The sequence below is a fragment of the Aethina tumida genome, chromosome 2 (assembly GCF_024364675.1).
Source record: "Aethina tumida isolate Nest 87 chromosome 2, icAetTumi1.1, whole genome shotgun sequence".
Classification (NCBI taxonomy): Eukaryota; Metazoa; Arthropoda; class Insecta; order Coleoptera; family Nitidulidae; genus Aethina; species Aethina tumida.
This window is the reverse complement of record NC_065436.1, coordinates 19,009,440-19,146,381: the sequence shown is the minus strand read 5'-3', so window position 1 is coordinate 19,146,381 and position 136,942 is coordinate 19,009,440. Positions and strand designations below refer to the sequence as shown.

Below are 136,942 nucleotides of genomic sequence, written 5' to 3'. Positions count from 1 at the left end.
TGATACCCATTCCATGATACAGTTGAAATGACTATTTCAGACTACATTTTAATGAAGATTAAAATAAATTTTAAACCCATAATTATCAATGGAATTACCACTAAAAAACTGTTGTTAATAGCAGGACCACAATCAAAAGTTAACTCCATAATTAAATTTGTGCCTTTTTTACATTTATACATATTTTTAATTAAACTCACCCAAAAATTTACTAAATGGTGTAAAACCAATAAGAAATTTTTGTCTAATTTATACAATTTTATAATAAAAATAAGTAAATTTTAGAATTTCTTTTTAAAATTGAAAATTACCCATGATACCCATTCCAAGATACAGTTGAAATGACTATTTCAGACTATATTTTAATGAAAATTAAAATAAATTCTAAATCCATAATTATTAATGGAATTACCACTAAAAACTGTTGTTACTAGCGAGAATTAACTCGCTAATTTGAGCCTTTTTTACATTTATACATATTCTTAATGAAACTGTTCACAAGTAAAGCAACTAACCCAAAAATTTACTGAATGCTGTCAATCCAATAAGAAATTTTTGTCTAATTTATAGAAATTTACAATAGAAATAAGTAAAATTTAGAATTTAATTTTAAAAATTAAATGATTTTTATTTCTAAATATTGTGAACCACTTTTATCCCATACAAAAAATGGAATGTGTCCAGTTATATTTGTTTCTTTTATTAAAATAATTAGTTTAATTTAACATATATAGTGAGATAGTAAAACGTCCCCCCTCATTGAATGAAATGTCGATCTCAAATAAAAACCAGTGTTGCCAAACTAATTAAATTTTACCATAAAACTGAAGTTGTCAAATTGTCCAGTACCACACTGAAACTATTTTCTACAAAAGATAGGTATTAAAGTGTCAATATATCTACAAAAGAATTCACTTTTAGTATCTCATCTATTTTTGAATTGGAAAGAAATAAATAATTATTAGTACCTACCATATATATATATATATATATATATATATATATATATATATATATATATATATATAATATTATAAGGTTTTGAAATTTATAAATATGGCAGATTATTCATTCTTAAAATAAAAGTAAATAAAACTCCATGTAAAATGTGCAGCATTAAATATAGTAAAAAATTCTGAACTGTTGGTAATATGTATTGTTGTTGTTAATATTGTAACTTTAAAACCTTTGGTTCAAATCAAAAAACTTAGAAATGTTTTAAAGTTATGAGAAAATGGGTAAAAGTTCTGTAATTTCACAATTTTCGAATTTATACAATAGAGTGAATCTGCAAGAATAGCTGGAGACTAAACAGTGTTGGAAGACAGCTTTATTTTGATAAAAATATATGAAATTCAACGCCATTTTATGAATGAAAAGTACAACTATTGAAGGATTTCACAAACTCTGGACGTACTGTAGAAGGTAGGTAGCATGGTTTAGGATTGAGCTTCGCCTGAGTTTGTAGATTGAAGGAATTATTGAACAAGCTTGAAAGTTGAAAATATGTTTAAGATGGTTTTTACAGTATTCAAATGTTCCAAAGCACCCATCAAAATCAGTTAAATATTGGTTTAAAGGATTTAAATCTAATGTATTCACTAATACAAAACAAAAATTTCAATGCAATAAAAACTTTTAGAAAAAACAATTAGAAACTATTTAGTTTTGCTACCTTTTCAAAAAAATCCAAAACTAGTGGGTTAATATGCATATTCTTTTTTGGTATAATTATATTTTATGTACTTACACAAACAGTAAAAAATACAATTTTTTTTTATACAATAACTAAAAACTATTTTTTATAATATAATTATATTATTATTTTTTATAATATAATTATTTTTAATTCAATTATTTGATACAAAAAAGTTGCGCCGACCCATATTATCTCGAAATTTTTAGATTTTTCACCTTTTATTTACCCAAATAATTATAATTTTTCTAAATCTATCAAATATCAGTTTTCATAGATATTTCAGAAGAAATCATATCAAAATTCCGTTTGGAATTACTGATAACAGTCAAAATAGTAATTTTTAATCATTTTAACCACAATAAAAAAATACTGGTAGTCTTGAAGTAATTTTCCAACTATTTTGAGAGTGCTATAAAAGAAATATAAAAAATTAGATTTTTCATTGAATAAAAATAACTGTCTTTAAAAAAATTACTTTATAAAGCATTACTGTATAAATTAGATACTAATTTTAGTATTAAATAATTTGTTATATATCTGCATATTTCCAAGAATCCGTTAGTTTTCATAGTTTATTTTCGTCAAATAGACAACTATCCTTTTTATTGTAAGTCATTTTATTATATTTTTAATATGTTCCAAAAATTCATTGAAAATTTACTCAATTGTTTTAAAAGAAAAAACGAAATATTCGATTCGATTAGATAAAAGTTACTAAAAAGATTTAGCTTTAAGAGTCCCTTAGTAAAGCTTAACGACAGATTTTTTTATTAATTTTATTCGACTTTATTAAAAAATTATATTAGCTATTAATTGCAGCATAAAATTTTCAATGAATTAAAAAATTTCATATTTATGACTACTCAATTTTTGAATACAACTAAAAAATAATAATAAATAATTTCTAGCATCTGAACTGTACCACATTTAAAATAGAAATTTAATTAAATTATGTATTAGACTGACAATTTACAATATATAAATATGAAGTATAATGTTAAAGATTTGGCAGACATTATTTATAATGTTTGATAAGTAGTGTTGAATTGAATCTGACAAAAATTAACGTTAGGATATTATTATTAAACTAATTAAACTTCTGTTTGTCTAATTTTTGTTTAATTTAATAATTATAATGTAAAATAATGTAACAAATGAATACTTTTCCGCAAATTAATTTTCCTACAACAAAAAACGATAAAAGTTACTTACAATGAATGCTTAATTGGCTCTATAGTGTCAACAGTAAATTACAGTAGTGCACATTTTACATGTAACCCATACTTTCACGAACACATCTACATTTTATTTTAAAAACGATCCTTGTTCACTCATGAATTCGAATTTTTAATTCCTATTTGAGGTTTTTAATTGAAATAGTCTTTTCTACAGTAAAAATAATTCTCTTGCTATTTTCTTCTATTAATCTTTGAGCAAGATTGTAGAAGAATATTAGAAATTATATATATTCCAAAATCATCAATATTTTGAATATTTTTCAGTTACGATGACCGACGATATTTTTGTAAATCGAGATTCAAAACGTAAAAATAGAAGTGTTTCACTGTATGTACTATTTATATAATAATGTGTAAAAATTTAAGTAAAGTTTTGAATTTCTAAAGAAAATGGGGGGTTGTATTTGTGGTTTAATGATTATGCAAGAAATTGATGAGAATGTTATCAATCGATCACAGTGCGGCGCGTTTACAGGAAGATCGAAATATTGTCTAGATGGTTTTCAAGATTGGCATTTAAGTCAACCACAAACCGTTACTAATTATACGTGGCATGGTTCAGATGCTTCTTCCTTCGATTATTTAAAACTAAATGCTGTTTTATTAAAAGCCTTTCAATTTGCCACTATCAATAACGTACGATCATTACCTCGAAATTGATATCGTGGATACGCTGCATACAATTTATTAAAATGTTCCTTAGATAATGAACGTTCTCCTTATTGTTTCTGTTCCTCATTTCAATTTAAGAAATAATTACCCCAAATAATTTTATTAAATGAGATTGTAGCCCGAAAGATACGACAAGATAAAATTGGATTACTACAACATTTCGACGAAATTTTCAGAGAACCCAACTTAATCCCCGAATACATGCATATAAATCGGAGCAATTTTTCTTAATTTCCCACTCGTTTACAGCCGGCAAAATAAACAGTTTTATTATGCGGGAATCATACGTCTCCGAAATTAAACGCCGGATCGCGTCCGTTTTATATTAATCATAAATCAAAAAAACTTTATAATTATAAAAGTCCCGTGTGTTTCTCTTAATAATGTAATAATCCGTAGCATATATTTGCAATATAAAGACTTAATTAACCTGTAGACAGGATGTTTAATGCGATATAAAATTTTGTCTGTATGTAATAAAAAGAAGTTTATAATAACTTGTAATTATGAATGTTTCATTTGCATTTAGTTCGTTTTGAGTTATTGCGTCCAGACGACAAGCCCTCGATTTTGTTTGATACTGGCGAAAAATGCCACATGACTCACCTAAAAAAATTAATCAATTACGTTCAAACACAAGCCAGACTTTTGTTCTTGCTTTTTGTTGGAGTTGTATGGCTTTTTACAAGGGTGTACATTTCAATGCTTTTTGTTCATCTGCGAGTAATTTTTTATTTAGTTTTTTGTTTGTCATTTTTGAATAAAAAAAATCTTGTTAAATGTTTTTTCATATATACATATATAGGGTGATTCACTTGACCGTTTTATTAAAGGATTATAGAAACTTATAATACATGAAACATCAATCTGAATTGGTTTTAGTTTTGGCATGACATTATCTATATCTTTTTCAATGTTCAGTATGTTTATTTGCTTTTTTTGTCACACATCTTAAAAACGACGGAGGTATTACTTTAACATTATGCACACAACTAATTTAGTTGGCCAAATAAACAATAGATATACAGGGTGACATAGAACTACAATGCATAGCACCACGTAAAAATAATAATTAATATGTAAAATCAAGGTCTAAATATTGATAACGTCGCTAAAGCCTTAATATACTTTCAAAAAATGGTTTATAATGTTATTCACAAATATGAAATAACACATTTGAAAATGCAATAAAAAAGTCTTCTTTTATAGACACAAAAATTGAAGGAATGAGTAAACGAAATTGTTTCTTATCTACTAAGCAAATCAAAAATGAATTAATTAAGTCATTAAACATTAGTGTACCTAGTAAATTAATCTGAAGTCGACTGAATGGGTAACTAGCAAGAATGTACTTCAGTAAAGAAACCATTGAGAATATCCAAATAAGGCATGTTCCTGAGTTTTGGTGAAGAGAACAATACGTTCGACATCTTTCAAGTAAATAAGTTTGGACCCTGCACTACAAAAAACTTTGAAATACGGTGTTGAATGGTTGGATGTTCCATTCTTGGTTTAATATCATTAAGAAAATTATTGGTAACATGTACCATTTCATGTACAGAGATATCAAGAGGGGTGTAATAAAACCATTTACCAACGATAATTTATCAGTTACGTGGATTTTACGCATAATAATTATCCAAAAAATGTGTCAAAAGATGTTCAAAATTGATTAAAACATAATCATCTTAAAGTACTCGACAGACCATTGTAAAATCCTGATCTAAGTCCAATTAAAAACTTATGAAATGATACGAAGTCCCAATTAAAACTCCAAAGATCATCAAATTTAGATGAATTATGATTATTATTTGAAGAGTGGTGAAATTTAATTTCAAATGACCGTTGTATATACCTTGTTTAATATGTTTGGCCATTTATAGTTGATTATAATGAACAAAAGGTACCTATGAACAATATTTTTGTTGAGTTGTTATGAATAAATTATTTAATAATATTTTTAATGTTATTAATAATATAATAATTATTATTTTGATTTAGGTACAAAATAAAAAGTGTAGAAAGTGTATACTGTAATAATTATAATTTTATTTATATAATAAAATATAAAATATTCTATTCATATATAATTAGTTAGTGATGGAATAAATTAATTGTCATATTACCAAGTTAAGTTGAAAATTAGACTGGTCGTTAAAAATTAATTACACCCCCTAAAAATATTTCTTTGTTTGATTTTTTGGTAAAATCATTTTTTAGAATTATTTTCTGAAAGTAAATTTAATTCGAAATATAAACAATTTTAGAGCCCGTATAAATAAAAAGTCAACAAAATATATGTAATTTTTTGATTTAGGTACAAAATGAAAATTATAGAAAGTATATACTGTGATAATTATAATTTTAATTATATAATAAAATATTTTGTTCATATATAATTAGTTAAGTGACGGAATAAATTAATTGTCTTATTACCAAGTTAAGTTGAAAAATTCATTTTTGGTATCAACAAAAGAATATTCATTAGACTGGTCATTAAAAATTAGTTACACCCCCTAAAAAGATTTCTTTGTTTGATTTTTTGGTAAAATCATTTCTTGGAATTTTTTCTGAAAGTAAATTTTATTCGAAATATAAACAATTTTAGAGCCTGTATAAATAAAAAGTCAACAAAATATATGTAATATATTTTTTTTTTTAATTGACAAGGTTTATTAAACAAAAAATATTCAAATTGATATTTTTATATCCTTAAATATATCTTTTAACTAAAGAGGTCATTATATTCCTTATTTTACTAATATTAAAATTAGATGATTCATAAAAATTTGGTTGTAATTCTAAATACTAGAAAAATATAAAAAAACATATTCAATATGTATATACTTAAAGTGTGAGTAAAATTTTGAAAGATTAAATTAAACAAATGTTGAACGACAATGAAAAAGATAAATCCCAGTATTGTAACCGTAAATAATGAAACTGGCTAAATTGCATGATAACTTCCATAGTTATTGCCCGGTTTTAATAATAACCTATACACAATGCAGATGGTTTATTGTTAATTGGCACGGTGAATGTAATTTTTCTTTATAATTGCATACAATTATTTCTCATAAAAAAACTGTCATGTAGCAGAGAATAAAATAGATATTGTGCATGCGATTTTTACAATTACCGCTTTTTGAAACGTTTTCAAACGCAGGAACATGTATCCTGTTTATAAAATCAATGATACGTATTTTTTTCTGTTTCATTTTGTGCGAACAATTGATGATATTTTACGAAAGCTTTCCAAAACATGTCTGATAACGTCGGTACTAATTCAATTTTACCCAAACAATAAAACGACGAGTTCATAAAAAAATTCATGACGATTTTGTAAGCATATCTAATACGTTTATTTGCGTTGTTGTAATGATTTTAAAGAATTGTTGTAAACTTGTGCCATCAAAATTACACGTCCCATTTAGAAATGTGGTAATATTTCAATATTTCCACTTTTTGGTTTTACGCAAGTGGTCGTCATTGAGCCATGAACGAAGTAAACATGAAATAATTGAAACACTTTAAATAATAAAAACCTTGACTACGTTCCTATCGATTGTCTTTTAAAAACAATTCGTAAATGGTTAGATTAATTGAATTATAGTATAATAATAGATTATTTTTTGTGGAAAATTATAATTTTAAATAAGTTGACTTATTGACGTATTATTATTTTAATATTTTCCTAGTATTTATTTATATAATTCTGGTAACAATTTACGCAACTGATACCGTGTTTTAATTACCGAATTAAATCCAGAAAAACAAGCATTACGTGAAAAGAACATAACAATAACCATATTTTTATGGCATAGTTATAACAGACGAGGTGAACTAGTTTTAGTTCCAATTTCATCAACAATGTCGACGTTTTCAACGTTTTACATTATGAAACTAGTACTTTAGACCACCCGGTATTATAAACGGTGTTTCTGTGTTATGTAAAGTATTAAACTATAAGAAGAATTCTATGATCAAACTAATTAGTCATAGACATTCTTCGAATATTGTTTGGGTTTGAACTGTTAAAATATTTGTTTCCAATAGAAAACAGGAATGCCGATGTCTGAGGACAGGAGAATTTGTTCGTGTCACTTTAATGCATTTTTTAATTCTATAACTGTATTCCCATTGTTAAAATTTCAAAGTAATAAAAACACTTGCATACTATACGCCGTTTTTATTACAGAAGAATGTATAATTTAGAAGACACAACTATTTGTTATTCAAATACCACAAATTCATCAATCTACGTTTAAGCATTTTTCAACGGGATCATTAAAGTCACATCAATAAATCTCCGAAATTCCAATTCAGGTGACTTGTGACCTTTTGACATTTGATTTCTATACTAAATAGTGAGACTTTCCAAAATTTATGCCTATTCGAATATTTTCTATTTTGATGTTTTTGTAACGGTTTTTGCATATTTTGTCATTGTAATGGCTTTATTAAGTGTTAACATTTAAGGTCAAGGAAGATGTACAGTATTGACAGAAACTAGAGCAACTTTTCAAATACTTTATGTAGTATACATCGAATTAAACTGAGTTAATATTATGCCTCGTGGAAAGAAATTATCTTTATGTATAAAAAAATATTGAGAAACAACATGGTACTGATTCAGATAAAAATATACCACTAAAACATTATTTACAACAAGACAATGACCCGGAGCACCCTTCAAAATATTATATATGAGGGGACCATGTCAATTTCCCGATCTAAACTCCATTGAAAACTTATGGGAGATATTGAACAACAAAATAAGACACAAAGATAGCACAAGTTTATCAGGGAAGTTAATTTTTAATATATATTTTTTTGAACATATTAACCAGGACAAAAATTAATTGAACTTTTAAAAAGTTGCTCTATTTTCTGCCAATACTGTAAATTTTGAATCTGAAAATATCGAAAATGTTACTAACAAATTTATAAAATAAGATCTTGTTTCTTTTATTCGCTGTGGAAAGTTACCAATGGAAGTAGTGTTAATATACTCATTTCCATACTATTGTGTTTTCCATTTGACCCATCAAAACAATCAGCAGTAAATCATTGGAAATCTAATTACCTCCACGATTAACAATTCCAGGTTGTTTTTGAAACGCGAATAATTTAGATAAAACCGGCATTTAATGGGCCGCAATTAACCATTGTTCTGTACGCGTGACATCGTCGCTTACTCGGGGAAGTGTCTCGAAAGCATCGGAAAAACTAGAAAAACTACTTGACATTTAATGTAATTGTCGTGTTTGTTTAATTCAGCGGGTCATTCGAAGGAAGTGCGCGTAATTAATTTATGACTAATGCGCTTTCTTGAAAAATCGAACGCAGGTACTCACTTAAAGGTACGGTAAGTACTCGTCATGGTCGGCGCATGTGAAAATTTGTCCCGCAATAACTGAACTCGATATGTTTCAGGAAATTTATTTTTACTTCGATTTATACTTAAGGGTTTTACATTAAAAAAACTGAGTTATTTCCTTTTCCTCTGCACGACGGTTGAGTTGTGTGTGACTATTTTGGATATTTATAGACCAGATAATAAAAAACAAGCTGAAGTATATAGTGCCATTACCATAATTTTGCATTTTTACACTACTCTTCAGAAATTCAAAATATTTGGCAATGTAAGAAGAAGTTTAATAACCGAATATAGGGTTGTATTTTAAATGGACACCTGGTTTTATTGAGCATATTTTCCATCTTTGTACATTTTTTTCTCAAAATTGTATATATAATTATGTTTGCATGTTTTTTGGTAATATTTATTAATGAGTCTTAGAAATGTCATTATTGAATGAGTCTATTGTCTCCTCCCCCTTTATTCTACGTTTATATCGTGATAGAGGATTATAATTGCCATATAAAAGGTGAATTTGCTAACATTACTAAGGATAAATAATTAAATCTTGTAGCAAAAGCGTTATTTATTCAATTGACAAATTGATAAAATAAAATAGCATCTAGTGTTTAATTTACATATAAGTAAAACAACTAATTTAAATATATAACGTAACTTATTTGTATTCTATAGGTATTCTTGTATTGTTTTGCACAAACTATGCCTTACTATTTCATATATGGAACTTACTTTCGAAATTTGACCCATCGATATTTGGAAAAGTATACTAACATATCTATATCTAATAAGACCACCACAAGAAACAAATATATTGACATTATTTAATAAAACAGTGAGTTGAATATATTATACACAGTGTTGCCCATTTAAAAGCCGGGGATCCTCATAAAATTTGTATTTTTCGCCCTACTTTTAATAAACTTTTTTTTCAATTGTAAAGCATGAAAATATGTATTTATGGATAAAATGTCATTTGTTTTAGATTAAAAGCAAAACCAACTGAGTAATTTTTTATACACCAAAATTGAGGAAATCATATTAGCAAATTTTATAACAAATTTAACTACACCAATGGATGAAATACCACTTGAAATGGATATATTACTAAATTTCATAAAAAAAATATATATATTCTAATTTAATTTTTTAATTACGTAGGCTAGGGAATAAACTGTAAAAAATAGCTCAACTTATTTATCAACAGTATTAAAATCTAAATTTTATATCAAATGAAGGCCAATATCGTCTTTGTCAGAACATCTCAGGTCCAAATACAAAATTGTTAACATGGACCGTTCATGAATGAACTCGAGCGAACTCATAAGAATATATTAAAAAATTAAAAATAATTATAAATGTAATAAACAGTAAATTATATAAATATATGGTGATTGTTTAGAATTGCGCCTATTTTTGGCTATGAAAAATCGAAGACACAAAATATTTCCATTAATGAATATGTAAAAAAATATGATATCTTAGAGAAAAATTTATTTTAAATTTTGAAAAATTCTGTTTTTTTAGGTAATAATTTTTTTTTTACAATATGCTTATTTTTTTCAAAAAGTTCATAAAATATATCACATTAAAATAAATTGTCGATGACGTAAATTCTCAATTTTTTATGAATTTTTGAAAATTTTGAACAATTTTTATATCATAAAAATCAATATTTATATACATTTTTTTTAAATGCTCTATTTTGTGATGAAGAACTTGACTCGTTTAAAGTTTAAACCTTTTTAAAATTTAAAATTATTTTTTCTCTATGATTTCATTTCATAAAAAATCGAAAAATATCGTTGTTGTCATTATTTGTCATATTTTTGAAAATCAGTATTGTTCAAATTTAAAGCTAACTTTTTTCTAAGAAATTTTGATTTTTTTTTTCAACTGACCAAGACAAGTCCTTCATCACGTCTAAAAAATATATATGAAAAAATATTGATTCGGTTCATTTGATTTGATATTCGGTTGTTTAATATTTAAGAGTAAAAATTCTATATTTTAATTGTTACAATTGTTTTAAATCAATAATTTAAATTAGTTTAAATTTAAACTATTGATTTAAATGATAAAAATGTACATTTAGTACAATAATATAATTCTTCAAATTTTCAAAAAATCTTGCGTTGAAGAAACACAAATCAGTCAAATGAAACATTCTATTTAAATAGCTTGAATATATGCAAAAATATGTTGTTATTTTTCTTTTTAAGGAAGTACATTTCAAGGTGTAATTAACTGAAATAAATAAATAATACAAAAATACGAAATACTTAAATAAAACATGAAACTAAAAAAAGAGAAAAAAAAAATTATGATTGTCAATGCATACCTCGTTGAAATATTTCTCAAACATCAAGAATATAATATTTGCCCCCTCCCCTCTCTCTAAAATTTTAAATGCATTTGGCGAAAACAACCGTCACTACACAAAACTCGTGAATCGCAAACCGAACTCCATTTGGCAACTAAGCCTAGAAAATCTTGGCAACTAAGCGTAGAACAGACCAATCAGAAACATTGTTATAATGTTTAGAAACAATACGCGATGCACATGGCTTTATTTTTTTGATGTTTTAGTTGTATCCATAACAAATTCATAAACAACTATAAAAATATGTAAGTAAAAATGTTCACTATTTATTTTACATATTAAAGTAAGCAATACAAGAATATATTGTTAATAATAATAATATCAATGTAAAATGGAATGAATTCTTAAACTAACCTAGTAAACTGTTCAAATATTACGCACCTGAATTATTTTCAAATTCTTCATTAAAATCACACAAATCAATCAAATGGAGTAGAACACCATACTGGAAAGAAGTCACTAAAGTTTTCGTATTTTACACAGTTTTTAATTTTCACTCTAAAAGTGTAATTAAGAGTGTAATCAATACCAATTGAAATATGCCTTAAATAAATTACACAAATATAAGACAATAAATAATTGTCAGTGCACATCTAATTCAAATGTTTCGCAAACATCAAATATCTAATCTAATATTTACCCCGTTCTTCACTCCAAAACTGCAATTTTAGGTAACAAACAAATTTATTGCGCCGAATGTTAAAAATGCACCGCCTACTTAGACGGCACGAGTCTTTCATCCTTGTTGAACACTCATAAACATATTTCCTTCTCTTTCACTCGTGCAGGGACAAATGCAAAATTGGAATTTTATTTCGAATAAAAAAGTCAGTGCACATACAAAATTGTTAAAATCGGCAGTTGTCGACTGTTAAATGTTTCTCTGTATAGACAATAAAAAAAAAATTGGAAAACCTCAATTAAATCTGCGGGCGCCTCTTATTCTTATTAGAATCTTGTAAAATTCACATGTGTACTGTCCACCAATTTATCTGAAAAAGAGTGGTTTTTGTGATTGCACTATATTCATTAATTAATTCAAATTAATTTAAAATTTCTTTAAATTCTTTATATAGACAAATATGCATTTATTTTATTTAAATTGTCGATTTAAATGAGAAAAATGTAAATGTTGTTTAGAACAGTAGTAATAATTTGGATGTGTCACAAAAACGAATTAATTCCTAAAGTAACTTAAATAAAATTAATAAAACATACCATGATCCTCAAATTTTCAAAAAATCCTGCATTAAAGTAATATTATTTTCTACTTTAAGGTGATAATTCAAAGTGTAATTAACTGATCTAAATATTCGATAAATAATTAACACAAATGTACGAAATGCTTAAATATAACACGAAACTAAAAGAAAAATTATAATTGTCAGTGCACACCTCATCGGAATATTTGGCAAACATCAAATATCTAATATTTACCCTTCTTCTTTCTTTAAAAATATGAACGCATTTGCTGTAAACAACGGTTGCGACAAAAAAAACCTGTGAAGCACAGATGGTCCGAAAATCGAATACATTTGGCAACCTCGAACAATCTTGACACTTGGCATCTAAGCGTCGGCCAATCAGAAACATTGACGCGATGCCCAGAAACAATACGCGACGCATCTGATTTGGTTTATTTCATTTTTAGTTGTGCCCATAATAAATTCATAAACAACAATAAAAATATGTGAGTAAAATGAACACTATTTATAATACGTCCTTAATAGTAATCAATGTACCTTAAAATGGTATTAATTCTTAAACTAACATAATATACTCTTCAAATATTACGCACCTAAATGTTTTTCCAATTCTGCAAATGAAACAATACACCACACAGGAAAAAAGTCAATATGATTTTCGTGTTTTGCACACCTGAATTAACCCAAATGTATATAATAGTTTTCACAAATTTACGAAGTAATAGTCAGAGCAAACCTTATTGAAATGTTTCGCAAAAAACAAATATCTAATATTTATCCCTTCTTCTCTCCAAAACTGCAATTCTAAGAATCAAATTAATTGCGCCGAGTGTTCAAAAACACACCGCCTACTTAGATGGTACGAGTCTTTCATCTTTGTTGGACTCGCATAAACATATTATATATCCTTCTCTTTCACTCTCGCGGGGATAAATGAAAAATTAGAATATTATTTTGAAATCATTTTGGGTACATTTAAGTGCGACTACAAAATTGTTAAAATCTATTTAAATAATAAGAAAGTAATTATCATATAGTTAAATAGTAAATATGTCTCAAAATGAAATTAATTTCTAAACTAACCTAATAAACAATTATAAGAAAATGAATTTAATTAAATGTTGTTAAAAATCTTTCGACACATTTACAAAATTATACAATAAAAAAAATCCTGAAAATTGTCTACAAAATTGTTAAAATCGATTCAAATAATTATTATATAGTTAAATAGTAAATATTTCTCAAAATGAAATTAATTCCTAAACTAACCTAATTATTAATTATAATAAAATGAATTTAATTAAATATATTTAAAATTTTATACGACACATTTACTAAATTTATACAATAAAAGAAGAAAGAAAAGAAAGAATCCTGAAAATTGTCTAAACAATTGTTAAAATCGATTTAAACAATAAGAAAGTAATTATCATATAGTTAAATAGTAAATATGTCTCAGAATGAAATTAATTCCTAAACTAACCTAATAAACAATTATAATAAAATGAATTTAATTAAATGTTCTTAAAATTCTATTCGACACATTTATAATATCTATACAATAAAAAAAATCCTGAAAATTGTCTACAAAATTGTTAAAATCGATTTAAATAATAAGAAAGTAATTATCATATAGTTAAATAGTAAATATGTCTCAAAATGAAAATAATTCCTAAACTAACCTAATAAACAATTATAATAAAATGCATTCAATTAAATGTTTTTAAAAATCTATTCGACACATTTACAAAATTTATTCAATAAAAAAAATCCTGAGAATTGTCTATAAAATTGTTAAAATCGATTTAAATAATAAGAAAGTAATTATCATATAGTTAAATAGTAAATATGTCTCAGAATGAAATTAATTCCTAAACTAACCTAATAAACAATTATAATAAAATGAATTTAATTAAATGTTCTTAAAATTCTATTCGACACATTTATAATATCTATACAATAAAAAAAATCCTGAAAATTGTCTACAAAATTGTTAAAATCGATTTAAATAATAAGAAAGTAATTATCATATAGTTAAATAGTAAATATGTCTCAAAATGAAATTAATTCCTAAACTAATCTAATAAACAATTATAATGAAATGAATTTAATTAAATGTTTTTAAAATTCTATACGACATATTTATTAACTTAATACAATAAAAAAATCCTGAAAATTGTGGAAAAACAATGAAATCCGTGTGTCATCTCTTATTCTTACCAGAATCCTGTAAAACTAAAAAAAATCACATGTTTACCGTCTACCAATTATCGGTAAAATTCTGGTTCTTGTGATTCAAACAATTCTCATTTAATTTCAAACATATTGTTAAAAATGATATTTTAAAATATAAAATTCCGTTTAATTACATTTATTCATTAGTTTAAATTTATTAATTTTTTTAATTAATTAAGGAGTTAATTATATTAAAAATACAATTAATTATGTTAATTAGTACAATAAACATAATAATAATTTCTATGTTAATGTCGATGTCTCAAAAGGAAATTATTTTCTGAACTAATCCAATAAATAGTTTAAAAAAATATACCCGAATTGTTTTCAAGTTTCCATAAAATCACAAAAATCAATCAAATGAATTACATTACATTACGCGACATACACGACATTTTCAAAGGGCACTCACTCAATAAGATAAATTCAAGAAAATTATAGAAAAGCCGAGAGGAAAAAAAAAATAATTTATTTGTTTACAAGTTCATGTGATCCTTGGAAACGATGGATTCGCGCGTAACCAAATAAATTAAATATTTTCATTTAATATGAAACATATTAATAAAACTTGTATTTCAAAAATTACATTAGCTACTTATTACTCAAATCAAAATTGAACATTTAACATTTGACAGTTGGCATTGAACATATGATCGTTTGACAACTACGCAAGCGCAGTCGCGCTCGGTAGGCAACCCGTCAACAGTGTCATGGCTCCCAGTGAATTGACTTTGGAACAAATCCATCGATTTTTCCTCGATAACAACGGTGTTTGCAAAAACCGCGACGTTGTGAGTGCCTTCAAACCCTACCTGACCGATCCACATACAAAAGGTGAGATCACGCCGCTCCAAAATCGACGAAAAACGAGTTTACAGTGTTTGTTTACGTTCGCCTAACCTTAAACAACCTGTGGAATGTGAAATTGTATCAGGAAACCGGTGACTAATGCGGTAATCATCGATTATAACGATGACGTCGCACGTTTTCTTTATGGGCTTGGTGCATTTTACTGCATTTTCGTCGGTTCATGTTCATTGACTGCGACGGTGGGAAAACACATTGTTTTGAATTGCGACCGTTCTATCCGGTCGTTATTATATACGAGTTTTTTATTAATAGAATGTGATACTTCAAGGATATGCCATATTTTGCATGAAATTATTATTTACATATCTTATATCCAATAATATAAAACAACTGTCACATCGATACGGTATCGGTTTTAATAAGATAAATAATTATTTATTTGTGATTAAAACATAAATAAGATGATCAGTAAGATTTAATTAAATCAATTGCATTAGTAAAATACAACCAATAAATAAATTCTGTCTGTTATTGTCTGTATTATGGTTGGTTAAAATGATCAATCAATTTTGTTATTTTTAGTAGAACACTGTATATTTTTGGATTTTTAATTTTCATTTATAAATGCAAATGAAATGGTTATACCATATCCTATACCTAAACCCATTAGTTTTTGAGATATTACTTAATTAATTTTCCAAAAAGTTTGACAGATGGATGGTCTAACTAAAATGTCTGTAAAGCCACCAATTTTGACGGTGAAAAGTTTATTTTTTACACACCTTTAACAAAGGACTGTCCCCTCAAATTTTATATAGGGTTCTTTAATTTTGTACATGTTAAAACATCATTAACTTTGATATGAATATTTCTTATACATAAAAATGTTCAACAATTTTAATTGTAGATTAACATTTTCAAATTAAATAAAATACTAATAAATAATGTAGTAAATGATTTTTTAATTTTTATTGAAATACTCAATAATTTGGGATCTTATTACATAAAAAATCTACTTGGATTAATTAATAAAAATCTTGCGCTTTTTATCGGACCAATGGACAAAAAACGTAGGTAATTTGAAAAATTGACTTAACATTTTCTTTTCTTCCAGAGGATGCTCGCAACCGTTTCCGCCAGTACATCAACATGCTGGCCCACACGAAAAAGGGCGAGAACGACGAAAAATACCTCGTCCTCAAGTCCAAGTATGCCAATTCACTGGACGTCAGCAGTCCCCCATCCCCCGTAACTCCGTCACATCGTGATCCCCGTAACAGTATCGGTTTGCCACCCTCGCCCTACGATTTCGGCAGTCCCGTTCGGGGATCCCCACGTCAACCGCCCCCTTATAGACCTCCGCCTCCGGTGACTCCTTCGCCTAGTCATTCGGTGGATAATATTTCTATTACGGGCTCCTTGGATGGCACTCCGTTGGCGCCCCCAAGAAGGAGAAGTGTAGACAAAATTAAGATTGGTAAGTTAAAAACAAATAATACCAACGTATTATTAATTAGAATCAATTATAAAATTAATGGATAAGCAAAGCAAAGGTACTTGAATATTTTAATTAATAATTACAATTAAAAGTTGTTTATCAAAGCATTTATAAATTTTTCTAAAAATAAATCTGTGTATACTACTACATACACATATGTAAAAGTGTAACGTGATACGATAAAACAATAAACGTTCGTTTATAATGGAATAATAGAACATAATATCTCAATGCTAATTGTAAGTACGCATTGTGAAATGGTTGGCTTTTAAAGTTAGATGATACGTTCGCGTTGAAGATAATGTCGTAGATGCACTAAAAAGGTTTCCTGCAGTTCGACCTGAATATTTTATTTGTTTCTTTATAAAGTGTCAGTAGTAAAGGATGTTTCGCAAGAGCAGAAAAAAGGTCAGGAAAGAAGGTAATAATAAATTCTTTTTGAGTATAAAAACAGATAAACTGTTTATTATTATATATTTGTAAAATGTTATTAATATAATATAATCAAATTAAATATTCAAACAATAGTATACCAAAATTCGTATTATATTATATTATATTATAATGTTTGTATAATAATGTTATTTTATTCTATGCAACAATATAATGTACAAATTTGTAAATTGTTATTTCAAAATAAATCAAAGTTTCAATAAAATCATATATTAATTAAATAATTAATATATATAATTATTTAAATATATACGAGTATATTTGGAAAATTTAATTTAACATTAGACAATTTACTGGTTAATAGGTTTCATTTTTGTTTGTTCTGCAAGTATGACACATATTGTACACACATGTTTTATTTAAGAAAGTTATACATCGACCACGTATTAATAACAAACGTTACATTTATTCAGTGCAATTTGTAATAGATTAGATAACACTTAGCAGTAATACAGTTAATAACACTTTTATAATACATTTTCATTTCTACGATAAATAGATACTTGTGGTGATAATTTTAATTGTCCTGCCGCAGAAAGAACGAAATCAATGGAGGACAGGGACGGAAACGTGGAAAATAGCGTTACAGATGATCCCGTGACGCCGAAACGCGGAATCGGGGTGTTGGCGGAACGCGACACGAACGTGGAGGAAAAGGAGAACATGAGCGTTAGGGAGAAAACGCAAAAGTTTAACCGGCTGGCTTCCTGCGAGGACGAACTGAGCAGTCCCAAAACTCCGAAATCGGCGGAGAAAAAGAAAAAGGTAAGTGTTTTATGAGTCCTATTTGACAAATTGTGATGTAGAATTACGTTTTGTATGCACACAGATAAATATCTAGTAAAAAGGTGTGTAACTTTATCTTAAATTGAGCATCGTTGAGATAATCGGTCTTACTCACTAAACAAATAGCTATAAAATCTGTTAAAATTAACTATACAGTGTCATATTAATGTGCATATTCATGTAGTTCATAATAATTATATTATATATTTAAGTGTTATTTATTTCGTTTGGATAATTAATATTTAAACCCAGTTTAAGATTGAATAATAACAGTCCATGATTAAATAAATGGTATTATATAAAGTAGACGCAATAGTGCGTGGATATATTAGCATTCGAACGGTAAGATTTATCTGTCGCTCCCAAAAACATTAAACAATAACAATTACACACGCCTATTAAACGGGAGAGGTTTTTATCGGCACATCGCATCTCGATTTTATTAATCATATTGTTACCGTTCACTTCTGACACAGAAAGGTTTACTTCTTATTGCGTGGCCGTCGAACTGTTGTCACGATGTTAACGATTCCTAATAGAACGGAGCAGGGCGACGGTATCGGGTCCTAGAAGACGGTGTGACGACCGCGGGATGTGCAAGTCATCTGACAGCATCGCTAATTGATGAACGCTAATAAAATACGAAACTCACACGCCCCGTGAGACTTGGATGCGAGAATTAAATTCATTCACGTCGGGCATTTTTGTTGCGGAACGCGTTTAAAATAAAATTTATTTATAAAACTATAATAAAAAATATATTGTATTTTTTAAATAATAATCAAAAAGTAATCTTTAAAATGTCAAAAAATGGGGTTATAAATAATAATTATCCAAAAAAGAATTAGATTTTCTTGCTGTTAAAAAAAAATTCATCAGGGCTAAACATAATTTTATAAAACTAGAAATATTTTACCTTTTAAATAATAATTATCTCTTAAAATTTAAACTTACTGGAAATATCGAATATATATATTTTTTTTGTTTTTGTAAATAAATTGTAGTTAACATGGTATAAATTTATAAAACTAAAAAAAAATGCCTTTTAATTAATACTTATGTATAGCTCTTATATTACTATATATTATATCAAAACATAACATATTTACGATATACATTTCTCTGTATTTATATTATACAATCAAGTGCATTGAAAAAATTTTTATTAAGGAATATAAATTAATAAAAATAAAAAGATCTATAAATAAAAAATAGAATTTTCAGCCTTGTTAAAAAAAGGTTTTCATGGAAGCATAACATAAATTTATAATACTGAAAAAAGTTGCAATTTTTGCTTTTTAAGTAATAATTATCTCTTGAAATTTATACTTACTGAAAATATCGAATATTTAGAAAATAAATTGTTTTTTTTTTGTTTTTGTACAATAAATTGTGGTTGACATGTATAAAACTAAAAAAATGTTTGCCTTTTAATTAATACTTATGTATATCTCTTATAATTATTATATATTAATAAATATCAAAATATAACATATTTATGATATGTATTTCTCTTTTGAAAAATCAAGTGCATTTAAAACAAGATTTTTATTAAGGGATACAAATTAATAAAAATAAAAGATTTATAAATAAAAATAGAATTTATCAGCCTTTAAAAATATTAGAAAAAGGTTTTCATGGAAGCGTAACATAAATTTATAATACTGAAAAAAGTTGCAATTTTTGCCTTTTAAGTAATAATTACCTCTTAAAATTTATACTTACTGAAAATATCGAATATTTAGAAAATAAATTGTTTTTTTTTGTTTTTGTAAAATAAATTATGGTTGACACGTAGTTTTCATCAGGGTATAAATTTATAAAACTACAAAAATGTTTGCCTTTTAATTAATACTATGTATATCTCTTATTATTATATATTAACAAATATCAAAATGTAATATATTTACGGTATACATTTCTCTTTTAAAAAATGCGTTTAAAATAAGATTTTTATTAAGGGGATGTAAATTTATAAAGATAAAAATAAATTAAAATATTTACTCTTTAATCTATAAATATCATTTAATATTTGCTATATGTACCATATAAGAGTTGTAGTAGGTATTACAGTGTATATTAATTGAATATTAATAGTATTGAAAATTTAAAAACGTTTAAAATAAAAGTTTCATTAAGGGATCGTATTATAAATTTATATTAAAAATATTAAAATATCGGATATTTACTGTATATTTTTACAGGATTTCATTGTTTTGAAATTATGAAATTCGTTTAGGTGATTTTCATTCAAGGATATGATAAATATATTAAAACTAAAAACTAAATTTTGTTTTTATAATATATATATATATATATATATATATATATATATATATATATATATATATCGGATTTTTTGGCTTTTCATAAATTAAATTTGTATAAGGTAAGGTTTTTATCAGGGAATATAATAAATTTATAAAATTAAAAAAAAATCAAACTTTGTACTTTTTAATCTTATATTTATTATCTTATACTTATTATATATAGTAGGAAAAACGTTTGAACCGTCTGAATTTAGAGGGAGACATTATGCATGACAAAGATCGTAAAAAGTCTGTCCCATAGTGGGACACTTACTGACATGATATCTCATTCAGGATTCAGATGGATCAAGATTTTTTTGTTTTTAAAATATGGAATACGTTGAGAAGGTGGTTTTTATAAACGGATATAATAAATTTTATTAAAACTAAAAATTATATTGCAAATTATTCTTATTCTTAATTCTAATTTAAAATTTTTTATATCACATACTAGAGTGTTAAGGCACTTGATATTTACTGAAAATATCAAAAATGGATACATGTTAGATTTTTTTGAAAAATGAAATTCGTTTAAAGCGTTTCATTGAGGGATATCTTAAATTTATAAAAATAAAGAAATCAAATTTTTTGCCTTTTAATTATTAATTATGTCAAATTTTCTGTGTCATATTAAAAATATCAGATATTTATGATATATGCGCACAGGATTTATTTGTTTTTGAAATATGAAATAAAAGTAATGTTTAGTTTATACAAGAGAGAGTTAAGGCAATGATCGTAAATATTATGATACCTATTGAAAGTTTAAAGCAAGATATTCATTAAGGAATATATAATTAATATTATAAAAGTAAAAAGAATCTTTTGCTTTTTTTGAAACTAATTATTATTTAAATTTAAATAGTTGAGACACCCACAGTAAATATCAAATTGTATACTGAATACGTTCAAATACCTGATATTAATGATATAAACTGAACTGAGTGAAATGTGTTGATTTTGAGTATTATTCGTTTATCGGGAACAAGGAAGTGGTGTCTGTCCAAAAAAAAAAAACCGCCCACCGAAGGACTCCAAGTAAATTATCTCGTGAGAAAGATTGCGGCAGCCGTTTGCGCGAAATCCCGCATAATGCCACATAAACGTCGACCTAAGTTGGTTCGTTACGAAGCTGTAGTGGCAGCGGGAGCAGGGAGCTATCCGACTGTTTAGAGGCTGCGAACCGCGACCCGTCCCGGCACGGAGCGCAGAAAATAGAGCCGTAAATTACACATCGCAAATACAGACAACGATTTATAATTAGGCGATAAATCCGCAACCAAACAAATGACGACAGGAATGCATGTAGACCAATGGCGAGAGCAATTTGTGACAAACAAATTCACATGGTAAATAATCCCGCGCAAGGATTGTGTACGCGTGACAAGCGAACACGATCGATGAAAGTCGCAATAAATTACGGTAAAATAATTAACTGGCGGTGGCATCGTCTCCACCGGAATTGAAGGGGGGGCGCAAATATCCACCGGGGCAGATCGCACCCATCGATAGCCTTAAAATCCATCCGATATCTCGGCGTTCAGCGATTCAATAGCTCCAACTCGGCGGATTTATGGCGCTATATGTCGCCTCGCAATTCATTAACGTCCGCCGCACTGTCCGTTCCTGAATCCCATTTACAGCAACATATTGGGATGCGTTCCCACTAAGAGGTTTTTCCCGAACGGCAAACTAATAAATAAGATTTTTTGTCGTTTGTACGTTCGATTTTTATCACTAATCGCTTCTAAGTTAAATTAGTTACCATTCCTTGGGTTGAACTTATTATTTTCATTCTAACAAGCTTCCTGCTACACAAACCTGAATAAACCCACGGATTAAAAATGATCCACTTCAAAATAACTACGTGAAAGCCACTTGAAAATAACAACCTCAATAATCCAATTACTCCAAAACTTCCCTTATTGTTCCCCGGATGATTTATAGTAACCACATATTATTTACATCGGTTTGACCCCGTGGCCATTCATGACGTTGATTTCGCAAAGTCCCGTACCGCGGCGGCCACGTGTCGCCTTTAATAATCGCACACGAAGATGGGGATCTTTGTGTGGGCCCTGCCCCTGAAAAACCCTTAACGGCCGTGCATCAATTAGCCCACATTAGCGCCGTATTGTTGGCAACGCGCCCGCCACATCGGTTTTATGCGACCCCGGATTGTTGTTTGCGAGGCTGGGAAAATGGTATTTTGTCTATTATAGGCACTTGAGTTTGAACTATGTATTAAAAATTTGGCCAATTCGTATGGGGGTGATCAAAATGTTATTGTAAATGTGCTACTGTGAACTAAATTATACTGAATTTTGTAATTTGTTAATTTGTCAACAACTTTTTTGTTAATAGAGTGATTAACCAAATTATTACAATTTTTTACAACAAAACAATATTTCCCCTGAAGAAAATGACTACTACGTAAATGACATCAGTGAATTTCAGTACCTTTATGGAACAGAATATACTGATAATCATTTTTATTTCTTGTTTGGATATAATCATATTAAATAAATCGACTATTAATATTCACTTTAAAATAAAGCTTACATCAAATGTAAATATAAATAGTTTAGACAGCTGGATCAATATTTTTATAGCAAAGTAATGGTTGTCAGTTATATCTTAATCAGCTTTTTTTTTGATAGGGATGTTTATCAATTTACAATTAAAAGAGTCGATTAATACAAGGATATAAAAATGCAAAATAATAAGATAACACAAAAATATTTCCTCGAAATAAATGAGAATAAAAAACACCAATACCAGTGTGTATGTGACGTCAGTAGCTTTATCGAAGGGAATACACTGATGATAATTATTAATTCAAGTATGGACATAATATTGTTAATTCAAGCAACTACTAATACTTATTTAAAACTAAAGCTTTCATCAAATGTAAATATATATATATTAGACAGCTGGATCAATATTTTTTTAGCAAAGTGATGGTTGTCAGTCAGTTGTCATCTTAATTAGCTTTTTTTTGTTAATCAGGAGGTTCATCAATTTACAATTAATTAAAATCGACTAATAAGAGATATAAAAGTGTAAAATAATGAGATAGCATAAAAATATTACCTCGAAATAAATGAAAATAAAAAACACTAATACTAGTGAGCTTGTGACATCAGTAGCTTTATGAAAGGGAATGATGATGATCATTATTAAATCAAATATGGACATAATAATGTTAATTAAATCAACTACTAATATTCACATAAAAATAAAGGTTACATCAAATGTATATATAAATATTTTAGACAGCTGGATCAATATTTTTTAGCAAAGGGGTGGTCGTAAGTTATATCTTAAACAGCCTTCTTTTGTTGTTAAAAATTCGGTTACTACAAGGATATAAAAATGCAAATTAAACAGATAGCATAAAAATATTTCTTCGAAATAAATGAGAATAAAAAACATTAATATCAGTAACCATGTGACGTCAGTAGCTTTATACACTGATGATCATTATTAAATCAAGTATTGACACAATCTTGTTAATTAAATCTACTATTAATATTCGCTTAAAAATAAAGCTAACATCAAATGTATGATTTAAATTAGATGTTACAAAAGACTGATAAAGTACTCTATTTATCGATCGGTTACTACAAGGATATAAAAATGTAAATTAATCAGATAGCATAAAAATATTTCTGAATCAATATATTTTAGCAGAGCGGAGGTGGTCAGTTATATTTTAATCAACTCTTGTTGATAGCGAGGTTCATCAATTTACAATTAAAAATGGATTAATGCAAGGACATAGAAATGTAAAATAATACGAAAATATTTCCTTGAAATAAGTCAGAATAAAAAAACTAATACCATTTTTTATTATACAATTAATATATTTAGAAAACTTTTGGTGATTTTTTTCTTATCTATATAATTTTTATTTAGATTTTTTATTATTTTTTCTTACCTACATAATATTTACTGCTAAATTTAAATAAATAATATTTTTTTTACTTTTTTATTGTATTAATAAGTAGTAATTAATCAGATAGCATAAAAATATTTCTGGATCAATATATTTTAGCAGAGTGGAGGTGGTCAGTTATATTTTAATCAACTTTTGTTGATAGCGAGGTTCATCAATTTACAATTAAAAATGGATTAATTCAATGATATAAAAATGTAAAATAATACGAAAATGTTTCCTTGAAATAAGTCAGAATAAAAACACTAATACCATTTTTATTATACAATTAATATATTTAGAAAACTTTTGGTGATTTTTTTCTTATCTACATAATTTTTATTTAGATTTTTTATTATTTTTTCTTACCTACATAATATTTACTACTAAATTTAAATAAATAATATTTTTTTTTACTTTTTTATTGTATTTCTTTTTATTATATAATTAATATATTTAGAAAACCTTTGGTGAAGTATTTAATTATTTTTTTCTTTATAAATCATTTTTAAATTTTGTATTTGTGATTAATTTTTTAGATAACCCTTCTCTGTTTTAAATCTAAATAAATAATATTTGTATTTTTGATGTTTTCAGATTTTATTATTTTTTCTTATCTACTTAATTTTTACTTCTAAATTTAAATAAATAATACTTTTTTACTTTTTTATTGTATTTCCTCTTATTATACAATTAATATATTTAGAAAACTTTTGGAGAGGTATTTAATTAAAAATTTATATTTTTTCTTTATAAATATTTCTTCTTTTATTTTGTATTTGTTGTTCATTTTTTACATTTAGGATATTGTAATCATGTAAACAGTTTAAAGTAAATTGTAGGAATTTTCGGCATTATTCTAATCAATAGATAAAATAGGTAATTGGTCTTGGATTAATTCAAGGATATAAAAATGTAAAATAATACGAAAATATTTCCTAGAAATAAGTGAGAATAAAAACACTAATACCATTGAGCTTGCGACTTTATCGAAGAGAAGACATTATTATTTCCCAAAATAATGAGAATTAAAAACGCTAATATTGACGAGTACATAAATCACATGTCTCAGTGAGCATATGACGTCAGTAGTTTTATTGAAGGTGGCAATTATTAATTCAAGTATAGACATAATCTTATTAATTAATTCACTTACTAAAAATAACGTCAAATGCAAATAGAAATATTTTAGGCAGCTGGGTCAGTATTTTCTAGCAAAATGATGGTCCCCAATTATATCTTAATCTATTTTAGTATTAGGTTTTTATCTTAAGAATATTAGCAATACTTATTATTGAAAATAATCTTTTTACTGTATCTGATCACGTTAAATACCAAAGAAAACAAATCTCGATAACTATAATTTGATTGAATAGGAGATAAAAAGAAATATTTTTCCTTGGTCTACTTTCCACAATTTACACTCAATTGAGAGATATTAATATGTGGCAAACAAAGCATGAAAAACGAAATAAATTGGTGAAAGTTTCATCTTAATAAATTGTTATCCATTAGTTATACAAACTTATAATTAAATTATTTTGTTAATATTGTTATTGAACCATCTTACAATAAAATAGTTTCTTCTAAAATCTAGCCCACACACTTTTAAACACTATTGATGGGGAAATTATCAGGGGGACCAATATATGATATATATCGAATATATATTATACATATCCCATATTGATATACAATCAATATGTTTATGAATTAAAATTAAATTATTAAAATGCATCAGAAAACTCAATCTCCACAAAAACGAACCGCAAACATAATGACGTCTACTAGGAACAAATGAGAGAAAAAAGGAAACAAATTTGAAACATGCAGCGTAGAATGGGGGATGCGTGGAAAACATTTTCCCGGTACGAACAGCCGCTAATCCCCGGTCACCGGCAGATCCACGAGCACCCGAGGCGCACCGGGCCGCGCAAAAATAACCACCCTCCCAGCGCCCCGACCAAGGGGCACCCGCCCACTCGGCCGCGCCACTTGAATTAAACAACCCTAAATCATATACTTTTCATACGCAGTTCGTATACACGAAATGAATTAAAATTTTACAGCGCGTAATTCGGGAGCCCTTTTCCCGCACGTCGCGCCACTCCGCCCCGTGTTGTTGTTGTTTTTGTCATTTACATTTGGAAAATTAATTGGAGTGTTCGTGTGCCTTCGCCGAATGGGGTGCGAGTGAGATGGGCTGTGGATATTTATTGTTTTTCATTTCGTTGTAATAATTGTATTCAGGCCGTGTAGAGGAGCTCTTAATCAGGATGCCCGATTGGCTAACCCTGAAATTTACACAATGTAGGTTGAATAGAAGCAAAAGCGGACGAACGAACGTGGCAAACAATATGAGCAATTGGATGTTAAAATAGGTGCAACAATATCTTATTGTCAGGCACCGATAAAAAAGTGAACATAGACGATTTTGATGGACACGTGGGTTTCCACGAGCCAATTTGTGCTCGCAGCGGGTCCAAACAAACATTGGAACCGTCACCCGTCGTGATTGGAGCAAATAGTAAGAGGAAAGGAGAAGAAGATGAAAAAATGGTAAACGTAAATGAGTATGACTGCACACATTCCGGACGGCATGGTCATTAGTCATATATTGGGATGGGTGGATGGATGGGTTTGGATGGACGTTATCGGTCCGGCTAGGTGTACTCTTAGCGATGATTACATGCCAATATGCATATCGCTCGTGCTACATTCAATTTATTACGCGGGTACGAGATTCTACAATTGCAGGACCGAATTTAAAAGTAGTGGACTTTTAAAAAGATTTTCAGTTGAATGTCGTTTGAGAATATTGTATTTAGTATGCCCTGGCTACTGTTTTATTTGTCTTATATAAAATACATGAATTTATTTCAATAGCCTTTCTTTGTAGTACATTTTGCGAATTTAATTTAATAATGTACAGGACATGATAAGGAAAGAGAAAGAAGTGGACGTTGCCAAATGTATTCTATTGAATTGATTGTATTTCTTGCTACTAGATAATTGATTTATTTAGATAAATTTTGGCTTCTGGACAAAAAACTCATATAAGCTAAAAAATAAAAGAAAATGGGTATTATTATTATTATTTCCCTTATAGTTTTTTGATTTACAATAATATTCACAATTTCACATGATCACCAAAAATGAATCTTTTTGTATTTAACTTGTTGGCTGGAATAGCTATAACCTACATTACATCAGTTTGGTACTACCTATACTTAAGTAAAATACGGACCTGGATACAAGATGAGTATTATTATTTCAATCTAATGGAACAAATAAGGTTCGCTTTGATTGATTTAAGCGTGAGACTACATTTTGTCTTATAATTAGATGTAAACGGTCCGAATGCGGTTGGGAGGTACCTTCCTGGCAGATTATATTATAACGTCAGTTTAGTCTCACTTATCCAAACCACATTAATTTGCTACGCGTTAGGCATATCTAAATCTAAATTTCTGTAAATACATTCAAACTTCGATAACTCGAACCACAAAAAATAGAGTTATTAAAGAGTTAAAGTTATTAGAAAGTTATCATGTAAGGATGATTTAAACTAGATATTACAAAAGACTGATAAAGTACTCTACTTATCAAAAATAATATTTTGAAACCTATAAAAAATGTAATACATAATAATATACATACAATATAATTATTATTACTATGTATTATATTATGTAAAGTTATTTTAATGCAAAAAAGTCCATTATTTGTGGTTGACGAAAGGATTTTTATTTTCATTTTAAAAAAAAGCTACGATTAAACCATTCCAGAATAGCTGTATCGACATTTTCATACATGGGTTTTCTCACACGAAACCTAATTGCAAAATATAAGCATTAAGATTGTAGGGGTTGTGTTTAAGATTTAATTAGAAAAATCCATTTAGAATTTAGGATATTGTAATCATGTAAACACCTTATAGTAAATTGTAGGAGTTAATTTTACTTCTCAATTTGAATAAATAGTATTTTTTTAATTTTTTATCATATCTTCTTTTATTATACAATTAATATATTTAGAAAACTTTTAGTGATATATTTTTTTAATTTTTTATTGTATTTTCTATATATATATATGATACAATTAATATATTTAGAAAGCTTTTGGTGAAGTTTTCAATTAAAAATTTGTATTTTTTCTTTATTAATTTTTTTTTATATTTTGTGTTAATTTAAATCTAAATAAATAATATATGTATTTTTGATATGTTTTTAGATTTTATTATTTTTTCTTATCTACATAATTTTTATTCAGATTTTATTATTTTTTCTTACATATTTACTGCTTAATTTAAATAAATAATATATTTTTTTTATTTGTTTATTGTATTTCTTTTTATTATACAATTAATATATTTATAAAACCTTTGGTGAAGTATTTAATATTATTAATAAATATATTATTTTTTTCTTTATAAATCTTTTTTAAATTTTGTATTTGTGATTCCTTTTTTAGATAACTTTTTAGTTTTAAATCTAAATAAATAATATTTGTATTTTTGATATGTTTTCAGATTTTGTTATTTTTTCTTACCAACTTAATTTTTACTTCTAAATTTAAATAAATAATACTTTTTTACTTTTTTTATTGTATTTCCTCTTATTATACAATTAATATATTTAGAAAATTTTTGGAGAAGTATTCAATTAAAAATTTGTATTTTTCTTTATTAATCTTTTTTATATTTTGTGTTTGTTATTCATTTTTTACATAACTTCTCTCTTTTAAATATAAATAAATAATATATGTATTTTTGATATATTTTTAGATTTTATTATTTTTTCTTATCTACAATTTTTATTTAGATTTTATTATTTTTTCTCGTCTACATAATATTTACTGCTAAATTTAAATAAATAATATTTTTTTTACTTTTTTTATTGTATTTCTTTTTATTATACAATTAATATATTTAGAAAACCTTTACTGAAGTATTTAATTATTTTTTTCTTTACAAATCTTTTTTAAATTTTATATTTGTGATTCATTTTTTAGATAACCTCTCAGTTTTAAATCTAAATAAATAATGTATTTTTTATATGTTTTCAGATTTTGTTATTATTTTTTCTTACCTACTTAATTTTTCTTCTAAATTTAAATAAATAATACTTTTTTATTGTATTTCCTCCTATTATATAATTAATATATTTAGAAAACTTTTGGAGAAGTATTTTAATTAAAAATTTATATTTTTTCTTTACAAATCTTTCTTCTTTTATTTTGTATTTGTTGTTCATTTTTTACATTTAGGATATTGTAATCATGTAAACACCTTATAGTAAATTGAAGGAGTTTTCGGCATTATTCTAATCAATAGATAATTGGTCTTAGAACTATTGCCAACAAGGAATGTGGTTTGGCCATAAGACAGGTATCATCGGAAAGGAAAAAACTCGAGGAGTTTACCTGAGGTAGGAGAAATTGTACTTATCGTAGATTGTGCCAAATATTTAGTTCGAGTAAACAAAATATTCGAGTAATCGATGTTCGAGTTATCAAGTAAATATTACACGTAATTCTCACCCTAGAAGCTATTGCCAACCAATTTGCTTCGAGTTCTCCATCGATAAATTTAATGATCACAAAAAATATATATACTGACATAATAGAATTGCATAAGCGTCGGTGCAATTTAGATTAAGAACGTGGAATTATGTAAGTTTTAATGATTAAAATGCTTTTTCATGCGCCAACAAATTAATTAATTTTATAGGACGCACATTAACGTTATCTTAAACGCGGCTATTCCATTAGAATTGTTCTTTATTAATATGAAGTCACATCATTATATTAATACGTTTGATGTTGAAATCAAATTTGGTCAATATTAACAATAAATTTGTGGAAATTAAAGCCACCACAACCCATAAATGTATCCTCCTGGTTAAAAAATTGTCAATCTATATTGACTATAAATAACACTAATGACACAGTAATAACTGGCACCGTGTGGAATAGTTGGGGTTTCTTAAAAACACAGTAAACCATCGATTAAATGGCCGAATTATACCAAGACGCACCTTCTCCAATAGCATTACGAAACAATCGATTTGTCCGTTACGTCCATGGCAGTTCCTTAAATCCTAACCGTCCATAAAGCTAATGGTTATCGTCTCCAACATAAAATAAATTGTGGACGACGACGTTTCGTTGGAACACACGCCCATGCGTCGAATAATATTAATTCGGCATTAAATGGGACGGATGAATGCTGCGGGGGTCCATTCCGGCTGCTCCCATATTGCGACACAAGTCTCCACTGTGAGTGAGGCGCCGTCTCAAAAAATTTTCCGTGATGTTCCAGGAATCGCCACCCTTGGGGTCTTGTGGTCACGGTGTACGTCGTTTTGGTTAATAAATAATAACTAGTCCGGGCGTTTAAAGAAGTTTCTGTATCACCAGGAATGTAACGTTTTCTTCACCATCCTTTGATAAACTTTGTATCTCTTCAGTTTCAGTTGCGTGATGTGGGATCAAAATCTTTTGATACCATCGAATATTAATAAATAAACAGTTTCACGATCGCTATTGAACAATTTATTTTCGATTCATCATTCGGGATCTTCGTCATCGGAGATCTCCCAAAAGTGACGTTGGTTCCCGTACTAAACGGTCACGGCAGGTCGTCTCGTTTCCGCGCTATCTTCCATGTCCATCGCCATTGTGTCGTACCAATAACATGCAGTAAATTGAAAAGATTACAGAATCAATTGGCCGTTCGAAGTTTACGCTCTCAGGACCCGTCGAGGTGACACACTGTGACATGTCGTTCTTCTCGCTGCGTTTGTGGTGAAGAATTCGCTGTTGTAAAAGATGTTTTACATATTCAAACCTGTATATGGACTTAAAAGTTTTTCTGTTTTAATTGGTACTAATTGGATATAAAGTTTATTTTTAAATCCTTCAATCTCAGTTGGAGTTATTAATTTAGTCGTCGTGTCGGTCTGTGGGCGCCGATTGAATTATAAAATTTAATTGCGTGTAGAACAAAACAAACAGGCAACATAAAATCTAACAATTATGCACAGCTGGAGAAAATCAATGGAATTAATAAAACATTGTTTTTTTTTCTGCCAGTGCTTTATGAAATACAAATATAATATTAACTGTGTCAGGAACGCGTGGCGTGTGGAGAAATTTGACGTCTGGTAACACGAAAAATTTTGTTTTGATGGACGATGTTTAATTATATTTTTTTATGTAAAGTAATACACAGCTTTTTTTAGATAACTAATCAATAATTTTATTTAAATTTTAGGAAAAGTGTTAATTATTTTTAGGCTTTTCAATTTCGTACATTATTAGTGCTCAATTTGAATAAATAATATTTTTTATCGTATTTTATTTTATTGAACAATTAATATATTTAGACAGCTTTTGGTGAAGTATTCAATTCAAAATTTATACTTTTTCTTTATAAATCTTTTTTTTATATTTTGTATTTGTTATTCATTTTTAGTATAAACACTTTTAAATATAGATAAATAATATGTGTTTAAGTTTTTATAATCTACTTAATTTTTACTTCTAAATTTAAATAAATATTTTTTTACTTTTTTTATTGTATTTTCTATATGTAACATATATATTATACTATTAATTTATTTGGAAAACTTTTGGTGAAATATTCAATTAAAAATTTATATTTTTTCTTTATTAATTTTTTTATATTTTGTGTTTGTTACGTATGTAATTTTGATGTGTTCAAATTTTCTTAATATTTTTTTTATTTTCTGCTTAATTTTTATTATACAATTAGTATATTTAGAAAACTTTTGGTCCAGTATTTAATTAAAAATTTGTATTTTGTGTTTGTTATTCATTTTTTACATAATTTAAATTTAATTAAATAATATATGTATTTTTGATATGTTTTCAGATTTTATTATATTTTCTATATATACCATACAATTAATATATTTAGAAAGCTTTTGGTGAAGTATTCAATTAAAAATTTGTATTTTTTCTTTATTAATCTTTTTTTATATTTTGTGTTAATTTAAATCTAAATAAATAATATATGTATTTTTGTTATGTTTTTAGATTTTATTATTTTTTCTTATCCACATAATTTTTATTCAGATTTTATTATTTTTTCTTACTTATTTACTGCTAAATTTAAATAAATAATATATTTTTTTATTTTTTTTATTATATTTTCTATATATAGCATACAATTAATATATTTAGAAAGCTTTTGGTGAAGTATTCAATTAAAAATTTGTATTTTTTCTTTATTAATCTTTTTTTATATTTTGACTTAATTTAAATCTAAATAAATAATATATGTATTTTTGATATGTTTTTAGATTTTATTATTTTTTCTTACTTATTTACTGCTAAGTTTAAATAAATAATATATTTTTTTATTTTTTGATTGTATTTCTTTTTATTATACAATTAATATATTTAGGAAACTTTTGGCCCATTATTTAATTTTAAAAATTTGTAATTTGTGTTTGTTATTCATTTTTTACATAACCTCTCTCTTTTGAATTTAAATAAATAATATATGTATTTTTGGTATGTTTTCAGATTTATTATTTTTTCTTATCTCTAAAATTTTTACTTCTAAATTTAAATAAATAATATTTTTTTTTTACTTTTTTTATTGTATGTTTTTTATTATACAATTAATATATTTAGGAAACTTTTGGTGTAGTATTTAATTAAAAATTTGTATTTTGTGTTTGTTTTTCATTTTTACATAACCTCTCTCTTTTGAATTTAAATAAATAATATATGTATTTTTGATGTTTTCAGATTTTATTATTTTTTATCTACATCATTTTTACTTCTAAATTTAAATAAATAATATATTTTTTAATTTTTTTATTGTATTTCTTTTTATTATACAATTAATATATTTAGAAAACTTTTGGTGAAGTATTTAATTTTTTTTCTTTATAAATCTTTTTTAATTTTTTTTTACATAACCTCTCTTAAATCTAAATAAATAATATATGTATTTTTGTTGTTTTCAGATTTTGTTCTTATTTTTTTCTTGCGTACTTAATTTTTACTTCTAAATTTAAATTAATAATACTTTTTTATTTTTTTATTGTATTTCCTCTTTTTATACAATTAAAATATTCAGAAAAATTTTAGTGAGATATTTAATTAAAAATTTATTTTTTTTCTTTATAAATCCTTTTTTTTGTTTTGTATTTATCATTCACTTTTAAATCTAAATGAGTAATATGTGTATTTTTGATATGTTTTTAGATTTTGTTATTATTTTTTCTTATCTATTTAATTTTTACTTCTAAATTTAAATAAATAATGAGTAATATGTGTATTTTTGATATGCTTTTAGATTTTGTTATTATTTTTCTTATCTATTTAATTTTTACTTCTAAATTTAAATAAATAATGTTTTTTTTAGATAATTATTGTTAATTGAAAGTACTTAATAGTGAGTAAATTTGAAGAGAAATATGGTGGTATATATTGACTGATTTCTTGAAGAAAATAATACAGTTTACAATAAGTAAGATTCAGAGGAAATGAAACAAAACCTTTTTATCTTCGGACAACCAACATGAAACTCCAATACAAATTAGACATGACGACTTATGTGAATTTAATAATATGCACGCAGACAGATCCTATCAGCGACTCTAACTTACGTCCTGCGGATAGCTTCACTGAGACACACAAGAAAAAAAGATATGAAAACACGAAAAATAAAAAAAACCTGCGTGGAGATTTACACATATTGCCTTTGGTGTAGTCTGTGTGTCATAATTCGATTTATCTGTTATGGTTTATGGCGCACGCAAAGGCTGAAAGATGAGAGAGCCGAAAACCAACCAAGTAATGTAATACGATTCAGCTTCTGTTGCGGTAATGAATTTCATCGACGGTTTTGTCGCGTTTTGCATTAATGACCGTTGAATTTGAAAAAGACTTTGTCTCATATGGCCACGCAAAATTCCCATCGTTTTCCGCGAAAATAATTTATTGCATTCGAAAGTTGCGGCGCATTCGTTACTTGTGTCACAAAGAAACAGGTGTTGTTCGGTTTTCCGAGATATTAAAATGTATTACCGCCGCGACGACATTATGACTAATTACGTGTCATCCAAATTGATAGATTTCGCGGCGCGAACTAACACGGGATTAACTTATTTATGCGAGCAGCTACAAGGTTCGTTGGCGCATCGGACTGCCAACTTTTCAGCTGGGGCTGCACATTTGGCTGTTTCTCTCTTTTGGTGCGACCCTATATTTAGACGTGTTCGAAAATTCACCTCGGGCACGGGTGTTCGATTTGTTGACGGCGGATTGTGCATATCATTTCTGTCAGTTATTAATTGCTGTGAATTGTGTGACTTAGCCACATTTTCAATGTTGATCACTTTTTCATCTCAGTTGTAAACTTCATAAATCATTAATTTATCAATTGGTAATCTTTTATTGGACCCAACTGTTTTTAGATTCAGAAAATATATTATTATTGTTAATAAACTTTACTGCGCATAACGTATACTTTTTATTAACATCTCAAATAACTTTAGAACTGCACTCACAAGTTGGTTTCGATCAAATTTAATTTTTTTCAATTAGTAATCTAGAATTAGACCTAACTACTTCAATATTCAGAAAATAAGTTGCTATTAACAAATTTTACTGTACACACATGAGGAATATTTGTGGGCCACTGCTTAAATTCTACTGAAAGTGAAACTTTGGGACTTGAACTATTTTGATATTGAAGTTAGTGACTACGTCACGGTGAATAAAATGTTCTGGTCAATCCATGCACTTACAAGCTGGTTTCGATCAAATTTAATTTTTTTTTCAATTAGTAATCTAAAATTAAACCTCACTACTTCAATATTCAGAAAATAAGTTGCTATTAACAAATTTTACTGTACACACATGAGGAATATTTTTGAGTCACTGCTTAAATTCTGCTGAAAATGAAACTTTGGGACTTGAACTATTTTGAAATTGAAGTTAGTGACCACGTCACAGTGAACAAAATGTCCTGGTCAATCAATGTACTTACAAGCTGGTTTCGATCAAATTTAATTTTTTTTCAATTAGTAATCTAAAATTAAACCTCACTACTTCAATATTCAGAAAATAAGTTGCTATTAACAAATTTTACTGTACACACATGAGGAATATTTTTGAGTCACTGCTTAAATTCTGCTGAAAATGAAACTTTGGGACTTGAACTATTTTGAAATTGAAGTTAGTGACCACGTCACAGTGAACAAAATGTCCTGGTCAATCCATGTACTTACAAGCTGGTATCGATCAAATTTATTTTTTTTTTCAATTAGTAATCTAGAATTAGACCTAACTACTTCAATATTCAGAAAATAAGTTGCTATTAACAAATTTTACTGTACACACATGAGGAATATTTGTGAGCCACTGCTTAAATTTTACTGAAAGTGAAACTTTGGGACTTGAACTATTTTGATATTGAAGTTAGTGACTACGTCACACTGAATAAAATCAATCCATACACTCACAAGCAGATTTCGATCAAATTATTTTTTTTTTTTCAATTAGTAATCTAGAATTAGACCTCACTACTTCTATGTTCAGAGAATATCTTGTTATTAACAAATTTTACCGTACACACATGAGGAATATTTTTGAGTCACTGCTTAAATTCTGCTGAAAATGAAACTTTGGGACTTGAACTATTTTGATATTGAAGTTAGTGACTACGTCACAGTGAACAAAATGTTCTGGTCAATCCATGCACTTACAAGCTGGTTTCGATCAAATTTAATTTTTTTTTTCAATTAATAATCTAGAATTACACCTAACTACTTTAATATTCAGAAAATAAGTTAATATTATCAAATTTTACAGTACATACATGAGGAATATTTTTGAGCCACTGCTTAAATGTTGCTGAAACTGAAACTTTAGGACTTGAATTATTTTGAAATTGAAGTTAGTGACCACGTCACAGTGAACAAAATGTCCTGGTCAATCCATGTACTTACAAGCTGGTATCGATCAAATTTATTTTTTTTTTTTTCAATTAGTAATCTAGAATTAGACCTAACTAGTTCAATATTCAGAAAATAAGTTGCTATTAACAAATTTTACTGTACACACATGAGGAATATTTTTGAGCCATTGCTTAAATTCTACTGAAAGTGAAACTTTGGGACTTGAACTATTTTGATATTGAAGTTAGTGACTACGTCACAGTGAATAAAATATTCTGGTCAATCCATGCACTCACAAGGAGGTTTCGATCAAATTAAATATTTTTCAAATAGTAATCTAGAATTAGACCTCACTACTTCTATGTTCAGAGAATATCTTGTTATTAACAAATTTTACTGTACATACATGAGGAATATTTTTGAGCCACTGCTTAATAGTTGCTGAAACTAATACTATGGGTTTTGAACTATTTTGATATTGAAGTTAGTGTCCACGTCACAGTGAATAACATGTCCTGGTCAATCCACGCACTTACAAGCTGGTTTCGATCAAATTTAATTTTTTTTCAATTAGTAATCTAGAATTAAATCTCACTACTTCAGTATTCAGAAAATAAGTTGCTAGTAACAAATTTTACTGTACACACATGAGGAATATTTTTGAGCCACTGCTTAAATTCTGCTGAAAGTGAAACTTTGGTACTTGAACTATTTTGATATTGAAGTTAGTGACCACGTCACAGAGAATAAAATGTTCTGGTCAATCCATGCACTTACAAGCTGGTTTCGATCAAATTTAATTTTTTTTCAATTAATAATTTAGATTTAGATCTCACTACTTCTATATTCAGAAAATAAGTTAATATTATCAAATTTGACAGTACATACATGAGGAATATTTTTGAGCCACTGCTTAAATGTTGCTGAAACTGAAACTTTAGGACTTGAATTATTTTGAAATTGAAGTTAGTGACCACGTCACAGTGAACAAAATGTCCTGGTCAATCCATGTACTTACAAGCTGGTATCTATCAAATTTAATTTTTTTTTCAATTAGTAATCTAGATTTAGACCTCACTACTGCTATATTCAGAAAATAAATTGTTATTAACAAATTTTACTGTACATACATGAGGAATATTTTTGAGCCACTGTTTAATAGTTGCTGAAACTAAAACTATGGGTTTTGAACTATTTTGATATTGAAGTTAGTGTCCACGTCACAGTGAATAACCTGGTCCTGGTCAATCGATGCACTTACAAGCTGGTTTCGATCAAATTTAATTTTTTTTCAATTAGTAATCTAGAATTAAACCTCACTACTTCAATATTCAGAAAATAAGTTGCTAGTAACAAATTTTATTGTACACACATGAGGAATATTTTTGAGCCACTGCTTAAATTCTGCTGAAAGTGATACTTTGGGACTTGAACTATTCTGATATTGAAGTTAGTGACTACGTCACAGTGAACAAAATGTCCTGCTCGATAAAATTCAATTTTTATCAATTAGTAATCTAGAATTAGGCATCACTCTTTTTATATTCAGAAAATATGTTGTTTTATTACAAATTTTGCTGTGCATACATGACGAATGTTTTTGAATACCTTAGATTTTACACACAATACAAATTTAGGATTTGAACCATTCGAATCTTAGAGTTAGCGACCACGCCAGACCGACCAAAACATCCTGGTCCATCCACGCACCTACCAGCTTGGCCCGATCAGATCAGATAAAACGAAGGAACACGTCGACAAATTGGCCAACGTAATCCCGTGCAATGAGCCCTGTGTCGTGTCGTCGTCGCAACGGTCTGGATGGACAGGACGAAGATGTTATCGTCCGGCGCGGTCGCTAATTTATACACGTTGTTCTTTTGTTTAGTGCCGTGTTTTGTCCGCAGGGGGTCGACGAGGATGACAGCGCCTCCATACCGATGGTGAGTACATATGCCACATTTTTATTTCATGTCGTTGCCTCTCAGCCTTTCTGGTGCTCTCCATGTTTATTTGTTTTTGTTTCGATCTTAAGCGCAGCCAAAGTGCAACTGGAACAAGTGTGCATGACATACTTAACCAGCATTATCGCATGGTAAATTAAACTGTTTCATTCCGACGTAAGGCGGCTCTAGTGGCCAGAATATGACGGTCATAAGTTTCCTTTTAATAGAACAAGTGGTTGCAATAATTTTGCTCTCTTCAACCTTCAAAAGCTTAAAGAGCTTGTTATAATTTTTTTATAAGATATGAGACTTGTGCAAGGCGATATGTTAGATACTTATACACCTTTTCCAAAAGCAGGTTAGTCTTCATCATCAACTAAATTATGATTTTAACATTCATTGATTTCCATTTCCAGTGAGGGAGGTGGTTGCAGTACTTTTACAAATGTTGAGGATCATTTGATATTGCAAAATATTATGCGAGAGACTTACAAACTTTTCCCAAAGGCGGTTTAGTTTTCAGAACCAACTAAATAGCATAACCGTGTGAAACACGATAAAAAGTTCTTTATTATTTTAGTATGTAGTCGTTCATTGAACACCTCCCATAGATCTTTATCCTGGCCTTGTCATTTTCCTCTAATTTAAATAACACACACACACACCTTCGATCTCGTTGAATCGTGAGCCACATTCTAAGCCATGGGAGGAGTGTAGCGGCCCCGATCCGCCAGCGCTGCATTACCATACGCACTCTCGCTATAACTATCAGCTATTATTTATTTTATTTGCAACCAATAAGCATCTTGCATTGTGCGCGCCCGACCTTCGCCATCCTCTACTACCCGCATTCAATTCAATAATCAGCCACAAGCCGTTTGCCATAGAGGGGGAAGATGGTAGACACAAAATGATCTTTGAGTCAACTGAAAAAATCTTGAGGAATTAAGAGGCACACACGTTCCTCCCAAAGATTCCAACTCTATTATTCGCCACATCCCATTCCGTTGGCCAGATCCTTTAAAGCAAAGCTGCGGCGCACAAGAAGTGAGTTACATAATTACATTCCATTAAAATAAACTCATCGTCATTGTGTTTCTCCTTGTGGAAATTGAATTCGTTTTGCGTTAATTTTTTTTTTCGTCGTCGTCGTCGTCAGCACGCCGCCATCAGGGGGAGCTGAGGGAGCACCGGCTCAGCGCCGTTCCATCGTACAAACCACCACATCATGTACACAATATGTAGATGACTATCTCGATTATTAATTGCGGAATTATTATAAATACTATTAATTTAGTTCACGATTAATATCTGGACTGGTACAGTACACTTAATTAAAATATTAAAATGTCTTGTGGCGTAATTATTTTTCGTTGCGTCGTGGCAGGCCGCTGTTGATGGATGGCGGGCGCCGCGCGTTCGATTTTTTCTCGAACGTTTTCGTTAATCGGATAGTCGGCGATAAGGATCGATTCTGGCGCGTCGATCGGACAGTTCCGGCAACAATAATTAAACTGTTTCTTATTGCGCTCATTTTCTATGTGTATATATATTTTTTTCAATAAGTTATTAGAATTACTTTTTTTTTTCTTTTTTGATTAGTAATTATGATGTCACATATTTAATAAAATTAAGAATTATGTGTGTTAATTTTATGATTTATATAAAACGAAAGGTGTATTTGAACTTCTAGGAGTTGTTGCTATTCATTTTACGTTCATCTTTTCCTATTTTTTTAATAACAATACGTCTCTCTTATTTTAAAAAACTTTGTATTAATTTTTATAGTTTTAGGAATTCATAAATTTATTTATAAACCCTCTCAATTTCCGCTGTTATAATGACCCTGTAAGTAAAAGAAATACACAAATAAAAAGATGTATTGAGACTATATGCAATTTTTTTAATATAATTTTTATGTTCTAAACAATAATATATTCAATGACAAGTATAAAAGATAAATAAATTAATAAATTCAGATATAAACTAGTAAGAATGTAGCACAATTAGTTGGACAAAATTGTTTTTGATTTAGAATGTATATCACATTCTCCATTTATCTATTGATTTGTATGTTCTGGGATGATTGGTTCACTCATTTAAATCTAAACTGTTTATATCTGATGTATCTTTGGAATATATATTTTAAATTTCTAATAATTTTCTATAAATTTATTATGTATTGAAGTGATCGGAACTTAATATATGCTCTTCAAGTAATTGGAAAACTAGATACTGGGAGTCTTTTTCTTAAATTGTTCTCAACTTTTTTTTAATCGATAAGAAAGCTTCTAAGGAATTGTTGTAGTATAACTATAGTCATTCTTTTTGAATTTTTCAAATCTGTAGCAAAATAAATAAGCAATAAAATTATTTATCATAAAAAATAAAAAAAAATAATTTATATTATATGAACAATAAAGAACACATAAGTAAACTATTTAATTCAAGAAATTAGTAAAAATCAGAAGAAATTTAGTGGACTAAAATTGTTATCAAGTTTTATTCTCTAGCTTTACAGCTATAGCTTAAACTTATTTATTTATTTATTTATTTTAATATCTTCTGTTTATCTTTGATGTGTCTTTGGGAGGAATTAAATAATTATGGTCAATTTCCATTCTCTTTGAAGTAATTTTCTTCTGCTGTATTATGCCCTGATGGTATTCCTTTAATTTTATTATTTATTTTAAGTATTCAAGTGAGCAGAATTTAATTATACTTATAACTTATATTTGATTATCAAATAATTGGAAAATGAGATATATGGACTATTTCCCTTATTCGATCTTTATTATCGGATTGAAATCTACCAAGGTACTGTTTTGATTAAGCTTGAGTCATTTTTCTTGGATATATTTATAAAATTAATTTATTCTTCTAATTTTTCAATAACATATAATTAATATATGTATATTAGAATTTGAAGAATATCTTTTTTCGATCTAATAAGTTATTTTGTTTCTTGTAAGTTCTTAGTGTTTAGGGTTTAAAAGAATTTTGAATATTTTTACAAGAATACTGGGGAAAATTGTTGACTATTCTCCTAACTCCAATTTTAAGAATCCAAACCAAACATTTTTTAAATTAAAATATTATTTTACTAGTTTTCTGATTAATAATTAAATTTGATATTATATATATCAAAGATTTCCTTATTTTAACAGTACATTTTCCAAATTTATAGTGAAATAAATTAATAATAAAATTAATTATACCTGTGTAAAAATAATAAAGATAATAAAAATAATTTACATTTTATAAACAATAAAATAACATTCAAATAACAAAAGTAAAAGTCAAATAAATTAATTAATTCAATTATAAACTAGTAAAAATCAGTAAAATCTAGTGGACTAAAATTGTCATTTTATAAAAATATATATTTTTATTTATTTATTATTTTTTTAATCTAAACTGTTTATCTTTGATGTTTGTAGGGGGAATTAAATAATTACCGCCAATTTCCGTTCCCTTTAAAGTAATTTTCTTCTGTTGTCTTGAGGAATTATGGAATGTTTGCTAAGTGAATTTCCTTTAATTTTATTAAATTATTTTAAATATTTAATAGAACAGAAATTAATATATTTATTGTTTAAGTGAATTTCATATAAATTGATTAAGTATTGAAGTCATCACAACTTATTATGCTTTTCAATTAGGGGGAAAATGTGATATGGGGGGGAGTCTTTCCCTTAAATGGTTCTTTATTCAATTGAAAGCTACCAAGGCATTATATCGGTTAAACTCAACTCATTGTACTGGATTATGTGTCACAATTTTTTTTATTCTTCTATTTTTTCAGTTAACCAATTTTGCGTACATTTTTATCAATATATTTTAGAATTTGAGAAATATTTTCTTTCGGTTTAAAAAGCTGTTCTGTTTTTTTTAATATTGTTGTTCCGGATTTAAACGAATTTCTAATACATGACGAATATTGGGGAAAATTTTTCCATGTCAAATTTTAAGAATATTAATCTTCAGTAACGTTGATGGTTACTATAAATAAATAATAAAATTTTAAAAAATAAATGACGATTAGTGAGAATTTTATCATTTTCCCTGAATAATGAATAAAGTTACATCTTATATATAAAACTTTTTCTTTATTTTAACAATGGATTTAACGATTTTTTGTCGAAGGTTTTCAATGTTTTAAATGGAAAAGAGTACACATTTTATTCCAAGTCAATGGTTGGTACTCAATTTAGTAATAATTAATATTTTTTGACAAAAATTAATTAATTTATTTATCAACTTTTAACAGCATTTTGCTTCAAATTCCACTTTCTTCAAAAAATTATTAAGCATTGTGATTCATGTTTAGTAAATATGCCTTATACAAACTTATACTTTATATTTCTGTTATATGTCCGACCTGTGTTTTCTTAAATAAACAGAAGTTTAAAAATAATTTTATAATAATAACTGAATATTGACTGAATAAAATGGTTTTCACACATTTTTTATCACTGTCCATTAGCAGTTACTTGAAGGAATTTCAGAAGTTAGATAATCAGATAAAACATTAACTAAGTCGCAAGGGAACATTTTGATCAATGGTATTTGAAATTGATAATTTTGCAGTTTATTGATTATTGCAGTTTATAATTCCACGTTTTTAGAATACACATACAATGTTGATTAATTTCCTAAGCGGAAACAAAGTAATAAGAATCATCAGTCAAATAAAGTATGTATGTATACCGCATCGATAATGTCTTTGCACGAGATATATTTTTCGCAATTCAATTTTCAATGAGGCATTGTGACGTCCATAAGTGTTCATAAATTCCAATTTACAATGACAAGAACATCTCCGTTTCCTCGCGTGGCTCTCCACCTTCCTTCATGCACCACTTCTCTCGTTTAATGGCGATAATCAAAACTGGCAACCATACATTATTATCTTTCTGTATTTGTTATTACAATTAGCTCCGCGAGTTAGTTTCTCCAGTAAATTAATGAAACGGATAAGCCACGGTTCCGTTATATACCGCCACGTCCATTCTCCCGTTCTTGACTATGGAATCTGATACGGCACTAATTAAAAACTAATAACACCGCACAAGTGCATAGCATATGTAAAAAAAACAATGCGGCAACAAGGTGTGGGTTTGTTGCCGTACACGAGAACAATATTGTTAACATTTATGTTTTATTAATCTTCGGACGTTGCATGTGTTGCTCGTATAACACTGAAACTGTTTTAAAATTTACATTATTGAATTAATGATCTTAATTGCCACAAGCGGGATGCCTGTTTTACGGCAGATAAAGTGCTATACTGTTTTTACCTCTCCGTGTAAATTGCAACTCCCTTTAGTACTCCAATGATGCTTACCATCTATTACTAGAGTTCTACAAAGTTTTCGCTGAATTTTATTTTAACTAAATCTTTCAGAGTCTCCTTTGTTGCCTTTTGGTTTAATATAATCTCTTAATTTGTGTATAAAACGAAATGTTGAACAAAAATTGGTCATTTTATAGATAATCATCAATTTGGTACACTAGAAATTATTATTTTTACAAAGATCTTGCTAGGTTAAATATATGAAGAAGTGAATAATTTGTATTTTTTATTAATATAATATTATAATATTAATTATAAACAAAACAACTAAAATGAATTATGAATGATCAATTGTTTTGTAATTAATAACAAATTACCAATAAGATTAGAAGAAAGTGTAGGTGTATAATTTAGGAAATGAGGATGTTCTCTCTCTCCTTTTTTTAACTAATATATGATTCTTGAATCCATATTTATTCTGATTTAAATTCTATTTATGTATTCTTAATGTAAAAGTGATTTATATTTGATTTGCTTAATAAACTGTTAGTTCTGAAAGTTTTTAAACAAATTTTGAGGAGATATAAAAATTTCAATTATTAATTTACATTATTAATATCGAGGCATAAGTATCAATGTAATTTTCAGTGATAACTGTCAATGAAAATTATAAGTTCATTTATGTATTCTTAATATAAAATGTGTTTTACTTGATTTGCTTAATAAACTATTACCTCTGCAAGTTTTTAAACAAATTTTGAAGAGGTTTAAAAAATCAATTATCAATTATTATCAGTTTCATTTATGGAGGCATAAATATCAATGTAATTTTCAATAAAAATTACTAGTTTATTTGAGTATTCTTAATTTAAAACGTGCTTTACTTGATTTTTTTAATAAACTGTTATCTCAAAAAGTTTTTAAACAAATTTTGAGTTGATACAAAAAATTAATTATGAATAATTATCAATTTTCATTATCGAGCCATAAAAATCAATGGAATTTTCAGTGATAATTGTCAATGAAAATTATAAGTTTATGTATTCTTAATATAAAACGTGTTTTACTCGATTTGCTTAATAAACTGTTACCTCTGCAAGTTTTTAAATAAATTTTGAGAAAGTTATCAAATTATTATCAATTTCATTTATGGAGGCATAAATATCAATGTAATTTTCAATAAAAATTACCAGTTTATTTGAGTATTCTTAATTTAAAACGTGCTTTACTTGATTCTTTTAATAAACTGTTATTTCTGGAAGTTTTTAAACAAATTTTGAGTTGATACAAAAAATTAATTATGAATAATTATCAATGAAAATTATAAGTTTATTTATGTATTCTTAATGTAAAACGTGTTTTACTTGATTTGCTTAATAAACTGTTACCTCTGCAAGTTTTTAAATAAATTTTGAGAAAGTTATCAAATTCTTATCAATTTCATTTATGGAGGCATAAATATCAATGTAATTTTCAATAAAAATTACCAGTTTATTTGAGTATTCTTAATTTAAAACATGCTTTACTTGATTCTTTTAATAAACTGTTATCTCTGGAAGTTTTTAAACAAATTTTGAGTTGATACAAAAAATTAATTATGATTAATTATCAATGAAAATTATAAATTCATTTATGTATTCTTAATGTAAAACGTGTTTTACTTGATTTGCTTAATAAACTGTTACCTCTGCAAGTTTTTAAACAAATTTGGAGGAGGTTTAAAAAATCGATTATAAATTATTATCAATTTCATTTATGGAGGCATAAATATTAATGTAATTTTATCAGTTTATTTGAGTATTTTTAATGTAAAACGTGCTTTACTTGATTTTTTTAAATAAACTGTTATCTGAAAGTTTTTAAACAAATTTTGAGTTGACACAAAAAATTAATTATGAATAATTATCAATTTTCATTATCGAGACATAAAAATCAATGGAATTTTCAGTGATAATTGTCAATGAAAATTATCAGTTTATTTATGTATTCTTAATATAAAACGTGTTTTACTTGATTTGCTTAATAAACTGTTACCCCTGACAAATTCAATTATTGAGGCATAAATATAAGTGTAATTTTGAGTTATTATTATCAGTGAAATTTATCATGTAATTTAATAAAATAACAAATGTATTTAATAAATAACATTGCCAATAGATTTTCTAAAATATATGCGATTCTGTTGCATGTGAATATCAGTTTTAGCATATCGCATGTGTAGCAAAGTTCAAAATCAAAATTACCATCCAATTATACCTTCCAAGTAGTGATTTCAAGGATTCTGTTGACGTTTTTATTTCTATATTTGAGCGCGAATGTTATCAGACAACACAAATTACCACTTTCCTTAATGTTACCGATATATTATGTATGTCAAGTCTCAGTAACGTATTATTTTTCATTAAGTTTCCCAACGGAAAAATTAACATCGGACACTGGGTAATCTGGTGTTGCGTCAATAAAATAATTATAAATATACATAATTAGCCGGCGATAATTGGCTGGTTTTTAACGGATTGTGCTTTTCTTAAAAATAGTTATTACACATCCATGAAGTGCATATTGTAACACCATTTGGTTGTTTCTAGGAAAACAAGTCAATATACACTTTTCACATTACGGGATGTATTTTTTCACACCAATAGAAGTCGGTTGATTTGCATTCAGACAGACAGCAGTACGTTTTGTACGGAAAAAATGCAACGTACGAGCTCCATTAACGTATATAAATTTTAATTAAAATAATTGGATAGATCCGAATCTTAATTGAAAAAAATGATTAACATGTATACGTTACTTCCGGCGCTATGATTCTTTTGTTCCAGCCTTATAAATTGCTTAATAAATTCTTAATCGCGTCCTGAAATCTAGAACCGATTCCTCCTGAAGAGTGTGCGGGAGAGGCGACCGGGTCTAATTGGTGACGAGAATTAAACGGTTTGTTTGAGGCATCTCTTGCGACTAACGAGCCGCATAATCAACTTTACTGAAGATGTTCACTTGGTGCCTATTAACACTTTTTGCATTTTCCTTTCATTCATTCACTCAATTTCAATAGAGTTGGATTAAAAATAGTTTTTTCTGGAGCGTATGTTGTAATTAAATAGGTGTGGTACCTAAAAATCACCAATTAATCCAACCAGCCTAAACAAGTAAACATAGATTGTTGTTTTACGTTGCAAACTACGTCAGTATGTACTAATTTGTCAAAATGCGACCGACACATGTTCGGTGCCTCTATAATTAAATAGGAAAATGCAAATTTCCATGCTGATAAAAAATCAGTTTGACACACATACAAGGTGTTATTACAATAAAAGTTGACTAACGACATTATTGTCAGCTTTGCAGTACGAGCCAACGCGAAAAATGAATATTTATAGGCGCGCGTCGATCATAAACAGTTATTAATGTTATAATTGTGGCGTACATTACAATAATAATTAGTGAGACGATCATTTTTTTTTGTGTTTGTGTGCGGCACGCATGGTCTAGCCAATGAATACATCACGCTGATTTATGTGGCGTTTTGTTTTTGTTGTTAAGACTGGGCATTAATTTGTTATTATTGTTAAGGAGCATTTGCATAATTGAATCATCATTTGCATCGTTAAAATTGTTTATAAATATTCATTTTTTACTTCATTTACTGCCTACTGCGTTGTTTCAAATGGGATCCCTGAAGAAATCACACTAATGAGTAGTAAAAACAATATTTCTGCAATTAGTTAATGTTTATTGTACACTATTGTGCATATTATTAAATTAGCCAATTACGAAATTTACTATTATTGTCGTTAATTTGCAATGTGATCATTCAGGTAGTTAAGTAACATTAATTATACTCATATATTTTTCTCGAATACCCTTAAATATGTTGTAATAATTACATCTATAAATTATAAAGTGAAGTCAGTGTCGATAATTTTCTATTCTTAATTGTTAATAGTAATTTATTCTCTAATTGAGAAGTCCTTAAATAGAATATTTTCATAATTAATGGTTTTAATATTTACATATTTTATTTTGAGCCACAAATACCAATACTAAAATGTCGTAAAAACAAATTTTTGCTCTGTAGTTTCAAAAATAAGCAGCCAAAAAATCAAATATTTGATCATATTCATGTATTTAAACATTTATTTGATGTTTTATTATAATTATTGGAACTATTAAAAAACATTTTACAAAAAGTGGGACAACAACATTGATATGTGACGGCCCTTTTTATACACACAATTTTGAGATTTGTCAACTGACAGGTGTGTTTGCCTACTCTGTATTATTAATAAAAAATATTTAAAAAATTAACAGTAAAATATGAATCAATGGAAACTTGCGCAGTATTAAAAAAAGAAAATATATTCGTAGTTATATTTTTCGAAAAATAAAATATAGTCGAACTTCGATAAATAATTAGAAGATATAGTTTATATAAATCAAATATTTTTTCAAAGAGTTTATATGTATGTAATATTTAACAGTCGAACTTCGATAAATCGAACCATGGTTTGCCTGAAAAAAATTGAATTATCAAGACTTTGAGTTATCAAGTAAAAACTACAAATAATTTTCACTCTGGACTGAATCAGTTTGCTACGAGTTATCAAATATTCTAATTATTCTTTTCCTAATCAAATTCCTCAAATTTTTTTTGTTTATAATGTTTATTTACTTGCTACATTGTTATAATTATGTGATATAACTGTTATTAAGTATATTTAATAAAGAATTTTCAAGGAATTTATTTAAAAAGATATTTTTTTTTAATATTAATATCATAATTAGAACATATAGTTTATATTAATTAAATATTTTTTCAAAGGGTGTTTATGTATGTAACATTTAATAGTCGCACTTCGATAAATCGAATCATGGTTTGCCTGAAAAACAAATTGAATTATCAAGACTTTGAGTTATCAAGTAAAAATTACACATAATTTTCATTCTGGACTGAATCAATTTGCTACGAGTTATCAAATATTCTAATTATTCTTTTCCTAATCAAATTCCTCAAATTTTTATTGTTTATAATGTTTATTTACTTGCTACATTGTTATAATTATATGATATAACTGTTATTAAGTATATTTAATAAAGAATTTTCAAGGAATTTATTTAAAAAGATATTTTTTTTAATATTAATATCATAATTAGAAGATATATTTTATATTAATCAAATATTTTTTTCAAGGGTTTATAAGTATGTAACATTTAACAGTCGAACTTCGATAAATCGAACCACGGTTTGCCTGAAAAAAAAATTGTATTATCAAGATTTTGAGTTATCAAGTAAAAATTACACATACTTTTCACTCTGGACTGAACCAATTTGCTTCGAGTTATCAAATATTCGAATTATTCTTTTTCTAGTCAAATTCTTCAAAATTTTTTTGTTTATAATGTTTATTTACTTGCTACATTGTTACAATTATGTGATATAACTGTTATTAAGTTTATTTAATAAAGAATTTTCACTCGAAAAATTGATATGCAAAGATAAAATGAAAAATTATAATCTATCTCTACAATTTTGAATAGGTTGGGCAATTATCATTTTAACTTGAATTTTAATTATTCTTTTTTAGACAATTGTAAAAATCTCGTAAAATATTGCCAAAGATAAAATTGGTCTGTAGAAGGTTTATTTTTATATTTATTACAATTTTCGATTACAAATATTATGGGCTATGTCACATTTTAAGAAACACCTTTTATACGAAGCTCTGAGTTAATTAATACATTTCTCTGTGAATATAAAGGTATATTTTTAAAAATGGTTTTTATAATAGATACGGTAGAATAACTAATTTTTAATTATTAATTAAATGGAATTTGAACAAGTGTTAAATAATTCCTATATTATTATTAAATTTTTCTTCTTCTTTTGTGAGTAGTTGTTGTTATTTAAGACTGTTCCAGTTCCTAAAGAAAGGTAAAATCTTCTAATAATGTTCTATTTATGTCTATTTTTTTTCAGGAACCAAAGAAATTGGTGGAATGGTTCGTCACAGCATCCAAAGGAGAATATCACGAGTTAGTAAAACTGGCAGCAGCTGATCGTCGACTGGTGAAAAAGAAGGTAATTTAAACAATAAGAATATTTATTTATTTAAGAGAAATATGTCGATAACGACGAATCCACAGGTGTTTTTATTTTATTACTTTATTTTTCACATTCGAAACAACTTTAAACATTTCTCCTGCCGGCATCCAAAATCGAATGGCAATCGATACATTAAAAATTTTAATTCGTGGGCCAGAGGTCGAGTCGAGTTGAAAATGCCATGCGATGTTTTATTGCCGTGTTAAACTTTATCTGGTATCGATCTTTATCGCATCTGTGTTTTGACAGAATCGAATGTTTATCCGTGGAATATTATAATATTTAAATTCGTGTCCTTTCCATCACGTAAATGATGCGTAGTTTTATTTAAATTTTAACAAAACAAAGCCGTGAAATCTATAAGTAAGACTTACTTCAGGGCAAGTGAAACGAGAAACAGATGTGTCATTACGGAATATTAATTTGTTCCGAGTTTTATCCTGCGATCGAAACAAGCAATTAATAAAAACAATTAAAGAAACTGAACGGTATAAATTGTACGTCGCACCTGCGAGTGTATCAGGAAAAAATCAAATTTGACAAATATGGGTGAACTGTACGCTATTTCATCGCACCGATTTATCGTGTTCTACGTGTAGTTAATTAAAAATAACAGTCACACAGACTTCATGAGCTGTCCATTGACAAAAAAACTAGGGACCGAAAGAAAGGATCGTGAGACACACCTCAGTGGTTGATTTAGAAAGTCGCGTCGAAGGCGCCAATCTGTACCGATTCGGAAATTGGTGGTGGTGGTCTAGACGTAAGGAAAACGATCGATTTGTCTGATTGAAGATGGAGATTAGGGCCTGAGGGAAACGTATCAATCGAGGTGTAGCATCTTTACCTGGTTGCAGATGCCTATCTTGAATGGCGACATCCTGAAAGCGATATTGGTCACTAAAACCACCCGGGAATACCGATGAATTTAAATAATATAGGTATAGTTTAGGAAATTAAGTAGTGAACGAGATTGATGTAACTTAATAGAATTTTATAAATATTTACTTAAATTTACGATTCACTCTATAAATCAACTAGAGACAGGACTATTTTTTTCTTTTGACGTGAGTGCCTGGTGGAGCAGCCCAAGTCAAATTAGTTCCTTCGGACTACAAAGAAATTGGCAAGCACTTTATCAGTTGGTATCTACTATGCTATTTACACCTGCCCATTAACATATAGGTTTTAATGATTTGGGACATACCGATCTCGAACCTGCAGCTGACTTTAATTCCACTATTATCGAAAACGTGTCCGAGTTTTATTAACACGAATACAAACCAATCATTATTAATTAAAGGCCATGAGACGATAAATATACCGAATCGGTCCCAGAAAGAGATCGGGCTCATAATTTCAGGGAATCTTAGTACTAATAAGATACTTCGATAGCGCGTGTTTCAGGTCTTTATCTATAACCGTTTCTGAGTAAATCAAAAAATACTGAAAATTAGGAAAAATTAATTTTCTCAGCGCTTTGTGAATCGATTAATCTAGATGCCGGATATGCTTTGAGGGACGATGGTAGTTTTTGGAAAAAAAAAATGAGAGATATGTCGGTTCACAAGGACCTTAAATAAATGAGTTTATTTTCTTAATTTCATTTTTTAACCATCAACGATTACGACACAATTATGAAACTATTTTTTTTGAATTCCTCGTCCAATTTCCGATGAATATAATGAGCTTTTGAAATTTTTAAAAACGGTACGCTATATTGAAAAAAAATTAAATCCGTTTTTTTGCTCAAAAATCGGGATTTTAATAATTTTACTCTTGAACTGATATGATACGGAACTTATTTGATTACTGAGCTGTGAACACAACAGAAAAAATTAGATATACTCATATCAAAATATTTTTTTAATTTACTTATATTATTATAAACTTTATTAATCACTGTAATAATAAAATCAGTATACATTACTATTGTATCGATATTTAATTAATTTAACGACCACTAGATAGAACTGTAATTCAAAACAGGTAACACTGTTTTTTTTTTCTTTATGAAAACTCACCATCTGTAGATAATCTTATAATTATTGACTGTTGACATTCCAAAGAAGTATTGGCTACATTTTTATCTATATTTAATAATTATTTTTATTTGACTATATTATTATTTAAGTGTTGCATTTGTTCAAAATTTAAAAAAAACAGGTAGTCCAAAATATATAAAATCTGATGAAGATGCTGAAGAGTTCTCAGCTGCTTTTGAGTGTCCAATTGCAGTCGGTGATGTTCTGTGTTCTAATTGTCATGTTAAAAAATATAAGAAAACGAAACTTGAAGATGAGGATCAGGAAACATCGGTGGAAAATGAGTCAAGCACTGATGATTCATCATTCAATTTAGTTGTTGTATGTGATGATGATACAGAAGAATGTCTCGAAGTTCAAATTAAGAGAACTGTTGTAACTCACAGATATTGTTGTGTATGTTCTGTTTCTAATCCAAATCTAGTAGTTGTTCCTCAAGATGCCCGTATGCAATGCTTTATTAAGAAAAGAATTTTCGTTCCGAATGAGAATCGATGTTGCAGCGATCATCTCATAAAAAACGCTTTTATATGGAGAATTTGAACCACTTAAAAGTTTATTCTAATTGGAGTAATTTAAGATCTTCTGAGTTATCTAAAATGATGAAAAGTTTGGCTGTTGAATGTGACTCTACACTTCTTGATGAAATGGATGATTTTCGAATACCTGATGAAGAACTTTACATATTTACTCGATTTTTTCTGTTGTTTTCACCAGCTCAGTAATCAAGCAAGTTCCGTATCATATCAGTTCAAGAGTAAAATTATTAAAACCGATTTTTGAACAAAAAAATGGATTTTATTTTTTTTTCAATATGGCGTACCGTTTTTAAAAATTCCAAAATTTATAGGAAATTGGACGAGGAATTCAAAAAAAAAAAATAGTTTCATAACTGTGTCGTAATCGTAAGATGGTTAAAAATTGAAATTAAGAAAATAAACTCATTTTTTTTAAGGTCCATGTGAACCGATATAGCTCTCATTTTTTTCCCGAAAAGCTACCATCGTCCCCCAAAACATATCCGGCATCTAGATCAATCGATTCACACAGCGCTGAGAAAATTAATTTTTTCTAATTTTCAATATTTTCGATTTACTCAGAAACGGTTATAGATAAAGACCTGAAACTCGCCCTATCGAAGTATCTTATTAGTAATAAGATTCCCTGAAATTATGAGCCCGATCACTTTCTGGGGCCGATTCGGTATATTTATCGTCTCATGGCCTTTTAGTCACAAAGCATGAACGATGGTGTTTGAAAATTGCGTCGAAGAAGGGACGTTCCACTTACGCACGTTTCCTATGGGGGTCATTAAAATATTCCTTTTCTCACGATTAACGTGAATGTGTTTAATCCAAATTTCGTTGGCCGGCGTTTTCTATCGTAAAAATTTATGGTCCCAGATAACAAAACCATGTTGAATATTTTATAGACTGATTGATTAATCACGTGGTCCGAGAGGTTAAGTTTCTCTCCGGGTTTCACGGGTTACAGGTTAAGCAAGTGCCGATAATAAATTATGTTAAATGTAAATAATACAGGCACTAAATAATAATGGCTTAATTCTTTTCGATTCTTTCCTCACTTGTTTTCTATTTGTTTTATGGCTTTGTGCGGGACCGCATAAATAACTCGGTCGCAGTGTTACCAAGCACCACGTCATTTTATTTAATTCCATAATTACAGCATCCAAAACGGACACGTCTACCTAAGCAACCGGAGTACCGGGTCCGGCACGTGGTGTTAAATTGCAAGTTGGATTTGGTAAAGTGGCCTGTCATTGGTAAACATATTTTATTTAGTTTAAAGAGGTGCCCCGCTGCGGGGTTTCGTAGATGCATTTAGTAATCCCCGCCCAGAAACAAACTGACGAGGGGGCGATCCTCGTATTGTTTTAAGGATTTCGTTTAGATACTTATCAGGGACATTCCATCTGGGAGGAAGACGCCAATTGGAATAATAGACTGGCTCGGATACAATTTATGTCTTTGTGGCGTTTGTCCCATCAGTGATGGTGATTTTGTTTACTGAAAACCAGCTAAACCTAAATCGTAATTTTCATTGTTTTAAGTTTGATTTTTGGTGTAGAAACTCCGAATTATGTTAATTTTAAATATATAATTTTACTAATTAACATAATCGAATATATTGTATATTTTTCAATATTCAAGGTTTTATTTTTGAATATTTCCTTAAGTTATATCAGCAGAAAACTTTATGTTTACAAATAACAATTATTTTTTGAGCATAAATGTAAGAAAAAAAGTAATATTTAATATTTTATTATAAATCTTTATTACAATTATTTTCGAAAAAAACTATAAAAAAATTTACTATCGTTTGATTTAAATTACTAAATATAATCATTTGAATCAGTTGTCTGTTTTTCATTATTTGATATTTTAATATTTGGTTAAATTACTTCACACAGAAAAAAGTAATATTTTTTTTTATTTTATTATTAATTCTTATAAACTATTTAACAAATATTGTAAGTAAGATGTGAGCAAATCATAATACAAATTGCCTTTCTATCGCTTAAAATGAATTATCACACATAATCTATTGTCTATTTCTCATTATTCAATGTTTTGTTTTAAATTATCTCAGCATAAAATTTTCAATTATTATTACATTACATGTAATTTTTTATACATTTTTGTACAAAGCTGTAAATAATACATTTTACTAAGAACTATTTTACGTATATTTTCGACATATTCAGTGACAATTTAATTTAGCATTTCATTTATTACATTTCATAAAATATTAGGTGATTTTAATAAGTACCTATAGATGTAAGCAAATCATAATATAAATTACCTTCTTATCTTTTATATTAAATTATCACAAATATTTTTTGACATTTTGATTAAATTACCTCAACGTAAATTTCCAATTATTTTAAAAAATAATTTTAGTAAATTTTTGTACAAAGTTGTAAATAGATAGAAAAAAATTGTTATCAGTTATATTCCGAATATTTTCAGCAAATTCGGCTTAAAAAAATTTAATTTAGCATTTATTTTATTACTTGTAAACATTTGATAAAATATTACGTGATTTTATTAAGTAATGGGAGCAAATCATAATACAAAATACCTTTCTATCGTCTGAATTAAATTATCACACATAATCTATTGAAACTATTGTTTATTTTTCATTATTAAATATTTTGTTCTTTGAAATTTATTAAATTACCACAGCGTAAAATTTTCAATTAATTTAACAAGTAATTATAGAAAACACAGAAAAAAATTATTTTATTGAGAATTTTTATCGACTATTTTACGAAGATTTTTGGCGAATTCAGTGTAAGAAAATTTAATTTAGCATTTCTTTTATTACTTGTAGACATTTCATAAAATATTACGTGATTTTATTAAATATAGATGTGAGCAAATTATAACAAAAATTACCTTCTTATCTTTTAAATTAAATTATCACACATAATCTATTGAAACTATTGTCTATTTTTCATTATTAAATGTTTTGTTTTCAGCTTAAAAAATTCTAATTAATAATACAGACATAATAAGCAGTAATTATGTTTGTACATAGCTGTAAATACACACTATGAATTCTTATGAACTATTTTACAAATGTTTTCGAAAAAAATATTTTCAACTGATTGAGTTTAAGACAATTTTAACTTCACTTTATTTTTACTATTCACAGACATTTTATGAAGTACTACGTGAGATTATTTAGTAAACTAATTATGTTTAAACATAACTACACAGTTATGAGCAAATCATATTACAAATTAGCTTCACATTTGAATTAAATTACCACACATAATTAATGGAATTAATTGTCTTTTTTCCTTTATGAATTGTTTTATTTTTTGTGTATAAGTGTAAGTACATGTAAAAAAACTTATATTTGACATTTTGTTATGAATTTTAAAGCTTTAGAAAAAATTATTTTTAGCAAAATTCAGTTTTAAAAAAATTAATGTTACTCATAATATTATTATTTACATATAAGGTTGTAAACAAATCACATTCATTAATTAACTTATTTAACTTATTATTTATTAATCTGTTAATGTTTTTATATGTGCTACTCAAAGAAAAAAAATTAATTTAACACAGTTGTGAAAAATCATATTAAATAATTTACTTATTTTTTGAATTTAGATAATAATATATAATCAATCAATGAAATTTTTTGTAAAAGTAAATAGTGTTAATATTTTTATAGGAACACTAATCAAATACAATTCTAATTTAAAACATATTAAATAATTATTTCAATTTAGTTAATAACACATAATTAATGAATTTTTTTGTACAAACATTTTTATTATTTTACAGACATTTTGATAGTCTATTTTTATTTAATAAACTAATACCAAACAGTTGCAATAAATCACAAAATTAATTAATTAAGTTCCTATTCTTTAAATATCTATAACAAAATTTATAAATTATAAGGATAATATATTACTATCGTAATTTATTATCCTTATCATTGAGATATTAAAAAATGTGTTTGAGGTGTAACTAACAAGGAATTTACAAAATAATATCAGAAAATTAAGTCAAGACGATTCGAAATAAAATTTCAATGTGAAAATTATTCCGCATTATCGGAGCTCTTATTGTAAAACAAGGTGGGTCGATTTGAATTTTTATCACTGAATTAGACCGGCAAATGTTTTTATTATTAAATCGACACCTGTTTGTGTGCGTGTACGATTTAAAATTCGATCGTGCTCGTTAATTTTTATGCACATTATTATAGATTAGACCGAATGAAGAGGACATTTCGAAAATCTCGAAGTTTTATACGTGGGAACGACCGGCATTAAGATTAAATATTTTGTTTTTCGAGCGCCTGTTTTGAATAAAATGTTTCCGGAATGGGTGAAATTAAATGCGACTGGATATTTTATGGGTCGTAACGTCGGGAATTCATCGTTATTAAACTGCGGTAATTTTGTCGAATGTCTTTTTAATATTAGTAATTTTGTGGATGTGTTTTGTTTTATTGTTTTTTGATAATGTCGCTTTAAAACGGATAGAATTCTTTTCAAATACAATGTTTCTTCCACTATAACATATAACATTAATTAAAATTTTAAATTAATTTACAATAACTTAATAATAAGAACAGTTTTGCAGTGGAAAACCAGATTTTAAAATATACGAAATCACGTGATGTTCTATGTAAATAATAATTAAATACTTCGAATATTCTATTTTATATTCACTATTTAAGATTTTTGTGACCTATTTTTTTGACCCTCATCCCTTGTCCCTTATCCCTTTCTATCCACTGTCCATTAAGTATTTCTTATTTTTAATTATGTCATTTAAGGTTTTTATTTATTTATTACTAATAATAAACACGTAGAAAGAATATATTTATATTTCTAAGTGAAGAATGATTAAATTCTTCGAATATTCTATTTTATATTCACTATTTAAAATTTTTATAATCTATTTTCTTATCCCTCATCTCTTGTCCCTTATCCCTTTCTATCCACTGTCCATTAAGTATTACTTATTTTTAATTATAAATCATTTAAGGTTTAAATTTATTTATTCATAACTAATAATAAACAAGTAGAAAGAATATATTTATATTTCTAAGTGAAGAATAATCAAATTCTTCGAATATTCCATTTTACATTCACTATTTAAAATTTTTATAATCTATTTTCTTATCCCTCATCCCTTGCCCCTTATCCCTTTCTATCCACTATCAATTAAGTATTACTTATTTTTAATTATAAATCATTTAAGGTTTAAATTTATTTATTCATTACTGATAATAAACACGTTGAAAGAATATATTTATATTTCTAAGTGAAGAATAATTAAATTCTTCGAATATTCTATTTTATATTCACTATTTAAAATTTTTATAATCTATTTTCTTATCCCTCATCCCTTGTCCCTTATCCATTTCTAACCCCTGTCCATTAAGTATTACTTATTTTTAATTATAAATCATTTAAGGTTTAAATTTATTTATTCATTACTAATAATAAACAAGTAGAAAGAATATATTTATATTTCTAAGTGAAGAATAATTAAATTCTTCGAATATTCTATTTTATATTCACTATTTAAAATTTTTATAATCTATTTTCTTATCCCTCATCCCTTGTCCCTTATCCATTTCTATCCACTGTTCATTAAGTATTACTTATTTTTAATTATAAATCATTTAAGGTTTAAATTTATTTACTTATTACTAATAATAAACACGTAGAAAGAATATATTTATATTTCTAAGTGAAGAATGATTAAATTCTTCGAATATTCTATTTTATATTCACTATTTAAAATTTTTATAATCTATTTTCTTATCCCTCATCCCTTGTCCCTTATCCCTTTCTATTCACTATCCATTAAGTATTACTTATTTTTAATTATAAATCATTTAAGGTTTAAATTTATTTATTCATTACTAATAATACACAAGTAGAAAGAATATATTTATATTTCTAAGTGAAGAATAATTAAATTCTTCGAATATTCTATTTTATATTCAATATTTAAAATTTTTATAATCTATTTTCTTATCCCTCATCTCTTGTTCCTTATCCCTATCTATCCACTGTCCATTAACTATTACTTATTTTTAATTATAAATCATTTAAGGTTTAAATTTATTTACTTATTACTAATAATAAACACGTAGAAAGAATATATTTATATTTCTAAGTGAAGAATGATTAAATTCTTTGAATATTCTATTTTATATTCACTATTTAAAATTTTTATAATTATAATTTTCTTATCCCTCATCCCTTGTCCCTTATCCCTTTCTAACCACTGTCCATTAAGTATTACTTTACTTATTTTTAATTATAAATCATTTAAGGTTTAAATTTATTTATTCATTACTAATAATAAACACGTAGAAAGAATATATTTATATTTCTAAGTGAAGAATAATTAAATTCTTCGAATATTTTATTTTATATTCACTATATAAAATTTTTATAATCTATTTTCTTATCCCTCATCTCTTGTTCCTTATCCCTATCTATCCACTGTCCATTAACTATTACTTATTTTTAATTATAAATCATTTAAGGTTTAAATTTATTTACTTATTACTAATAATAAACACGGAGAAAGAATATATTTATATTTCTAAGTGAAGAATAATTAAATTCTTCGAATATTCTATTTTATATTCACTATTTAAAATTTTTATAATCTATTTTCTTATCCCTCATCCCTTGTCCCTTATCCCTTTCTAACCCCTGTCCATTAAGTATTACTTATTTTTAATTATAAATCATTTAAGGTTTAAATTTATTTATTCATTACTAATAATAAACACGTAGAAAGAATATATTTATATTTCTAAGTGAAGAATAATTAAATTCTTCGAATATTTTATTTTATATTCACTATATAAAATTTTTATAATCTATTTTCTTATCCCTCATCCCTTGTCCCTTATCTCTTTCTATCCACTGTCCATTAAGTATTATTTATTTTTAATTATAAATCATTTTAGGTTTAAATTTATTTATTCATTTCTAATAATAAACACATTGAAAGAATATATTTATATTTCTAAGTGAAGGATAATTAAATTCTTCGAATATTCTATTTTATATTCACTATTTAAAATTTTTATAATCTATTTTCTTATCCCTCATCTCTTGTCCCTTATCCCTTTCTATCCACTGTCCATTAAGTATTACTTATTTTTAATTATAAATCATTTAAGGTTTAAATTTATTTATTCATTACTAATAATAAACACGTTGAAAGAATATATTTATATTTCTATGCAAATAATAATTAAATACTTCGAAAATTCTATTTTATATTATTTGAGGTAAAAAAACGTCAATACTTATTTATACGCTGGTCGAATCTCGCGGTGTGGTCGCGGACCACCGCAACCGTAACAAGGGTTTCGCGTGGTCTGGTCAATTATTTCGGGCGCGAGGCGTTCATCCTTATTGAAGAGTGACACCGAAACGTTCCATCTTTCCCCCCATGGACCAACGAATACCGGTAGCCACTGCTCTCCTGAGATCACATCTGTGTATATTTGTCAGTCTGACTGACGATTATACTTTAGGTTGATACAAGAAATAGGGGAACATTTAAAAGCTTAAATCACTTTGACTGCGTGACATATATAGATTTTCTTCCAGTGATTTCAAATAGAAATTGTGATTACCTTTGTTATGTGTATAATAATTTCAATAAGCGACCTTAATTTTGTGGGGGGTGAATTTTTCTGAACACCAACCAATTCTGTTTAAAATAAAATTTAGTTGGTGTAATAAATTTGGGCAGGTCGTAACTGTTTTCAAACCGGGCTGTTTTTAGTAATAATTAAATCATCAGGTAAACCGAGTTCCATCCTTTTGGAGCTGGGTGGAACGGCCGGGAATTTATTATGTTTATATTATAAAAACTTAATGCTTCTACAAAATGATAAAATCTAGATGTAAAATTTGTTGGATGCCATTTTTACACGGTCGTATAATCGGGGTGGTCCAGGACAGGAATTGTCTCACGTAAATTTTGTGGTTTTTGCCATTAAATCGAGGAAATCCAACCGCAAATCGTTCGCCAATGAAATCAGTTCGTTAGTGGATTTCCGGTTCAATTTTATTGCGGCGCTTAATTAGCACAAATTTAAAAAAAATGCGTCCTACGAGGAAAGGCATACAGGTTAAAATAAATAAAAATGCACAAAATTGCTATGATTTGGAGCTGGCTGAGCAACAAGCACCACAGAGAGAATTTATTAGCACACATTTTAATTGCAGGGGTGAAAATAAAATAAATTGATATGTTTAGTGTGAACAAAACAACGTTTATCTTAACGAGCCCGAATCCGCCGTCAGTACTACCACAGTAGCGAGCGGGCACTTGATAAAAAAATGTTTTATTTATAATCTCCCGGTCTGGTTTTTAATTACCCACCTTGTAATTCAAGTAGTTATGTAAATGTTTTTTTCTCTCTCGGCCGGTGTGTCTGTGGATGTGTGTGCGTTTGCCGGGAGAGTCCAACACACACACACTCACACACACGAAGAGAACAACAACGGGGGCTTAATTAATTTCATTTCCTATAGAATTCCCGTACAGGTTAATCACCAGACCCCAATGCAAAAAAACATCTCGTTAAATACACAAAACTCTAATGAATCACACACCGGGGCCGAATAAAATAAATTAAATTTTTTACCGCCGAGAGACACGGGCGCACGATGCGGGAAAGGGAGAGACGGTGGAGGAGGAGGCGGACGCCGATTTATCAACTGCACCGTGGGATTAACGTGGTTTTCTGAAATGTCCCATACTCGCTGAATCTATATTTTGCAGCTAATCTGGCAAATTGGGAATTATTTAATATATTGTATAAATAAATATAAAATACAAATACCTCTAATAAAAACTGAACAATATTGTCAATCTAATTAAATTTTGCCATAATGTTGGAAAGAAGAGACTGGTTTTGACTTCATTGTATTTATTAATTTTATAAAAAGAAAGCAGAATAAGAATAATTTGTTTAAAAAGATTTGGAATGTGACTTACCATTAGCATGAAGACTCAAATTGTTATAAACACTTATATTTTCCCTGTATTCTTGATTAAATAATATTTATTAAAAAATAATAAAAATTTTAACAGAACAATTTAAAATTCAAAATATATTTTTTTTCTTCTATACAGTGTGGCACGTTTAAAATAAAAACATCTATGCGACTTTTTTTATTTTATTTTAATTAGCCTGATCTTAATCCTGATTAAATAATTTTTATAAAAAAAAAAACAATTCTAACAGCACACTTTAAAAATCAAAATATATATTTTTTTCTATACATCGTGGCATGTTTAAGATAAAAACATCTGTAACTTTTTTAATTATATTTTAAATAGCTTGGTCTTAATCTTAATTAAATGATTTTTATTAAAAAGTAATAAAAAATAAAATTTTAACAGCACAATTTAAAAATCAAAATATATATTTTTTTCAATACAGCGTGGCATGTTTAAGATAAAAACATCTGTAACATTTTTAATTCTATTTTAAATAGCTTGGTCTTAATCTTGATTAAATAATTTTAATTAAAAAATAATAAAAAATAAAATTTTAACAGTACATTTTAAAAATCAAAATATATTTTTTTCTTCTATACAGTGTGGTACGTTTATGATAAGAACATCTATGATACTTTTTAATTCTATTTTAAATAGCTTAATTTTAATTTTGATTAAATAATTTTTATTAAAGAATAATAAAAAATAATATTTTAACAGCACAATTGAAAAATCAAAAAATATATATTTTTTTCTATACAGTGTGGCTGTTTTTAGTAATAATTAAATCATCAGGTAAACCAACTTTTTGATGTTGGAGGGAACAGTATTCTTGATTAAATATTTTTTATTAAAAAAAAAAAAAATTTTAACAGCACAATTTAAAAGTCAAAATCTATTTTTTTCTTCTCTCAGTGTGTCACATAAATATACATTTTTTTCTATACAGCGTGGCATGTTTAAGATAAAAACATCTGTAACATTTTTAATTTTATTTTAAATAGCTTGGTCTGAATATTGATTAAATAATTTTTATTAAAAAATAATAAAAAATAAAATTTTAACAGCACAATTTAAAAATCAAAATATATTTATTTCTTCTATACAGTGTGATACGTTTATGATAAGAACATCTATGATACTTTTTTAATTCTATTATAAATAGCTTAATTTTAATTTTGATTAAATAATTTTTATTAAAGAATAATAAAAAATAAAATTTTAATAGCACAATTTAAAAGTCAAAATCTATTTTTTTCTTCTCTCAGTGTGGCACATAAATAAATCTCTGTAACTTTTTAATTGTATTTTAAATAGTTAGATCTTAATCTTGATTAAATAATTTTTATTAAATTATAAAGTTAACAGCGCAATTATAAATCAAAATGTATATATTTTTAGTTTTTACTAATAATTAAATCATCAAGTAAACCAAGTTCCATCTTTTTGAAGTAGTGTGGAACGGTATTCTTGATTGAAAAACTTTTATTAAAAAATAATAAAATAATAATTTTTATTAAAAAATAATAAAAAATACAATTTTAACAGCACAATTTAAAATTCAAAATATATATTTTTTCTTCTACACAGTAAAACATTTGTCTATTTTAAACAGCTTGTTCTTAATCTTGATTAAATAATTTTCATTAAAAAAATAATAAAAAATAAAATTTGAACAGCATTTATTAAAAAATAATAAAAAATTAAATTTTAACAATTTATAAATCAAAATATATTTTTTTCTTCTATCGGTTTGGCACATTTAAGATAAAAACATCTCCGTACCTTTTTTAATTAGATTTTAAATAGTTTAATAATTAGACAAATAGCCAAGAAATGAGAAATATTGATTCTTCAAATTAAAAAAAAATCTAATACTAATTAATAATAAATAAAATAATGAATAAAAAGAGTGGAGCAAAATTAAAAACTAGATTTTGTGATAAATTTTCATCTGATTAACTAAGTCATGGAATAAAATATTTAAAAAATCTGGCAATATTAAATAGACTTAAGTCATCATCTCTTGGTTAGTTATACATTTTTAAAGATATTAGCACTAATATGGCTTCCACACTGCGTATTTAAAAATTTTAAGTAAATTTATGTAACCAGTAAAAATGTTCAAAATCAAATGTAACTTTTCCTTAACAACTCGGGTACGATATTTGTTACAGGAATGGAGCACATTAAAAAATATTTTTTTAATATTTTTTAAGTTGTCCCACGGTGCGCTATGAGAGCCTATTCTTTGATCGGGCGCCTACCGACCGTTCTATTGGGTTCCACCTCTCGATGAATCTCTACTCTCTTTCAGCCACGTAATTAAGATAAAATATTATTGTCCGTAATTAAATTCTATTTGGTACAAGTTTTATGCGACTACCGGTTGTAAATTTCGACCCGATTAAATTTCTGTAACGAACGGCCACCAATTAATGTAGGAGAAACTGCCCGAGGTGAAGAACACCATAATGAGTACCAGCAATAATAGTTGGTAACGTTTGTTTATATCCAGGAATATCGAAACACAAAAATAAAATCAAGTATAAATAAATAGTCACACATTGGGAGTGGTGGTGGTATAATAGGACGACATATTGAGAGACTAGTGTCAAAATACACAATATATTTAAAATTAATTAGTCAGTAAATCCGTTTAAGTTTGTCAACGCCTTTTCCACGGCTTATTATGCGGGGAATTGTCTCGATAAACATGTCCCCGACCGGCTCGAGATAAAGGAGGCCCGAAAGAGCGGATTCCATAAGTTAAAATTAAACGAGGGATAGGAAACGCATAGGCGTGAAATTACAATTTCACATCTTTTCGATGTCGCCTGGACGGACAACGACAATTTATTTATGTGATTTTGTTTTGTTTTTCTTTTTCCCGGTCGTCGACGTCTGCGGATTCGGGCAGGTTTAAATGGAATTTTGCATGTGGACATGGAGATAACTCATATTGCCAAAAGAAGGAAATAGGAGAAAGATACTTCGATAATTAATTATTTAAATGATGATGCTCTTCATCTTATTTATTTTTATTAAACAGTTAAAAAATTAAATATACATATGTATATACAGTAGACTGTTTCAATAAAATCGACAATTTATTTTTTCTTATTTATATCGAAAATCTTGTTGGAAATGGTAAAAATAAATCTGTGAAAGTTACAGCTCTTAACATTAATATTAAGAGGTGCCGCATCGTCAATTTTAATTTCCCGTTTAAATAACACGGGAACGGTGTTCTCTTGGATTTTGATTTTTTTTTACTCTCGTTAGAGATAATATTTGAAAATGAACAAAACAGATTTTTATAGAAAATTTAACGCTCTACAAAAAATGTCTCTTACAGTTTTTTTGATATGTTCATTTTTTCAAAAGTTGAATTGATTTAAAATTTTGACATTTTTCTCATTTTCTGACGCAACCATCAACTTTATGGGAAAATTTTATTTAATTTATTTAAAATTTTCTATAATTTATCTCCGAAAAAGTTTTTGATTTTTTTTACAGATCATAAGTTACCTGCTGAAAATTAAAAATTTCATTAAATAAATGTTATTTTACAGCTTAAAATTAAGAATTTTAAATAAATAGATTTTTACTAAAAAAATTGATTGTTTATTATAATCAACGTAGTATATATTCTTACACTAACAGACTTTTACTACAATTTGACAATTTTTTTCTGTATTCACTTATAATTAGCAATAAGTATTGTAATTGCTCTTCATTTTTCGTGAAACTCTCGGAGATAAATCATAGGAAATTGAATTCTGTACAAAAAATGTTATATAAAAATTTCCCATAAAGTGGATGGTTGCGTCAGAAAATGAGAAAAATGTCAAAATTTTAATGTTAAATAACTTTTGAAAAAATGTATATATCAAAAAAACTGTAAGAGACATTTTTTGTAGAGCGTTAAATTTTCTAAAAAATCTGTTTTGATCATTTTGAAATATTATCTCTAACTAGAGTTAAAAAAATTCAAAATCACAGAGAACACCGTTCCCGTGTTATTTAAATGGGAAATTAAAATTTACGATGCGGCACCTCTTAATATTAATATTAAGAGCTGTAACTTTCACAACATTTTTTTACCATTTCCAACAAGATTTTCGATATAAATAAGAAAAAAAAATTGTCGATTTTTTTGAAACAGTCTAATATATAATATAATATTTTTATAGTTTATTCTATTGCCTAATTAAAAAAATAAATTCATATAAATAATATAATTTTATTTTTTTCTATAGAATTATAAATATGCATAATTTTTAGGAAATTTGGTATATACCCATTACTGGAGTGTAATTATATTTTCTATAAAACATTTGTATGATTTTTTCAATTTTTTTCCCCAAGAATTACCCTGTGGGCATTGATTTTGGACCAAAAAACTTGAAATTTTGTCTGTAATAACATATTTTTATGTCTTACAATTGAAAAAAGTATATCATTCGGACAAATTTTATGGGACTTTTTAAATGGGTCGCCCTGTATATAAATTTAGTACCCAAAAATATATATTACTTATACGTAATATACTTTGACTAATTGTTATTTCCATTTGGACCACAATGATCTGACTTACTATTCAACAATTCTGTGTTATCTAAGAAATGTTGAATCAGAGACATCGATGATGGTCCCGAATCAACTTAGTAATGGGACCTGCACCTATGGGCGACTCCCACGTGCAACGGGGATCGCATATTTCACGCGTTGCTCTCGAAATGTCATTTATTCACGTCGCGTCGTTACATCCACATCATGTCCGTCACCGATCCGATTCATCCGGCCCTTCCTCTATATCCATCACCTTTGCAGTTTCATTTTTTCTTCACCATTCTTCGTATGCGTCATTAGGTCGATTAACTGACAGTGTCGGCGTCAGAGATTTGTCGTCGTCGTGTCTTTAAATAATTAATTCGATCGAGATCATGAACAGCAAATAAATTATTTAAGTTTTTTATAATATGCATGAAATTAATTATTAGTAGTTAATATTATTTTAATATGATACTATTAACCTCCCATTTAAACATTTTAATTGTGCGGAGGAAATTGGCTCGTAAAATAATTAGTTGCATGGTATCCAATATTTCAATTTCAAAGACTTAATGGTTAGTTTTTACGTTCAATAAGTAATGATTTGTTGTTAATATCCTGAACATTTACTTCTCTCTTACAACGTAATCTTAAAATGAATTAATATTCTTCTTAATTTCCAATTAATTCTCTAATTACCAATTACGTTCATTTTTCTTATTTATTTCATCGTTCAAATTGAACAATTTATTATAAATGTGATTAATTTTTGGAGTATCATATTGTATAATGTACCAAAGTGTAAAATTGTCATAGACGATAGTATTTCATGGGTGGGAAGACCAATTAATGGAAGTTTAATCTTAAGAACATTAGACCCACCACGGAGCATGAAAGAGAGGCATGATGGTTTGGGGATGTTTTTCAATGTTTTCCATGGGTATATTGATAAAGACAGAAGGATTAATTACTTACATGATCATTTGCTTCATTTGTTGAATACAATATGACTTGAAGATGAATTTTATAGAATAATAATGATCCAAATTACAAGAAAGTTTAGGTGATAAGGAGTTTGAGAAATGTCTTCAAATGTTAATGTTGGTGAACTGAAGAAATAGGTTTAAAATAAATGATTTGAATCTCTAAAATTCTTTAATCGACACTTTGAAAGGCTTAATAATGAACAATAACTAATTTGAATCCATTTTTAACCATTTAATTGAACATTTCAATTGTTGCTCTATACATAAGCGATGTTGTTGTTATACATATTGGTGAGTGTACGGACTGGGGGCATACTAATTGGACCAGACTTCAGTATAAGCAATGATTATCTATCAAGGAATGTTCGACCATTCTTGTTGGACAAAGCAATATGTAAGAGAACCGCTTCCCCATTCACGGTTGCAAATCACCACCGGGGGCACCGATGCACTCACCCCCGGCCGCACACGTATGTGTGTATGTTATGTAGATTAGATCGACAGTATGTCAGCAGTAACAATGGCCGGCAGGACGGAAGCACAACTTCTGACAATTCATTAAGTCGGGGACGGCCGCCGGTGTTCCCGGTCAGACCGAATAGGGGGGTGGATCGCCGATAGTTCGGCCGGACCCATCGATACTTGGTACATACACGGACCGCTAATGAAACAAGGCCGGCAATCAGACTGTGTCCCCGGGTGGCCCCGGGGAGAGCGCGCGTGTACAGGTACAAGACCCGGGGGCCCCCGGTTGACAACGGCATCGCAATTATTCACGTGATGTATGGGAACGTGTGCCACCCCCGGATGTGTAGGCCATCGCACACATACCATCAGCCGTCCCCGTTATTGATTGATGTGCGTCCGTTGTGGCGACGCTGGCGTCGTCGGACCGATTGCCTTCGACCTGGTTCAATATTAGTTTTAGATGATTGAATTAATTCGTTATTAACTGGGGCCCCGGTGCGGATGCTTTGATAGGACGGAGTTGATAATTGTTTTGGGGGTCCAAGAAGGAACACTGTAAGGTGACACTATCAACTCCCAAGTCCTGGGTAACTTCCCAACTAGGATTTCCAAAGGTGCCAAGTTTTCGACATGTCGTCATCCTTAAAAATTTCTATCGCCACTATGGTGTTTCTGATTGATGTCAACAATGAACTAGTTACATGCCAGCAACAAATAAAATAAAATTTTCGCAATGCAACGCAAATAGAATTGAGCAACGTGACAATCTCGCTGCATAAAAATCTTGTTGCGACACAGAACCTTGTAGAAAAAACAACCACTTATTTTTAACGCTCCAGTAAGCCAAGAAACGATTTATTATGACCGACTTCTGTTTTACATATTAATTTTTCCACAACACATTTAAAACATACATTTTTACATATTGTATATTATCTGATTTTGATTTATGCGGGTCTTCCTTTTTCATGTAGTGCCACATCCATGCATTCAACACACACGGCCAGTGCGACTGTTTGTCATGAGCGTAATTATAAATACGAAAAACTCGGCAAGTAATTTAATGCTGCTTTGAAAATAATTACAGATTATATAATTTATGCCTGCGTGCGAAAATGGAAAAAGCCCCGTTTATTCGAACCGTGTTTTGTATGTGTTAATATAGCGTTAAATTATTTTTATTAGCATTAGCATTTTGTACTGCTCGTCCCCATGGAAACGCATCTTTATTCAAATTGAATTGGAAACAGATCGTATCTAGCAAATTTGTTAATTTACTCGCAGAAAAAATTTGCATCTAATTGTTATGTTATGTTCATTTCTAAATATTAATCCTGACGCATAAATCATCAGGTAATTAATATTGAGTGTTTGTAATTCAACACTGATGTGATCCTGGAATCCATTAAAATTACATATTCTTGCCTCATCTGTGAAAAGCTCTTCAAGAAACATGTTCACTAATGTGCACGGTACACAAACGGCCAATAAATATCGACTATTGACCATTTCACGTCCACCAAACGAGCAAGTGAAAGGAAACAGACCCAGGAAGCAACTCCACCGAAAATTAATATGGGACACATCTTCTTGTTTATTGCCTTACATATTTATGAGGGAAAACTTTGTGCCGGATGTTCCGTTAAAAGTTTGTTTAAAAACTGGCCGGCATACTCATGAGGGGTTGCTATCTTGGTCGTGTACGAAGAGCCAAATTGCTTGTTCCGCGGTTTACTTTTCGGTTTTATGGGTGTCCGGTTTTTTCGGTGTTTTACAAGGCTGTCGAGTCGGCATTCAAGTGTGCTTGTTCTTTCTGCATCAAGGTGACGATGTTTTGAAAATTAGGTGACTTGCGTGACGCAGATACAGTTTATTTCTGGTTTTGTTGGAACCAACTGGTACTAATTTCATACAAGGGTTAAAACTGTCGAATAAAAGCTATAAATCTCCGATTAAAACGTGCCTTAAAAGTCTATAAATTATTCCTAGTCAAATAAAATCTTTGGCACAGGTATTTGTACATTTGGATGCAAATCTTGTTACCAAACTAAACTTTTTATAGTATCCACCAACTGCTGTTTTACTGTTTGGGCAAGTCGTTCCGGGAAGACCGAGAATCCGTCCAATTAATACGAGTTTGTGGTTTTCCTTAACAACAGCCAATTTACATCAATTCGAGCAAACGTCAATCCCAAAATTTCACATATTTTATGACGTAATCCGAGAAGTAAAAATTACGAGTCCTAATGCTTCGTCTAGACTGTCCGGTCCGGTCTTACTTATCGAAAATCTGCTCAGATGAGGCGCCAACACCCGTATAGATTACCGGACCCGATAAGGCCCGATGCCTAACCTCAAAACAAACGCTCATATAAAACCGGGCAATTATTCCTTTTCAAGTGGACACTGATCGTAAAACACTTTTATTGGCAAGGACGAGACCTTTTCGACACACAAAAAAAACCAGCTTGTATTACATGGCATTTCCGCTTCAAAGTGTGTCTCGTCCGTATCGGTGTCGCAAATATTTGACGAGTGTAAAATGCGTAAGTGGTCATCGGTACTACCCGGAGAGTTTTTTTTTGTTTGGTTTTGTCGCCTGCTTAGAGGCCTAATCCTTTGCTGGTTGGAATTTAGAAATGAGCAAAAAATTTCAAGTACTTAGGGCGTGAAATTATTGCACTTAAAAAAGGGTGACTTTGAGTGTTTTAAAATGGATTTCACGGTAGTTTTTATCCATCGAACTTTCTAATTTACTTTAATAAATTGCCGATTATGAGGAAACATATTTACATATTTATTTTACCTAAAGGTAAATAAATATAAAGAAATGATTTAAATAAAAACATTATTTATTTTATTGTATATTTATTGAGTTCCACTTCATCCTCCTTTTTCTTTTCGAAATCTCAGTAACCGAAACAATTCTGTATTTATTTCATATCTATTCTCCCAATTATTACACATCATTGTTTTTAACATCTTATTTTTATATCTTATTTAATTTACCGGACCAATAAATTAAGAAAAAAATGACATTTAATAGTTAAGTATAAATAAAAATAAATAAATTATTTGAATATAAAAATATTACTTATTGTATTGTAGATTTATTGTATTCCATTTTATCCTTCTTCTTTTTCTTTTCATAATCTCCATAACCGAAACAAACCTGTTTTTATTTCATATCCATATTGTCTATTCTTTTAAATTTTAATTCAATGAGAAAATACTTTATTTTAAATTTTTAACTAAATAATTATCTGAAGGTCTTCAAGTACTTAGATCATGAAATTGTTCCTCTTAAGAAAGGGTGACTCTGAGTATTTTAAAATGAATTTCTCGGTAGTTTTTATTCAGTACTTCCTATTTTACTATAAGAAATTGGAGATTATTAGCAAACACAATGACTGTTCTTCCAATTATTACAGATCTTTGTTTTTAACTATTTATATTTAATTTACTGATCCAATAAATTATTCAAATATAAAAATATTACTTATTGTATTGTATTTTTATTGTGTTCCACTTTATCCTTCTTTTTTTTCTTTTCATAAACTCCATAACCGAAACAAATCTGTATTTATTTCATATCCATCTTGTCTACTCAATTCAATTCAATTAATTCAATTTTATTCAATAGAAAAATGCTTTATTTAAAATAATTATCCAAAGATTTTATACAACTATACCATTTTCAACTTTTTTGATATAATTCATTTAAATAGGTATTTTTAAAAAAATTGAGAGTATAAAATGTTCTTAGTATGTTAAGTTTGAGTAACATAGTTTAGAATTTAAATGCATTTTATAAATTCGTGTATTTACGTCTTTAACACAAACAATTCTTTAAATGTCAAGACAAATGAAGGTTTACCTTTCATAGTTTTACATGAGAAGAGACAATTTTAATTAAAACTAATTTATTAACCGTTTAATTGATATAAACTATATTTAGGTTGGGTATTATAAATTTAACTCTGGATTGCCATGTTTCTAAACAATGTAGGTCGATTTCATTAAAACGAAATTAATTATTTGACCTTTGATAATTCATTAATCTTAAATGAATTTAGAATAATATATTTGTTTGTGGGACACCCTTGAATTGGGCCCAATTCCCACATTGACTTTTAACACGTTTTTAATGTTATACTCCACTTTTATCATCGATAAATTTCCACGTGAGACCAACGAAATTTACTGAAGTAGTAAAGCAAAGCAATTACGGTCGATATAAATGTGAGTAACTATTTAACTTGGCCCATAATATCACTTTTACTGGTAAACATATAAATGAGTTACGACACTATTAAGTATTAGAACTTCAGGATGGGGGGACTATGAATTGTTTTGGTTTTTATACCAGTTTTAACGAGTTGTTTGTAACTAACATTGGATTAAAATGTAGTCAATCGAACGAGAAGAGCGAATTTTAGTCAATTAATTTGGCGCAACAGATGTCAATTTAATTAATTCAATTTACATGAAGGACCTTAAAAACTGTAATTTTTGCCAATTCCACGCCGATATCATTTCCCTTTTTAATTAGGACAGCTGATACTTCTATATAATATTCACGTTTTGTAATTACAGTTCGGAACGATTCTGCATCATTCGTATTCTTGTACACGATTCAAACAACGCATCTGTCCATTCGTTTTCAATCCCATTTTTCAAACGTGCAAATGCTGTTTGGAGAGGTTACAAGTGCGGTCAAAAATGGGTGCTCTTAAAAAGCCCCATAAATAATTAACAGGACAAAACAACAAAACCAGTGTGACATTAGCGATAATTATCGTGTATTTCGAATGTTGAGCGTTGCGGACAACAACTGGCTGCATAATACGGTTTTATGACCACTAGACGACAGAAAAGATGGAAATATGCGTCCGTGCCAGAACACTATTGGAAAATATACTACTTACAACTTGAAATCATCATCCTCGAGATTTATGAAATATCAAAAATTAAATTTAAAAATTATCCACATATTGGATTCATTGTATTTTCATATGTGATAATATTTATTATCTCCAAATTTCACAGAAAAGTCCTAATTTTTTATCATATCATCAAATTTTAAGTGCAATCATCAAAGTAATCATATTGTCTACATATGTACTTATATTTAATAAATTTACTGTTATACCCTCTGAATTCTATTTTGACATATTTATGATTTAACAGAATAATTGTTATAAATTGATATCTCCAATCTGCAAAGACTTTATTGTTCACTTACTAAATTATCAATAATATTCTGTACATTCCAATTGGATATTTTTAAATATCACCAAATTTGAGTATTAAATGTCATAAAACTTTGTCGTTGAAAAATAAATTATCGTTTGTATTCTCTGTATTTGATGTATGGTAATTTATGGTATCACCAAATTTAACTTTATAAAATTCAACAAAGTTGTTCATTTGTTTATACCATATATAGCAATATAATTTTGTAATCCCCAATCTCTTTAAGTTTTGTTGTTAAAAACTTAAATTATCATTTTTATTTTCTATTTTTCATATATGATAATATATAAAATCATCAAATTTAACAGAAAATCGTTATATTCTTATAAAATTTTGATGATACTAAAAAATCAACGAGGTAATCTTGCTGTTCATGACCTAATAAATTATAATAATTATACTATCTATGCTCTGTTTATGACAAATTAAATATTAGGAAATTTAACAGAATAATTGTTATAAATTGATATCTCCAATCTTCAAAGTTTTTATTGTTCACTTACTAAATTATCAATTATATTCTATATATTCCAATTTGATATTTTTAAATATCACCAAATTTAAATATTAAATGTTGTAAAACTTTGTTTTAGAAAAATAAATTATTGTTTGTATTATCTGTATTTTATATATATGGTAATTTATGACATCACCAAATTTAACTTTATAAAATTCAACAAAGTTGTTCAATTGTCATTTACATTCTGTGTATTTTAATTGCGACAATTTTAAATATGAACAAAATTAAATATTAATAAATGCCATAAAATTTTGTTGTTGAAAAATAAATTGTTGTTTGTATTCTCTTTATTTGATATATGATAATTTATGGTATCACCAAATTTAAATTTATAAAATTCAACAAAGTTGTTCAATTGTTTATATATGGGACTATATAATTTTGTAATATTCAGTCTCTTTAATTTTTGTTGGTAAAAACCAAATTATCATTTTTATTTTTTGTATTTCATATATGATATATATATATATGGTATATATAAAATCACCAAACTTAACAGAAAAATCGTTATATTTTTATAAAAAATTTTAATAAATTTAACGAAGTAATCCTGCCGTTTATGAGTTAATAAGTTATGCTCGATTTATAACAAATTATATATTAGTAAATTTAACAGAATAATTGTTATAATTTCTTGTTCACTTATATATATATATATATATATATATATATTATTATATTCTGTGTATTCCAATTGTTGTTAAATCACCAAATTTAAATATTAAATGTCATAAAATTTTGTTGTTGAAAAATAAATTATCCTTTGTATTCTCTGTATTTGATAAATGATAATTTTTGATATCACCAAATTTAACTTTATAACATTAAACAAAGTAGTTCAATTGTTTATATATGGGGTTATATAATTTTGTAATTTCCAATCTCTTTATTTTTTGTTGTTAAAAAAGTTATCATTTTTATTTTCTGTATTTCATATATGATAGTATATAAAATTATCCAATTTAACAGTAATCCTGTAGTTCATGACCTAATAAATTATGAGTTATACGATCCATGCTACATTTATGACAAATTAATTAATAGCAAAATTAACAGAATAAAAATAAAAAATTTCCAATCTTCAATGTTTTTGTTCACTTACTAAATTATTAATTATATTTTGTGAATTCTAATTGTGACATTTGAATAATTTATAATTGGAATATTGTTACATTTTTTATCACAAATTTTAAAAATAGTTCATGCTTTATTTTATTTGTGACAAAGTTAAATATTAGCATAATTAATAGTATTTAATAATATGGAACAGAATATGTTATATGACTAATCGAAATCTAATATTTAAATATTAGATATTCAGAGAAATTTTTTTCAAAGGAGAGAATTTTTACATTAAAATCTCTGAGACAGATGTAGATGTTTTTTCACCCTGTAAATTTTTGAGGTAGATCTAAAATTTTCAATCAAGTCAATTTTATTTAAAGTGTGATTTTGTTTTAAATTTCATCATTTCATCGATTGAAAAATCGATTGTTATTTTGCTGCCTTGAGATGTCAAATTAATATTTCTAATTCCAATTAAATCAAAACATATTTCCGTTCGTGATATTTCTGACTTTGATTAGGAAATACAACTTTCAACATTAATAATTGGGTTGCTTTAAATTGTATTATATGATGAATGCGCATATTAATCATAGTCCTCCCCCCACACACGCCTTTTTTGATTTATGCTACGCACATCGAAATGCATTTTCGTTACAAGTAGCGTATTTTGGGGAGATCTTGTCTCCATCGCCCACACGGGAGCTCAATTGGCCGAGACACTGCACAGCGATTATCTAGAATGTATGTTTAAATAAACGAGTTATAAATTCACGTCTATTACGTTATTTTGCTCCCACAATATGATTTACAGTGGTGCGATTTATCTGTTGGATGCGCGTTGAATTGGGTCGAATGTATTCGTTTTGGTTTAGTTTGATGGCAAGGAAACGAATGTTGGTTTCTCCACATTGTTCGGATGTATTTGCTTGTCATAGGTTGATTTAGACGTTTTTACACCCCGGAGGATTGCATTGCTTAAGTCATAAGATGGTACTTCTTGGTACTGATGCAAAACTAAACTGTTAAAGTTACAGTATCAATTATCTAATTAATTAAATTTTTATACAATGCCAAAGTATGTCACCGATTGAAGTGGTGTGTTCCAAATTCAATACTACTTGCCCCACACTCGTGAAATGCACACGCATTCTCGTTGTACCGGGGGGGACGGCTTTTCGCATAGGGTGATCGATATGTGCCCCGTTCCGTGTTGTATGACTGTGTCTAAGCATCGGTGCATTTTTTCGCATATTTGGATCGTAACACGTAAATGCACTTAGGGAGTCGCGACCGGGCCAGGGCCCTCAACTCGGGGGGGTCGTGTTGCTGCGAACGGTCCACGCTATATATCGGACGGACAAACACATCTGTCGCTGGATACATGGCCCCGATTTTTGGCTGAAGGGTGTTTTTTTTTTATTATGTAATGTTCGAAGAGTCAATAATTCCACACCGTAATTTTGGAGTACTTTTAGAAGTTATGGAAATTATTCCAGTAATGTTTAAAATGTATTATATATTCATACATAAATAGGTATGTAAGTTTTACGTTTGCACCCCAACAGGGCGTCGGAGTCAATCAAGAATGATTGATTACAGGGGTTCGTTCAGCCACAGATAGTGTCGTGGACACTCCCACCGACACCACCCCCGACGTAAAACAGCCACCGTCCAAAACACAAAAGAGGCAAAAACGGACGGAGGGCCCTAATTTTGACTAATGCGCGTCGAATGCAAAAGTATCGAGTTTCGCTGGCGAACCGTACGTAAACAACGGACATCGCTGCCACCAGTAATTACCAACTCCACCGATCTGTCTGGGACGACGAATGGTGGCGCTAAAATTTTTTTGACCCGATGATTCTGGCAGTTGTGATTCGAAAGTATCATATTTCGTGGATCACCGATTTTTGTGTTTTAAGTAGATACGTCTTGAGATAAGGTGTCCATTCAATGGTTTACCATCAACTCTTCCATAAATGTTTTAATCCACGATCTTATGATTAAACACATCGTTCAATAAGTCCCGAGATTAACCCAGAAATGATCCTAGTAGTACCAAGCTGGCCACGTTTCCCTAGAGTACGAACCTTTACATGAAACGTTTAAAAATTTCACGTCGATCGGACCAGAAACAGTAGAGTTATCGAGGTTAGAGTAAAGTCACTTTGTAATTTGTTTGAAAAATGGAGAAAAGAGTTTCGCGTGTTGATAAAACATTGTTTTTTAATGGGTACAAACACCGTAGAAACCCAGCAATGGCTTCTACGGACTACTCTCCATCCAAACCAACGATTTGTCGGTGGTATGCTGAGTTTAAACGTGGTCGTACGGACACAAACAATGCGGAAAGTTCGGGTAGGCCATTGGAAGCCGTTACACCGGAAAATGTGAGTGAAGTGTTAAAAATCATAATGAAAAATCGCAAAGGGTCCGTGAGATTGCAGAAATGACACAGATATCATCTGGAAGCGTATTTATAATCCTTCATGAAAAATTGAGCATGAAAAAGGTTTTTTCCAAGTGGGTGCCGCGATTGATTTCAGTGGAACAAAACAGCAAGCCACAAATCCATAAAAACAAAGGCAAAATTGAACGAGTTGGGCTTTGATTTTCTTCTCCACCCCCGTATTCGCAAGATTTAGTCATTGAGGAGGTCACTGCCGAAACTGAATCCTATTTTGAAGCAAGGGATAAATCCTTTTATAAACATGGTATAGAAATGTTGGAAAGGCGTTGGAACAATTGTATCACTCTTATTGATAGATTATATTGATGAATAAAAATGATTTTTGAAAAAAAAAAATGTTGTTTTCGTTGTTAGTCTCGGGACTTATTGAACGATGTGTTACATCAAAGATTAAATAAAATCACTTAAAATTGTAACTTTAATTAACAAATTTTTTTGTGAGATAATTACGGTTCCTCCAATAAACTGAAGCATGAGTGATCAAAGTAAACTAGGTTTCAATTAATAAGGAATTCACTGAACCAGATTCGGTTGAATAACGTTTATTTTTGGTTTAATTATAATAATAGCCAGAACCATTATTCGGGCCATCGGTCCCCATCCATCCGTCTCCATCGTGGAAAAATAATAAAAATTAGTGTTGTGCTTTATGCTTTCCAGATTTGTTTTTAATGACGGCAGTGACGCTAGTGAGCGATCGTAGTTTACGATTACGGTCCGCTAAATAATTTAGTGTCGCCTAAATTATTTCTTCATTTATAGACCGGGAGTGGGACTTTGATGTGTTTTCTTGGCCTCAAACATCTGGGAATACTAACCCGGGATTAATTGGTTGCACTTTTCTGTTCCGATATGCGTTTTATGCAGACTGATGAAGCAGATTCCTCGACTGTTGAGACGCACTTCGTGGTGCTGTTTTTGCTTTGTAGTTAGCGTTAATATTCCAATATGTGGTTGAAGACATTAACGTATCCATCCAAATAAGGATAATATATGCAAACAACATTTTTAGATCTCGACTCCTTCTAATACATACTACTTAGGTATTCCGCAACATGATCACACTTCCGCGTTCGTATCGCCTGCCACTAATTGATTAAACAATTAAGAACATTTCGGGCAATGTTAACAGTTGTAGCTTCGTTAAGACACATATTTGGTGCACTGGTTATCTTGTGTAGGAAGTCGTTAACATTTGCGAAACATTTTGAATATTTCGGTCTAACAAATGCGTACCACTTGTCAATCAGATAATTGCTTCCGTAGGCCATTTATCACTTTTGTGAGCAGCGAATATAGTTATATCTGGATACGAATCGCTTAAAAATACAATTAATCATTTTATCAAAACATTTTGATCTTTTTTCGAGATCTTTGCCCGTTTTGTTACCATTAATCTTTTTAGTTGTATAATTAGATGACGCCGAATCTCGGCCGATCTTAATTGATTGTAAATAGATATATTTGTTTATCGTGACTGAACTGTGTAGGTCGAAAAAAATGTTATTTTTATTGGATGCGTATATTTTACTTAATTAAGCGTATTTTATGTTGTACACGGTTTTAAAATTTTATTTATGCGTATCATTTTGTAAACGATAAATCTCGAGACATCTGGAAGGCGTATTACACGGTTTTATTTTCGGTTATGTGGTCCAAAAATTGGCATCTGTGATTAATTTTATGTTTTTAATGATTTAAGATAATAACTCGAGACACAGTGTCGAGTTTATATTTTTAAAAGTAATTGTTTGGCGTTTAAAATGGATGTAAAATAAAACAATGGCGTTGCTCAAATTATTTTATTAAACTGTTACACTTTCAATTGTTTTATACTTTTGAATAAGAAATAGTTTAACGTAAATAATGGGGGAATGAGAGTGATCAAGACACCAAGAGCCTACAAAAATGTATCTGGTATAAATTTAATTGACCAAAAAACTACTTTTACAACTATTAATATAGTTGTTGGTACTCAAAACTGGTATTGGTACTCTCTAATTTTTAAGACATTATTGGTGAAATAATCTAATTTTGCAACGAAATCAAACAACAATAAATCAGTTGTACATAAAAATGTCCCCTTTCGAATTATCCTAAAGAAATGTATAATTCTAATCTAAATTAGATTTTTATTTAATTTAATGAATTTTATTTAATATTAGATATGTGAATTACACCATCTATTTGTACTCAAAATCATCGTTCGAATTTCGTTTTGATCTCGATTATCTCGGTCCAGGCTGTGGTATAAATTCCAACAAAATCAAGATAATTTTGGCCACATGAGTAATGGACGATCATTATCCTGCACTAATAAAAAATTTGAGTCAATGTAAGGGGTACTTGACACGACATATTCTTCCAAAAAGTCAAAAACTCATCATTGAGGTTGCTAACAGCGACTGTACCGTTCTTGTGCTCACAAACCGTTATCTTAAAGTTGAAAGTCTCAAAAAAGAATCTTGGACAGGAGTGTAGGACGATGTCCGTCCTGCCCTGGTCTTCAGTTGTGGTCACTAGTCTTCCCGTACTGTTGTAATTGATGTATAAGGTACCAAACCTTTCGGCTATTCTGCTATAACTCTAATTTTGTTCCATTAACAACAACAGGATACTCATTACGAGTAAAATTTCTATATTGGCGTGGAATATTCACAATATATCAAAATTATAAGAAACATCAGATTGACAATTTAGTTCTAATGAAACGAATACTTTAACTTGTTTTACTTATTTACCAGATTTGGTATATTCGACATACATGCACATCTTAAAAGAGATGTATGAAGGTGTTTCAAAATTAATAGAAACAATAAGCTATTTACTTTGATAGGACTTTTATTTTAAAAATAATGTGGTGCTTTAATTTCTTGAATCAGTGTAGTTATATTATATCATTTTTGATCGCTTGAATCAAATTAAAATTATATGAAGAAGAAATTCATTTATATATATATATATATATATATATATATATATATATCTATATATATATACCCAAATATATAGGTCGTTAAAAATTTAATTTACAATTTAAGTTCATTTTTTGGTAAAAATTTTTTCTGAAAAATATAATTTTATTGGAAATATAAAAACTTTTAGAAATAACTCAAAAATGAAATATAATTTCAAAATCTTCTCCAGTTGATGTAGTCTATTACATAAAAAACATAGTATATTCAAATTTATATTTTTATTTTAAAATAATAATAATAACAATGTGCCATTGTCAATAATTTTCAAATGCCAAAAAAATATATAATTACATATTTAATACGATATTTAAAAAAAGATTTTACCAAAAAATTAACGTAGGTTTAAGACAAGTTTAATATATTTTGTTTTTTATTTAATAGACTACATCAACTGGAGACTATTTTGAAATTAGATTTTGTTTTTGAGTGTTTATTAATTTGGATTCTAAAATTGTTTATTTGGAATAAAATTGTATTTTTCGGAAAAAATTCCAGGGTACATGATTTCAACAAAAAATCGATTGTCTTGAGGCTCGTGTTATTTTGATTATAAAAATTTCTTCCTAGTGCTTTCTTATCATAAGAAAGCTTTTTAGGGAATGTCGCAGTAAATTTAATTTTTAACAACCATACGTTAATAAAAATTCTAATACATTTTTAAGTTCCTCAAAACAGCGTAGAATTATGTTAAGGAGTATTATATACCCAAATATATACAATATACATTAATCTAATCGTTAAAAATTAAATTTCTTGTGGCACCCCTTGAAAAGTTTTCAAAATAACATGTGTCTCAAAACATTCTAAGTTAATTTTTTGATAAAATCATGTTTTTTGAGAATTTTTTCTAAAAAATATAATTTTATTCGAAATATGAACAATTTTTAGTAATAACTCAAAAACAAACTATTTTTTCTAAATTTTTTCAAGTAGGTGTGTTCTATTAAATAAAAAATAAAATATATTCAAATTGATATTTTTATTTTAAAATAGTAATAATGACATAATTGTTAATAATTTTCAAATGGCAAATTAATATATAATTACATATTTAATAAGATATTAAAAAAAAAAAGATTTGGGTTCTAAAATTGTTTATATTTCGAATAAAATTGTATTTTACAAAAAAAAAAAATCCAAAATACATGATTTTATCAAAAAATTGACTTAGACTTAGATTTTGAGGCACGTCTGACATCACATTTTAAGTTAAGTATTCAAAATAACAGAATTGTATTAAGAAGTATTGTCTAATATTTAGGACTCTAAAGGAGAACAGAAGATGGAATTCATTAGCAATTAAACTTACCTCATTTGTTCGACCAGTCACTTTTGATCGCTCTGTATATTTTGATATTTGAGTCATATCCTCATTTACGCCAATGTCGTTTTGTAATTTCAAAAATAACGCATTGTTTCTGTTAATAAAGACAAATTTGTTTCAATAAAAAAATGTCTTCACAAATACTTAGTTCAGTTCCTGAAATATCATGAAAATGTTTCTTCCGTTGCATTTTCAGTCCCGGCCAGCGGTGTCCACCTCTATCTAACAGTTCCACCTTCATGCAGTCACTGCCGTTAAATAAATTAACGGTGAATTTAACAAACGCTTGTTATTTTATTCGCGCGGACGCCCACTCCATTATGCCCATAAACCGGAATTTATGGTCGTCATTTCGAATTGCAAATGCGCTAAATCTTTTTTGGACCGCGCGGCACTGAAATAGGAGCCATCCGGACGCGCTAAAAATTACAGCCCGCTTTTATTATGTGTAAACAATAATTTTATTGGGATAACGCAATAATCGGCTGTGTTAACTGTCAGTTCGGATTTTTGGCCGTAACTCAGTCGTATTAATTTGCCCGATTAATGCGCCGCCAATTAAATAAAATGCAATGCGCCATCAAAACTGGACGACGCGAATGTAAATTCTGTTTTGAATCGGTCGCCGGTTTTATGACTTGTTTATGAGAATCATTGGTCATTATAAGGATCGCGGGGCATAAACAAAGAATTATGGCCGAATAATAACAGAATATTAAAATCTGAGCTTCCATAAATAAACTAATAAATTTTATACGAAATTAACTACTTGGTACTCTCTGGGTTATCGATTGTGACTTGTAAAATTGTTTGACTGGAACACTTGTGAGGCTGGAAGAATTGATGTGTTTGATTTAACCCCGGAAATGTAAACAGTGCTAACCTTTAAGGGTGCGTCCCTGGCAGATATAGTGACATCGACATCGGGCGTCATGATTAGTGGCCTACAACCAAATCCACTCGTCGAAAACAAGCAAACAAATTGGTGACGCGAGTGCCTTGTATGCACTCAGATCGGCCATTAACGTTTCAAGTGCGGCCTCTATTTCCGATGACAATGCTTAACGGCTTATTTATTCCTTTCCAAAGCGGTCCCGTTTTTCATTTCCCATATTGGACGTCCAATAAGTACACAGTAAATCAAAGTAATACAAGGGAATTAAAATTAAGTGAAGCCACATTATTAATAACTCAAAATCATTGCTGTTTTTTGGTATAAACAGAATGAACGATTGAAATTTAAAAGCACCACGTTTGAGCATGTAGTACATGTATCAATAACAAAAGCGTAGATACCGGGAAAACGACTTCCTGAACGGCGCATGTATTGGATAAATCTCGAAGCCATGCACTTTAAATTGCTCCCGTTTTTCATTGCGGCATTTCATGGGCAAAGGAATACGCCATAAACTATATAAGATTCGCAATTACCTGTGGGCCCGTTTCCCACAAGAGCCGATACGTCGATGAATAAGTCCGGAACGATTTAAGGACGGTATAAACCACAATGGACAAATTGATTAATAAAACATCGTGGACGTACACGCGGAGAGAGCGAGAAGAGGAGGCCGAGATGGTGCACCGAGCACGTTTTAGATATTAAAACGGTCGCAGATAAGAGCGGTGGTTCTTCTTTCGGCCGACTGAAGGAATATGTTGAGGCGATCGGGATCTGGAGCCGCCGAGATCGGAACGATACATTCGCAATCGGGAACAAATTAATAGTCATTGACTGGAAATATACGGTTAATCCGGATTTCAAACTTGTCTTTCTGCAGCTTGCTAATCTTGGTTCAATTTCTCACTCTTATTTTAACTGTATTTGTTTCCCTTTTGGCTTTTTTCTAATTGTTCTTTATTTACAACTAGCTGTACTTGCGACTTCGTCTAAGCGTGTTGAAACGATCATTTTCTAGACGGTGGTCTCGAGATTCCAAAGATTCTTGAGCCCTTAACAATGAATGATGCGTTCTATCTAATTGTAATCGTTCATTCCTCTCAGAAGTACTCTCATTCGACCTAGACATGAACATCCGTAATCTACAATTTGTAAGACGACTCTCCCTATCTGGTTCAGATTCATTTTCACGTTGCAATCTTTGACTTTTAGCCTTTCTTATGTTTTTAGAGAGATTTGACTTTGTTTTAGGCATAACTAAATATTAGAAAAAAAAAACAACTATCTACGTTACTAACTAAATAAAATAACCTATACATAATTTATCAATTTCAATGTAAATCTGAATATTGAACACAAATGTACTTAATTTATAATTATTTATAATTATTCCTTAAAGGTAAAAAAGGAACGCAGTAAAAATGTAACAAAATATTTTGAATTAAGATAAGATAAGATAAGAAGAACGGATCCGTGGAATTATAAAAGATACCTATCAATTAAATCAAACTATTAATGAATCGTTGGGGGGAGAAGTGGTGGGAGGCGCCCGACGTGACGGCCCAGAAGTGGCATGCGCGTGAGCTGCGTGTAGTACTGGACAGTACTTGGACATTGCAACATTACTTTATTTTTCTAAAATAAAAGAATTTTTCTAAAATAAAAGTAGCCTAAGTTATTCCTTATTACATCAGCTACCTGCCAATAAAAGTCCCGTCAAAATCGGTCCAGCCATTTCAGAGATTAGCCGGAACAAACAGACAGACAGACAAAGAGACAAAAATTGTAAAAAATGTTATTTTGGTGTATGTGCCATATTTATATTCATATGCATGTAGTAAAAAACGTTTATTTCAATATTCCAAACAGACACTCCAATTTTATTTGTATGTATAGATGTACTCTCTTCTTTTTTTGTTACTAATTACAGACACAAAGATACATCCTTTTATCTAGGAAATGGAATATATATTTAATACTAGCTGTACTCTCGACTTCGTCCGATAGCGTGTTGAATACGATCGTTTTCTAGACGGTGGTCTCGAGATTCCAAAGATTCTTGAGCCCTTAACAATGAATGATGCGTTCTATCTAATTGTAATCGTTCATTCCTCTCAGAAGTACTCTCATTCGACCTAGACATGGACATCCGTAATCTACAATTTGTAAGACGACTTTCCCTATCTTGTTCAGATTCATTTTCACGTTGCAATCTTTGACTTTTAGCCTTTCTTATGTTTTTAGAGAGATTTGACTTTCTTTTAGGCATAACTAAATATTAGAAAAAAAAACAACTATCTACGTTACTAACTAAATAAAATAACCTATAAATAATTTATTAATTTCAATGTAAATCTGAATATTGAACACAAATGTACTTAATTTATAATTATTTATAATTATTACTTAAAGGTAAAAAAGGAAAGCAGTAAAAATGTAACAAAATATTTTGAATTAAGATAAGATAAGATAAGAAGAACGGATCGGTGGAATTAGAAAAGATACCTATCAATTAAATCAAATTATCAATCAATCGTTGGGGGGAGAAGTGGTGGGAGGCGCCCGACGTGACGGCCCAGACGTGGCATGCGCGTAAGCTGCGTGTAGTACTGGACAGTACTTGGACATTGCAACATTATTTTATTTTTCTAAAATAAAAGAATTTTTCTAAAATAAAAGTAGCCTAAGTTATTCCTTATTACATCAGCTACCTGCCAATAAAAGTCCCGTCAAAATCGGTCCAGCCATTTCAGAGTTTAGTGGGAACAAACAGACAGACAAAGAGACATAAATTGTAAAAAATGTTATTTGGTGTATGTACTGTATTTATATTCATATGCATGTAGTAAAAAACGATTATTTCAATATTACAAACAGACACTCCAATTTTATTTATATGTATAGATGTACTCTCCTCTTTTTTGTTACTAATTACAGACACAAAGATACATCCTTTTATCTAGGAAATGGAATATATATTTAATATGTAAACTAGTATTATGTACTTCCATACACAAACACACTCCCTTCATAATATTTAACACAATGAAGAGCATTGTTACAAATTGGCATTCAAGTGATCATGAATAATTCGATCTAGATTATTTGATTTGCCTTAATTTCACGGATAATGCGACCGTACTGAGAGTATCATCGTGACCGGCGCCCATAATTGCGCTTATTAACTGTCTTGAGCGTAAAACGTTGTGTAAATTAGGCCATAAATCCAGGCGAAAGGAAACTAATTAGTCCTCGCACTCGCCAAACCGTGCAAATTTCATATTTATCAAAACTTGAACCTATAAATGTAATGACTACATTGTGTTTGATTTATATTTATATCTCTGTGTATCTGATCTGCATTGAGGTTTATGGTAACAATTTTATTGGCCATTCAACTCTAAACATAATCCTTCGATGTTAAGAAGTGTAACTGAAAAGGAAACTGTAAATTCTCGTATCTAACATAATGGATTTAAAATCGTTTCCTCGGAATTCTCGTCGTGCACCTGAAACTGGAAATTAAATGTACCGTTCCGTTGCAGGAAGCGGTACTAATTGATTTTCTGCGAAATTTTTCGGGGCCCCGCAAATTCATGAATCAATTATGACCTTATATAGGTAAACATCGAGCTAGTCCGGATTGAGTCGGTGCTGAATTTAGTGGTCTTTAGCGAAGTCAGTCCACCGTAAGAATAACACATTCTTCTTGCGGCGCATCTGATAACGGGGTTACCGGTAGGTCTTTAATTAAATTTGCAATTAGCGTCCGACGTGCACCCACTAATTAATACGACAGGACCAAAAGGATGGCCAAAGATGCACAAAGCTGCATCTCCGATCCCTCGCCGTTTGCCGCAGCTCCCTCCAGATGCAGATAACGGCGTTATTGTTTGGGCTCAAAGATGCTTCCGTACACATAAATGGATTTCCAAATCAAAACTCGGTTTAGGAGTAACTTTTCTTTAAAATTCATTAGTATTACGTTTGGTTTCAATCTGATAAATATATTTTTAGAAGATTTTATTCCAATTTATTTCCAATTTATCTTGAAAATTAATAAACAATTTTGTTTAAACTACATTTCTTCTTTTATTTGGTTAAATATGGCCTTTGGAGATTTTCCCCCCAATTTGTGGTGACGAGTAAACATGTCAGATCATCCGTCCAATATTTAACCAGTGATCCGTTGACATTGTATCCATATATCCATATATACATATCCATATCAATAAAAAATAAGACAAATATACTGAAAAGGCTTCAAATATAATAAATATATTTTTAGAAGATTTTATTCCAATTTATCTTGAAAATTAATAAACAATTTTGTTCAGACTACATTTCTTCTTTTATTTGGTTAAATATGGCCTTTGGAGATTTCCCTCCCAATTTGTGGTGTCGAGTAAACATGTCAGATCATCTGTCCAATATTTAACAAGTGACCCATTGACATTGTATCCATATGTCCATATCAATATCCGTATATCCATATCCATATCCATGTATTCATATATCCATATCCATATATCCATATCCATATATCCATATCCATATATCCATATCCATATATCCATATCCATATATCCATATCCATATATCCATATCCATATATCCATATCCATATATCCATATCCATATATCCATATCAATATATCCATATCCATATCCATATATCCATATCCATATATCCATATCCATATATCCATATCCATATATCCATATCCATATATCCATATCCATATATCCATATCCATATATCCATATCCATATCCATATATCCATATCCATATATCCATATCCATATATCCATATCCATATATCCATATCCATATATCCATATCCATATAACCATATCTATATATCCATATCCATATCAATAAAAAATAAGACAAATATACTGAAAAGGCTTCAAATATAATAAATATATTTTTAGAAGATTTTATTCTAATTTATTTATAATTTATCTTGAAAATTAATAAACAATTTTGTTCAGACTACATTTCTTCTTTTATTTGGTTAAATATGGCCTTTGGAGATTTTCCCCCCAATTTGTGGTGTCGAGTAAACATGTCAGATCATCCGTCCAATATTTAACCAGTGACCCATCGACATTGTATCGCTCTTCGGCGCACCATCTGGACAGGACAAAACGCCAACTATTTAATACCGTCACATTAACATCGTTTGTTCATTAACGACACAGATCCGCAAATATTTCATGACAAGATGTACGACCGCACTTCGTTTACATATTTATTAGTTTTACACGCGCACGCTACAAATGCAGATGTGTGTATCCATTAGTGCGACTTGTCTGGCAAAAATTTATTTCGGCCTCGCAGTTTAGTGGGTCCGTGGAAGCTGGCGACGCACATCAAAGCGGTTGCGACACAGGAAACAAACAAACACTTAAATCGAGGATATCGCCCATTGAGGATGACAAAGTGTAAGTCACAGCGGAGCGGCGAGTAAAAGAACGGCTGACGAGCGTCCCGCCGCTGCTCTTAAAAAGTTTTGCACGTTCCCAGAAGTTTTCTCGGTCGGGTTCTGGGAATGTGTCAATCTGCCAAGGGCTACAATTAAATTGCATTTAGGGGATGGGGTTTCCGCAGCTTTTTGGTTGGATACGCTGTTACAATATTTATGTAAAAGTGTATCAAAGTTAATATCAACTTCTTAACTTACAATTTCCGAGAAGTGGCCTTCCGAAGACAATTATAAATGTATAAGGACTAATATTTACTTCTCTTTGAAAATATATTTTCTATTCATTATTCATTTGCTGATATTTTTTTACTTCGAAGCAAATTGGTTGACAATGGTGTCCCCCGTGAAAATTATGTGTAATTTTTAGTTGATATATTATTCAAATATCTTAATAACTCGAACTAAATATTTGGCACAACCTCCAGTCGAATTTCTTCTGTCTCATTGTAGTGTGCCAATTAAAAATATTAGTTTTAATCATGACAAAGCGAAAGCAAATCCCAATGTCCTTACGAAAATAAATTGTAGACTTTAGAAATGAAGGTATGTCGTACAATTGAATTTCTGATATTCTGCACATCAAAACTATATTCTTATCCAAATCCATATCCATATATTCATTTCCATATATCCATATCCCTATATCCATATTGATATATACATATAACCATATATTCATATCCATATATCCATATCTATATAACCATATTCATATATCCATATCCATATATCCATGTTCATATATCAGTAACTAGATCAATAAAAAATAAGACAAAGATACTGAAAATTATTTAATAAAGTTTCCAAACTTGTGTCCAAATAAAGTTATCTTAATAAAATTGAAAAAATTATTCTTATACAGGATATCGAACAAGTAATTTTATTTAAATCATTCATTGTTTATTAATTATTCGTTTAATAAACAATTCAAATGTAGGATTTCCAAACTTTTCTCCAGGACTGTATATAAATAAATAGCCAAGAAATGAAAAGAATTGATTGAGGCATTGTTATAAAAAGTTCTGCCTTAAAATTAACATTCTTCAAAATAAAAAAATATATAAAATTAATAAAAAAATAAGGTCACAAAAACCACGTCTTTCTAATAAATTAATTTCATCTGATTAACTAGATTCTAAAATAAATATAAACTAAAATAAACTTATCACCTCTCAGTTTGTTTTTAATTAACACTAATTAATTTTATGGCCATAATGTATATATTTATTTGTAATTATAATTTTATTATGTACAATATTAGCAAAAAGTAGAGCAACTTTTTTAAAATTTTTGTTCAAAAAAATATATTTTAAAAATTAACTTTAACCCTTTATAAATTTAACAATTACATAGTTAACCAAAAAAAAATAAATAGCTTACTTTTGGGCTGGTAAAAAGTATATATAAATATAATAATTATTATAATAAATATAATAATTATTATGGTAAATCTTGCTGATTACTATACTTTTTGTCTTATTTTATTACTCATTACCTCTCATAAGTTTTTAATTTTTTTAACATTAATTTTTTTAACATTAATTTTTTTCCTTAAAAGCCACTGCTTCAAATATTTTGTGTGGTTTGGGTCATTATCTTGTTGAAAATAAAGTTTTAGTGGCATATTTTGATCTGATACGGTACCATGTTGTTCCTCAATATTTCTTATATTTAAAACTATCTATGATACCCTCTATTTAAAGGAGAAAACCCATTCCAAACACCGAAAAGCAGCCCTATACCATAACCGACCTGTAGGTATGGTAAACTTTGTTTTAAACCTTTCATGAATAGGTTAGCTTACATCTAAAATCCTATTACTGCTTACCAGATAAAACGTGCTTTCATCACTCCAGATCGCTCTTGTCTAATCATTTAAAGTCCAGTGTAAAAGGGACCTGGCAAACTCAATTTTGGCTCGTCTGTTCCTCCCTCTATCACTTACGGTTCTTGGAGAAACATTAATTCCAAGTTGTGTCTCAAATAGACCTTTTATTTTGCTGAAACTCAGGAAAAGATCCTTTTTGGAATAGGATAAAATTTTTTTATCCTGAAACCTGTTGGTTTTTCTTGGTCTTCCACTTTTATTTTTTCCTTCCACATTACCAAATTTTGAAAATTGTTGTAAAACGTGCATTACATCGTATTGAAAGAACGATATAATCGGTCATTTTAATTCGGAATATTAACTGATGTACACTGTAAAACTAAAAATGACATTTAGTGTCTGTACGTAGATAACTAAATATTTATTGTCTTTTTCAGGTATGTTCCAAAAAGTATATTGAAATATGTAAGTAACAGTAAGTTAAGAGTTTCTGAATTTTTTTCTTATTTTTTATACATTTATTGAGAATAAGCATGTAATATCACCAAGAAACAAATTTCAAACTTGTTTTATTTCTATAATAAAACCAAATATTTTTAAGGGTTGAATTTTTTCACATATTAAGGATTGATACGTAGTTATCATAAATAGGTAGCATGGACCTACAAAATTGAAACCAACTGAGTCTTTTGTCACTTTTTTTTCTCAATGTAATTTTCAAAGTATAACAATCACAAGTCTAAATAGAAAGTCTTTAAGGCAAAATTATCTTTTTCTATAATCCAGAAATATGGATTTGGAGTAGTATGAGTTGGTTTCGGACCGATTTCAAACTGCATAGTTAATTTTTCTACATAACAGACATAGCTTAGCAAAGACGTTGACGTTGAACATTTGGAGCACGTCTGCAATGCGTCTGGTCCAGATCCAGAGCCGAACTCGCGGAGGCTCCCGTCATCATTTAATGCGACTGGGATCTCCACGCTATGATTTAGGTGCCTTCGAGGCGAATATCGCCGGGCGATAAATCTGGTGGAGCGGTGGCAGGACGACACATCGAACGCATTTTTTAGACGGGCCGGAGCGGAGACTCGCGCCCGGCATGATTAAAATACGTGAACGCCGGAACGCGACACCATATTAATCTGCCGCTAAATATATAAATTGCTCTGGAATTCGACTATTTACAAACAGTGAACGGAACGATTCGAACATTAATAAGGCCGAAGGGTGGGCACGGGCACGGGGACCACGTGTTTTTTCCCATCTCGGTATGAAATGTGGATGTCGGGACGATTTTAGAAGATGGATTGATACTTTTAGGGGACGCTAAATAAAAGTGCACGCTGTAACTGTCTCCAAATGACTTACCAGTCAACTTAGTCGAACGTATTACGGTAATTAACGGCCTACATGTACGGACACGACACACAATTTTTAACCACTTAGAATGTGATGTGAGTTTGCTTCCTCCTTTGATAAGCAGACTTATTAAAACGTCTTATTTAATTTGTCCGGCTTCCTGCAAAATATGATCCCGTTCGAGATGCGTTCAGTGGCTTGATGATCACCGGCTATACGTAGCAGAAAATTGGAGGAGAGACACAGCGGTACGCCCCTGTGGATAATCTAGAGTCTCATCCTGGAGTCGCTTCTTCGCGACGGCCGCATCGATGGTAGCCAGAGCCACGGCCAGATTAAGATCGCATCTCCGGTGGATATTTAACATAAATTTAGCGGTCTCTTTCAGGCCTTTGATTTGTATGCAATTAGTAGCCGGGGAGATGTACGGCGGCCTTTGGTCGGACGGCGGCTATTAACATATCCTGCGAGGACGGGGGCCTCTCGGACCGCCGCTGCAGCTCCACCATGTCCCGCGCCCGTTTCTTCGGGTCCCCAGGGGAGCCGCGACAGTGGAGATCGCCGTCGACGATAGCGGATCACTACGATGGCAAAAAACGCGCATTCCCCCGGCAAAACGATTGTCGTTTTAATTTGTCCGCCGCTGTGATGGATGAATTTGTAATTCTGAGTGAAAACAAGCGGTTTTCGACGGCCGACGGTCGAATGTGCGTATGTCAACATACGGAACATGTTTTGTATGGAAATCGACCGAGTTCTTTTACATGTACTGCTGCGTGGATGTGCAAAGGACATGGTATTATGTCACCTTCATTTGGTAATGTCCAGGGTCCAGTGAAAATAAATATTTTTTATCATTCACGCCTAATTACTTCCGAGTTTTATTTTCAAATAAAATTTGAGGAATAAATGATGTTTAAATAACTATATTTTAAACAATTAACTTTTTTTTATTAAAATATTAAGTTAATATTTTAATTATAACATATAATTAGTCCAGTTTTAGTAATAATAAACCCGCAGTTAAAATAAAATTTAAGCGAAAAAAAATCTCTTTTATATATTCTGAAAATAGGTTCTATAACAACTTAATGGGCGATAAAACATTGCTACATTTCTTTAGGACTAACATCTCCATTCCTTCATCTTAAAGTGAACTTGTCTAATCACATACACTTATGCTTGAACCAATTGTAATCTAATTGAGGTAGGCAAGATATTAATTAGTTTATTTTACATCAATTCAAATTAATAGTTGAAATTTAATGCATACATTAAAATCAATAAACTCTATAATATTAACAACTACATTACATTTAATTGAGAATGAATTTGGTTAAAGGGCAACTTAAAAGTCATTAATAATTGCCTATAACTTATAATTTTATATGCGAAGTTGTGCAAATGTCCAATATCTCCTCGCATCATCAATTTACGGTTAACAACATGTAAATGTTCAAATTTTAACGGTCTTGAGCACAATGCACTGAAATATGTGCCGTGCACGCTTGAACGAATTCATTAATCACTTCGTATTAGGTAAATTTATGTAAAATATATGTGACATTGTCAGTGAAAATTTAATTAACAGCTTGTTACATATGTAACATTTTGATAATTAATAATTATCACACTTTATATTAATCATACGGCCGTGCACATGTTACACTGTGTGAACAATGTAATAGTGAGATCGACCAATGTTTTTCCGAATGAGGTACGGAATGTTGGAAATGGAAAACAGTCTTCAATCGTTCACAAATTGTTCATAACTAAGACTAATATACTGATGCTTCTAAAGGTAGAAAACGATTTTTTACAAATGTGAGACGTTATTCTTGTTCATCCTTATTTAAATAATTTTAATAATTAATATTTTTTTAACATACCATATGATTCAACTTATTTTCTATTTCATACATTTATGTAAAAAAAGTCTCATACAGAGAATAAAAATTATATTTAATTGTTTGTCATATCTAAAAATATTTATTATCAGATATTATTATTATTAAATAAAAATTACAATTTTTAAATCTTTTAAATTATATGTTAAACATTGTGAACTTCCAACATAAATGTGAATATTTTTCAATTAGTGCCATCCATTACTCCCACTGTAATTTTATACTCGAACAACTTTTTCTTCATTTGGTACCATTCATGATGTACCACCATAAATAATCTTAAATGTACTTTCAACTAATTATTCCACTTCCACCACAATAATAATATTTTAAAAGTAGTTTAATATATAAAATACATTTTAATTGTTTATCTTATCCTATAATCTACTTGATCATGATTATTAATATTAAATAACAATTGTACGATATACTTTTTAGTTTGTAAATATAATACATATTCAAATCATTATTTGAGGCATTTATTCAGAATTACATACTACTACAACTTATACAAAATGATGCCCTAAAATGGGTTTATTGAAATTATGAATAATTTTATGGTCAAATAATAAGAATGACGATTATTTTGTTTTTTTTTTTATTTTTACTATTTTTAATAACCTTAAATGTATGAATTTTTTAACTAATTATTTTAACAATTTTACAATTTTGTTCAAACAATACTCCAAATCCAGTAGAAATTTTTTAAATTGTTTATTACATACAAGGCTTCTGTTTCCAAATTATAATTACTAAATAACAATTCAATTATTTAAACTCTTTACATTATAAATATTAAGTAGAAATGTGAACTTCACCAACTTCATTTAAGGGATATATATTTCATATAATATTAGGCCCTAGAATCATTTACAGGAATTTTTATTTCAACTAATTCGACATTTACATCATTTTTAAAAATTTTAAATATAAGTTGAACTGATTATTTCACATATTAATAATTTTGTTTAGGTAGAAGAAATCACTTAATATTTCGAGGCATATAATAATTTATATAAAAGATGCCTTGGAACGCGTTGACTGAAATAATCTGTAATTTTATGGTCGAATAACAAGTTTGACCATGAATTTGTCAGGATATTTTTCAATTAGTATCAACCATGACATTTCACCATTTTTTAACAATCTAAACTTATTAATTCACCTGTTATATTTAGGAGATATTATTTTTAATTGTTTATCATTACATAATACACCTAATTCTCTTTTTACAGGATAGATACGTTCTCAAAAAATTGATGTAAATAGAGAATTAGGTGTAAAGAATATTAAAAAATTCACTTATTTCGTGCTTATACATTTTAATTTATTAAATATATTATAAAAAATAAATTATATTTAAAAAAGAAAATAATATAATAATATGAGTTTCAAGAAAACCATAGAATCATTGAAAAATCGTGTAAAGTGTAGATTTTTTTTTAATTCATCTTAAATCAAATTCGTGTAAAAAATTCATGAAAAAAGAGAATTAGGTGTAATTACCATAGTTTAAACTTTAAAAATATTTTGAACATCAGGGATAAGTGTGACTTCATCGATTAGTCTTGAAAGTATATCCATTTTGTACAAACTGATGATATGGAATGTGTTGACTGAAATAATGAATAATTTTATGGTCCAATAACGAGATTGACCATCAATTTTCCGGATTTTTTTCAATTAGTACCATCCATGACACATTACCCGGTCAAAATTATACGGAGAATTCGACTTGTGACATCCCATGTTACGTAAATATCCCATGCCGGGCTAGTTTCATTAATCACCCCGTGGGTCGCCGACCGAAAAAAAAAATTGACGGGCCCCACTAATCGATGATCTATCAGTCCACCATTATGTGATCAGATAAGGATGTTGGGTCGCGCGACTTGAGCCACATTGACAACAAACAACAACAAAACACTAAACGGAATGATATGCGATTAATAGAGGACACAATCTGAATTTTTCCTGCAGGAAAATGATGAATATTTTTACTCATCATATTTTTCCTTGTCCGAAACTGACCGGGGAAGAGAAAAATTACTTTTCCTTAACCAAGTAGCAGTGAAGCAAGACGTAAAATTAAATGCCATTTCTGCTGATTCTGCAAAAACAATGTACAAATAGTTTTGGTTTTTTCACATTTAATTATGTGCATATCGGTTGGTTCTCTGTCGATTTCCATCGTCCGTGGCTAGAACAAAGTGTCTCCAAGTGGAGCCGTACAGACCGATTCCGCGGCATCGGACTTAATTTAATTCCTTCTGATTATTATAATCCGCTACCACACACGGAGATAGTTCCTATCGACATTGCCATCGAGCGGTTTCTTCGGCCAGACGTGCAACCGAAACACACAACATTAATTTAATGAAAAAATAACCGGCCCGGAGAATTTACATTACCGAATTTGGCATTGCGATTAAATTAAGAGGTAAATCATTGTAATTTTATGACTGTTTTAAGTTTAAGAAGTCATCCGTTAATTACATATGAAGACTTAATAATAATTTTAATAACAGTGCCGGAAACTGTTGCATATATTCGCTGCATACACAGGAGGTGCATTATAATAATTTGCAACTTTCGAAAAAGATATTAATTATTGATATAAAATTAATTAGTTTGGATGGGCAGACAACACCTCATAAAAATTCTGAACCACGCATAATTAAAACTGATTTATGTTTAGCTTTGTTATGGTTGTTGATCGTAATTAACTGCTTAATAAACAATCTAACAGTCGACGATGAGATTTAGGCTAATGGAGGGATCAAGATAATAAAAAAAGTGTTTGTATAAAGCTAGATTTAATCCGTCAAAATTCCAAGGGACAGATAGACTTGACAATCGTCAACAGAGCACCGTAGATACTTCTGAGAATGTTAGATACAAATATTAATGCCACAAAAAAATTATCACACTTGCTGGTCTCAAATTGAAATTTAATGATGATAATTATAATCTTTAAATGTAACCTACGTGAGAAATTAATACGAACAGAATGTATGGATAATGCTAACGAAAATAATTGTTTTCTTATCTCAGAATCTTGAATTTCTTAACGAAATGTTTTCCCATTATTCCTCGATCAACCTTTAAGGTTTCTATATCTCATTCATACTCGCCCAAAGCGAGATTCTTTTTAATTTACAAACAAGCTTATAATCAGCTTATTACAACCGAAGGTAGCAACCTCCTGTTTGCTTAACCCCATGAGTGGAAGAGGTGGCCACCGATAGCCGCCGATAGATCGATGCGTCCAATAAATCACGGGATCCCCTCCTCCCCCCATCGGGCCGCCCCAAGAGCAAAGACGTTTAATTACGGCCGATGAAAGGCAATTATGAGGCGGCTAATTTATGGCGTGGCTCGGGGTTCGGCCGGTGGCCCGCGAGCGATTCGCGCGGCTTCTGTTGCGCACCGGCCTGTCGGAAAGGGGCTCCCGCACAATGACCTGCCATCTATAAATAAAACAGCCCAATTTGATAATGGTGTTATTCGGCTGTAAAAGTATTGCTGAATAGGGACAAATCTCCTTCAAGGAGTTCAACGGTTCAACGGTTTCATCATTCAGAAGAGGTTTTTGACGGTGATGTTAACTCTTGATCCGGTTAAGATTTGAAGTTGGATCACGGTGGCCGATATATTAGGAGGCCAGGCGCCCGTAACTGAACCGCCGCTCGTAAATCAGGCCGATTGGTTTTTATCAATGAAAATCGGGAGGCGGTAACGCCATTACTCACTGAAAAGTAAACATGATTAACCGACGATGGTTCCGATTCGCGGCCACTGACGATGCAAATTAAACGATGGAAATTAATCTCTCGCCCCGATTTGTTCATTAGCCACATCAGTTCGTGTTATAATAATTTAAAAAACATTTGTGAAACTGGAAACCGGAGTATTTCAGTCAAGCAGTTCGTGCACGGCGCAAACTCTAATCGTAGAGTCACGTAAAACCGACGATTCGATTCCTATCTAAGCAAACGAAAATGTGGTACCGGGTATCTGCATCGCCATCTAATGAGAATGTAATGAGCTGAGCAGGATGCGTACGTCCTATAATTACTGTGTGGACTGGCCCAATGTAATTAATGTACTTAATCAAGGACCACAGAACATACCATTCACTTATTCTATTAACAATAATTCATCTTCGGAAAACACCTCCTGTTGGCCTTTAGGAGATTGTGTTTATTTATGAGTGGTGTCAGTACCAATATTTTTTAAAAGTTATGTGCTAACTATTCAAGTGTCAAGTAATTGGTAAATGCTGCCGCGTTACTTAATCATTTATTTTATTGTGCTGTATGCGTTTTTGTTCGAAACGTGTAGTTAAATGATTTTGTATAGGGTACACCAGAATTTGGCGGCAATTTCACGGATTAATTTCGATAAACTAGAATTTAAATCTATTATTTCCTAGCTATCTTTTGCTTATTATAATTATTTAATTATTTTTTTATTAATTTCTAAAAACTCAAAAGAAAATCCATCTTAGCTTCAACTGAAATTAAAGCCAACCTGAAGGAACTGACTCTTGCTGAAATTAATTCAAGAACTGTGAGAATATGGTTAATGGATGGAGTTTCGTTTGACCCCAAATCTACAAGAAAAAACTCTGGTTTCTACTGAAAATGTGAATGTCTAATTTTGACTTGCTTAGAATCAAAATCATTGGACCACAGAACAGTGGAAACGACTAATTGTCTGTGAAATTTAATTGAAAATGAAGAGTCTGCTTCTATAAAAGATTTTATAGGGAAAAAACTACACAAAAAGTTTGTTATACCCACATGTGACAGAGTTTAATCATGCTAAGGGGATGGTTCAATTCTTCCGACATAGCTCCTCTTCGGCTGATTTATGTACAGTGATGTAACAACTTACTTCCATATATCGAAGAAACGATACTTTTAATAAATGTGTTTCAATATGAAAATAATTCCAAACACAAATCCAAAATGTTGCCCTAATTCGGCTAAAAAATTTTACAAATTTAAATGAATTCATCACAGAAATTAACAAAACTTGAAGAAATATAGACTTGTCGTATATTTGGAAATGTTTAAGCCTATGCCATGGAGATGAGTCAAAATTATAAAACAAAAAGGATACAAAATTGTTAATGTTAAATTGAATAATACAGATTTAATGATTAAAAACTCTTATAAAATTAACGAAGGTATGTTTATGTCCAGAATTATATACAGTATTGAGGAACAACATGATATTCAGATAGAAATATGCCTCTAAATCATTATTTTCAACAAGATAATGACCCGAAGGATACTACAAAATATTTGAAGCAGTGGCTTTTAAGGGAAAAATTTAATATTATGAACTGACCTTGTCAATTTCCTTGGAAGAAGTAAACAACAAAATAAGACACAAAGAGTATAATAATCAACATGTTTTATTCACGGTTTTGCAGAAGACTTCTGTTGCAAATTATTTATAGCAATACAACTTTAAACAGCATAAGTTGCTCTACTTTTTTCCAGTCCAGAACAAATAATCATCAGTAAAATTAAAATCTTTATTTTTTATTGTTTAACTAAGTTAATTTTTAATATATATTTTTTTGAACATAATAACCGGGACAAAAATTATTTGAGTTTTAAAAAAGTTATATACTTTCTGCCAATACTGTATATAACAACATAAGGGTAGTTTATATTAAAGAGTTACAGCTAAAATATTTAATGTTTGTTGATATAATCATGTCCACTACTGTACAAATATTTTTTCTAAATAATTTAAACCTTTAAACAATTTTCTAGAAAAATAGTTCTTAAGGATTATAACTTACAACTGCCATCATTTCTAAAATTTTTAATTTTATGAAGCTTTTCAAAAATTAGAAATTGGTGTTCAACAACATAAATTTGAGTGTTCCAAGTTTCATATATAACATAAATGAATGAACTGGATTAAAAATGTTAATACTATTACTCTGAATCCGATTTATTCATTTTCCTTTTAGAAAACCCATTCTCAAATCATCTAATTAAAAGATTAGTTTCCACCTCGTTACCAGATTTAAATTATCGGGTTACAGTTATGTATTTTAATTGATGGCGCGGTAATATGAACGTCTTACCTGTCAATACAACATATTTATGCGTTATGGTCCGGACTGGATATTCCTAAGTGTATCTCAAGATGCCACACACAAAGATTCAAAACGTATCCGAGACGCGCCATGTATTATTTATGACTTAAATCGAAGGCATTTCGAAAGAGACGTCGCGATTGGTCGTCATTTGGAGAATGCGCCAATTAACACAATCAAGATCGAACCGCGAATTAAAATATAATAAATAGACGAGGAGTTATTTAAGATGCCGGTTAATATATTAAATATTCCATATTGGTATTTATATACAGAGTGACATGAATTAAGTGGTGTAACGAACTCGCAAATTATATGCCGTAAGTGCAGTTTTTGCAAAATCAGGTCATGTCAGAAAAATGGTACGCTATTTTTTTTAATACTAAAGCGTGCATATATAATTTTAAATACTTAATAATACGTTGTACCTCGTTTGCGTATGTAACGTAAAATTCTCCAGGAATTTATAATGGAGGAAGTAATAAATATTTATCACTTTCATTCTATACGAAGGTAATTTATATATTAAGTATATAAACATCGACTTTCTGAACATTGATAATTTATACTTGCGTTCTATTACAACAGTTTAAGAGTGAGATAAAATTAATCAGTTTAATTTATGATTATTGTTAAATAATTCCGTTCCTTTGTCATTAATTTTACCTATCACCTATTTACGGTGACAGTTTTCATGAAAGTGCACATTAAACAAAGATTGTCACATATTTATATAACACATTATTGTAATATTTTAATAATTAAGTAAGTTGTTGTTTATTAAAACGCATTTTCAAACAAAACGTTTATTATAAAACAGAATTGTTTCTGGAAGCCGAACGATTCAAGTACAAAGCGGCTCTCCGCAAAAAGGTCTTTGTTTCCGGACAATCGGAAGGCGATGACAGAATCCGGGAGTGGCGTCGTTGCCGTGGAAGGGACCTGCGGCGGTACACGGCACCGCAAAATCGCCTGGAACGGCGAAATAATGACAAATCGCGGAGACGGCGGCGTGCCGTTTGAAAATCCACGTGCCGCCGTCTACTGTGGGGTCAAAAATAAAAATATGCGTCCTTTGTATCTATCATTTCGGTACTTATAATGTTTGCTTAACAACCAATTACGTGGGGACTCACACAATGGAATAAATCAAACTTATTATGCTAATTTATTAAAATGGTCTGTATTTTCTCTTAGTTTCAGTTAAGACAATTGAGAAAGAAAGTTTGCAGACACCAAATAAAACTCAATACATACAAAATATTTAATATATTAACGAAAGGTACTACACTACATAATATTATTCTTTCATGTATTTTTGCTTTTCTGGGTTTTGTTGGTTAGAATCATCCTTCCTTTTGTTAGTATTATCAACATTTTTCAGGGTATCTATCGACGGAATTGCAGCTTGAATCAGTTTTCTTATCTCACACATTGCTTTGTCCTGATTTGGTTTCGCCATATATAATATATACGTTTTAAAATTATCTTTAAATTTCAGTGACTTCTAAAATCTGACATTTATATGTACATTAGGCTTCAAAATTGTCATTTTAGTGCCAAATTTAATTTTCATTTGTTGTGGATATATTTCTATGCAAGAATGATGAAATGATTTAATTAATTAATATTATAAACCTTTAACAATTTTATGTTTCCTAAACAATGGTTTCTGTTCCACTGTGCGTTCCCGAAGTTCGCCTCCGCCTGCCCTTGTAAGCCCGCGGCTGCACAACGAAAACTATTCCACGAAATATTGTTTGTGTAGTACTTGGAGTTTCCAAGTTATAATGATGGTTCGGGGGCGGCCTTAGCCACCCCTCGTTCTCTGCCGCGATATAATTAATTAGCACCCGCCATTGTATCTTGGTTCTTGGCAAAAATCCGAATTTGTACTCGTGAATTAAGTTTGCAAAGGTGGAGTTTCTTGTTTGGCGTGAGGGGGTGGAACTATTTCGGTGAGAGACTGTATGTGAAATTTATTAATTAACTGCTCGGGAAATATAGTAGAGTTTAAATTTACATATTTTACTGTTCGCTCGTACAGCAAACTTTGTTGAATTGCGTGTTTTATTACGAATTTGGTTTATTTCGCTAATGAACATTAGCAGTTTGTGTCGGGTGGCCAAATAGTGGATGTTGTCGGTCGTATCTCAGGAACTACTATAAGAATGGGTGGAAAGATATATTAATAAAAATAATCCGGAAAAAAATATAAGTTTTTAATAGTAGGGATTCTAACACTAATGAATTATTATTATTATAATTAATTTACCAACTAAAGGGTCATTTAAGTTAATCGACTATTTATATTGACAACATTAGCAATAAAATCAAATACATTTTACTGTATCTACTAAAATAAATCAGAGGTACGCATTAAATATTGAAAAGATTGGCTCAAGAAAAGTGGATGCCATGGGGCGATAAGAATACCGAATCCCGTTTATAATTTCAGCAAATGTTGGTACTCATAAGATACTTCGATGCTGCAAGTTTCAGATCTTTATCTGTTACTGTTTCTGAATAAATCAAAAAATACTGAAAATGAGTAAAAATTGTCATTCTCAGCACCTTGTGAATCGATTGATCTAAATACCGGATATGTTTTGAGGCATGATGGTAGCTTCTAGAAAAAAATAAGCTATAAGAGCTATATCTGTTCATAACAACCCTAAAAATACGAGGTTATTTTCTTAATTTTGATTTTTAACCATGTTACGATAACGATAAAAATATGAAACTATTTTTTTGAATTCCTCATTCAATTTTCGATGAAATTATGAGCTTCGATAATTAAACGGTAAATTACATTGAAAAAAATTAAAATTAAAATTTTGCCCAAAAATTGATTTCTTTTTATGATGTAACTCTTGAAATGATAGAATAAATTTAAAGGAAAATTTAAATTCCTAAACATATTTGAATTATATAAACAATGGTATTTTATACTGATATAATATGTGTTCTTATTTTTTCTATATTTTCTGTTCTGTATTTTATCATTTCAAGAGTTAAATCACAAAAAGAAACCGATTTTTGAGCAAAAAATCGATTTTTTATTTTTTTTTTTTTTTCAATGTGACGTACCGTTTTAAAAAATTCCCGAAGTTCATAATTTCATCGAAAATTGATTGAAAAATTAAAAAAAAGTAATTTCACATTCTTATCGTTATCATAACATGGTTAAAAATTAAAATTAAGAAAATACTCTCGTTTTTTTTTAAGATTTTTATGTACAGTTATGTCAAAAAAATCGACAAATTTTTTTTTCTTATTTATATCGAAAATATTGTTTGAAATGGTAAACAAAAATACTGTGAAAGTTACAGCTCTTAATATTAATATTAAGAGGTGCCACATCGTAAATTTTAATTTCCCGTTTAAATAACACGGGAACGGTGTTCTCTTGGATTTTGAAATCTTTTAACTCTCGTTAGAGATAATATTTTAAAATGATCAAAACAGATTTTTATAGAAAATTTAGCGCTCTACAAAAAATGTGTTTTTTGTTATATTCATTTTTTCAAAAGTTATTTAACATTAAAGTTGTATTGATTTAAAATTTTGACATTTTTATCATTTTCTGACGCAACCATTAACTTTATGGGAAAATTTTATATGACATTTTTTGTAGAGAATTCAATTTCCTATAATTTGTCTCCGAAAAAGTTTTCGATATTTTGTACAGATCATAAGTTATCTGCAGAAAACTAAAAATTTTATTAAATAAATGTTATTTTACAGCTTAGAATTAAGCATTTTATTTAAATAAATAGATTTTTACTAAAAGAATTGATTGTTTATTATAATCAAAGTAGTATATATCGTTATACTAACAGACTTTTACTACAATTTGGCATTTTTTTTCTGTATTCACTTATAACTAGCAATAAGCGTTTCACGAAAAATTAAGAGCAATTATAATATTTACTGATTTTCAGTATTTTTTGATATATTCAGAAACGGTAACAGATAAAGATCTGAAACTTGCAGCATCGAAGTATCTTATGACTACCAACATTTCCTGAAATTATGAACCTTTCTTCAGTATTTTACCAATATTTTATAACTTTTTCATTCCAGTGGCTATAGAGCAGAATATAAAAGTATCTTAAGTAAATTCTAAGATGTGGGCAACGACCTCTACTATTTGGCCACTTGATGGAATTTAATATTAAAGAAAAAAAACGAATTAAGTTTCGGTTTTGTACCAATTTTATCATAATTTAGACACATGAAGTCTGGTTTAAATGATTTAAACAATTAATAAATTACTTTATTCTACACGAAAAGAATGATTATGTCACCGAACTAACAACAATTAATGGTGTCAACTAAGTCTAATGTGAAAGAGTGTGCATTAATTTCGGCACAATTTTTAGCCACATTTCAAGTTTTCGCCGACAAAGAAAACCGGACAATAAAAGAATGCAATAAAATTTAAACAAGTTTACGTCAATGATAAAGAAACTATTTCGTCTACTTAACCTTCCAACGAAATTTCTAATAATTTAAAAACGTTACGTAACATTTTTCGCACAAAAAAAGAGTTTTTAATCCACCAAAAAGTTCAGTCTAGTGCCCGTTTTTTTGAAAGATTAATTAAAATATGTTACATAATTTCGTTAAAAATATTTTGAAGTTGCGCCGCACAGTTTTCAGGAAGCCATAAATATCGTCCACAATACAAATTACAAGTCTAATAGCGACTTAAAGTGAAATTCCTCTGGCGGCACTTGCACATCCTCATTAAAAAGTAGTTTCACATACGCCAGCGTCGGCGCGGGCAAAAAAGAAAAGAGAACCGAAAACGGAGAGAATCCGCCTCGCGACCTCCCGGATTCCGGAAAAGAGGACGAGCGACGTCTCCGTGAGAACCGAAACGTGTTCGACTGTCGGCCGTTTTTTTTTTTGTTTCTTCTTTATAATATAATTTCAGGAAAGCCGCGGAAGTGGCCGGTTATTAGTCGAATTTTAATTGTTCACACACACAAGGCTCGACGCACAGCGCAGAGGTTAAGTGTCCATGTAATTATTTCGCTTGCGCGTCCACGGAACGTCGCGGTTATCTAATTTTTATAGTTATTGCGGGCCATATCTTTTGTCGGTCCTTTGTCGGCGAATGGGGACTTGAACTCTTGTTAAATTCGTAATAAAAAGCAATTATAAAGCAGAATTGATACTTATTCATTACTAGCTGTACTCGCGACTTCGTCCGATAGTGTGTTGAATACGATCGTTTTCTAGACGAGATTCCAAAGATTCTTGAGCCCTTAACAATGAATGACGCGTTCTATCTAATTGTAATCGTTCATTCATCTCAGAACTACTCTTATTCGACTTATACATGGACAGTCGGCTGCAGAATGGCATTACCACCCTAAGGTCGAGTTTCGTTTGCGACCTGAACAAGCGGGCTCGCATAAATTATCCCCAAATTTACATTTATTGTTATTTTAGTAAGTAACAATTTTGTGTGACCGTCTCAACGCAATAATTGTTGAACACTTCTGTATATTTAAAAATTTTTCAGTAGAAGTATAATTATATTATTATAAAACAATTATTTATGAATTTACATCGTATTATATATAATACATTTTGTGCATTTATATTTGATATTTATAGATGAAATAAAAGAACTAAATATAAACCAAAATTTAAAATATAAATAATTATAAATAAATATAAAATAATAATAAAATAATTATAAATAAATATAAAATAATTTAACAATATATATTAGACTGTTTCAAAAAAATCGACAAATTTGTTTTTTTCTTATTTATATCGAAAATCTTGTTGAAAATGGTAAAAAAATCGTAAATTTTAATTTCCTGTTTAAATAAGACGGGAACGGTGTTCTCTTGGATTTTGAAATTTTTTAACTTTCGTTAGAGATAATTCAAAATGACCAAAACAGATTTTTATAGAAAATTTAACGCTCTACAAAAAATGTCCCTTACAGTTTTTTGATATATTCATTTTTTCAAAAGTTATTTAACATTAAAGTTGGATTGATTTAAAATTTTGACATTTTCCTCATTTTCTGACGCAACCATAAACTTTATGGGAAAATTTTATATGACATTTTTTGTAGAGAATTCAATTTCCTATAATTTATCTCCGAAAAAGTTTTAGATATTTTTTACAGATCATAAGTTACCTGCTGAAAACTAATTTTATTAAATAAATGTTATTTTACTGCTTAAAATTAAGCATTTAATTTAAATAAATAAATTTTTACTAAAAAAATTGATTGTTTATTATAATCAAAGTAGTATACATCGTTACACTATATATATATATATATATATATATATATATATATATATATATATATATATATATATATATATATATAGTATTGTAATTGCTCTGATTTGTGATGAAGCTCATGTTAAAGAAAATTCTGGACTATGATTTGTGTAGATCATTAGTCGTTCACTGAATAAGCGGTTTTTAATTAATACGCGATATATGCTTAGAGTAAAATCATGACCAATGATCACATAATAATTTATTATCCCAATTGCTTACAACTAAAAAGTATGACTATATTTTAAAATATCTATAATAAATACTAAAAAACATTTAGTTAATGAATTCTCAAACAAGCGAAAGAATACACAACATATTTTATACAAGTTACATAATATATAACACTGATATTTTCAAATAGTTTATTAGAAAAGTAATGTTGTATATCAGGGGTGGCCAGCTCCTTGATAGTCCGAGCCATTTTTCATAATTTGAAATGTTTCGCGTATTATGCAGAAAATGTATTAAAAAAATTTGTTTACTAAAATTATACTTATTGAAAAGTACAAAATATGTGTATTGAATTAAAATATTAAAAATTAAACGTTTATCTTACTTCTCTTGATAATTCTGGAATGAAAAGGGAACGGGAATACATTTATCGAGAGCCACAAATAATTCTCCAAAGAGCCTCAGGTTGGCCACCTCTGCTATATATTAATAAAATCATAAATATCTTAGTATATGTCAATAGGATTAATTTTAATTCATAACAGATGAGAGAAAAATAAAGAATTTTTTTTCTAATTTTATACATTTTTATTAATTTTTATAAATAGGGCTATTTTATTTAATTTATGACTACCTGTGATAATAATTTACAAAAACTAAGTTTCTATAATTTAGTCTAATTTTCTCATGAAGTATTTCCAAAAATATGAAATACTTATTATATAATCGATAGGAGTAAATTTTTTGATCCGCAATTGACCCTTTGTTACGTATACCTGGGTTTTACGGCCTACATTTTTTTGGGGTTCTGGGCGGGGCTTAGCAAGAGAGGGTCGCAAAGGATTTTGTTTGGAAAGTGGTAATGCCATTCTGCAGCCGACTGGACATCCGTCATCTGCAATTTGTAAGACGACTTTCCCTATCTTGTTCAGATTCATTTTCACGTCGCAATCTTTGGCTTTTGGCCTTTCTCATGTTTTTAGAGAGATTTGGCTTTCTTTTAGGCATAACTAAATATTAGAAAAAAACAACTATCTACGTTACTAACTAAATAAAATAACCTATAAATAATTTATCAATTTCAATATAAATCTGAATATTGAACACAAATGTACTTAATTTATAATTATTTATAATTATTACTTAAAGGTAAAAAAGGAAAACAGTAAAAATGTAACAAAATATTTTGAATTTGAAGATAAGATAAGAAGAACGAATCGATGGAATTATAATGGTACTGGACAGTACTTGGACATTGAAACATTACTTTATTTTCTAAAATAAAAGTAGCCTAAGTTACTCCTTATTACATCAGCTACCTGCCAATAAAAGTCCCGTCAAAATCGGTCCAGCCGTTTCAGAGATTAGCTGGAACAAACAGACAGACAGACAGAGAGACAAAAATTGTAAAAAATGTTATTTTGGTATATGTACCGTATTTATATTCATATGCATGTAGTAAAAAACGGTTATTTCAATATTACAAACAGACACTCCAATTTTATTTATATGTATAGGTAAAAAATGGCAGTGTACAAATGAGGAACGTTTATTTTTAAATTCCATGCGAATTATATAATTCATGAATTTTTCCTAGATTCTGTCGATGTCTTTCATAGTCATCTACTTTCAGTCTACAAGTAAATATTGATAATTTAGCCAATGTAAGACCATATCCAGTTTGATCCTGTACGTGCCATCTAATGTTTGTACCGTACATCTACAAGTTTTTTATTATTTTAATTGTTATATTAATTGCACTGCCGAAAAAAATTAATGTGTTTTAATATGTATATTTCTTTTTTAACCTTGATGATGACATACTTTTTTTTTACTTCAAATGTTTTTATTAATGTTGATAGTACCAATTTCCATTCATAAAAACGAAATTTCTACAAAGATTTTTTTTTTCATAGCATGGGAAATGAACAAAACAAATAAAAATTAGAAACAACGTTAAAAATACAGATGAGCTGATTCTCAATTCAATTTGAATTGAATTGACCCAATATGAATATGAATATGAAGTTAGGTAGGGCTGCAAAATGCCTCAAAATTGTTTCCTTCAAATCCAAATTGCGAGGTTTTTGATTGTTTGGAAAGTTTTTACTTCTAGTGTTACGTCTAGATTTAGAAATGTGAATATTGTTGCTAAGCCACAACGAGCAAGCCATCCCAGAATTATGATCGTACTAGATGATTGATATGTCACTTTAACTACGTTATTCATTGTGCCAGTACAGTCGCAACGGCTTCATGATGCCACTGGAACCCTATCGCGAATTATCAGACAATGACTACAAATCTTTACTTTGGTATCTCGTCGATTTTCTCGTTTACTATCCAACATCGACATGAAAGATTAGCATGGGCTACAAAACATGTTAATTGAGAAGATGAATGGTGCTCAGTACTATTCATGGTCGAGTTCAGGCGTTGCTTATTTTAAAATAGCCGTTGGATATCAGCACACACAAGGCCAAGAAGCCGGAGAATGTGTCAAAGAGTTTATATATTTGGTGGTTTGGGCCAGAATCTCTTCACGTAGTTGGTTGTAATCGTCAATTATCATAAAGAAATTGGTAACAAATATTTCGATAATAATATTTTTCAATTTTTGAAATTAGGGCATTAGAAATATCATTTTCCTTACAATTTTTCAATATTAAGGTGCATTAATTTGAGTTAATCATACTGCATCTCTTAAAATCAATAACTCCTGTTTTGATCAACGAAAGTCAATAAATTTGGTATTAAAAGAAAGATTTTCCTTTTGTCTTCTTAGAATAATTTATAAATATTTTTTAGCCTTTAGGGAGAAAAGTATTTAGAGGTGTTGTTGACCGGAATCTGTTTTAAAAGATTACAGTAGTCAATTTTTATGACGACATTTGAAACTAGTTTTTGTTTGTCAACGATTTTGCTCGATTACATCACAGATTACACAGATTAGAAGTGCTACATATGAGAAAGTCGTAAATTGCAGGGAAACCTTAGGGAACAGTCGTAATTGCAGGGAACATGGTGTAAGGATATTTGGAGAATCATATATATCACATCCAGAAATTCTTCAAAGATATAAAATATTAAAATTATTATTTAGATACTTTGAGCAATTTTTTATAACAAAACTTGAGAAGTTATTTTCTTCTTTTATTCTAATATTTGAACATTATCAAAATGTGATGTTAATTTTAGGATTTTCTTCGTAATTTTTTTTATGGAAATACTCATATCTGGTTATGAGTGAAGGCTCTTCAAATTATATTCATTCGTGACTAATGCAAAAAGAAAAACAAACTCGACTAATTGCGAGATGAAATCGTCGACCTAACAATGTGCTCGTATGTACTGTGATTGTTGATTGTTTCGAGGATCCGTCATAAGTGCACAGATTGTATGGTAATGACGGCGTTGAGAATCTGCCGATGAATTCACTTATATTTAAATATGTAATAATAACCGCTCCCGTACCCGTTTCTCTTAATTGCCTCCGCGTCGATTTAATTGCTGGCCCAACAATTGACCTTATGCTGATGTATGCGGGGATTGGGCGACAACAAAAAACTCAAAACAATGCTCCGCCAAACGATTTACATATTTGATTGGTATCTCGGAATTAAATCAGCACTACCGCCCGAGAACAGTCTCCCCGACTTTTTTATCTTCTCCAAGCTGTTTTTTTTACCGTTTTCGCCAAGCCATGCCGATGGTAGATATAATTTACATTTTATTATTTTCGTATTTCGTGTAAATGCTGCAGAAAAGGCAGTAAAGACATGCATCCATCTCGGGCGAATAAATCACTGGTAGCGTTATCAGCTGTTATAATTAGCTGGTGGCATGACTAATGGCATTATTTAGATTCGACTTGGCCTTTTTTATGGGACAGTCTTGTTGAGAATTTTGATTGCTCACTTAAAGAACTTTTGAACAACTGTATTTTAATTGTTCTAAGTCAGAGTCGTATATTTCTTATTTTATCATCATTATTATATGATGGCAAACTTATTTTTTATGACCTCTTCCAATGCCGTCATCCTTCCAGTCAAGCCTGTCGGAATTTTAAGACCGCTTTTATCCATGTTCCCTTCGAAGAGTCTCGTTAGTAAATTACAAGCGCGCTCGTTTCGTATACGCACGTATATTTTTTTAATTGGCTCCGTAAGAAGATGACCAGGTGTAATATCGATGTTAGCTGCGATCGCCATATACGTCGGTCCAATGGACCGTGTCGCGAAATACGTGCTATTGGACCTTTATGAGGTCTTCAAAGGGACCGAGGATCCAAAAAAGATTGCCAAATGAAAATCCAATAATTGTGGTGTTAAAGAAATACAGTGAGTTGCATTAATAAAGGAGATATTACAACATAATTTTCCGACCAGTTGCTACTTCCTCTCTATCCCAAATTTGCACGAAGATCTTCTTACTAGATAACCGAATCATCCGTTATTATTTTACATATTTTATACTGAGAACGTACTTATCTTGAAGACGTATTTCAATTTTGTTAATTTGGTAGCGGTGCAGTAATTTCTCAACAAAATTAATCACAGGAAGATCTTTTGAATGCATTACCTTAAAGAAATGACTGAGAAAAGGTTGGATATACGTTTCTATAATGAAATAATTTAAATGTTGGAAAGAAGTAAAGGAAAAAATAAAAAAAGATTCTTACAAATATTATTTTCCATTGTTTTATGAATTTTCTGAATGTACCTCTTAAAACTAATTTTACCCGATGATTGAGGACATTGAAAGTCTTCAAAATATATCCTTGTCTAGAAATTTTAGACAGAAATTGAAAATTAATTACATCACAAGATCTTTTGAATGCATTACCTTAAAGAAATGATTGAGAAAAGGTTGGATATACGTTTCTAAAATGAAATAATTTAAATGTTGGAAAGAAGTAAAGGAAAAAATAAAAAAAAAATTCTTGCTAATATTATTTTCCATTGTTATATGAATTTTCTGAATGTATCTCTTAAAAGTAATTTTACCCAATGATTGAGGACATTGAAAGTCTTCAAAATGTATCCTTGTCTAGAAATTTTAGACAGAAATTGAAAATTAATTACATCACAAGATCTTTTGAATGCATTACCTTAAAGAAATGATTGAGAAAAGGTTGGATATACGTTTCTAAAATGAAATAATTTAAATGCTGGAAAGAAGTAAAGGAAAAAATAAAAAAATATTCTTACTAATATTATTTTCAATTGTTTTATGAATTTTCTGAATGTATCTCTTAAAAGTAATTTTACCCAATGATTGAGGACATTGAAAGTCTTCAAAATATATCCTTGTCTAGAAATTTTAGACAGAAATTGAAAATTAATTACATCACAAGATCTTTTGAATGCATTATCTTAAAGAAATGATTGAGAAAAGGTTGGATATACGTTTCTAAAATGAAATAATTTAAATGTTGGAAAGAAGTAAAGGAAAAAATAAAAAAAAATTCTTGCTAATATTATTTTCCATTGTTTTATGAATTTTCTGAATGTATCTCTTAAAAGTAATTTTACCCAATGATTGAGGACATTGAAAGTCTTCAAAATGTATCCTTGTCTAGAAATTTTAGACAGAAATTGAAAATTAATTACATCACAAGATCTTTTGAATGCATTACCTTAAAGAAATGATTGAGAAAAGGTTGGATATACGTTTCTAAAATGAAATAATTTAAATGCTGGAAAGAAGTAAAGGAAAAAATAAAAAAATATTCTTACTAATATTATTTTCAATTGTTTTATGAATTTTCTGAATGTATCTCTTAAAAGTAATTTTACCCAATGATTGAGGACATTGAAAGTCTTCAAAATATATTCTTGTCTAGAAATTTTAGACAGAAATTGAAAATTAATCACAGAAAGATCTTTTGAATGCATTACCTTAAAGAAATGACAGAAAAGGTTGGATATACGTTTCTAAAATGAAATAATTTAAATGCTGGAAATAAGTAAAGGAAAAAATAAAAAAATATTCTTACTAATATTATTTTCAATTGTTTTATAAATTTTCTGAATGTATCTCTTAAAAGTAATTTTACCCAATGATTGAGGACATTGAAAGTCTTCAAAATATATCCTTGTCTAGAAATTTTAGACAGAAATTGAAAATTAATTACATCACAAGATCTTTTGAATGCATTATCTTAAAGAAATGATTGAGAAAAGGTTGGATATACGTTTCTAAAATGAAATAATTTAAATGTTGGAAAGAAGTAAAGGAAAAAATAAAAAAAAAATCTTGCTAATATTATTTTCCATTGTTTTATGAATTTTCTGAATGTATCTCTTAAAAGTAATTTTACCCAATGATTGAGGACATTGAAAGTCTTTAAAATATATCCTTGTCTAGAAATTTTAGACAGAAATTGAAAATTAATCACAGGAAGATCTTTTGAATGCATTACCTTAAAGAAATGACTGAGAAAAAGTTGGATATACGTTTCTAAAATGAAATAATTTAAATGTTGGAAAGAAGTAAAGGAAAAAATAAAAAAATATTCTTGCTAATATTATTTTCCATTGTTTTATGAATTTTCTGAATGTATCTCTTAAAAGTAATTTTATCCAATGATTGAGGACATTGGAAGTCTTCAAAATATATCCTTGTCTAGAAATTTTAGACAGAAATTGAAAATTAATCACAGGAAGATCTTTTGAATGCATTACCTTAAAGAAATGACTGAGAAAAGGTTGGATACACGTTTCTAAAATGAAATAATTTAAATGTTGGAAAGAAGTAAAAGAAAAAATAAAAAAATATTCTTGCTAATATTATTTTCCATTGTTTTATGAATTTTCTGAATGTATCTCTTAAAACTAATTTTACCCGATGATTGAGGACATTGAAAGTCTTCAAAATATATCCTTGTCTAGAAATTTTAGACATAAATTGAAAATTAATTACATCACAAGATCTTTTGAATGCATTACCTTAAAGAAATGATTGAGAAAAGGTTGGATATACGTTTCTAAAATGAAATAATTTAAATGTTGGAAAGAAGTAAAGGAAAAAATAAAAAAAAAATTCTTGCTAATATTATTTTCCATTGTTATATGAATTTTCTGAATGTATCTCTTAAAAGTAATTTTACCCAATGATTGAGGACATTGAAAGTCTTCAAAATGTATCCTTGTCTAGAAATTTTAGACAGAAATTGAAAATTAATTACATCACAAGATCTTTTGAATGCATTACCTTAAAGAAATGATTGAGAAAAGGTTGGATATACGTTTCTAAAATGAAATAATTTAAATGCTGGAAAGAAGTAAAGGAAAAAATAAAAAAATATTCTTACTAATATTATTTTCAATTGTTTTATGAATTTTCTGAATGTATCTCTTAAAAGTAATTTTACCCAATGATTGAGGACATTGAAAGTCTTCAAAATATATTCTTGTCTAGAAATTTTAGACAGAAATTGAAAATTAATCACAGAAAGATCTTTTGAATGCATTACCTTAAAGAAATGACAGAAAAGGTTGGATATACGTTTCTAAAATGAAATAATTTAAATGCTGGAAATAAGTAAAGGAAAAAATAAAATATTCTTACTAATATTATTTTCAATTGTTTTATAAATTTTCTGAATGTATCTCTTAAAAGTAATTTTACCCAATGATTGAGGACATTGAAAGTCTTCAAAATATATCCTTGTCTAGAAATTTTAGACAGAAATTGAAAATTAATTACATCACAAGATCTTTTGAATGCATTATCTTAAAGAAATGATTGAGAAAAGGTTGGATATACGTTTCTAAAATGAAATAATTTAAATGTTGGAAAGAAGTAAAGGAAAAAATAAAAAAAAAATCTTGCTAATATTATTTTCCATTGTTTTATGAATTTTCTGAATGTATCTCTTAAAAGTAATTTTACCCAATGATTGAGGACATTGAAAGTCTTCAAAATGTATCCTTGTCTAGAAATTTTAGACAGAAATTGAAAATTAATTACATCACAAGATCTTTTGAATGCATTACCTTAAAGAAATGATTGAGAAAAGGTTGGATATACGTTTCTAAAATGAAATAATTTAAATGCTGGAAAGAAGTAAAGGAAAAAATAAAAAAATATTCTTACTAATATTATTTTCAATTGTTTTATGAATTTTCTGAATGTATCTCTTAAAAGTAATTTTACCCAATGATTGAGGACATTGAAAGTCTTCAAAATATATTCTTGTCTAGAAATTTTAGACAGAAATTGAAAATTAATCACAGAAAGATCTTTTGAATGCATTACCTTAAAGAAATGACAGAAAAGGTTGGATATACGTTTCTAAAATGAAATAATTTAAATGCTGGAAATAAGTAAAGGAAAAAATAAAAAAATATTCTTACTAATATTATTTTCAATTGTTTTATAAATTTTCTGAATGTATCTCTTAAAAGTAATTTTACCCAATGATTGAGGACATTGAAAGTCTTCAAAATATATCCTTGTCTAGAAATTTTAGACAGAAATTGAAAATTAATTACATCACAAGATCTTTTGAATGCATTATCTTAAAGAAATGATTGAGAAAAGGTTGGATATACGTTTCTAAAATGAAATAATTTAAATGTTGGAAAGAAGTAAAGGAAAAAATAAAAAAAAAATCTTGCTAATATTATTTTCCATTGTTTTATGAATTTTCTGAATGTATCTCTTAAAAGTAATTTTACCCAATGATTGAGGACATTGAAAGTCTTTAAAATATATCCTTGTCTAGAAATTTTAGACAGAAATTGAAAATTAATCACAGGAAGATCTTTTGAATGCATTACCTTAAAGAAATGACTGAGAAAAAGTTGGATATACGTTTCTAAAATGAAATAATTTAAATGTTGGAAAGAAGTAAAGGAAAAAATAAAAAAATATTCTTGCTAATATTATTTTCCATTGTTTTATGAATTTTCTGAATGTATCTCTTAAAAGTAATTTTATCCAATGATTGAGGACATTGGAAGTCTTCAAAATATATCCTTGTCTAGAAATTTTAGACAGAAATTGAAAATTAATCACAGGAAGATCTTTTGAATGCATTACCTTAAAGAAATGACTGAGAAAAGGTTGGATATACGTTTCTATAATGAAATAATTTAAATGTTGAAAGAAGTAAAGGAAAAAATAAAAAAAGATTCTTGCTAATATTATTTTCCATTGTTTTATGAATTTTCTGAATGTATCTCTTAAAACTAATTTTACCCGATGATTGAGGACATTGAAAGTCTTCAAAATATATCCTTGTCTAGAAATTTTAGACAGAAATTGAAAATTAATTACATCACAAGATCTTTTGAATGCATTATCTTAAAGAAATGATTGAGAAAAGGTTGGATATACGTTTCTAAAATGAAATAATTTAAATGTTGGAAAGAAGTAAAGGAAAAAATAAAAAAAAATTCTTGCTAATATTATTTTCCATTGTTTTATGAATTTTCTGAATGTATCTCTTAAAAGTAATTTTACCCAATGATTGAGGACATTGAAAGTCTTTAAAATATATCCTTGTCTAGAAATTTTAGACAGAAATTGAAAATTAATCACAGGAAGATCTTTTGAATGCATTACCTTAAAGAAATGACTGAGAAAAAGTTGGATATACGTTTCTAAAATGAAATAATTTAAATGTTGGAAAGAAGTAAAGGAAAAAATAAAAAAATATTCTTGCTAATATTATTTTCCATTGTTTTATGAATTTTCTGAATGTATCTCTTAAAACTAATTTTACCCGATGATTGAGGACATTGAAAGTCTTCAAAATATATCCTTGTCTAGAAATTTTAGACAGAAATTGAAAATTAATTACATCACAAGATCTTTTGAATGCATTATCTTAAAGAAATGATTGAGAAAAGGTTGGATATACGTTTCTAAAATGAAATAATTTAAATGTTGGAAAGAAGTAAAGGAAAAAATAAAAAAAAAATTCTTGCTAATATTATTTCCCATTGTTTTATGAATTTTCTGAATGTATCTCTTAAAAGTAATTTTACCCAATGATTGAGGACATTGAAAGTCTTCAAAATATATCCTTGTCTAGAAATTTTAGACAGAAATTGAAAATTAATTACATCACAAGATCTTTTGAATGCATTACCTTAAAGAAATGATTGAGAAAAGGTTGGATATACGTTTCTAAAATGAAATAATTTAAATGCTGGAAAGAAGTAAAGGAAAAAATAAAAAAATATTCTTACTAATATTATTTTCAATTGTTTTATGAATTTTCTGAATGTATCTCTTAAAAGTAATTTTACCCAATGATTGAGGACATTGAAAGTCTTCAAAATATATCCTTGTCTAGAAATTTTAGACAGAAATTGAAAATTAATCACAGAAAGATCTTTTGAATGCATTACCTTAAAGAAATGACAGAAAAGGTTGGATATACGTTTCTAAAATGAAATAATTTAAATGCTGGAAATGAGTAAAGGAAAAAATAAAAAAATATTCTTACTAATATTATTTTCAATTGTTTTATAAATTTTCTGAATGTATCTCTTAAAAGTAATTTTACCCAATGATTGAGGACATTGAAAGTCTTCAAAATATATCCTTGTCTAGAAATTTTAGACAGAAATTGAAAATTAATCACAGAAAGATCTTTTGAATGCATTACCTTAAAGAAATGACAGAAAAGGTTGGATATACGTTTCTAAAATGAAATAATTTAAATGTTGGAAAGAAGTAAAGGAAAAAATAAAAAAAAATTCTTGTTAATATTATTTTCCATTGTTTTATGAATTTTCTGAATGTATCTCTTAAAACTAATTTTACCCAATGATTGAGGACATTGAAAGTCTTCAAAATATATCATTGTCTAGAAATTTTAGACAGAAATTGAATATATATTAAGTGAGCCTTGTATTTACTAAATAATATTCACTAATCATCTACGTCTCTTAGTATATAGCAAAGAAGCTTTAAGAAAAACTGGATTGAGTAAAAACTCAAGACTCAAACTTTGTTCACAATTCTAGTAGTTTAAAAATAACTGAACAACCTGAAATTCGGCGAAATTTCTTTGACAATGTTTGAAAGGGGTTCTTGGCAGTAAATTCCAGTGCACCCACCAAGTGTGTAAATCACTTTAAGCCCATCAAACTGCAAATTAGCGATGTTGTGTCATACAGAAAAGGAAACATTCGAACTGCCGCAGAATAAATATCCTGTCGGTGTTGGTTTTTGAAGGAGTCACCCTCCGAAACGCGACCGCAAATAGGACAGGAGCTGGCAGCGGGTTGATAAACACGCAGTATATAAAGTTTCGGCGAGAGTGTGCCGAGTGTGTCTCGTTCACGGGTTATTTGTGACTTTGGCGTCACGGAGAACACTCACTGCCTTCAATCAAGAGTCTTAATTCCTGGCGACAAATTACGAATACCAAACTCTCCACGGCGTTCCAGAGAAAACTTGTGGGATATAAAATTAAGCAAAATAAAATTAAGATGTTTTTTTTATTTTTAATATATTGCCTAGTTTTTCTTACTGCGTCATTTGGAGAAGTCTTCAGAATTCTGTAATGAATAATAAAAGAGTTCTCAAGTGGAACCAAGTGATGGTACCACATTTATACTATAAATTGTACAAACAAATTAATTTAGTTATAGAAACTTGTATTATTTTGAAGTATTTCAGTTAAATTTTCTGATTTGGTTCCCGATCTACCATAACTAGTTTCAGGAACGCCGTTATTTCGAACGGGGGATAGGAATTTGGGCGCTAAGTCGTCTCATTTGTCTCGCGTCACATTTGCGCATGCGACACAAATATAATAACACGAAGAAAAACAAATAACAGTTGTTGTTTATACTGTTTTAATGCTGAATAAATGATGAACAGCGTAATGCTTTTACAGTTGTCAAAAACCTGTTTACGAGATGTTTACTAATTTACGGGGGCATATTTAGAAGTGTTCGGCCGAATCTCCCGTCTCTGTTGTCCGGACGGTCGGTTTCCTCGCGGCGCTTTCCCGAAATTAAAAATGCAATTGTCGAAGTGCAGGTATTATCACTTTTTCACAGCGCTGGATTTTGTATGAGGCAAGTAATGGACGAAATTGGTTCGCCTCGTTTGTACGTCACTTATTCATGGGGTGAAGGACAATTACATTAATAGGCGTTTAGAGACCACTTGTCTCAGTGTGGACCATTTTGTCTATCTGTATTGAAATTGTACTAGTTCCAATAAAAGTTCTAGTCTCTGGATGAGAAATTTTTGTTTTAGGTATATATATCTACTTAATATTTTTTATCTCCTTTGAGTCCTTCTCCTAGATAACTGTATATTTTTATGTTCTTCACTTTATGATTTGACTCAGATTAAGTTCTGGAACGGCAATTTTGATCTGATGAAAAACAACTGATTTATAATTGATGGAATTTCAAATTTCAATTAAATTTTGATTATTTTCAAATATTTTTGACATTGAAGTATATTTTTTACAAGTAAGTTTAACATTTTTAATTGAAAGTTTATACAATCATAAAATTTCTATAAGTAGACAATAATAGGATAAAAACTAGAAATGTTATGACATAGGTTTTTCTACTGAAAAATGTTTCTTCAATTAGAATTTTGAGAAGAACTCGCTTGTCTCAGTGTGGACCATTTTGTGTGTTTTTCAGTTTATGATTTCACTTAGATTAAGTTCTAGAACGACAATTTCCATGTGATGAAAAACAGCTGATTTATAATTGACGAAATTTAAATTTCCTACTAAATTGAAAAATGTTTTTCAATTTTGAGAAGAATCACTTGTCTCAGTGTGGATCATTTTGTTTATTTCCATTAAAATTGTACAATTTTCAAAGTTTATAAAAATTATACACACTGGTAGACAAATATTAATTTTAGGAATATATAACTTTACATTTTTTATCTCCTTTGAGTTATTCTTTTAGATAACAGTATATTTTTGAGTTTTTCAGTTTATGATTTCACTTAATTTAAGTTCTAGAACGACAATTTCGATGTGATGAAAAACAGCTAATTTACAATTGACGAAATTTCAATGTCCTACTAAATTTTGATTATTTTCAAATATTTTTCACATTTAAGTATATTTTTTACAAGTAAGTTTCACATTTTTAATTGATAGTTTATACAATCATAAACATTTCTACAAGAAGTCCATAATGGGGATAAAAACTAGAAATCTTAATGATATACGAAACAAAAGGCAAGATTTAAATTTTCTTCTGAAAAATGTTTCTTCAATTTGAATTTTGAGAAGAACCACTTGTCTCAGAGTGGACCATTTTGTTTATTTCTATTGAAATTGTACAATTCTAAAAGTTTATAAAAATTCTACAGACTGGTAGACATATTTTAATTTTAGGAATATGTAACTTTACATTTTTTATCTCCTTTAAGTCATTCTTCTAGATAACAGTATTCCAATTATTTTATTTTATTTTTCTACAGAAATGTTTTTCATCAATTTGAATACTTATTAAACAAATTTTGTATTAAATCTCTTTGTAAAAAATTTGATAAAATGTTTAATTTTGAATTTTGAGCTACTTCTCTGGCTATATATATCATTATTAAATGAAAAAAAAATAAATTGGTTTTTAGTGTTCATCATATCCAGTACCATAAAAAGTATTATGAGAAACTTTCTAAATTTCGCTGTTATGTTTTAGAATAGATAGTACCATAGTACCATTAAGAACATTTAAAATTTTAAATATCGCAGTGTTTATTTAAAAAGTTCAGTGTTTTTATTGTTATGGAGACTTTAGACATGTTGGTTGTGTATGATTCTCAATTTCTTTTCAATGCATGACCGTGTAATTCTCCATGTTCACTCAAGACAGCTGTTCAACAAGAATACTCTACAGACACAAAGCTTAATTCAGGAAAATCGATGTCAATGGGACACTCTTTAGATCCATTGATAAATTTCATAAACTAAATTATAACATACATTCCTCGATGTTATCCGAATATTTTTATCCAAGACAAATTTGTCTTGAAGGAATAAATTATAAATTCCTTCGATTATAATAAAATGAATTTGAGTGGTGCGTCCAGAAGTTATAAAAAATTCATTGGCTGTCCAATAAATGTCCCGACGATGATTTATTCGGTGTGTGGCGCGGCTGAGCGGGCCGCAAAACGTACAATTATGCGCCGCTCGAAGAATTAATAAACTGAGAAATCGGACTTGGTGATTTATCGCGTCGACACAGAAAGAGAACGACGTGCACTTGTGCATTACCCTTTGTCCGTACATTTGTCATAATAAATTTGAGCTCGGAAGAAAAATACGGGTTTCGTCCGAGGTGTATTTCCAGGACAATTAACCAACGTTGCATTACGCTTAATTTCAGTTCCGGATTTTTTTTGTTGTACCGCTCCCTCATAGGCTTTGTTCCAGCGGGGGCACGAGGCCATTTATATCGGATTTCGAAGATTTGCATTTAATGGGCTGCAATTTGCGTTGATTGATTCGAAATTTTGCCGAAACAGTATGCAAAACCCGCCGCCATGTATGACCATAATTGGGTCGCCGCTTCCGAATGCGGTCCTGCAAAAGAAACGACGGCACGGCGAGCTGTCGTGCGCCGACGAAATTAATCAAATCGTATACGAGTATGATTTTGTCGACACGGGGGCTACATGCGTCATTTACATAAATGTTTAATTTAAATTTTATCACCTAGATTCGAGCCGACGCAGAAAATAATCACGGGACACAAAAAACAAGAAACGGAATCATGTCGTTCACCCACCGCAGTAATTTTTCCGACGATCAATTTTTCCCCGACTAATTTCGTTTTGGTTAATTTTTTACTTCATGATCAATTATTTTATGTATAAAGGCCATGAGACGATAAACATACTAAATCGACCCCAGAAAGAGATCGGGCTCATAATTTCAGGGAATCTTAGTACTAATAAGATACTTCGATAGTGCGAGTTTCAGGTCTTTATCTATAGCCGCTTCTGAGTAAATCGAAAATACTGAAAATTCGAAAAAATTAATTTTCTCAGCGCTGTGTTAATCGATTGATTGATCTAGATGTTTTGGGGGACGATGGTAGCTTTTCGGAAAATAAATGAGAGCTATATCGGTTCACAAGGACCTTAAAAAAAATGAGTTTATTTTCTTAATTTCAATTTTTAACCATCTTACGATTACGACACAATTATTAAACTATTTTTTTTTTTAATTCCTCGTCCAATTTCCGATGAATATATGGGCTTTTGAAATTTTTAAAAACGGTACGCCATATTGAAAAAAAAAAAATAAAATCCATTTTTTTTTTTTATCAAAATAATTTTAATAATTTTACTCTTGAACTGATATGATACGGAATTTTGCTTGATTACTGAGCTAGTGAAAACAACAGAAAAAATTAGATGCACTCATATCAAAATATTTTTTTTTATTTAATATTTTTAACATCGATATTTAATGACGACTAGTCCCATTCGGAATGAAAATTCTTTATTTAATAAAGCAATGCATACGGGCATCTTGAGGTACAAGTACTAGATTTGGATTAGAAACAGAACATACACAACAATATCTGAGTTGCAACAGTTCTCTTAATTTGAACATTCTTCTGTATCATCATCACATACAACATCTAAATTGAATGATGAATCATCAGTACTTGACTCATCTTCCACCGATGTTTCCTGATCCTCATCTTCAAGTTTCGTTTTCTTCAAAAGCAGCTGAGAACTCTTCAGCATCTTCATCAGATTTTATACATTTTGGAGTACCTGGTGTTTTTTTTTAAAGAATTTTGCACAAATGCAACACTTAGAATTATTAGTTTAGGATGTTGACATATTTTCCCTTAAATAATAATATAGTCAAATAAAAATAATTATTAAATATAGATAAAAATACAGCCAATGCTTCATTGGAATGTCAACAGTCAATAATTTTAAGGTTATCTACAGTTATCAAATAAGTTCTGTATCATATCAGTTCAGGAGTAAAATTATTAAAATTATTTTGAGCAAAAAAATGGATTTTATTTTTTTTTTTTTCAATATGGCGTACCGTTTTTAAAAATTCCAAAAGCTCATATATTCATCGGAAATTGGACGAGGAATTCAAAAAAAAATAGTTTCATAATTGTGTCGTAATCGTAAGATGGTTAAAAATTGAAATTAAGAAAATAAACTCATTTTTTTTAAGGTCCATGTGAACCGATATAGGTCTCATTTTTTTTCCGAAAAGCTACCATCGTCCCCCAAAACATATCCGGCATCTAGATCAATCGATTCACACAGCGCTGAGAAAATTAATTTTTCCCAATTTTCAGTATTTTCGATTTACTCAGAAGCGGTTATAGATAAAGACCTGAAACTCGCCCTATCGAAGTATCTTATTAGTACTAAGATTCCCTGAAATTATGAGCCCGATCTCTTTCTGGGGCCGATTCGGTATATTTATCGTCTCATGCCCTTTACGAAACGTTTCTAATCTTGATGCCGCGTGAATGATGGATAACCATTTAACGTTATTACCTCTTCCAGTTTACAGAGCTTACAAGGTAATCATACGTTTGAATACGTAAGTGCACCGCTTATTGCTGAATAAACAAGCCGAGGCGTCATCGAAAATGTTAATTGTACGTTGCCGGGCCAGGTGGAGGAAATCGTGCCCGTCGAGGTATCTTAATTGGAATTTTAATTGGCACACATTGGGTAAGGGTTCGCGGTTTTCACGATCGTAAACGCCAATTTTTGATTGTGTGCCATTTGATGGTTTAATTCCCGACCCTCCAGACAATTGAGACATTGTAAACGGCAGATGATATACTTGCACAAAGTGTCGAATGATTAAGTTTGCATATTTTCACCTTATGGTTATTACGTTTTATTACAGTTTTTTGTTAACGAGTGCCATAATATATGTTGGAAACATATTTTATGTAAATCTCCAGGCCAAGTTACCAATTATATTTTAACGTCGAAACATATTCGATTATAGTTCAATAAAATAAAATATAAGTGACACTAAAAAATTACAATTTTTCGTTGGTTCTTTTAATTATTTCGAAATAGCCGCGTTGACAGGTGCTTCCCAGCAAGGTCTCAATTAGAGCGATTTACCGAAACCTTTTAATCCCCTTTTGATAAATGCGCGTCGGGATTTTCAAAATAAAACTCGAAATTTGTTAATCCTCTTGGACTGTGTTTGGAGGGCGAATGATTGAGAGCGAACCGCTGGCACGAGAAGTTCATCGCTTAAAAGCGTTTCGGATTTAGAAAACGATCAATTCTCGCATCCACGCGATTTTGGTTGACACAAAAATGTTTTGACGGTGGAAATTTATCAGCAAATAGTTTTGGAATATCACTTAATAGCTGCTTGATCATAAAATTGTGGCGAATAACTCACAAACAGGGGGGGATTTTCATTTAATGTAAACAGGAGTGTTATGTAATGCGGGGTGAATTTATAGTATATTGTGTAAATAAATGTTTATTGGGACAGTTTACATTTTGTCCCTGGAATCGATGCACAAGTATTATCATTTAAATTCGAATTGCGGTCGGAATAAATCGCCCCGATAGGCTCGAATCCAAGTTATTTGTTTATATTAACATGTAATTATCCAAATTGCCATGTGCCACACTATCAATTTTATTTGGCTGAAAAAATTACTCGTTGGTATATTAAGGTTTTTTTTTTATTTCATTATATTAGAATTGTTGAATATTATAATATATTCCATATTTTTGGGGATTTTTAGATGCTTAAAAATCCCCAAATATCTAACCTAACCTACTTTATTCATTTGAGGTTTATAGTAAACTAAATAAAATATCAACTGAAATTTTAATTAAACAGCAGTTACATCAACTTTTTAACTTAGATATATTACATTTTGCATGATATCTATGTTTTTCAAAGGCACATGAGTTGACTAACCAAAATGTTTATATTGTCAACAATTCTAATGTTTAGATCACCATTCTTAATTTTTACATATACATATTATTGATAATATACAATATGAATCTATCCAAAGCAAATTTGTAGAAGTAATCGTTTTATCACAATAAGAGTAAAATTCTGTCATTGTGTTAAAATTTTGTGACAGTAAAATTAAGTAGATTATTGCCATAAATAAGTAATAGGCAATAGGAAAAAGGTAAGGAAATGCTTAACATCCTAATAATGATTCCTGATATTATTTTATTAAGTTGTATAACAAAAAATTGAATTAGTATTACAGATATTTTAGTCAGTTGATTCAGGCCTAAAAATTATTTGAAAAAAAAACAATAGGAAAACGAATCATTAGCATATATTAAAAATTAAAAAATAAATAAAAATACTATATTTACCAGTTTTATTTGAAAAATCAGAATTAATCTCTCTTCTGATTCAACCGAAGCATCAAAATTTTAGATAGGTATCTCTAAAAAATGGTAAACAAAAAATGTTACAAAATATGATTTTTTTTAACAAAATTATGCCTATTATAATATCGTATAAAACAATTATATAAACAATAAAACAATTATAAAACATTAAATTATATATATATATATATATATATATATATATATATATATATATATATATATATATATATATATATATATATAATATTAATAAATATAAATTAATAAAATTTATGAAAAATTATATAGAAAGGATTGTCAAAAATTATTCCAACTATAAAATAATATAAAAATTGTAAAACGCCCTGTATATTGTTTGTTAAAAAACGCAAATTCAAAAATATATAAAAAGATGTTTTGATGCAAAAATTAATATAACTTTTTTTTATAAAAAAGTAGTATATATAATAAATAAAAATATGTTATACTCTTCATGAAACTTTAATAATTGAAAAAATGAATGAACCTAATTTTTAATTTCAGTGTCTTCAGTGTTTACAATTGAATTTTTTAAACGTTTCTCATCGAAAATATCTACGAAAACTGACTTTTAACAGGATCTGGAAAAGTATCATAATTTTTTTCTTTAATATTTCCATTTCAAATGGAAACCATTTGCTTATAAAATATCGGGAAAAAAAATATTTTTCAAAAAATATATAATTTGTGACTATTTCCATCAATGAAAATTTATTTTATATATTTTTACATCAATTTTTATATTCACTATGTAATAAATTTATTAAAATTGTATAAATTTAAATTACTGGTAAAACCTTCTAAAAATTATAATCTTGGAAACTACCAAAAATTTCAAAAATTAAAAACAAAATAATTAAGATTACTATGAATATCGAATTTTATAATTTTTGAAAAAATATTTATTTCTTTAGGTGTTAAAATAATGTAACTGAATAAATATACAAAGTATCAATATAACTTTTCAATCCTTAATGATAATGAAATGAAACATTGAAAATAATATGAATTTCTAAAACAAATAAAATTTTAATAATTTAATGAACCTCAGGAAATTATCATTGTTATCTCTTTACTTTATTTTTGTAATCCATAATTATTGAGTTTATCTGACTGATCCACTTCCATTAATATATTTTGAAAATTTATTTACTATTGTTATCCTCAAATAATTTTAAACAGAAGTAATATTTGAAAAGATGGAGTTTTATTTTCGCCCCCTTATAAGTTAATATATATCACGAATTTTGATATTTAGTATATAAATATCATGATATACATCTGTTAACCTTTTTGTTGGTCAATTATTTTTGGGAAGTGATCTTTAACTACTGTTGTCTTCAAGTAACTCAAAACAGAATTTAAATTTGAGTTAAGATTTTATTTCTATTGTTAATTTAATATAACAGCCATTAAAATCTCGATAGACAATATAGTTGAGTTTATAACTCAATATATATCACGAATTTTGATATTTATTATGACATAAAATATAATGATATATATCTACAACCTATCAGTTGTTTTTGACGCTTAATTACAGCAATATCTGATGGATAAAGCAAAAATCTAGCAAAATGAAAAGCAATTATTATTTGTTTCGTGTCAGAAATTGTCCGTGTTCGGCACTGGCCTTACAAAACGAGGGCCGAATGCCTAATGCATTACATGCAATGTTTTTTCACGCGTTACTCCGTACACGGATGGAAATTTGAGATTACATATCAAAAAGCTTGTCAAAAACATGAAAGAAAAACAATAAATAACGCCCACAGGTTAATATATCATAGCAACCGGTCACTTATTATGACGAGTAATGAGGCAAATTACAAGCGAACGACAAAAAACGTCCAGACGGTGATTTCGATGAAATATGATTTTAATGAAATGGTGTAATATTCAAATTTTTCGGGTTTAGGCCAGTCACGTCTGTTTTAATTTAGGAATACAAAGAGTTAGGAACGAAGTTTTTGTGTGTGTATGTTTTGTTATCAAGTTATTTAAATTTGTAACCAGCAATAATATAATGTGGTTACAATATTTTATTTTCATTGCCAGACACGATCTTGTTAAAAGGTTTATTCATGTCGTGTTAATAAAAAATGTTATGATATATCCTAATAAAACGCATATTTACACGGTTTCACGTTTCACTTCGCCTCATTACAAGCCGAACAAAAACTTACACATGTAATAATTATTGCTGAGAAAAAATGCAACCAGAACCTACCAAAAAACCCATCGAAAACGATATATTTACAAGCTGAACCACCATCTTATTGTCCGGGAAGCACTACGACCCCGAAAAATAAATGAGCGGTAACCGAATATCACACATGTGACGTTAATTAAGCGTTAAGACATTTCACTCCGCGTCGAGATCGGTTACCCGAGATGTTTTTAAGCAGTGAACAAAATCCGTCGAAACTAGTCGCGTTTTCTACACCACAACAGGTGCAAATGTGCCAGGAGGGAAGACATCCGTTAAGGACGATCATCGATCTGTCCGGCTGGAATTGTAAACACAGCTGGGGAAGTACTGTACTAATTCAAGAAGTTCACTCAGTTAAAAGAAGGAGTTATTTCGGTTTTTACCAAAAAGATGACAACTCAAGTTTTACTGTATTTGATGTCAAAATAAGTCAGCTTCAATTTTATTAACACTGTAATAAGTTTGTTATAACAAAAATTAGTTCTAATATAAGTAAAAAACAAACAAAATTTCCCCCACTACTAAAAATTTACTAAAAATTTGTATGATTATCCAGTGAAGCTTTTGTTTGTAGGAATATTTTTATATGTATTTCAAATATTGAATTTATATTATACATTAGCCCCTGCTGAATTAATTTCTAACTAAGTAATCGTGCGTTGTATAAATACGCTCCCTCTAAATTAATCAGTTTCTATGAATAGACCCCGTTCCCTGTAAAAAAGACCTTAGTAACTTTAGAATTCAGATAGCGTCTGAGTCTTTCCTGTCCCGTGATTTATATTACACATTTTTCGTTTGTACCTAGAAAACGGACCTCCCCTATTTAAGAGATGTTTTGAGCATGTCTAATTAGCTTTAACATAATGTTCGTTTTAATAGTATTGTTAGGATGACTACCGACTTGCATATTGAACAGGAAACAATACCTAATATAAATATTAATCAAAGGAAGGTAATTATTAACTATTCCAGCTTCTGTTCCGTGTTCTCGACACTTTCTGTTTTCATTGTTTTAGCATAAAATATTGTAGACAATGATGAATAGAATTGTTGAATATTCAAAGGCTTTCAAACTTGGTGACAAGTTTTAAAACCGTTAGCTAAGAATTTCTTTAACTGATGATTCATAGGTACTAAAAAAACATTTTTACAGATTGTTTACTACCTATTTGACACGTATAAATATAGATCTCCTGTTTTCCAACCATTTCTACATACAGATAATAGCCATCCTCTTAGCTTGCCATAATTCAAAATATGACAGATATACAAGCAGATAACGATCCGTTTCCTCTGCCAGTGGTGATTGATTTGACACGTACGTTTTATTAAAAGGTAGTAAAAATGTCTTGATGGGACGTCGTTAAATCGAACAGCCCCAAACATTTTAACAGGCTTTTCATTAGCTTAATTGGTTTGTAACAATGTTCACATTCCTTGCAAAATTGGTGCGGATATGCCACATTTTTAACTGCTTGTTGAACATTTATTAATAGGTTGAAGTTGAAGAGACGCCTTGATTCGTTCGGTTGGGTTTAAGTGCTGCGAAGCAGCAAGTTTCAGGAACACATTTGCATTTTTAAGAGCGAGAAGTTAAATGGTGCACTAAAAGTTGACGCTTTGCTCCATCAGCTTTTTTACCCCAAATGTGGACTGGCCTAATGAGGGATACGAAAATAACACAACTCATCATTTACATACCACTACTTTAACTATCTGTTTTTACTTTAAATTAGTTTTACTAGTCTTTAAAATTTAGTATATTTATTTATTCACACTTTTTATATAAGTTGAATGAATTTATTTCTAATATTTTTTGTTTCCTTTTAAAAGTAATTTGAGTTAAAAATTTCTGTTATATACCAAAATATTCGTGGCAACAGTAACAGAACTAGTTCGAGAGGAAGTTTCAAATTTATTATCTAATAACTTAAAGATTTCCCAAAACTAATAAAATTGATACGATTTACTTTAATTTGACCAAAAGCATCCCTCTCACATTTGCATCGGAGGCGTGCCACCGCCACAATTCCCGGCGATCGTAAATTATCGCCATGGCGCCACAGAAGACCGACATGTGTCGACCGGACCATCTCGTCGTCATCTAGCCTATTTTTTTCCTTCGTCGTCGAACCATCGATGATAGATGGACAACGGGCCGTATGTCCCATTGAAAGATCCTTTGGTGGTTAATTTATGCGAATGGCACTATGAATAGAAACAAACAACTGATTGGGATCGGAGTTTGGCAACTGTTTTTAGACAATTTTCTTCATTAACACTTCTGTGGGAAAAGCGCACAACTGGAGGAAACATTAGACAATATCAACTTGAAATTAGAGTTACATTAGGTATTGAATCGAAATGAATATTTTAGCTGAATATGATGTTATTATTGGAAGAAGCAAGGAACATCCACCTCTTATGTAGAGGGTTTGTCTCATCAGTAAATCACTTTAACAAATGTCTGATTCTTGGGCTGCATTTTATCGCAAACTGCCGGTTTATCGTGGCGGTGTCGAGTGGCGTCGTTTAACAAAACGACGCTGTTTGAAATAGAAGAGCCAACAGCTGTCTCATAATTTTCAGATAAGGGTGGAAGTATACTCATTAGAAATCAGTAAAACAAAATTAGAGACAACTTTTCGACTCTCAAAATCAGTTAGAAATTTTGTTCTTCCGTTCTAAAATTACTTTCAATTCCTTACACCCTTCTAAACCACAGAGACAGAAACAACTGGAACATGCAACTTACAAGTGATACCACTCCATAAAAAACTAATCTTTTAACTCTTGTATCGCATAAATTAATATCAAAAAAGAGCCCTCAAGGTGTGATGTTTCCACGTGATTGTAATGAGAGCGGCTTGGAAAAAGGTGTGCGTTTCTCTTCAGGTTTTTACGCGGTCGTGAATCAATCACTCCTGACACCGTTATCTTCTTAAAGACCCGCGCAAACAAACACGTGTAACTCACAACTCGACACCTCAACTGTAATCCATAAACGACTTTTTAAAGATAATTTTAATTTTTATCACATAAGATGGGCAATAATTATTGGTATTAGTTAAAATTAGATTAGTAATTTTTATTAGTTTTCTTTATCCCATGACAAACAAAGTTTAAATAACAAAAAAACGACGTAAGTGTCAGAAAACGGATAGAATCAAAAAAACATTTTCGGAAAGATAACGTTTTAATAGTCACACTTGTGGCGTTAATAGTGATGGATGCGGCCCGCTGACAAACGTCCCGAAGAAAAACAAACATCCACTTCCATTTATAATCCGTTTGGCCGGCCGATGTAACACCTATACGGGGACTGGCTCTCATCTTGGCTGTGAAGTGGTGCTCGATGTGCCCCGGCTCACTTTATCTCTTGGCTTTTTAAGGAGAAGTATCGGATGTCGGCGTCCTGTGGTGTGAACATTAGCCGTGAAAAGGACGGTTATTAAGGGGAAATAATAATAGACCCACACACCTCTTGTCCGATGATCACACAATGGCTTGTTGAGGCTGTCAAGAGTGTTTGTCTTTTAAATTTAACACTCTTTACTTAACACTATTCCACATCAAATGATTATATATGTATATTCGGTCAGTTTCAAAAGGTCAGAAGTGCTAACAAAGTTACCCCAATCTTCTTTATCATATTATTAGTATTAGAATATAAATTAATTTAAAACAAATATTATGTTGATACTCTTGCATGTATAATAAGCACTGGGAAATCTATTAAACTGAACGGCCACTTATCCCGAGAGTATTGACGCATAATAACCGCACATAATTTTCAAGCAATTAAAGGGAAGACGCATCGCAGTATACACCAGGTGTAACTCAATAAATCAATGCGAATCGTTAGCCTAATTAAAACAAGAGCAAACGGTCCAGGGCAGTATTAAACTCAGGTTAGTCACGCCCAATTGATCCCAATTGATAGTTCTCTGGGTCAGTTATTAATTGGACAGATTGGATATTACAAGATCTTCTTCAAGGGAATTTATTATTATTATTATTATTTTCATTATCGGAAATTGTTGATGTAGTACCTCAATCTTCTATCGTAAAATTATTGTAGTGGAACGTGTAATGACATGACTCTTGTTACAAATTTTTAAAAATAAATATATTAATATTTAATTTATTCGAAAATTTATTCTCACATATTTTTAATAAGAATCAGTATAATTAATATTAATATAGGCTAATAATAGATGCAATAGATCCAACTAGTGGCTCCAGAAAAGTTTGAGATAGATAAAATATAGTAGCCATCCTCAAATATCAGATTAAAAATAATTACTTGCACACTAAAAATGTAAATAACCATTTAACATAAGCTTCATATGTTTTCCAGCCTTCATCACAAATTCGTTCCAAGTCAAACTAAATATTTATGTGTTTTTGGTACCACCCCCAAACTGATAAAGATGAAGACTGAGTTTCATAAATTTATCTTATATGGTGAATAAGGGATATGTGATTAATTATTAATTAATATCGAAGCAAGTAAATAATTCTCAAATAGACATAAAACAAGAGGTCCCCGCAAAAAAATTTCTTTAGGGGAAATGAATCCGGTAGATTGTCCACATATCCTGGAACATCTTGTATATTTTTGTTTCTAGTCTTATTCTCATAACTGTACATAAAACAACTGCAACTTTAGGAACATATTTTGTTAAATAATTACATCAATTTTACGGTTTACAGGATATGATACTGAGAAAGTAACTTCTAAAAAACTGTTAAACAAGAAGAAACCAGTTTAGTATTAAAAAAATGTTAAATTAGAACATATCAATCATTTTGTGTGACAGAATAAACAACTGTCGACGTATTTTTAAATACAAAATACATTAAAATCCATTTAAACTATCCAGGTGGTTGTAATTCTTGATTTTCTATGAAACTCAGTTTATCTCGGAACATTACACATGTTTACATGGCCCAGTCAGGGTTGGGGGTACGCCCCTGAACCGTAGGTGTGCCCTCCGGTACCGCATACTCGGGGTTGCGTTGGCGCCATGAGCCCAGACGTGGTCCAATTAGCGGGCCTCACCTACGGGCCCTGATTTACGGTTAACCACCCCCGCCACCATTTCCTGTTCACACCCCCTCTCAAGACCATCCGGTTCATCCGGATGGTACCCGCTACGCCCACGGATACAATTCGATGCCTTTTTTCCGTGGGATTGGACACGTTCTGGGACCGTAATGGACCGGCTACAAATTTGAATATTGTTGGGTATCAATTTTGTGTGTTAATAATTGGTTTTTAGATAGAATCTAAGGCTGAGGTTCTTAATGAATGGATGGTAGTGTGAGGGGAGATAATTAGGAGGGTTGGTTAATTTATTTTGGGATGTCGTTTGTCTGATTGTGGCGGATGAATGGGTTAGAGATAGGCTGGATTGTCTTAATGAGTTGGTATCAAAAATTTGAAGGTATAATTAATTAAATACGAAACTTAGAAAAGAAAATCTTGTTTTGTGTCATATTGCTTAATGGTGACAAGAGAAGCTAGATCGTAGTCTTTAAATTTAGTTTATGAAATATACTAAAATTTAAGTAACTAATCTAATTGATATAAAAAGTTATCAACCTGAAAATCATGTGTAAAATATTTGGACAAAAATAAAACAGCACACCCACCAGCATCATAAATTAAAAACAGTTGATTGGCTTAACTAATCGACCACTTGTCCCGCAAAGTAAACAATTAGCAGGATATTATCAAAAACAAGATCACCCTTACAACGACTACATCGGATTCTACTACGTGTCGCGAAAACGATACCGTGTCTGCCCAATCCCGCTCGCTTGTACGACACATGTAAATTTTGATGACTTGTGTGTGTCAGCTTCGCTGTTTTACATACCACAAACGTTAATTCCGTACATTTGGTTTTAAATATAGATAATGAAAGGACAACACTAGTTGTAGGTTGTGTTTTATCAGGATTTATTCGTGTGATGTGTTAACATGGGTCCATCAAAAAAGTATGTCGACAGATTAGTGTTGATTATGTTATTTAAATTATTTACAACTTGACTAGCGTCTGCGTTTATTATTATCATCTGAAACGAGACGAATTTAGTTCATTTTTGTTTAACTTGTGACATTCAAACTGGATCGACCCCATTAAAAACGTGTTACTTGATCCATTATGCCAAAGGACACTCTCCAAACATTCGCATTTGACCGCGGCGTATTCAATTAAGGAAAATGGCACACAAAGTGCCAATATCGCTCGTATATGTATCGGGAGTCCTGATTAGCGGCGGACGTTTATTATTGGATCATTGATTGCCAATAATGGATCAATTTGCGCTGATTACAAGGCAGAGCGGCGGAAGCTGCGGTCGACTAATGAATATTGACGGGGTGGATGGCGGAGAGATTCGGGGCCACAGACCTCCGCAGCTTTCACAACGGTAACAACAAGGAAAAATCGTGCTGCACCAATGAAAATCGTAATTTTATTATGGTCGAATTAAAGTCTATTATTACAAAAAGTTATCTGTCGGTTTTTGATTAACAATAACCTATTATGTAATACATGTAACATCGATGCTGGGAACCTGGAATCTTTTCACTTGGTAGCACGTCTCTCGTCGGCCGCAACATGTTGTGAATTAATTTAAAAGGCCGTACTTAGACGGAGGATGGTTTTACGATCAATTTTGTCGCTCCTTCTTGTGTGACGCTTTTTCATACCCCATCACGAGCTCCTCCGATTAGAAATGCAAAATGCCTGTATCAAACATCTTCCTAATCATTTATACATGCACATTCTTTATTGATTAATTTTTTGTAATGAAAAATTAATAGGTAATTTTATAATTACCTCTTTAGTACCCGGCGCATCCACCATTTTACACGTTAACACGACACCTAAATGAATTTAACAGAATTCCCTCCAAATAATAACAGTAAATATGGCTCGTTTTATTTCTCCATTAATAAAAAAATATACGGTGACGCGAATACTAATCCAGATTCCGTAAACAAACTTCACAGTGCACATACAAATGTGTTTTCCATTTAATCCGCCGCGGACGCGTTTAACGAAAAAAAGCCCTCCGCCTCTCTCGTTTTGTTTATTTTATGTATTGCTGTATTCGTACTGATTCTTTTTTTTATTATTTTTCATTTTGTTTTTGTTCCAGGATCCATTCACGGTACGTTGAAGCGCGAACACCGCCATCCAGAATACCATCAATCATAGACGTATAAATATAATGACAAGAACATTACGCCGCACAAAGGTAGTATATGCATGTCGCCATTTGCTTTGACATCAGACGAAATGGGAAAATTGCACGAGCTCTAAAAAGGTGGATTGATAGATGTGGTTTCGATGGTGAACTTTGTACACTAATTAAAAACACTGTGTGATTTTAAAAATGTAAAATGTCAGACCTTAATGATGTTTAGATGTAATGGAAGGGTAATTGTGTGGGTTTTAATTTAATATTATGTTTCTCTAAAAGAATTCGAATGTAAATTTATAAAATTTATTCAATTATAACATCAGTACAAAAATTTTAATGATTATAAATAATGATAAAAATTTATTTTTTGTCGAATAGGTCAGACGAAGGAGGCTGGTGCAAGTTTCAGATCGTCCAAAGTTTTATCAATCTATTTTTAAGCAATATTGATACTATTGGTACTGATTTAATAAATAGAAATAATAGGAGACAAACGGTTGGAACCATGTGAAGTTTGATGCTTCCAAATGTTTCATAAATAACATAACGTTAGTTTTCCATAGAAAATACCTCATAAAGTAGAAAATTTAACACGATTTTAAACGATAACATAGGAATGGAACTAATAATATCTCTCGATCAATCATTTTTGATCACCTTATATTACCAAAGACATCGTATAAAACAGAACTTGAAATAATTAGTGGATAATTCATAATTTAACAGAGTAGTCAAATTAATAATATGAAAAATCAATTGAAAAATTTTATTTATTACTTATTTTCATGTTATGTAATATTAATGGTCTCTTTCTTATCTCATTCGTACATTATTAATATTTCTAACAGTTCATAATGTAGATCCATGACCAACGCATTTCCACTTCCTAGAACCATAACTCGTCACAACTGTTTAAACTAATTCAACTTCATGATTAATAGTCGCACGTAACAATCCATGACGTACTAATATCAGTTCCGTTGAATTGACATGTGAAAAATCAACAAACCATTATCCGACCCAAGATCTTCCCCGACTCTTTATTAAATTGCTACCAAAATGAACCATCATTAATGTAAAATATATCATTAAACGTAGTCTGAGGGACAAAGCTATTTTTAAGAACCACGTGACATGTTAACCAGGATAGGCTGGGACGGAATTGATTGATGATGGGCCTCGGTCAGTCCTTTTTTTTCTGTTTTGGCCGTACTATTCGCACACAAATTCAACCTCTATGGTCACGTTGACCACAATAAAAAACCAATTAGTTATAATTAAGATACTATCATTCCGGTACGAATGGTGGGGCTTCAATTCATCATCCCATCGACAAGATCAAAATATTTAATATTGAATTAGGACGACCAGTCCGTTCCTATCTGATCGGGTCGATGGAATTAATTGTTTCGTTTGGACTATTCGAGAATAATTATTATTCTCTAATTAGACAAGAAAATGACTTTAGTCTGTCTAGAATTTGCACCAACCTCCTTCGACAAATGTGAACTGTTTGGCATTATCTTGGTGAATCTAAATTAAAACACGTAAACGATATAGTATAATCTATCGCCAACATGATGCGATTTGCTATTACGAATAACAATCTTGTATTAAAGTTTAATATCAAACGTAAATCGCACCAGAAACTAGTAGGAATAATCGATTCGTGTTATGAACCATAAATACCATGCATCAACCCACTGAAGATAGCTCTTTTAATAGTTAATATTCAATATTTTCCAAGTTGTAGGGTTTGCTATCGCCAACAAATTGATGTACAGAGTGTATTCATTTAATAGTTGCCATTAAATCAATTGGAGGCGTTCACCGGAGTGAACAGTAGAAAATAAAATCTGTGGGTAATTGTGGGTTACCACCTGTATACCGTAATCATAAATAACCATCCGTTTCAATAACCATTACATTAACAAAAGACACGAAGCGTAGATATTGTTAAAAAAATAGCTTAAAGTGTCCAAATCTTTACAAGTGGTGCAAATTAGTTTGAATAATGGCGAATCAAAAATGTATGAGATTCAAGTTGGCTCCTCCTCAAAATCACCGAGCTTAATCAATCGAGGGAAGGATCGCAGCGAAAACAGATTTCGAATGCCGGGATAATAAAGCAATTGGGGCCGATCACCCACGGTCGTTGGTCGTGTCGCACCCCCGCGTCCGTCGCCAATGTATAAATTTTCGTGGGCCCCCATGTGTCGGCCGTTCGAGATTTATCCGCGGCATTCATCAAAATGACAGTTAATGGTCATCGTGGCCGAAATTTAAATATAAAATTAATAGGCCCATCTTAATGTCTCCATTTATTCATAATGAATAACAAATCGGGCGCGCTCACCCACCGCACCAGCCCGACGGGTGAGTCGCTCCGGACCACTGGAAATGTTGATCTGAATAAATAAATTAACGAGTTATTTGGTTTGTCATTCGGGATGGAAGTTTGAGCACTGGAACTCTCTTGTTACTCTTAATAAAATAAATTTGATATTATTATTATTACTCATCATTTCAATGATGACAAAACTGGCATAGAAAAAAAGATTATTTACTCTTGGTTGTCCACTGGCCATACTTACCGGTTACATCTGCTAATGACATTTAACCGGAGCCATTAATATTTTAATGTCGATCGGTGCGAGGCGATAAGCGACGTCGAGCAAATTGCCCAGGCCGAAGGAACAGAAACATAAAAATACGACTCCACTCTTGATACATAAAAATGGCTTGGACAGTAATTAAAAAATACACGGGAACGGTTCTGTATGACATGTGTTGATAATTGTTCACAGATAGTCGACAGGTTCGCATAAAACATAGTGTTATGGAGTTCACTCAAGAGGTCATAGGCAAAAAAAGTCTTGGGATTCACTACGAAACCATATCTTATTTTGTCACGCCACAAAGTGGTACTTCAACGAACACCAGTTACTAGATTCATTGAAGAAACCGAAGATAATTTCAAAAGCTTTTAATTTGCGGCACATGCACTCACTACCTTTGTGCAAATATATTAAAAAAATTATACTAATCATATATTATTTATTTTTTCATGTCACCAATGGACGGTCATCTTTCAGGCGGTAAGTACAAATAACGTTTATTCCTTTCCTCTTTTCTATTGAAAAAAAGCACCACTGGCCAATATTCGCTTATAAAATGAGCAAATGATAGACGGAAAGAGAGGCTGAAGAGTTAGAGCGAGAGAAGGAGGCCGTAGTGAGTGGCTCCGTAGGAAATCCCTTAGCAGCGATCATAATGCATGGGACATGCTGTTTGTTTTTAAGGCGTCCCGCTGCAAGGGAGCCCCCGCAGGGCCGTGGGCCCCCTAAAAGCTACCTCTTATCAGATCTCGGCATGATGACATTTTCAATTCGGCCGCGTGTCCCGCGGATAACTGTATGACGCACAGTGCTCGAAGCTTCATTCACTTAAACTATATCATGAAAACAAACTGCAGTTATAGTTACACAATTTATTGAAACATAATGCTGATAATTTATTTACAGATGGTACAATTCATTTTATGTCATGTTAATTCTGGACTCACTGGTGGTGAAGTAGCTGCGTTGATCAGTCTTTTTATTTTACGATGTTGAATTACATTAAATGCTAGACCAAAATAATAGACATAACTACAAACGGTTTCACAAAGTGCAGGTTCAATATTCGCATATCTCGCAGAGTTTGACGTCCATGTCGAGTAACGTTGACACGTCCGATTGGGGGGCAATCAAACGGTCAAAATATCCATTTTGTCTGGAAAGTTCTATAAAAACTAATCCTGCGATTGTTCCGGATACCAATTCTCTAACAAATGGATCGTTCAGGAATTTTTTAAACATTTTTGTGAATTAACTGTATGCTTCTTACTAAAATTTCAAACTTAATGTCGACACAAACGCTTTT

General features: G+C 29.4%; 1 protein-coding gene across 2 annotated transcripts; it reads left to right on the top strand.

Moving 5' to 3' along the window:
- The first annotated feature begins 15,484 nt into the window (after positions 1–15,484).
- LOC109601018 (mental retardation GTPase activating protein homolog 4) lies at positions 15,485–133,058 on the top strand. 2 transcript variants are annotated; one of them, XM_049964004.1, is made up of 6 exons: positions 15,485–15,643; positions 16,734–17,096; positions 18,106–18,335; positions 38,452–38,487; positions 49,767–49,868; positions 132,974–133,058. In XM_049964004.1, the coding sequence occupies exons 1-6, from the start codon at positions 15,520–15,522 to the stop codon at positions 132,992–132,994; spliced, it is 876 nt and encodes a 291-aa protein (XP_049819961.1). In that variant the 5' UTR covers positions 15,485–15,519; the 3' UTR covers positions 132,995–133,058. The 2 variants fall into 2 exon arrangements, with proteins under 2 accessions (XP_049819961.1, XP_049819960.1); XM_049964003.1 differs by lacking the exon at positions 132,974–133,058 and adding an exon at positions 89,763–89,837.
- Positions 133,059–136,942: the final 3,884 nt, after the last annotated feature.

Coding starts and splice junctions, on each gene's coding strand:
- LOC109601018 (XM_049964003.1), top strand. CDS start 15,520: ATGGCTCCCAGTGAATTGACTTTGGAACAAATCCATCGATTTTTCCTC. Junction 38,488..49,766: donor ACAGCGCCTCCATACCGATG/GTGAGTACATAT, acceptor ATTTTTTTTCAG/GAACCAAAGAAATTGGTGGA. Junction 49,869..89,762: donor GTCGACTGGTGAAAAAGAAG/GTAATTTAAACA, acceptor TGTCTTTTTCAG/GTATGTTCCAAAAAGTATAT.